The sequence below is a fragment of the Pongo pygmaeus genome, chromosome 1 (assembly GCF_028885625.2).
Source record: "Pongo pygmaeus isolate AG05252 chromosome 1, NHGRI_mPonPyg2-v2.0_pri, whole genome shotgun sequence".
NCBI lineage: Eukaryota > Metazoa > Chordata > Mammalia > Primates > Hominidae > Pongo > Pongo pygmaeus.
The window spans coordinates 199,558,508-199,701,575 of NC_072373.2; the positions used below are offsets into that span (position 1 = coordinate 199,558,508).

The 143,068-nt window shown below is 48.8% G+C and overlaps 1 protein-coding gene across 2 annotated transcripts; it reads left to right on the plus strand.

Moving 5' to 3' along the window:
* Nucleotides 1–371: 371 nt before the first annotated feature.
* Nucleotides 372–60,249, plus strand: NKAIN1 (sodium/potassium transporting ATPase interacting 1). 2 transcript variants are annotated; one of them, XM_054465546.2, is made up of 7 exons: nt 372–500; nt 51,779–51,916; nt 54,666–54,746; nt 55,979–56,176; nt 57,404–57,464; nt 58,053–58,134; nt 58,281–60,249. In XM_054465546.2, exons 1-7 carry the CDS (start codon nt 447–449, stop codon nt 58,288–58,290), a joined length of 624 nt encoding a protein of 207 aa, XP_054321521.1. In that variant the 5' UTR covers nt 372–446; the 3' UTR covers nt 58,291–60,249. The 2 variants fall into 2 exon arrangements, with proteins under 2 accessions (XP_054321521.1, XP_063513868.1); XM_063657798.1 differs by lacking the exon at nt 54,666–54,746.
* Nucleotides 60,250–143,068: the final 82,819 nt, after the last annotated feature.

Sequence of the window (143,068 nt, forward strand, 5' to 3'; positions counted from 1 at the left end):
TGCCGTTCCCCCCTCACTCCCTCCCTGTCGGTGGCGGCGGCGGAGCCACGTGGTGGGGCTGGGAAGCTGCGGCCGACGAGAGCCCGGGCGGCTTCCCGAGCTGGGCAGTGCTGCTCTGCGCTGCGCCGCGCTCGGGGCTCGCTCTCCTTGCTCCGCGCTCCCCTCCAGCCGCCCCGGGGCAGGAGGCGCGCCTGACGGACGGCCCGCCAGACAAAGGAGGCGCGGCTCGCCTGAGCCAGCGCGCGGACGGACGGACCATGGACTCGGAGCGCGGGCGGCCGGCCCCAGCCCTGGGGACCCGACACTCCCGGGCCCGGCCTTAGGCGCCCGGCCCCGCCGCCCCGCGCGCCCAACGGGGAGGACGCGGAGCCCGCGCGGCGCGAGCAGGCGGCGGCCGCGGAGCTAGAAGGGCGCCGCGGCGGGCGGCCCGCGCAGCCCCTGGAGCCATGGGCAAGTGCAGCGGGCGCTGCACGCTGGTCGCCTTCTGCTGCCTGCAGCTGGTAAGCGTCGCGTGCCCAGGCAGTCGGGGCAGGGTGGGGCGCGGCGGGGCGCGGTCCCAGGGAGTGCGGGTGGGGTTGCGTGTGTCTCTGTGTGTGTGTCTGGTGCGTGTGCCCGGGCGGGGGGTGGTCTGGAGTCTCGGAGCGGTCGGGCGGAGCCTGCTCCCGCTGGCCGGGCTGTCTCTTTGTGTGCGCTTCTCGCTGCTGTGCCCGGCGCTCCTCGGGTCCCCAAGTGCGTCCTGTGCGCGAGTCCCCGGCCCGCCCGCACTGTACAAGTGGCCTCCTGTTGGGGGATGCGCTGTGGGACTGTGGCTTGCTGGGACTGGGGGTGTGTTTGAGGCTGATCTGTGGATCCGTTGAGGTCCTGCTGTGTGTTTCCTCTAGATCCCTCGTTTGCATGGGTCTCTCCCTTCCTCTGGGTCTCTGCCTCTGATCACCAACCCCTCTGTGAGCGTTTCTCACAAAGTCTCTGCTCCCGCGTGTGTCTCTCTGGGTTTCTCTTTGGTGTGTCTCTAGATCGCTGACCATTTCTGGTCCATGTTCATCTGTGTTCTGGGATCTTAGACTCCAAGAACCCTCCAATCCTTTGTGCTGTTTCTGCCTCCCTTCACCTTTCTGACAGGGCAGTCCTGGGAAAGGAGAGCCACCTCCCTGGAGAGGGTCACCAGGAGCTGCCAGATCCTGGGCCAGCCTGACCCAGCCTGGACCACACTTCCTGCTTTGGTCTGGCCGCTGTGGCCATGGGGGTTCCATCAGTCATCAGTTCCACCCACCAGAGCAGCTCCTCTGCCGGGGCCAGCAACAGTGGGGGTGGGGACACTTGGGTGCCCCAGGGAGGACCAGAGCATCTGAGGACACTGTGCCTAGCCCCAGCATAGGGAACTCAGGTTCTTGTCTCAGGGAGGAGTGACTGCAGTGGACTAGAAGAAACAGCGCTGCCCTTCAAATCAGGCCCTGGCAGGGGAATTTGGGGGGGTGGTTAAAGAGAGGCAGGGGTCTCCTACCTACCCTAGAGCTGAGATTAAACAACTAGGGAGGTTGAAGCTGTGCTTCTCCTCTAGGCAGAGGTGCATGGGGACCTCCGTCGCCGAACCCAGGTCTGAGAGTGAGCAGCAAGGAGCCTTAGTCCCCCTCATGCTGGACTCCTTGTTCTGGGTTTCCACTCTTGCCTGCATCCATCACGCCCTCCGCACCACAGGAGCCAATGATATTGTAGAGTGAAGCTGTGAGCCTGGACATGCAGACCTCCTCATTCGTCTTGCTTCTCTCCTCCTAGGGACACCAGCTTCAAATATGCCATCCACAGACCTGGCCTGGGCAGTGGTAGAAACAGCCCTAGCTCTGGAGATTGTAGCCCTGCTCCCAGCTGTGGGAGACTGGGCAAGTGACTTCCCCCCACTGGCTGGCCTCAGTCTTCTTATCTGTAAAATGATTATCCCTGAGGATTGCAGAGGGGACTAATTAAGATCAGGTGGAATAGAAACTCCAGAAGGGCAAAGGTTGTCTGTTTTTCTTTATCTACTTTGAGGAACATGAAATGCCAAGAAATGTTTAAACCTTTCAGAGGATTCTTCTGTGTTTGTTAATTTTTAAATTTTAAACTAGGGGTTTTTTTTTAATTAGAAAAGTAATATACGTATATTGTAAAAAATAAATACATACATAATCAAACGGGACAGAAGATAAAAGTTTTCTAGGCCAGGCATCGTGGCTCATGACTGTAACCCCAGCACTTTGGGAGGGCGAGATGGGCAGATCACCTGAGGTCAGGAGTTCGAGATCAGCCTGGCCAACATGATGAAACCCCATCTCTGCTAAAAATACAAAAATTAGTCGGGCGTGGTGGCGCACATCTGTAATCCCAGCTACTCGAGAGGCTGAGACACGAGAATCACTTGAACCTGGGAGGCAGAGGTTGCAGTGAGAGAGATCATGCCGCTGCACTTCAGCCTGGACGACAGAGTGAAACTGTATCTCAAAAAAAAAAAAAAGTTTTCTTCTCTCTATAACTAGACCCCTCCCCAAAGGTGAACCTGTTAACAGTTTGTCCCATGCTCATTCTCTGTTGGTGATAACAACAGTTAGCTTTGGAGAGCCCTTGACTAAGTATCAGGTACTCTTGGAAGCACTTTTCCATGTATTAACTCATTTAATCCTAACAACCCTATGAAGTAACTTGTACGGAATTCTACAGGAACTAGGACCCAGGCTTTGTTTTGGGGGTTTTGTTTTTGTTTTTGTTTGAGACATGAGCTCGCTCTGTCATCCAGGCCAGAGTGCAGTGGTGCAATCATAGCTCACTACAGCCTCGACCTCCCAGGCTCAAACAATCCTCCCACCCCAGCCTTCTGAGTACCTGGGACTACAGGTGCACACCACCATGCCTAGCTAATTTTTTTGTTTTTTAGAGATGGGTCTCACTGTTGTTGCCCAGGCTGGTCTCGAACTCCTGTGGTCAAGCCATGCTCCCACTTCAGCCTCCCAAGTGCTGGGATTATAGGCATGAGCCACCACATCCAGCCAGGATCCAGGCTTTGAATCCAGGCAATTGGCCAGGTCCTCTGTTGCCTTCTTAATTATAAAATAAGTAGTTCTGGCCCTGGAAAGTCTGGGGCCCCATGGGAGGAGCTCATGGCTCTAGAGAGAAATGAAGGTGGTAGAGAGTCTCTCTGCCTCCCACTTTCCGTCCTCCATGGTTCTCCCTTGCTAAGCTAACCCCACTCTTCCACTTAGAGGATCTCACCAGCACTAGAGGCTTGAGTTAGATGAGACCTGGGTGGGATTCTGGTTCTCCCACGTCCCAGCTGGGTGGCTTTGGGCAGCTTGTGAAGGTTGCACAAGATCATTTGTGGGAGGGACTTGAAAATTGCTCTCTGGGCTCTGTTGCACTATCTGGGCTCATTGCAGAGTGGGCCCTCCAGTTGTCACTAACCCCCATGAGCCCCTACTGCCTGATAGCTTCCATAATGTGCCCCGGGATGTTGGAATTCACCAGCCTGAGGGGAGAAGGGAGTCTTGGTTTTCTCATCCAAGGTACTGAAGGGAAAAAAAAAGGCTGTTAAATATCTTTCAGCTGAAAACTTAGGAGGAACTGTGTCATTTTTCTTTCTCAAATGGAGTTTAATCGTTACAATGAATCAGGCCAATTCACAACACTCTTCCTCAGTTGGGATAGATGTGATTTGGGTGATGGAGTGAAGTGTAAGAGTGCCATGGGGTTTAAGGGAAGCAGGTAGGGACTGTGCCTTTCAGATGGATAAGTGTAGGATAGTAGTTAAGTCTCTGGAGTTTGACAGGACAGACCTGGCTTCTGGACCTGCTTCTGTCACTTCCTGGCTGTGCAATTTTGGGCAAGTTGCTTACCCTCTCTGAGCCACATAGTTTTGTCATCTGTTAAATAGAGAGAATATAAAACAGTTCCTAATCCTTAGGATTGTTGTGAGGACTCAGTCCATATAATGAATTTAGCACTGTGCCAGGTACAGAGTGAGTACTCATTAAACTATAGCTTATTGTTATTATCTTAATGATTCATATCATAGGATGTGTCTATGGCATTGTAGCCCAAACATATCCAGGTGGCCCCCTGCACTGTCCTTTGTGGACTGTCCTTTGTGGGAAGTAGCAGGTAGTTGGGCACTGAGCTGAGAGGCAAAAGACCTGGATTCAAGCCCGGCTCTGCTTCTGACATCCTGCAATTTTGGGCAAGTCTCTTTCATACTCTAGGCTTTGGTTTTTCCATCTGTAAAATGGGAGGAATTATTGGTCTGGCTCGCTGGGATCCTGCCAGCTCTACTTGTCAGAAACTCAGGGTGATGCCTGGACTGGCATGTTTTGTTTATTTATTTTTTATTTTTTAGAGATAGGCGTCTTGCTGTGTTGCCCAGGCTGGAGTGCAGTGGCAATCATAACTCACTGCAGCCCCAAATTCCTGAGCTCAAGTGACCTTCCCACCTCAGCCTCTCAAATAGCTGCAGCCTCAAATTCCTGAGCTCAAATGATCCTCCCACTTCAGCCTCTCAAATAGCTGCAGCCTCAAATTCCTGAGCTCAAGTGATCCTCCCACTTCAGCCTCTCAAATAGCTGCAGCCTCAAATTCCTGAGTTCAAGTGATCCTCATACCTCAGCCTCTCAAATAGCTGGGACAACAGGTGCATGTCACCACACCCGGCTTTGGCATGGCAGTTTTGTTGCATCTTGATCCGGTTCCTTTCTGTAGAACATCTTGGGTCCCTTGCTTTCCAGAATTCTTTTTGGTGTATCATCTTGACAACATTATTAACATATTCACCCTCTAATTTTTAATCCCGTGCCTTTTCTCTCTCCTGTCCAAACCCAGCTCTTCCTTGTTCACCTCCTTCCTGAAACCTTACAGGCCACTCTGTTCTTCCTGGAAGGGGATGAACCAGTGAGATTTGCCCTAGGGAATCACCATCAATTTCTTCATCATCATCATTATCATTCCCATTTCAGGAGTCCTGTGCTAAGCACTTTATATGCATTACCTCATTTAACCAAATGAGCATACATATGTAAAGTGCTTGGCAAAGTGCCTAGTACATGTTAAACGATCAATAAACGTTAGCTCTTTTACTGCTTTCATCTTTCTTGTTGCAATTCCACACAGTGGGATAGACGTATTTATTACCCCCTTTTTCAGGTGAGGAAATTGAGGTGCGAAGGGGGTGTGACGTTTGCCTAAGCTCACTAAGCTAGTCAGTGACAGAACCAAGATGCAAGAACTCTTCTGTCTGAACAGAGAGCCACCCTCTCAGCCCCGTGCTACTCTACTGCTCGTGTTTAACCAGTGTCTGACCCCAGACAGGTCCAAGCCTCAGTTTCCTCATCTGAAAATGAAAATGATCATATTTTGGTAGGCTCATTCGTAGTGCCTGCACTGTGAGCCAGTGAGTGCCCGATAATAGATCACTGCCATGGTTGTTCCTGTCCCAGCTCTGTGTGACCTTGGACACACGCATTCACTCCTCTGGCCACAGTTTCTTCCTTTGTAAAAGAGGAAGAGTCATCTCTAGCTCACAGAGTTGTAGAAAGGGCTTCCTTGGCCAGGTACCAGACACATAGTAGGTACTCAGAAAAATGTTGGTTTCATTCTTTTCCCTTCTAGAAAGCTCTTTGCTTTCTGGAAGGTGGGGGCGGGGGGCAGGATGTAGCTTCCAGCTGAGCTGTGAGTAATGGTGTGAAACATGGTCAACCTGATTGATGTCGTTATTAGCAATAGTGACGGCGAAGACCAGAGGGAGATGGGCTCCAGCAGGGGCCTGCACTCTGGAGCAGCTGCAGCTGCAAGCTCACGGCTTCCTTGGGAGGGTCTGGTTCTGCCTTGGGTGCTTGGGGTCCTTGGGCCAGGTATCAGAGTCAGGAGCGTGAAATTATGCAAGCCACTGGCCCCTTTTGTTCCTCATACCCCTTTGGACAGAGTTGGCAGGGATGATCAACTCCCTTTTGTGAATGAACAGACTGAAGCCAAACTGCCCTCAAGGCCCTTATGAGATGGGCGGAGCAGGGTAGAATGGAGAAGAAGGCCTCCAGGGAACCTGGTGATGGCCCTGGTTCTCCTCCTTTGTAAGGGTAGGTGAGTGGATGGTTTTTAAATAAGCAGCCCATAAATGGCAGCTTCTCTGAGATCTGGCACAGGGGCTAGGAGCACTACATCTGGGATCAGGCCTTGCTTTGTGACTCCCAGGAAGTCCTGCACCCTCTCTGAGTCTCTGCCTTCTTACTTACAAAGTAGTCAGAAGAACAGCTTCTACCCCACGAACGAGCCCATGGCAGTTTGGGGAATTCGCAAGCTGATGCCCGGATAGCCAAGTACGGTCCCTGGCCTAGGAAAGTACTCTCCAGGGCTAGCTATGATTTGCCTTGAGACTTGGACAAGTCACGTCAGCCCCATCTCTGCCTGTATTAGAGGATTTCGTGATCAGGGTCATTCCCACAAACACTGCAGCTCTTCTTTATGTGGAAAATATGGGGCTGAGTGGGAAATTAACATAATGAGAATTTCTTTTTGTTTGGTGTCTGCTATGAGCCAGGCATTGTACTAGGCATTTTATATATGTCTCTTGCTACTGTGTGGCTTATCCGTGGCTGCATAAATGATAGGTACAGAATGAGTATTCAAACTCAGATTTGGGACTCCACAGCTTCTCCCTGCATGCCCCATTGCCCCCTGCTGGTATTGTGGGACGCTGGAGTGGAAGCAGGTGGAGAAATCCAAACCTTTCCTCAGCCACAGGGCTTGTTACCAGATGCCAGATCTAATTGCTTACACAGATGCCCCCTCTCCCCATTCTACCCACCCCCAAGCTCTGTGCTGGACTTAAAAGAGCTGTGATGCATGGCTGGGCGCGGTGGCTCACACCTGTAATCCCAGCACTTTGGGAGGCCGAGGCAGGTGGATCACTTGAGGTCAGGAGTTCGAAACCAGCCTGGCCAACATGGTGAAACTCCATCTCTATTAAAAATACAAAAAATTAGCCAAGCATGGTGATGGGCACCTGTAATTTCAACTACTCGGGAGGCTGAGGCAGGAGAATCATTTGAACCCGGGAGGTGGAGGTTGCAGTGAGCCAAGGAGCTGTGATAACAGATTGAGAAAACCAGGGAATAAACTAACCTGTATCTACAACTGATCCATCCTCATAACAACTCTATGAGATAGATGTGGTTTTTATACCCATTAACTGATGGGCATACTGAGGCTCAGAAGAGTAAAATGACATCTCTCCAAGGAAACAGGAGATAATAGTCTGAGCCTCAGAGTAGTCATCAAGGGGAAAGGGTTTGAGAACAATTGTTATAAAATCTGGACCAAGCAGAGATAGTCAGCTCTGATCACTGGAACATGTTGTCTCTTCTAGTCAGTCCTTTTATTTTTTATTTTCTATTTTTTTATTCTATGTGGTAGGAGATTCCCAAACTACTCTCCTCTAGTATTAAGGAGAGATGGGTGACAGGAAGGCAGACTAAGGCTACAGGTGTATTTTTAAAAACTAGTTCCAGGCCAGGCGCGGTGGCTCACACCTGTAATCTCAGCATTTTGGGAAGGCAAGGTGGAAGAATCGCTTGAGTCCAGGAGTTTGAGACCAGCCTGGGGAACATAGTGAGACCGCCCCCCGCCCGCATATATATATAAAAGAAGTAGGCCGGACACGGTGGCTCATGCCTGTAATCCCAACACTCTGGGAGGCTGAGACAGGTGGATCACCTGAGGTCGAGAGTTCGAGACCAGCCTGACCAACATGGTGAAACCCCGTCTCTACTAAAAATACAAAATTAGCCAGGCATGGTAGCTCATGCCTGTAATCCCAGCTACTCAGGAGGCTGAGGCAGGAGAATTGCTTGAACCTGGGAGGCAGAGGTTGTGGTGCGCCAAGATCATGCCATTGCATTCCAGCTTGGGCAACAAGAGCAAAACTCCGTCTCAAAAAAAGAAAAAAAAAAAAAGTAAAAAGTTAGCTGGGCATGGTAGCATACACCTGTGGTCCCAGCTACTGAGGCAGAGGGGAGGATTGCTTTTGCCCAGGAGGTTGAGGCTGCGGTGAGCCATGATTGCACCACTGCACTACAGCCTGGGCAACACAGTGAGATCCTGTCTCAAAAAAAATAAAAAAATAAAAAAAAGTAAGCTAGTTCCAGCCAAGCACAAAGAGACAAACTTCAGATGTTCTTACTTATTTGTGCGAGCTAAAAATTAAAACAATTGAACTCGCCGGGCGCAGTAATCCCGGCGATTACGCTTGTAATCCTGGCACTTTGGGAGGCCGAGGCGGGCGGATCACAAGGTCAGAAGATCAAGACCATCCTGGCTAACACCATGAAACCCTGTCTCTACTAAAAAATACAAAAAAGTAGCCAGGCGTGGGGGCGGGCGCCTGTAGTTCCAGCTACTCGGGAGGCTGAGGCAGGAGAGTGGCATGAACCCAGGAGGCAGAGCTTGCAGTGAGCCGAGATGGTGCCACTGCACTCCAGCCTGGGTGACAGAGCGAGACTCCATCTCAAAAACAGCAACAACAACAACAAAAACAATTGAACTTATGGAGATAGTGTGTAGAATGAGGAGGTTGGGCACGGTGGGTGACGCCTGTAATCCCAGCACTTTGGGAGGCCAAGGTGGGTGGATTGCTTGAGCTCAGGAGTTGGAGACCAGCCTGGGTAACATGGCAAGACCCTGCATCTATTAAAAAAAAAAAAAAAAAAAGTAGAATAAGGACTACCAGAGGCTGGGAAAGGTAGTCGGGGAGTGGGGAGGTTGTATAAAAACATGGTTAGATAGGATGAATAAATCTTGTCTTTGATAGAACAACAGTGTGACTACAGTCAACGAAATTTACTGTACATTTAAAATAACTGGATGGTGCAGTGGCTTACACCTGTAATCCCAGCACTCTGGGAGGCCAAGGCGGGTGGATTACTTGAGGTCAGGAGTTTGAGACCAGCCTGGCCAACATGGTGAAACCCCATCTGTACTAAAAATACAAAAAATTAGCTGGGCATGGTGGCGGGCACCTGTAATCCCAGCTACTCAGGAGGCTGAGACAGGAGAATCACTTGAACCTGGGAGGCAGAGGTTGCAGTGAGCCGAGATCGTGCCACTACACTCCAGCCTGGGCAAGGAGCAAAACTCCGTCTCAAAAAATAAATAAGTAAAAATAACCCAGAGTATGATTGGATTATTTGTAACACAAAGAAAGGATAAATGCTTGATTTGCCCTGATGTGACTATTGCACAGTGGATGCCTATATCAAAATATCTCATGTGCCCCATAAATATATATACCTACTATGTGCCCACAAAAATTAAAAATTAAAAACATTTTTTAAATTGAACACTAGATCCAGGCCATGGGGGAGAGCTGGGTTTAGGCCCAGGAAGCCAAGTCCCAGTGCTTTGCCTGGCTTTCCCTGCCCTGGCCTGGAGAGGGATGTCGATTGATTCAGAGATGAGGGAGAGCTTCAGACAGCAAAGCAAACTTCCCCTGGAGGCACTGAATGAGCACTAAGGTTTTAGAAGAGATGTTAAGTGTGGTTGCAGGTTTTCCTGATTTACATTGGCCTCCTGGCCCCTCTCAAAGCAGCTGACAAATCCAGAGACAAGGAGGTGGACTGGGAATCGGGAAGAACCCGGGCTTTGGGGTCAGGCTGGGATTTTAGTTCCAGCTTTTCCTCTTTGTAGCTGGATGACCTTGGGCAAGAAGACACCTAACCTCTCTGAGCTTCCACTTGCACTTCTCTAAATCAGGATAATAATCATCTACTTCAGAGAGTTGTTGGGAGCCTCCTTTGAAATAAAACGTGCGGAGTGGGAGCTCACAAAGGGGGTACACGCTTGAATGCCCAGGAAATGAGGCTGCAGATTCTGCAAATCCGAGTACTGTGGGGTAGGAAATGAGATGACTCCCCTTTCTCAATGAATGGAAGGCTCAAGCTGGAGCAGCAGTTCTTCTTTATCTGTGTGGTCCTGGCATTGCTGGACCGTGGTCTTCTCTTCTGTAAAATGGGAATAATAATAGCACCCACCTCATAGGACTGTAATGAGGGCAACCTGAGATAATGCAGGGAGAGCCGTGGGTACAGGCTGCCACTCACTAAGATGGATTCAAAGATGAAGGCGTGGCCTCTGTGGGCCTCTGTCTTGCTCTGTATGGGGAAAAGCTTGGACTCACCATCTCAAAGGACCCTTCCAGCTCTGAGTCAGTAATGAGCTCCCTCTTTTCCCAGGTGGAGGTCAGAGGTGCTGCCTGGCTCACCTTGTTGCAGGCAGTGGTGACTGATGGAGTGTCAGGGCCTGGGGACAGGAGGAGACTTCTGCCTCTGATGGCTTGCTCAAGACTTTACACCTGGGTGTCAGGTTGTCAGGGACTCTGGTGACCTCATCTTTCTTCTGTCTGTCTGTCTGTCTGTCTGGTGAGCTGAGATCATGCCATTGCACTCCAGCCTGGGTAACAAGAGCAAAACTCCATCTCAAAAAAAGAAAAAAAAAAAAAGTAAAAGATTAGCTGGGCATGGTAGCATGCACCTGTCGTACCAGCTACTGAAGCAGAGGGGAGGATTGCTTTTGCCCCAGAGGTTGAGGCTGCAGTGAGCCATAATTGTACCACTGCACTACAGCCTGGGCAACACAGGCTGCACTGCTCCCACCCCAGATGCCCATGTAGCATATTTTGATTGTAAGATCAAGTCTCAAACTACAGAGATTTAGAGCTGGGAGGCTTGTGGCCCATCACTCACCTCTAGCTCACCATAGGTGAGCTTCCTGAACTACACAAAGACTAATACTCTTGGGTCGGAGAGTGAGAATTGCCTCCAGCTAGCTCTACCTGGAGTTGAATCCAGCAAATATTTATCAAGCACACACAAACTGCCATGCATGATTCTAGGTGTGGAGTCACCTTAGGGTATGAAACGCCCTCAGCCGCAAGACAGAATCCCTGGGTTCTAGTACTCACTGCTGTGCAACTTTGAGTTGGGCCTGGCGTTCTCTGGGCCTCATTTATCACAGCCTATGAAGTGGGAAATGAGAGGAGAGTACTGAACTCTGTTAGTGGCTTTTAGACTCTCCAGAGGCTCTGCAGGGGTCGGGGCTGATAACCAGGTGGTGAGTTTCCTGTCCCAGGCAGTGGGATTTATGTGTGGCCAGGCATGGTGGCTCATACCTATAATCCCAGCACTCTGGGAGGCTGAGGCCGAAGGATGACTTGAGGCCAGGAGTTCAAGACCAGCCTGGGCAACATAGTAAGATCCTATCTCTAAAAAAAATTTTTTTTAATTAGCTGGGCATGGTGGTGCCAGCCTGTGGTCCTAGCTACTGAGGTGGCTGTGGTAGGATGATCACTTGAGCCCAGGAGGTCAAGTGTGCAGTGAGCCGAGATCATACCGCCGCACTCCAGCCTCAAAAAAAGAAAAAAAGCAAGAAAGAATTTATGTGTAGGTCGGATGACTGCTTGGACATGTAATGGATCTAGTGATGACCCAGATCCCTTGGAACCACTCAATGCTGGTTCTAGGTCCTGAGAGGACAGTGCTAACAGCACACAGTGATATCTATAATTATGAACATTTCTGTGAGCTCACCATGTCCCCTCTCCTTAGCATACTCCTTCCCACCCCCTACCTCAAATCACAGGGCCTGGTGAGCTCATGGTACAGGCAGTAGGGGAAATGGAAATCTATAGGCATTTTATCCCTTTTCCTGCTCTGGCCACCCCTTGCCCTAGAAGGGCAAAAATTCTGAGATTTTCAGGATAAGGATTGGTTCCTTAGCCTGCTTTTTGGGAGGAGGTGGGCATGTTCCGCAGCCCCAGCCTGAACCAGAGATGTGGGTTTTCAATTACACAATTAAATGCACAATTAGGCATAATTACCAGTGCTCAGAGCCCGAGACTGCTCATAATAGGCGTGTAATCTACTGCAGCCTCTGTTTATACTACTCAGCGCGCTCCCTAATGATGCCAGGATGCCTTCACACTGCACTGTTGCCGTGGAGACAAGCCCGCCACCACCATGCAAAGCTGACAAATGGTGTTCTGGTCCTGGGCCTTTGGATTGTTTCTGAGGCTTCTAACAGCCAGCACTGGAGTGGAGGGGCTGGCCAGGGGGGGCAGGAAGGTGGGGCAACCCTCCCTGGACTCTGACACACCCCACTGCTTCAGGCCAGCGTTGAAGCCACCAGGGAGGACGGGGAGGGGAGCATCAGCCACCTCTCACCCCCAGAGTCCTGAAGCCATGAGCAGGATGGCCTGGGGCCATGAAAGGTCTTGTGGTTATCCATTCACACATTTCACACTATCATGGAATCAAAGGTCTGAACAGGGGGTCCTGCCTACACCAGGTTCGTAGATAGGCCTGGCTCTGCTGTGAACTGGCTCTGTGACCTTGGGCAAGTCCTTGGCCCTCTTGGGGGCTCTGCTTCCCCGTATATAAAATGGACTGCAGAGTCTCTGCACATGGCATAGTCTAATAGAGAAGATTTACTGAGCACTTATGACCCACCTCATTCTGCTGTAACTGCTTTACCTGGAGTGGCTCATTCATCCGCATGGCACCCTGTGGGGTGGGCACAGCTACCACCTCTATTTCACCGAAGGAGAATCTGAGGCTGAGAGCAGTCACATCCAGCAGTGGCAGAGCTGCGCAAACCCAGGTCTCGCCCTTAACCCCAATGCCACGTGGCTTCACACGTGCCACCTGAGGTCATCCTCACAACAGCCCTAGAGGTGGAACTTTGTCACACGCATTTCCGTTTCCTAGATGAGGACTCTGAGGCTCAGAGAACTGAAGTCACTTGGCCAAAGTCACGCGACGAGGCAGCAGCAGAGCAGAGTCTGGCTGGTGCCAATAGCCAGGGTTCCTACCTTTGGCTTCTTAGTGGAACTCATAAAGGGGTAAAAAGATTTCCTTTGGCTGGGCACAGTGGTTCACACCTGTAATCCTAGCACTTTGGGAGGCCAAGGCAGGCAGATCACTTGAGGCCAGGAGTTTGAGAACAGCCTGGCCAACATGGTGAAATCCCGTCTCTACTAAAAATACAAAAATTAGCTGGGTGTGGTGGCGTGCACCTGTAATCCCAGCTATTCGGGAGGCTGAGGCACAAGAATCACCTTGAACCCGAGAGGCGGAGGTTGCAGTGAGATGAGATTGTACCACTGCACTCCAGTCTGGGCAACAGAGCAAGACTGTATCTCCAAAAAAAATGATTTTCTGGCTGGGTGCGGTGGCTCACGCCTGTAATCCCAGCACTTTGGGAGATGGAGGCGGGCAGGTTACCTGAGGTCGAGAGTTCAAGAACAGCCTGGCTAACATGGTGAAACCCCATCTCTACTTAATATACAAAATTAGCTGGGTGTGGTGGTGCACGCCTGTAATCCCAGCTACTCCAGAGGCTGGCCGAGGCAGGAGAATTGCTTGAACCCTGGAGGCGGCGGTTGCAGTAAACCAGGATCGTGCCACTGCACTCCAACCTTAGCAACAGTGAGACTCGGTCTCAAAAAAAAAAAAAAAAAAAGATTTTCTTCAACAAGCACATACCATGGAGCCCCGATATCCCCATCTGGCCTGGCCCCAGCCACCGAGGAGTCAAGGAATCCCGGGGTCCCTCAGACCCAGCACTTCACTTTGATCTTGAAGGAAATTTTGGTCTAGCTCTTCCTCTATCAGCTCACCCCCACCTTGGTCACCAGAAGCGGGGCTTGTTTTTACAGGATTTTTTTTTTTTTGCTCCATTTCTCTGTAATTCAGCACATTATTTATGGATACCTACTATGTGCCAGCCCCTGGGGACACAGATGGATCAGACAGTGGGTTCAAATCCTGGTGCTTAATGCAGGATGCTGGGCAAGTTGCTTGACGTCTCTATACCTTGGTTTCTTCATCTGTAATGAAGGTGACAGCCTGTTCCTTGCAGGGTTGTTGGCAATGTTAGCAATAACAACTACCACTTATCAAATACTATGTGCCAGGCAGTCATCTAAACCTCTTATATTCCCTGGGTGAACCTTCATAACATAATCTGTCATTCCCATTTAACAGATGAAGCAACTTAAGGCTCAAGAAGCATAAGTTGAGGGAGGTAAGTGGCAGAGCAGACACCTGAGTCCAGAGCCCTTGCTCTTCCCCACCCAGTGTCCCACCAGCCTGGAGGTGGCAGTCACCGAAATGTGAGTTTCTCCCACCTCTTCCCTACAGCCTACAGCCAGCTTCTCCTGGAGGAATGAGGCATTTGAATGGAGGGGTAATCTGAGGGAGGCAGTGCCCACCTGAGAGGGGCATAGCCCAAGACTCTATCTGGCTGGATGAGTCCCCCCGGACATCTTAAATTCTAGGTTTTCTGAGAGGGGGGCTCTCACACATCACCTCCACCTTCACACCATGTAGCTGGGAAAACTGAAGTCCAGAAATGAGGCGTGGTGGCTCACACCTGTAATCTCAACATTTTGGGAGGCCAAGGTGGGTGGATCACTTGAGGCCAGGAGTTCAAGACCAGCCAGGCCAAGAGTGCAAACGCTGTCTCTACTAAAAATACAAAAATTAGCCAGGCATGTTGGTGAGTGCCTGTAGTCCCAGCCACTCAGCTGGGTGAGGCATGAGAATCACTTGAACCTAGGAGGCAGAAGTTGCAGTGAGCCGAGATTGCAGCACTGCACTCCAGCCTGGGCAACAGAGTAAGACTCTGTCTTAAAAAAAAAAAAAAAAAAAAAAAAGGCCGGGCGTGGTGGCTCACGCCTGTGATCCCAGCACTTTGGGAGGCTGAGGTGGGCAGATCATGAGATCAGGAGATCAAGACCATCCTGCCCAACATGGTGAAACCCCATCTCTACTAAAAATACAAAAATTAGCCAGGCGTGGTGGCGGGTGCCTGTAGTCCCAGCTACTCGGGGGGCTGAGGCAGGAGAATCGCTTGAACCCAGGAGGTGGAGCTTGCAGTGAGCCGAGATTGCACCACTGCACTCCAGCCTGGCAACGAAGTGAGACTCCGTCTCAAAAAAAAAAAAAAAAGAAATGGGCTATGGCTTGCCCAAGACCACAGTCTAAGTCAAGGGTATTTGATCCACAAATCTCCAAGTGCAGTGTCCGCTGGCTTCGGGTCCCACTCTCAACTCTACCCTTGTCAGGTGGGCACTGCCCCCCTCAGGTTGCCCCTCCATCCAAATGCCTCATCCTCCAAGAAAAGCTGGCCACCCTCCAAGAGAGGAGGCACTAGGGAAGAGGCGGGAGGAACCCACATTTGGTTGACTGTCACCTCCGTGCTGGTGGGACACTGGGTGGGGAAGAGCAAGGGCTCTGGATCCAGGTGCCTTCTCTGCCACTCACTGGCTCTGAGGCCCTGGGCAGGGCACTTACGCTTCATGAGCCTCATGTTGCTTCATCTATTAGGAAACTTGTTGTTAACTTCCGTTTATCCCCTACCAGTCTGTTGGAGACGAACATTTGGGGGCTGTGGTATGTTTCTGTGTTTGTATGTACAGCTAGCTGGTCCCCAGCTTACAGTGGTTCAACATGGTTTTTTGACTTACGATGGGTTTATTGGGATGTGGAATGTATTTTAGATTTAGGATGGGTTGATTGGGACATGGCCCCATCATAAGTCAAGGAGCATCTGTATTCGAAACTGCACACTGCTGCATGCCCCAGCATTTGTGGGGCAGACACTGGCACGTAGAGATTTGTGGATCAATAAACATCCCTTCCTGCTTCCTCCCTGTTCATTTATTCATGAACTCTGAACTCCTTGGCTCCAGAGAAACTGCCTGGAAGAAAGCAATTAGAGCATAATTAGAACCACTCCTATCATCGGCTCTCAGAAGGAGGGAAGGGGGGCTGCTGGGGTATGGGGGGATGTCCCCAACCTCTACAGCTGCCCATTCAGCTCCTACTCACCCCGTGGAGCTCAGCCTCCCCAGAGTCCTGGACACTGGAAACTGCTCTACAGGGAGATGCCTCATCCCTGGAGGCATTCAAGCAATTGATAAGGCTAGGAAGGAGAGCTGTCTGTCTTGCATACTGAGTTAGAGTAGATGATCTCCAAGTCCCTTCCTTGCTGAGATTCTTGGGTGCTCTCTGCCAGGGACTGGAACAGGTATTGCAGGAAAACTAAAAAGTATAACATAGCTCCTGCTTTCTAGAAAACATTCCTTCAGCAGATTGTAGTGAATGAAGACTACAAGGACAATAGGAAATGCAAATTACCTGGAGGAAGCAATTTACCAGGCAGGGTTCTGTTCATTGCCAGGTGATTAATGGTAATCATAACTACCAGCAGTCCGCTGGGTGCGGTGGCTCACATCTGTAATCCCAGCACTTTGGGAGGCCGAGGCGGGCGCATCACGAGGTCAGGAGATCGAGACCATCCTGGCTAACACGATGAAACCCTGTCTCTACTAAAAATACAAAACGTTAGCTGGGTGTGGTGTCGGGCACCTGTAGTCCCAGCTACTCGGGAGGCTGAGGCAGGAGAATGGCGTGAACCCAGGAGGCGGAGCTTGCAGTGAGCAGAGATCATGCCACTGCACTCCATCCAGCCTGGGTGACAGAGCAAGACTCTGTCTCAAAAACAAAACAAAACAAAACAAACAGTACCCAGCAGTCAATGTTTATGGAGTATTTCTTTTCTTTTTTTTTTTTTTTTTTTTTGAGATAGAGTCTTGCTCTATCTCCCAGGCTGGAGTGCAGTGGAGCAATCTCAGTTCGTGGCAAACTTCGCCTCCCAGGTTCAAGCAATTCTCCTGCCTCAGCCTCCTGAGCAGTTGGGATTACAAGCACCTGCCACCACGCCTAGCTAATTTTTGTATTTCAGTAGAGATGGGGTTTTGCCATGTGGCCAGGCTGGTCTCAAACTCCTGACCTCAGGTGATCCACCTGCCTCGGCCTCCCAAAGTGCTGGGATTACAGGCGTGAGCCACCACACCTGGCCGTTTATGGAGCATTTCTGATCCCAGAGCCACTGCTTTTCCCCAGCAAGTGTCCCAGCATCAAGGAGTAGCCGCCTGAGAGCAGGTGTTCCTCCCTCCCTGAGGAAAAGAGGACAAGACGCAGGGAGGTGCCAGGCACTGTGCGTCTCACTTCAGATGCATTTCCTCAGTTGGTCCTGCAGTAACCCTAAGAGGTAGACACTATTATATGGATACTATCTCCCATGTACAGATGAGGAAACTGAGGCTCAGGGAGTGACAGAGCCTGACCAACATCACACAGTATTGGTTCTGGACTCGAACCCAGGCCTTTTGGACTCCAGACTCCTTGAACTTTGCACTCTACCAGGTTTGAGGGTGCAGTTTGCTCTCTCTTCCTTTCCCCTCTCCTGAGCTTCAGTTTGGGCCTCAGTTGTTCTGAGCTTCCTTGTTGGGGAGCCTTGAAAAGCTGTTTAATGTGCTCCTCTGCATCCATCTCCTGATTGAAGGGGATGAATTGAGTCCTCCTGTTCCTCTTCCTCTCACCCTGCACCAGCTGAAGAGAGAATGGGAGAGCCCCACCACTGGTGACCGGTCACCACCCCCAGATGGGTCCATAACCTGCCTTGGCAAAGGAAAGTAAAGGCCTGGCAGATGACAGTCTCTGGCCTCTTGAGTGAAGGTCCCCATGGATGCAGAAGCCTGGGCTGTAGCCAAGGAGACAGCCCCCCAGCCCTTAGACTGTGACAAGGAGGGTGTAGCTTCATGAAGGGAAGGGGAAGAAACTGCCTCCTGGGGCCCAAATGGACAGAGGAGGGGAGGATGGGTGAGATGGGGTCAGGGAGGAACTTAAGGCTTTGGGGTCAGTGGTGGTCCCTCCAGGGAATGGGGGTGAGTTACCTGGGGACATCCAGGCTTCCTTCTTCCCCTACCATGCCTGACCTGAGGGGAGGTTGCCATGACAACCAGCTCCCCAACTTGACCCTCTGTAGGACTGTGCCCCCTCTATCTGAGTGACAGGTGGTCACCCTGGCAACAGGCCCTTTGCCCAGCAGGGGTCCCTGACTTCCCAGTAGCCACTTCCCTTTCACGTGTGAAGATACAGACGTGTTCTGCAGCCGCAGCAGCTCTGTCCAGCTGGAGGGAGGCTCCATGTCAGGCCAGCTTTCAGATGTGGGTTTTTACTAGCCCCTCACCAGACTGCCCTGGACCCAGCCTGCGCAAGCGATCTTAATAAAGTGCAGTTCTGCTGAGCACAGTGGCTTACGCCTGTAATCCCAACACTGGGAGGCCGAGGCGGGCGGATTCCCTGAGGTCAGGAGTTCAAGACTACCCTGGCCAATATAGCGAAACCCTATCTCCACTAAAAATACAAAAATTAGCCAGGTGTGGTGGTGGGCGCCTGTAATTCCAGCTCCTCAGGAGGCTGAGGCAGGAGGATCGCTTGAACCTGGGAAGTGGAGGTTGCAGTGAGCCAAGATCGCACCACTGCACTCCAGCCTGGGTGACAGAGTGAGACTCTGTCTCAAAAAAAAAAAAAAAAAAAAATGCAGTTCTGATACTGCCTCGCCTCTGTTTAAAGCCTACCCCTGGCCCCTCATTGCCTTCAGGATAAAGTCTAAAGCTGTGTTTCTCAAACTTTAGCATGCATCAAAAGCACTTGGAGGGTTTGTTGAAATATGGATTTCCAGGTCAGGTGCAGTGGCTCATGCCTGTAATCCCAGCACTTTGGGAGGCCAAGGTGGGTGGATCTTGAGGTCAAGAGATTGAGACCATCTTGGCCAACATGGTGAAACCCTGTCTCTACTAAAAATACAAAAATTAGCTGGGCTTGGTGGCGCGCACCTGTAGTCCCAGCTACTCGGGAGGCTGAGACAGGAGAATCGCTTGAACCCAGGAAGCGGATGTTGCAGTGAGCCGAGACCACACCACTGCACTCCAGCCTGGTGACAGAGCGAGACTCCGTCTCAAAAAATATATATATATGGATTTCCAGGCTTCACCCCCAGAGTTTCTGATTTAGGAGGTCTGGGATAGGGGCCAAGAATGTGCATCTCTAACAAGTTCCAAAGTGATGCTGATGCTGCTAGTCCAGGGACCACACAATGAGAATTATTCGTCTAGACCAGAGAGACACTGAAAGCCTGCCCAGGCTTGCCTGCTAACCGAAACTCACCACTTCCATGTCCCTAAACTCAGGTCGGATGGACCTAAACACCCTGGGTTGTTTCACACCTCAGAGCCTTTGCCATTTGCTGTGCCTGCCTTTCTGGAAGCTCTTTCCTTCTTTATCTCCTAGGCCTGCTAATCCATCATTTCCTCCTCGGAGCATCTCTGTACTCCCGCATCCTCACCACACTGACTTCTTCCTCTGGGCCCTGACACCTTGCCCCCTGCCTCCATCACAGCAGGTACTATGCTGTTGTAATTCTGCTCTATTTCCACATCAAATCCCTCTCCTTAGACTGGGAGCTCCTTGAGGCCTGGAAGTGTCCACTGAGTGTGGACATGGAGTGTGGCCCTCAGAAGGAACTCAGTGAATGTGTGAGGCTTGAATGAACCCCAAGAGCAGATGGAAGGCCCAGGTGAATAATCACAAATCACAGAGTTTCATAGTTTATCCAGCCAGTCAGATATTCACTGGATGCTTTTTTTTTTTTGGAGACGGAGTCTTACTCTGTCGCCAGGCTGGAGTGCAGTGGCATGATCTTGGCTCACTGCAACCTCCACCTCCCAGGTTCAAGTGATTCTCCTGCCTCAGCCTCCCAAGTAGCTGGGATTATAGGTGCATGCCACCACACCTGGCTAATTTTTATATTTTTAGTAGAGACAGGGTTTCGCCATATTGGCCAGGCTGGTCTCAAACTCCTGACCTCAGGTAGTCCACCGGCCTCGGCTTCCCAAAGTGCCAGGATTACAGGTGTGAGCCACCATGCCCGGCCACTGGGTGCTTATTCTGTGCTAGGTAGGTGCTGGGGATACAGTAGTATGGGAGGCAATGTCCCTGCGCATGTGGACTGAGATGCTATCAGTGATCATGTTGGGACACAGATGGTGAGTGTTATACAGGAAAAGAAGATCGTAAAAGATCTGAATGTTGCCAGGCGCGGTGGCTCACGCCTGTAATCCCAGCACTTTGGGAGGCCGAGGTGGGCAGATCACCTGAGGTCAGGAGTTCGAGACCAGCCTGACCAACATGGAGAAACCCCGTCTCTACTAAAAAAAAAAATACAAAATTAGCCGGGCGTGGTGGCACATGCCTGTAATCCCAGCTACTCAGGAGGGTGAGGCATGAGAATCGCTTGAAACCGGGAGGCAGAGGTTTCAGTGAGCCGAGATTACGCCATTGCACTCCAGCCTGGGCAACAAGAGCAAAACTCCATCTCAAAAAAAAAAAAAAAAAAAAAAAAAATCTGAGTGTTCTGAAGCGGGTTTAGCAGCAGTGGCCAGGGTGGAGTTGAACAGCCTGTGCGAGCAAGGCACGAACATTTCACAGACCTTACTGCACTCATTTGCTCCTTCATACAACTCTGCTAGGCAGAAGCTGTCATCCCTGTTTTACAGATGAGCAAATGGGAACCAACAGGGGAATTCACTGGGCCACAATCACAGCCAGCACATGGCAGAGCTAGGACTTGAACCTGGATTTCCTGATCCCAAGCTCTCCAAACCCCTGGGCTACTCCTGGAGTCTAGGCACCTGTGTGGCCTGAGACCCTCCTTTGGGAATGTGTCTCCAGTGATGATTTACGAGTTTGCTCACAACAGACACCACAGCCCCACGACAGGGGACCTGGGCGGTACCGGAAGCATTAGGGGGCCTTCTGTGGCCCTCCCCTGGCCATGCCCCTTTCCCCAGGGCGGGGAGTCCACAGGATCAGGGGGACATGCTCACTGGAAACCTATGCCTACGTTCCCACCCTAGACTCCACCCCAGATACTCAGGACCCCAGATTCCCCCATCCAGTCAGCCCCAAGCCCACTGTCAGGGCCTGCCGGGGCTTCTCCAGAGGACAGCCTGCGCTGCCAGTGTGTGTATCTCCACCCATAGACAGGGCCAGCTGCTTGGAAGGAGGGGCGGGTGTGGACGTAGCTTACACATGTGTCCTAGGATCCAGACCTGTGTATGAGACCCCAGCCAGAAATGGGACTGCTAGCTGGGGCTGGCTTTCCCATATGCTGAAAGATGCTACTGCCTTCTGGCTCAGAACTCCAAGAAGTCAGAGGAATTGAAATTCACAGCCTGGCCTACCAGACCATTAAGTCTATTAGAAGACAGAACATATATTTAGAAGGTTGTTAGTTTGGTTTGTAACTTAGATATTTAGGCATGTGAGGTGTAGACCCGCATTGGTGCTCCTGCCCTGGTCCACAAGGCCCCCAAATGTTAGAGAAGGGTCTGGACTTGAGGGCAGAATGCAGGCCAGGGCTCCCCTGGGTGTCTGATCAGCCTCAGGTGATGCCAGCTGCTCAGCCTGTCACTGCCTGTCTGCTGGTCAGCAGCCCCACAAGTCATCTGAGTGCACTGCCGTCCCCAGGCTGCCACTAGCTGTCATCCTCAAGACAGGCCACCAGAGACAGGGATCATCCACTGAACTAAGAGGCTGTCTGGGGCCCAGCCTGGGAATCACACTGTGGTTGTCGACTATGATAGGCTGGGCTGGTTGGTATCAGGGACAAATAGGACAGGCAGTGGGGGCGTGGGGAGGAGGGTAGAGGGGCATAGTTTATCAAGGCCTGCTATGGCCAAATGCATGATGCACCTGATCAACTCTCACTCTCCCAGCAGCACGAGGTGATGGTACGATTTCCTCCCATTTTGCAGAAGAGGAAGCTGAGGGGGTGGAAATCCTTCATCTGTTACTTCCTAAAAGTGTGAACGGAGGCAAGTTGCCCAGCCTCTCTGAGCTGAGTTTCAAGTTTCTTCATCTGTAAAGCGGAGATGAGTGTACCTGCCTCTTAGAGGCACCCAGCAAATTCAGTGAGAGAATCCATGAAATGCACTCAGCACAGCACCTGGCACTTAGTTAAGGCTTAGAAAATGGTAGCTGCGGCTGGGTGCAGTGGCTCACGCCTGTAATCCCAGCACTTTGGAAGGCTGAGGCGGGAGGATCATGAGGTCAGGAGATCGAGACCATCCTGGCCAACATGTTGAAACCCCCATCTGTACTAAAAATACACAGATTAGCCAGGCATGGCAGTGTGCACCTGTAGTCCCAGCTACCCGGGAGGCTGAGGCAGGAGAATTGCTTGAACCTGGGAGGCAGAGGCTGCAGTGAGCTAAGAATGCGCCACTGCACTCCAGCCTGGGCAACAGAGTGAGACTCCATCTCAAAAAAAGAAAGAAAGAAAGAAAGAAAATGGTATCTGCTGTAATTATGGCCAATACGAATCATTATTAGGTGCTTAGAGGAGAGGACAGGTGGGCCTACGAAGCATAAATCATGATTGTTTGCTAAATGGAGTCCTCCCAGGCACAGAATCCTGGAATCCAGGAGCCAAGGGGGTCCCCAGAGAACATCCCTGCAGCCCTTTGTTTATACAGATGAGTACACAGAACCCCAGGGACACAGTGGGGCCTGTTAGGTCCAACTCCTGTCTCCTTTCCTCACTGCGCCAGGAGAGGACAGGGAGCCTGGCATTGAGGCCCTTCATGTGCTGTTCCAGGAAGCAGGCTGATGCCACTTCTGGGAGGGATGGAGACTGGGCGTGTAATTCCAGACAAAAATACCCGGAACAAGAATAAGATCCCCCAGTGGGTGGAAGCAGTCAGCTACTCTCTGCCCAATTCTGGGCAAGAGTCTGCTGCTAGAGCCTTTCCCCATGGTCTCGATGTTTCCGGGTGGGGGTTGGTGGGGAGCAGTGGTGAGGGTGCCCATCAGTCTAGGAGGTGCCACTAAATAAATCATATTGCAAGGCCAGGCGTGGTGGCTCACACCAGTAATCCCAGCATTTTGAGAGGCCAAGGCAGGAGGGTCTCTTGAGGCCAGGAGTTTGAGACCAGCTCGGGCAACATAGTGAGACTCTCGTCTCTACAAAAAATACAAAAATTAGCTGGGCGTGTTGGCACACACTTGTAGCCCCAGCTACATGGGAGGCTGAGGCAAGAGGATCACTTGAGTCTAGGAGTTGGAGGCTGCAGTAAGCTATGACTGTGCTGCCACACTCCAACCTGGGCAACAGACTAAGACCCTGTCTCTAAAACAAAAAGTCAATGCCGCGGCAAGGTGGCTCATGCCTGTAATCCCAGAACTTTGGGAGGCTGAGGTGGGCGGATCACTTGAGGCCAGGAGTTCAAGACCAGCCTGGCCAACATGGTAAAACCCTGTCTCTACTAAAAATACAAAAATTACCTGGGCATGGTGGCACGTGCCTGTAATCCCAGCTACTCGGGAGGTTGAGGCGGGAGAATCGCTTGAATGCGGGAGGTGGAGTTTGCACTGAGCCAAGATCGCACCATTGCACTCCAGCCTGGGCAACACAGAGAGCCTCCATCTCACAGACACAAAAAAATACAAAAATTAGTTAGGCGTGGTGGCAGCCACCTATAATCCCAGCTACTCGGGAGGCTGAGGCAGGAGAATCACTTGAACCCCGGAGGTGGAGGTTGCAGTGAGCCGAGATGGTGCCACTGGACTCCAGCTGTCTCAATAAATAAATAAATAAAAGTCAATGCCACAGGTGTTCCCAGGAGATCAAACTCCACTGATGAGGACCTCTCCCCTCCTCTGGAAGAAAAGTCCTCCAGCTCTCCTAGCAGGGCAGCGAGTCTGTTAAACTCATGGACATGAGCCAGGGGACCTGGTCCAAATCTTAATCTGCCCTGTGACCTTGGGCAAGTTACTTTTTGGTGTGCTTCAGTGCTTTCATATGCAAAGCGGGCTTGACCTTAGGCTCTACCTGGCATGTTTCTTTGAAGATTAAATGAATCAAAGCGTTCTAAACTTGGAGAGATGTTTGACATACGGTAAGCATCAGCTATGATTCCCTCGCAGTGTCATTCTGGGGATGAAAGGAAATGCCACCTGTGAAGAGCAGCGCTCGGCATATGCACATTCAGACTAGGCCGTGAGAACCAGGCCTTCCTTGCCCTCGTCTCTCCACTCCTGCTCCCGCGTGCAGACGGCAATTGCTTCCTCCAACAGGTCCAACCAGCCGCCTCTGGCCCGGGGCCAGGAAATGATTGTTCCATTCTGTTCCCCCGTGCTCCTCTGCCCTCCCCTTTAATCTTCCCAGCCTGCCTGCCAGATAGAGGGGGAGAAAGTCTCCTCCCAAAGCTGCAGTGGGGCCTGCAGGTATCTACTTAAGAGCTCAGGCTCTGGGACCAGACCACTTGGGTTTACTGCAGCTGTGCCCCCACTCCAGCTCTGAGATCCTGTCCCCTTCATAGAATGAGGGGGCAGTGGCCCATCTCTCATTTGTAGTTGTGAGAGCTGAATGACATGGGGCACAAAAAGTGCTGGCTCAGAGTCCATGTGCATATATTAGCCATTGTTATTAGTGCTTGTATTATAGATCAGAGCCAGGTATTCTGAAGGGAAACTCTTCTAGCATAGTCACTGGGGGTAACCCGTCAGAGATGCACCACTCATGGCCTCTGCCATGATTCCTTCTTACTGCTCCAGCAGTAACAGGCCCCAGGTGATCCCTCCCAGGGCCTTCAGTTGGGCCACACATCCCCATCCCTCATATACGATGGATTACCTGGAAAGGGACTGAGGGGAGGGGTGGAGAAGGTGTCATTTATTCCTTCGTGCTGCAGGAATCAGAGCAGGAGGCCTGTGCCGATAATCAGAGCCTCAGCATAGGGATGAGTAGTGCAGTGCCAGGGAAGGACATCAGACTGACGGACCCCCTCCACCTGTCTGAGCCTCAGTGTCCCGGGTGGTCCGATGGGGATAACAGTCCCACATCACGGGCGGCGTAAATCACAATCTGGTGAAGCGCTGTCCAGATGTTGGTGCCTGCTGTGATTCTCCACTGGAAAGAGAAGCGGGAAGCTGGGATCCGAGCCAAGACTGGGACAGAAAGTAGGTAAGGGGGATCCCGAAGCCCTGGGTTGGGGGGAGTACTGCTGTGCAACTTTGCCCGAGGGGCTCCTGACACCCACTGCTGTTGCTAGGCAGACTTCCCCACCTGGCTTTTAGTGGGAAGGAGAAGTCAGAAGTGGTTGCTGTTGCCATAGCAGTGAGACTGGTTTTCATCAGAATTTCCTTCCTGGGAGAATCAGTACAAGGAGCTGCCGCTAAATAAGTCAGGGAATTGGATTTTTTTCTCCTCCCATGAGGTCACATGAAGAGTGGCCTCAGCCAGAACAAATGACCTCCGGGCTCCTTCCAGATGCTGACTGGGAACACTTGACTCCCCACCATAGGTGCTTAACGCCTCCAGCATGATGTTTGGCCCTAGGGGGCACCCAGAGGGCTTAGTGTCCCATCCCAGGCTGCTTTCTCTGTTCAGGCCACAGGGCACAACGGCCCCTCCAGCCCTTCCCTTTGGTGTCGCTCCCTCTCATTCCCCCAGCTCTAGCCACCTGGGTCCTTTCCAGCCCCTCCTATTATGTCCACCTCCCTCCCTCCACAGGACCTTTGCACAGGCGCTCATCTCTGCCTGATTCTCCCTCCCTTTCCTCCTTATCCTGTTACCTCTTCCTTCAGGTCACTTCCTCGCGGAAGTCTTCCTTGACCACTCTCATCATAGCTCTTGTCCTTGGCACCCTTCCTTCAGAGCACTGAGCACAATAGGGATTTTGTGCTGCACAGGTGTGCACACACACGCATGCACAAACACATGCGCACACACACATGCATGCACACATACACGTGCACACATACACTGAATGTAAGCTCTATGAGGCCAAGATCCGTTTCTGTTTTTTTTCTTTTTTTTAATTTTATTGAGATATAATTCACATACCATAAAATTGTTCCATTTTAAAGTGTACAATTCAGTGGTTTTCAGTGTATTCATAAAGTTGTGCAGCCATCGCCACTATCTGATTCCTGAATATTTTCATCACCCTAAAAAGAGACCCCCAAACCCATTAGCAGTCACTCCCCACTCCCCCTTGCCACCAGCTGCTGGCAACCACTAATCCACTTTCTATTTTTCTGGATTTGCCTACTCTGGACATTTTATATAAGTGGAATCATACAGTAGGTGATCCTTTGTGACTGGTATCCTTCACCTAGCGTAATATTTTCAAGGGTCATCCATGTTGTAGCAGGTATCAATACTTCATTCCTTCTTATGGCTTAATAATATTCCATTGTATGGATATATCACTTCTTAAATTTTTATTTTGTTTTATTAATTTATTTTATTTATTTTGTTTTGTTTTGTTTTTTGAGACAGGGGCTCACTCTGTGGTCCAGGCTGGAGTACAGTGATGTGATCACAGCTTATTGCAGCCTCAATCTCCTGAGCTCAAGCAATCCCCATGCCTCAGCCTCCCAAGTAGCTGGGACTACAGGTGTGCACCACCACACCCAGCTATTTTTTAAATTTTTTGTAGAGACAGGATCTCCCTGTATTGCCCAGGCTGGTTTTGAATTCCTGGGCTCAAGGGATCCTCCCGCTTCACCCTCCCAAAGTGCTGGGATTACAGGTCTGAGCCACTGCACCTGACTTGTGTTGCAATTTTTTATCCATTCATCAGATGACAGACGTTGGATTGTTTCCACTTTTTGACTGCCATGAATAATGCTGCTATGAGCATTTGTGTACAAGCTTTGTGTTAACTTTGTTTTCACTTCTCAGGTGTATATACCTAGGAGTAGAAATGCAGGGCCGCATGATATCTCTGTGTCCAACTGTTGGAAGAACTAGCCCCATTTTCCACAGCAGTCGTACCATTTTACATTTTCACCAGCAACACATGAGAGTTCCAGTTTCTCTGCATCATCATCAATACTTGTTATTATCTGCCTTTTTTATTAGAACCACCCTAGTGGGTGTGAATTATGTCACGCTTTTGATTTGCATTTCCCAAATGGCTATTTTGAGCACATTTTTTTGTGCTTATCAGCCACTTGTATACCTTCTTTGGAGAAAGTCTATTCAAATCCTTTTTCCATTTTTAATTGGGTTATTTATCTATTTACTTGAATTGCAAAAGTTTTTTATATATCCTGGATACTGGACACTTATTAGATGTATGATTTGCAAACATTGTCTCATATTGTATGGATTGACTTCTCACTTTTTTTTTTGTAACCTCAACAACTTTATCTGTACAAATTTTCACTTTCTTGATAGTAACCTTTGATATACTAATGTTTTTTATTTTTTGAGACAGAGTCTCTCTCTGTCGCCCAGGCTGGAGTGCAGTGGCGCAATCTTGGCTCACTGCAAGCTCCGCCTCCCAGCTTCACACCATTCTCCTGCCTCAGCCTCCCGAGTAGCTGGGATTACAGGCGCCCGCCACCACGCCCGGCTAACTTTTTGTATTTTTAGTAGAGACAGGGTTTCACAGTAGCCAGGATGGTCTTGATCTCCTGACCTTGTGATCCGCCCACCTCAGCCTCTGAAAGTGCTGGGGTTACAGGCGTGAGCCACTGTGCCTGGCCAAGCTTTTTATTTTTATGGCTGGGTGTGGTGGCTCAAGTCTGTAATTCCAAAGCTTTGGGAGGCCGAGGCAAGCAGATTGCTTGAGCTCAGGAGTTCGAGACCAGCGTGGGCAACATGGCGAGACCCCCGTCTCTACCAAAATCCAAAAAGTAGCCGGGTTTGGTGGTGTGTGCCTGTGGCCCCAGCCACTCTAAAGACTGAGGTGGGAGGATCACTTGAGCCTAGGAGGTAGAGGTTACAGTGAGCCGAGATTGTGCCACTGCACTCCAGCCTGGGTGACAGAATGAGACCTTGTCTCAAAAAAAAAAAAAAAGAAACTATTACCTAATCCAAAGTAATACAGATTTATACCTATGGTTCCTTCCAAGGATCTTATAGTTATAGCTCTTACATTTAGGTTTTTGACCCATTTTCAGTTAATTTTTGTATATGGTGTGAGGAAGGAGTGCACCTTTATTCTTTTGCGTGTGAGTATCCAGTTGTCCCAGCAACATTGGTTGAAAAACTGTGCTTCCTCCATTGAATGGTCTTGGCACCCTTGTTGAAAATCAATTGACAATAGATGTATGGATTTGGTTTGGGACTAGTCTGTTCCATTTATCTATATGTCTATCCTTATGCTAGTACCACACTGTCTTGATAACTATAACTTTGTCATTGTAAGTTTTGAAATCAGGAAGTATGAGTCCTCAAACTTTGTTCTTTTTCAAGATTATTTTGTTATTTGAACTCCATATATATATAAATATATATATAAATATATAAAAATATATATAATATATAAAATATATATAATATATATATTATATAAATATATATATAAATATATATATATATTTGAGACAGAGTCTCGCTCTGTCTCCCAGGCTGGAGTGCAGTGGCGCAATCTTGGCTCACTGCAACCTCCGCCTCCTGGGTTCAAGCGATTCTCCTACCTCGGCCTCCTGAGTAGCTAGGACTACAGGCGTGCGTCACCATGCCTGGCTAATGTTTTGCATTTTTAGTAGAGGCGAGATTTCACCATGTTAGCCAGGCTGGTCTCGAACTCCTGACCTCAAGCAATCCACCCTCCTCGGCCTCCCAAAGTGCTGGGATTACAGGCATGAGCCACTGTGCCCAGCCAAGATTCCACATATTTCCATATGAATTTTAAGGCCAATTTATGCATTCCTGAAAAAAAAAAAAAGGTAGTTGGAATTTTGATAGAGTGCATTGAATCTGTAGATCAATTTGGGGAGTATTACCATTTTAACAATATCAGGTCTCCCAATCCATAAATTTGGGTCTTCTTTAATTTCTTCAATGATGTTTTGTTTTCAGCATACAGGTCTTGCACTTCCTTGGTTAAATTTATGCTAAGCATTTTCTTCTTTTTGATGCTATTATAAATGAAATTGTTTTGTTAATTTTGTGTTTAGATTGTTCATTGTCAATGTGTAGAAATTCAAGTGATTTTTGTATATTGATCTTGGACTCTGCAGCCTTGCTGTCCTAAATTAGTAGCACTAGTTGTTTTTTGGGGATTCTTTAGTTTATTCTACATACAAGATCATGTCATCTGCAATTAGCAAATAGTTTTACTTCTTCTTTTCCAGTGTGGATGCCTTTGATTTCTTTTTCTTGCCTAATTGTCCTGGCTAGAACCTCCAGCACAGTGTTGAATAGCAGTGATGAGAGCGGACATCCCTGTCTTGTTCCTGATCTTAGGGGGAAAGCTTTCAGTCTTTTACCATTAAGTATGACGTCAGCTGTGGCTTTTCTGTAGATGCCCTTCACCAGGTTGAGGAAGTTCCCTTCTCTTTCTATTTTGTTGAGTGTTTCTGTCAAGACAGAGGCTATTTCTACTTTTGCGTTTGTCCACTGCTTTGTCTCCACTGTCTAGTGTTATGATTGACATCCAATAAATATTTATTAGTTGAACAAATCAGATAAGAATGGAGAGGACTCACAACAGCTGATGGAGCCCAGCCTCCCCAGGCTCTTCCTTCAGGGATTGTAAATGTCCATGTCCCTAACTTCAGAGTTGGACCCTTTCTCCTTACTCACCCCTGTCAACCTTTCCTTGGCCTGACGCACAGATGTGGGTTCTGTTAGAAATGATCTCCATTTCAGATGAGGAAACGGGCTCAGCTGTGTTGAGTGACCTAATGTTAGGTTGGGTGCAAAAGCGATTGCGTTTTTTGCCATTGAAAGTAATGGCAAGCTGGGCATGGGGGCCCATACCTGTAATCCCAGCACTTTGGGAGGCCAAGGCGGGTGGATCACCTGAGGTCAGGAGTTCGAGACTAGCCTGGCCAATGTGGTGAAACCCCGTCTCTACTAAAACTATAAAAATTTAGCTGGGCATGGTGGTGGGCGCCTGTAATCCCAGCTGCTCAGGAGGCTGAGGCAGAAGAATTGCCTGAACCCAGGAGATGGAGATTGCAGTGAGCCAACGTGGTGCCACTGCACTCCAGCCTGGGCGACAGAGTGAGACTCCATTTAAAAAAAAAAAAAAGAATGGCAAAAACCACAATTACTTTTGCACCAAACCTAATAGCTTTGTGGCCTGTGGGTATGGCTGGCTTTTGAGGTTGCAGTTCTTGTACCTGCTGGCTTGGGAGAAGGAGGGCGCTGAGCCCTAAGAGATGCATTACTAAGACATAATGCATTTCTGCAAAGCATCATTCTTCCCTGAATTTGGTGGGCGTGAACTAAGGAGGAGGCTCTATTTCAGAGTAGAATGCTGGATGATGTGTTGGATGATGCTGGATCAGCCATTGTGAGTCCTCTTCATTCTTATCTTTTTTTTTTTTTTTTTTTTTTTTTATAAGACAGGGTCATGCTCTGTTGCTCGGGCTGGAGTGCAGTGGCCCAACAATAGCTCACTGCAGCCTCGACCTCCTGGGCTCAAGGGATCCTCCCACCTCAGCATCCTGAGTAGCTAGGACTACAGACATGCGCCACCACACCTGGCTAACTTTTTTTTTCTTTCTTTTTAGAGACAGGGTCTTACTCTGTCACCCAGACTGGAGGGGAGTGATGCAATCACAGCTCACTGCAGCCTTGACCTCCCAGGTTCAAGTGGTCTTCCCACCTCAGCCTCCAGAGTAGCTGGGACTACAGGCATACACCACTATGTCTGGCTACTTTTTTTATTTTTTGTAGAGCCAGGGGTCTTACTATGTTGCCCAGGCTGGTCTCAAACTCCTGGGCTGAAGCAATGCTGCATCAGCTTCCTAAAACATTGGGATTACAGGCGTGAAGCATCATGCATGGCTATACGTATTCTTTTAGGATAAAAAAGAGTTCCACGAGACTCCCTTTTTGCAGGAGACTCCCTGGAGGTGGACTCTGCTGTTGGGGTTCTCAGCTGGGAAAGGGGTGGAGGCTGCACTCTGCTGAGCTGCTGGTTGTTTTTTTGTTTTGTTTTGTTTTGTTTTGTTTGAGACAGAGTTTTGCTCTTGTTACCCAGGCTGGAGTGCAGTGGCGCAACCTCGGCTCACTGCAACCGCCGTCTCCCGGGTTCAAGCGATTCTCTTGCCTCAGCCTCCCAAGTAGCTGGGACTACAGGTGCCCACCACCAAGCCCAGCTAATTTTTGTGTTTTTAGTAGAGACCAGGTTTCACTGTGTTGGTCAGGCCTGTCACGATCTCCTGACCTCAGGTGATCCACCTGCCTTGGCCTCCCAAAGTGCTGGAATTACAGGTGAGAGCCACCGCTCCAGGCCTGGGCTGCATTTCTTGGCCCAGTCTTGGCCCAGTGGGATGGTCTTCCTGTTCAAGCCACGGAGGGCATCTTCCCTGTGAGGGGAGAGCTTGATGGCTCCCAGGATGTCAGTTACCCCATTGGATCCACTCCCACCTGCTGGGAGGTGAGAAGGGTAGGAGTTATATTGCCCATTTTACAGATGAGAAAACTGAGGCCCTGGAACATCAAGTGTGATTTGCCCAAGGCCTCAGTATCATAACTCACAGAGTCCGACAGCATGTTATAGACCCACACCAGAGTGTGGCATGGAACAGGAAGAGCCAGAGTTCCTGAAAGTCAGGAGGTTTGTATAACACCTCTGCTGTAGACAAGGGCTGACCGCTCTCAAAGGCCGGGGCAGCTTCAAGGGAGCATTTTGAGGGAGGCCTGTGGGCTAACAAACTGTGCACTTACATCAGAGGTTTCCAGGGCCCCCCCACTGTGTGAGGGCCACATAGACCTTGGGTTAATTGCAGGGTCCTGTGAGCTTTGGTGTCTCTGTGTCTAGGATCCCCACCCCCAGGGGTGCTGTGAAGGCAGGTAGGCTTCCCTGCTTGATAGGGTAGCAAAGGCCTGTGGGTAGGACTTCTGCATTTTCTCTTATTAGCAAGGAAGAAAGGCTTCTGGAAAGAATGAAAGAAACCTTCACGAAAGGAAGCCGGGAATGAGAAAGCTGCAGCAGAGGCAGATCTCCAACAGAACACAAGTTTCCATAAGCCGGGGGTGGAAGAAAGAATTGGACTCAGAGGAGACCAAAGAATGGCATTTGTTGGGTGCTTCTTCTGTACCAGGCATTATGCTTTGCATCCTTTAATGTCACAGTGACTCCGAGGTTTTATTCTTTTCCTTTTTATAGATGAGAAAACGGGCTTAGGGAGATTTAAACACTTGCCAGAGGTCACACGGCTAGTAAATGATGGAGTGGGGATTTGAACAGAACACATCTCAGCCATCATCAGTGGCATGAGCAGATCCATTGGGAGGGTTTCCAGTTCTAGTAGTGCAGGGAGTCAGGCCACAGCGGTGATGCTTTGGGGACCCAGCGGCCATCTGTGGACCAGGAAAGCTAGTGGGGAAACCTGGGGTGGTGGCAGACAGGCTCTAGAGCCTGCAGATCTGTGTTCCTGCCTCTACCACTTCCTGACTGTGTAACCTGGGATCTGTTACTTCACCTCCCTGGGCCTCAGTATCCGTGTATGTAAAATGACACTTCTCCAAGGGTTGAGAGGAGTACGTGATATGGACATCAAGCAGCGTGTACAGGGTGGGCTCAGTGCAAGTCCCCAGAGGGTGGGCAGCGTCAGCTTCAGTCCTTGCCCTCTTCCTTGGGCTTGTGTAATTTGATAATTGAAGTTTGTCTGTGTCACCATAGACTTGGCACAGCTCGTGGCCAGGGCAGGGGCTGTTCCTCTTTGCACCCAGGGTCAGTGCCCATGAATGCTTCATGGGCAAAGGAGAACAAGAGTCGGGGCAGGGGGTCAGGCAGCTGCTGGGCTGCTTGGGGATGAGTGGGGTGAAATACCACCTGGCCTCAAAGCGACCTGCACATTCGGACAACTGTGATCCCTTCTCCTTCAGTACATGAGTCCTCTGTATGAGCAACACAGGCCCAGAGTCTGCACTACAGGGAACAATCATCGTAGCTAACACTTCTATGGCTATGAACCAGGCAGCGTTCTGAACATTTGGCACATATTCCCTACTTAAGCCTCACAACATTCACTTGAAATGGGTACTGTTATCATCATCCCCATTTTACAGTTGGCTAGTAAATGACAGAGCCAGGATTTGAATTAAAGAACAGAGAGGTTAAGTGACTTACTGAAGGTCACACAGCTAATAAATATTAAAGATAGGATTCAAACCCAGATAGTTTGGCTCCTAGGCCATACTTTTAACCTCTACAGTGTACAGCTTCTTGGGGAACAAGCAGCAAGAATCTGATCTTGGTATGAAACCAAGGATTTAACAATTATCCTAATAATGGCACTTGTGGGCACAGCACTATACAGTTTAAAAAGCACATACAGCCAGGTAGGATTACAGGATCACACTTTTAATCCCAGCACTTTGGGAGGCTGAGGCGTGCGGATCACTTGAGGTCGGGAGTTCAAGACCAGCCTGGCCAACATGGCGAATCCCCATCTCTACAAAAAAATACATAAACTAGCTGAGCGTAGTGGTGCATGCCTATAGTCCCAGCTACTCAGGAGGCTGAGGTAGGAGGATCTCTTGAGGCTCAGAGGTTGGGGCTGCAGTGAGCCGTGATCATGCCAATGCACTCCAGCCTGAGCAACAGAGTGAGGCCCTGTGTCAGAAAAATAAAAATAGGCCAGGTGCAGTGGCTCACACCTATAATCCCTGCACTTTGGAAGACTGAGATGGGCAAATTGCTGGAGCTCAACAGTTTGAGACCAACCTGAGCAACATGGTGAAACCCTGTCTCCACCAAAAATACAAAAAATTAGCCAGGTGTAGCGGTGTGCACCTGTGGTCCTAGCTCCTCGGGAGGCTGAGGCAGGAGTATCACTTGAGCCCAGGAGGCAGAGGTTGCAGTGAGCCGAGATCACGCCACTGCATTCCAGCTTGGGCAAAACAGTGAGACCCTGTCTCAAAAAACTAAATACATAAAATAAATAAAAATTAAAAAATAAAATAAAAATAAAAACGACATACTACTTTATAACTTGCTTTCATGATTGTGATTTACTCAATTCTCTAACTTCTCTATGAAGAAGATAGGGCTTTATTGGCTTCTTTTTTTAAATGTTTATTTCTCATTTAAACCAGAGAGTTTATTTATTTTTATTTTATTGTATTTATTTATTTGAGACAGAGTTTTGCTCTTGTTGCCCAGGCTGGAGTGCAATGGTACAATCTTGGCTCACTGCAACCTCCTCATCCCAGGTTCAAGTGATTCTCCTGCCTCAGCCTCCCAAGTAGCTGGGATTACAGGTGCACACCACCACGCCCAGCTAATTTTTGTATTTTTAGTAGAGATGGGGTTTCATCATATTGGTCAGGCTGGTCTCGAACTCCTGACCTCAGGTGATCCACCCGCCTCAGCCTCCCAAAGTGCTGGGATTACAGATGTGAGCCACCGCACCTGGCCTAAACCGGAGAGTTTAAAATGCTTTTCTGGGCCAGGCGCGGTGGCTCATGCCTTTAATCCCAGCATTTTGGGAGGCCAAGGCAGGTGGATCACCTGAGGTCAGGAGTTCGAGACCAGCCTGACCAACATAGTGAAACTCTGTCTCTACTAAAAATGCAAAAATTAGCTGGGTGTGGTGGCATACACCTGTAATCCCAGCTACTTGGGAAGTTGAGGCAGGAGAATTGCTTACACCTGGGAGGCGGAGGTTGTGGTGAGCCGAGCCGAGATCGTGCCACTGCACTCTAGCCTGAGTGACAGAGTGAGACTCCATCTCAAAAAAAAAAAAGCTTGTCCGACTGGGCGTGGTTGCTCACGCCTGTAATCCCAGCACTTTGGGAGACTGAGGCGGGCAGATCATGAGGTCAGGAGTTCGAGACCAGTCTGGCCGACATAGTGAAACCCCATCTCTACTAAAAATACAAAAATTATCCGGGCATGGTGGGGCGCGCCTGTAGTCCTGGCTACTCAGGAGGCTAAAGCAGAAGAATGGCTTGAACCCAGAAGGCAGAGGTTGTGGTAAGCCGAGATTGCGACACTGCACTCCAGCCTAGGCAACAGAGCCAGACTCCGTCTCAAAAAACAAACGGACAAACAAAAAATTAGCTGGGTGTGGTGGCGGGCACCTGTAATCCCAGCTACTCGGGAGGCTGGGGCAGGAGAATTGCATGAACCCGGGAGACACAGGTTGCAGTGAGTCAAGATTGAGCCATTCCAGCCCGAGCGCGACTCTGTCTCAAACAAAAAAAAAAATTGCTTGTCCAGTCCGTGATAATTTATTGAACAGTTACATGCAAAGTCATTCATTCACATTACCTCATTGAATCCTTCCACAAATCCAGGAAGTAGATATTATTGTTCCCATTTTACAGTTGAGGAAACTGAGGCACTAGGAGGTGACTTTCCCAGATCCTACAACTTGTGAGAGCTGAGACTCACTTCCAGGCCTGCCTGAGTGCAGAGCCTGAGCTGATAATTACCGGGCTCTCCAGCAGCCTGAGTCCCATCCTGGGTAGATGTTACCTCCTGCTTGTTTTCATTCTGGCCTTCCCCCCATCACTTCCATCCCTCTAGCCACTCCTGAAATTCCGAACACTGCCTTAATTAATTCTCTCTACCTGAGTGCCGGCTTCATTAAGGTGCTTTCTGCCATGAGTTTTTGGCTTAATTATGTGGTGTTCATTGTACTTAGTCGGGGAATCTGATTAATCACCATTTTATTTACCCAAATGTTCATTTATCTGCAGCCGGCGTCTCCTGGGAGAGCCTTGTTTTTGCTGAGCTTGCCCTGCCTGGATTGTCTTCCCCTTCACCCCTGTCTTAAGTGCTCCTCTTTGGAGGGCACCTTCTTTCCAGGCCTTGGCTGCCCACTCCAGAGCTTGCCAGAGTCCCGGCATCTGGGAGATGGGACTGGGGATTCCTCAGTAGTTTAGACGTGGGAACATGGGCAGAAGTAGAGTAGGAATTGACAAGAAGATGGGAGTCCTGGGAGAGTGGGACCTCAGGCATGGAGGATTCTGGGCCCTGTCTCAGCTTGCCAAGAAAGGCCTCAGCATCTCCTCCTGGTATCCCACTTCCAGTCCATCCTCCTCCTGTAGCCAGACAGCACTGTGCCTAAAGCACCCAGCTTCCATGTCTCTATGCTTAGACCTTCCCTGCCTCCTAGGGACCAGCAGAATAAAGCCCTGGGGTCCAAGGTCCAGCCACATCTCTTCCCCACCCTGCCACCCCTCATTTCATTCATCCAGAGCCACCCCAGGCCTCCAAGCTGTCCATACCCTCTCCATATCATGTGGCCAGCTTGTCCCAGTTTGCCCAGGACTTTTGGAACTTGTCCCTGAAAGTGCTGTGCTCTAAGAAACCCCATGGTCTCAGGCACACTGGGACAGTTGGTCATCCACAGCTCAGGGTCACCCACAGTCTCAGGCAGACTGATGGGGGCATGCTCATTTGTCCCCATCAGTTTTGTCTTTGAATGTCTTTGTTTTCTTATAAAAATATTACTCATAGGCCGAGCGCAGTGGCTCACGCCTGTAATCCCAGCACTTTGGGAGGCTGAGGCGGGCTGATCACTTGAGGTCAGGAGTTCAAGACTAGCCTGGCCAACATAGTGAAACCCCATCTCTACTAAAAATACAGAAATTGGCCAGGCGTGGTGGTGGGTGCCTGTAATCCCAGCTACTCAGGAGGCTGAGGCAGGAGAATTGCTTGAACCTGGGAAGCAGAGTTGCAGTGAGCCAAGATGGTGCCACTGCACTCCAGCCTGGGTGACAGAGCAAGACTCCGTCTCAAAAAAAAAAAAAAAAAAAAAAATTACTCCTCGATGTAAAAACCTTGCAGAAATATATCTGGCTGAATCTCAAAGGCCCCCATAATCCCATTCCCTAGAGTTAACAAATTAACAGTTTGATGATTATTTGTTTTGTTGTTATGCATGAAAACAGGGTTGTCCTACTCAAGTAGCTCTGCAGCGCCGTTTCACACGTGGCGGCTTGGCCCTCTTCCCACACTCCATCGTAATGGCTGCATTGTGTTCCATCATGTGGAGGCACTGTCATTGACTGTGACCCCTTCTGAGGGACATCCACAGTGTTTTCATTATTTTTTATTTATTTTATTTATTTATTTATTTATTTATTTATTTTGAGATGGAATCTCGCTCTGTCACCTAGGCTGGAGTGCAGTGGCACAATCTTGGCTTACTGCAACCTCTGCCTCCCGGGTGCAAGTGATTCTCCTGCCTCAGCCTCCTGAGTAGCTGGGATTACAGCCACCATGCCTGGCTAATTTTTGTATTTTTTGTAGAGATGGGTTTCACCATGTTGGCCAGGCTGGTCTCGAACTCCTGACCTCAGGAGTCCGCCCACCTTGGCTTCCCAAAATGCTGGGATTACAGGTGTGAGCCACTGCCCCCGGCCTTTTTTTTTAGACGGAATCTCGCTCTGTCACCAGGCTAGAATGCAGTGGTGTGATCTCAGCTTACTGCAACTTCCACCTCCTGGGTTCAAATGGTTCTCTTGCCTCAGCCTCCCGAATAGCTGGGACTACAGGCGCATACCACCACGCCCAGCTAATTTTTATATTTTTAGTAGAGACAGGATTTCACCATGTTGGCCAGGATGGTCTCAATCTCTTGACCTCGTGATCTGCCCACCTTGGGCTCCCAAAGTGCTGGGATTACAGGGGTGAGCCACTGTGCACAGCCTGATTTTTTTTTTTTTTTTTTTTTAAACGGAGTCTCCTCTGTCGCCTAGGCTGGAGTGCAGTGGCACAATCTCGGCTCACTTCAAGCTCCGCCTCCCGGGTTCACACCATTCTTCTGCCTCAGCCTCCCGAGTAGCTGGGACTACAAGTGCCCACCACCACACGTGGCTAATTTTTTGTGTTTTTAGTAGAGATGGGGTTTCACCGTGTTAGCCAGGATGGTCTTGATCTCCTGACCTCATGATCTGCCCTTCAGGGTTTCCCAAAGTGCTGGGATTACAGGGGTGAACCACCCTGCCTGGCCCCCGGCCTGATTTTTTTTTAGACTTCCCCTTGGTAGCACCCTGGGCCGCTTGGCCCAGGATTTATGCAAATTAATGTAGATATATGCTAATTAGATCACTGCCAGGCACTTTGTTCTAATGGAGCTGCCAGCTCAGAGGTGTAGTGGGTTGGATCTGCCCAGAAGGGGCCTGCAGAGCCCCCCAGCTGGAGAAGGGGTGGGGATGGGTCAGCGGTCACTGAGATGAGGGGATGGGGTTACCATGGAGACAGAGGCCAGGCCCCTGCTGCTGCCTCCTGACAAGACCAGGGCTGGCCCAATCAGTCGCATCCTGGGCCTCCCTAGCAGCTCCAAGCTGGTCTCTGAGGGCTAATGATGCAGAAGGTGAGCAGATGCTCCCTGGCTCCCCAGGACCAGAGGAGGTAGAGGGCTGGGCCACAGCAGGAGGGCATGCAGACAGGCAGATGGCAGTCAGGGGATTGGGGGTCCAGGGCCTGTCCCGAGGAGGAGGAAGATTATCCCTCCAGGGTGGAAGGCACCTCCAGTAGTGCCATAAGGGGTGAGACTCCCAAATGTTGGGGCATGCAAACAGGTTGGGGAGCCAAATTTCAAAGAGCACCGTGGTAAGAAGTGGTAGAAGAGAGCAAGGGCTTGGCCCCAGACTGGTTGGAGTCAGCCATTCTGCGTCCCCTTAGGTAAGCCTGCCACTGCTCTGGGCCTCAGTTTCCTCATTTATAAAAAGGGGTAGGATTGGCTGGGCGCGGTGGCTCACGCCTGTAATCCCTGCACTTTGGGAGGCCGAGGCGGGAGGATCACGAGGTCAGGAGATCAAGACCATCCTGGCTAACATGGTGAAACCCCATCTCTACTAAAAATACAAAAAAAAAAAAAAATTAGCCGGGCGTGGTGGTGGGCACCTGTAGTTCCAGCTACTTGGGAGGCTGAGGCAGGAGAATGGCGCGAACCTGGGAGGCGGAGCTTGCAGTGAGCCCAGATTGTGCCACTGCACTCCAGCCTGGGCGACAGAGCGAGACTCTGTCTCAAAAAAAAAAAAAAAAAAAAAAAAAAGGGTAGGATTAAAAGGTGTGACATGAGCATGAGGTTTATAGACAATGAGCGCTCCATAAAGTATCCTAAGGTAGACCCCTTGAGAGAGGTTACTGATCTTCTGGGAGATTTGGTTTGTTTTTTTTCCTAATGGGACAGATGTTACTGGTGTCTGCTCTGAGGAGGGAAAGGGCAAGACTGTCATCCCCAAGAGGACAGGAACTGGGTGCACTGTATTCACCACTGTGTTCTCGGGATTCAGCACACAAGAGGCACTCGAACTCCTGACCTCGTGATCCACCCGCCTTCGCCTCCCAAATTGCTGGGAGCATGAGCCACTGCGACCAGCCTGGCCAAGATGGTGAAACCCCATCTCTACTAAAAATACAAAAATTAGCCGGGCATGGTGGCAGGCACCTGTAATCCCAGCTACTCAGGAGGCTGAGGCAGAGAATTGCTTGAACCAGGGAGGCGGAGGTTGCAGTGAGCTGAGATCGCACCACTGCACTCCAGCCTGGGCGACAGAGCAAGACTCTGTCAAAAAAAAAAAAGGCACTCGAGAAATGTTTATAAGACGAATACATGTTATGTACTCAGAATACTGTCTAGATCAAATAGGAGATAAATAAATGTGGCCGGGCGCAGTGGCTCACACCTGTAATCCCAACACCTTGAGAGGCCAAGGCAGGGGAGGATCACTTGAGCTCAGGAGTTCAAGACCAGCCTGGGCAATATAGTGAGACCCTTGTCTCTACAAAAAAGTTTTAAAAATAGCTAAGTGTGGGTGGCAGCTGCCTGTAGTCCCAACTACTCAGGAGGCTGAGGCAGGAAGATCGCTTGAGCCCAGGAGGCTGAGGCTGCAGTGAGCCCTGATCATGCCACTGCACTCCAGCATGAACAACAGCGAGACCCTGTCTCAAAAAAAAAAAAGAGAGAGAGAAGGAGACTTCTGGTCCAACTTTGTTGTAAGACATTCCGGAACTATAGAAGTGCATATAGTTAAGATTCAAAGTCTCCCCATTTCCCCACTCCCTAGAAATAACATCTCATAACTCCCTAGAAATAACACCTTATAACATGAGGTAACTCCCTGGCTCTTGGTTCTGCGTTTACAGTCGCACGCGTTTGGTGCCTTTTGGGGGAGGTGTTTACACGAACGGAATCATGTTGCTCTGCAGCTTGCTTTTTTCACCTAACAGTGATGACCTTGGCCATTTCCCAGTGGGATCCGGGCTGGGATAGAGAGACAGAAAGGCTGCAAAAGCCCTGGAAGAAAGACAGGAGAGAGGGGTGTGCGTGCGTGTGTGTGCGTGTGCGTGCGCATGTGTGTGCATGCATGCGCGTGTGCGCGTGTGCGCGTGCGTGTGCGTGCGTGTGTGCACGCGCACGTGCATGTGTGTGCGTGTGTGTGTGTTCAGGGACCAGGGAGGCATCTTCACAGGTCCCTAGGCACAGTGGAGGGGAACCTGGCAGAGAAGCCCCCATCCTCAGCTCATCAGCTCCCAGAGGATGGTGGTCTCTGTCTCCAGACAAACTCTCTGAGGAAGGATCCACGCCATCTTGTTCACTGCCATATGCCCAGGGCCTGGCACATAGTCGGTGCTCAAGAAATATTTGCTCAATGAATTGAGTCCTTACTGGGCCCATCTTCTTTGGCAGGGTCAAAGACCACTTGGTCTCTGTGACTGTTCCTTTTAATCTTATGTTGAGTTGAATCTCATTTCAACTCATGCTCAGATGGCAATGACCCCAGATGGACCCCTGGAGGTGGGGAGATGGGGGCAGAGCTCAGGGAGAGGGAGGAGCCCCTCCCCTCAGGCACATCACTGCCCCCTCTGCTGTCAGTTTGCTTACCTCCCTAATGAGGGGGTTGGGCCAGCAGATCTCAGGGGTCCTTCCAGCTCTGTTGTCTGAGGCTTTCATCCCACTCCCTCATTTCATGGATGAGGGGTTGAGTCGAGTTTAATTTTGTCAGCTGCCTCAGAAATCCATTGGGAAAAGGGGGGCCTGAGGTTGGGGATGCAACAAAAGCTGTTGCCATATAGTCAGCACCAACTGTGTGCCAGACACCCGGCTGGCTGCGAGCTTTATGGGCACTGTCTGAATCCTCAGGACATTTCACTAATGAGAAAACTGAGGCTCATAGAGGGGGATAACTTGCTCAAGGTCACACAGTGAGTCAATGAGAACTGGGGCTGGAACTCAGGCCTCCCTGTCCTTAAATGGAGAGCTCGTCCCTCAGTGGACTGAAGTCAGTGAGAGAGACAGAACCAGGCTGGACCAAAGCTTTCTCCAGAAACTTCAAGGGTCCATCCCTCATCTTTCCCCAGACAGGCTGACTTCTGTGTCTAAGGCCTATGGCAACATGGCTGGAATTTTGGCCAGGAAAGTAGCTGACTTGCCGAATTGGCTGGCAAGGGTTGGGCACGAGAGACTTCTGATGGGTTCAGTGGCCCTGAGCCTGGGCCGTACCCTACCTTCTCTCCCAGCCAGCTTCCTGGGGCTAGGATGGGCCCATCTGCATTATTCAGCCCTTGTCCCTCACTCCCCACCTCGTGTGGGCTCCTGGGGTTGGCGTCTAGACAGACAAGAGCATCCTACTGAGAACAGAGGCAGCCCTGACTCGGGGCTGAAGGTTCCCATGGCAACAGCATCCCCCTTCAGCTGGCAGCTACCTGATAAATAAATAATTAGGGGTGGGGGCGGGGAACGAAGGGCAGGGGGAGGGGCAGCAGGGAGCCTCAGGGAGGCCCCACTCTGGAGAGCAGAGGGGCCAGTTAGGTTTGAAGTAGGGTGGAGGGGCAGGGGGGTTGGCATTGCTAGGTGAGAGAAAGTGGATGGAAAAAAGTGGCCAGATATGAGAGATTTGGAAGATCCCAGAGAGCCAGGGCTTGAGGACAGGCTGCGGGGGGTGGGGGATGTGGAACAAGTGGGGAGCATGAGGGAGACTGAAACCTAAAGTTTAGGTTCCTAGCTTAAGCGGCTGGACACATCGTGGGGCCCAAAACACTGGACATGGACCAGGTTTGGGCATATGGAGTTCACAAGGAGCTGTTCACTGAGTCATTGGTTAGAATGCAGCTGGGGGCTGCACGTGAGCAGGTAGTCACTGAAGCTTGGGTGGGCATGTGTTTCCTGGGATAAGTGTGGCATGAAGAGGGCCTGGGATATAGCTTTGGGGCACTCTAATAGTTAGGGGCCTGCTGCTCTAGAGTGGGGTGGTAGCCAAGGAAGGTGGAGAATTTGGTTTTAGCACCTGGAGTGTGCCAAGCACTGCTCTCACCACTGAAAATACGGCAGTGAACCACACAAGCAGAAATTCCTGCCCTCACGAAGCTTGCCATCCACTGCAGGAGACAGACCATAACTAAATAGTGTGTAAATAGTGTGTTTGCCAATGATAAGCACAGGCCAGCGTGGTGGCACATGCCTGTAGTCCTAGCTTCTCAGGAGGCTGAGGTGGGAGGATTGATTGAGCCAAGGAGTTCAAGGCTGCAGTGAGCTGTGATCACACCACTGCACTCCAGGTGGGTGATAAAGGGAAAATCCCATCTCAAAAAAATAAAAATAAAAAGTAAAAAACCACTGGGTGCAGTGGCTCATGCCTGTAATCCCAACACTTTGGGAGGCCAAAGTGGGCAAATCACTTGAGGTCAGGAGTTGGAGACCAACCTGGTCATCAACATGATGAAACCCCATCTCTACTAAAAATATAAAAATTAGCTGGGCTTGGTGGCAGGCGCCTGTAATCCCAGCTACTCTGGAGGCTGAGGCAGGAGAATCGCTTGAACCCGGGAGGCAGAGGTTGCAGTGAGCCGAGATCGCGCCACTGCACTCCAGCCTGGGTGACGAAGCTAGACTCCATCTCAGGAAAAAAAAAAAAAAAAAAGGCCGGGCACGGTGGCTCATGCCTGTAATCCCAGCACCTTGGGAAGCCAAGGCAGGCAAATCACGAGGTCAGCAGTTCGAGACCGGCCTGACCAACATGGTAAAACCCCATCTGTACTAAAAATACAAAAAATTAGGCCAGGCGTGGTGGCTCACGCCTGTTAATCCCAGCACTTTTGGAGGCCGAGGCGGGCGGATCACGAGGTCAGGAGATTGAGACCATCCTGGCTAACACGATGAAACCCCGTCTCTACTAAAAATACAAAAAATTAGCCAGGCATGGTGGTGGGCGCCTGTAGTCCCAACTACTCGGGAGGCTGAGGCAGGAGAATAGCGTGAACCTGGGAAGTAGAACTTGCAGTGAGCCGAGATCGCACCACTGCACTCCAGCCTGGGCGGCAGAGTGAGACTCTGTCCCAAAAAAAAAAAAAAAAAAAAAAAGTAAAAATCCAATCATAAGCACTGTGGAAAAAATAAAGGAAGGAGGGAGGAAGGGAGTTTTGCAGAAAAATATAATTTTAAATAATACTGACTCTTCTCGCAACCCTATGAGGAAGATACTGTGAATCATACCCATTTTGTTGACCAAAAAACAGGCACAGGGAGGTTAGTGCTGTGCCAAGAGTTGTATAATAACCAGCACACCAGGATTCTGACCCAGGCTTTGCTCCTAACCACTAGGTCATCCTGCCTCTGGGACAGTGCCATGGGGCAAAAGCCAGAAAAGAGTGCTGCTGGCAGGAGAGAGGGCAATTGAGGTCAGGTAAGATGAGGACTGAAATTCATCTGCTGAATTTATTATTTATTTATTTATATATTTATTTTGGAGATGGAATCTCACTCTGTCACCCAGGCTGGAGTGCAGTGGTGTGATCTTGGCTCACTGCAACCTCCACCTCCCGGTGGAGGTTGATTCAAGTGATTCTCCTGCCTCAGCCTCCCGAGTAGCTGGAATTACAGGTGCCCACCACCATGCCCGGCTAATTTTTCTATTTTTTTTTTTTTTTGAGATGGAGTCTTACTCTGTTGCCCAGGCTGGAGTGCAGTGGTGCGATCTCAGCTCACTGCAGGCTCCACCTCCTGGGTTCACGCCATTCTCCTGTCTCAGCCTCCCGAGTAGCTGGGACTACAGGTGCCCGCCACCATGCCTGGCTAATTTTTTGTATTTTTAGTAGAGACAGGGTTTCACCGTGTTAGCCAGGATGGTCTCGATCTCCTGACCTCGTGATCCACCCACCTTGGCCTCCCAAAGTGCTGGGATTAACAGGTGTGAGCCACCGCACCTGGCCAATTTTTGTATTTTTAGTAGAGGCGGGGTTTCACCATGTTGGCCAGGCTGGTCTCAAACTCCTGACCTCAAGTGATCCACCCACCTCGGTCTCCCAAAGTGCTGGGATTACAGGCCTGAGCCACAGCACCCGGCCTTATCTGCTGAATTTAATGACAAGGAGATCGCCAGTGACCTCAGTAAGATGTTTCAGTGGCCAAGCAGAAAGTCACTCTGGCAGATTGAGTGGCAGGGAAGGCCATGGAGACCTTTTATGTAGTTTTGGATGTGAGAGTGTTGAGATAGATAAGGCTGATATCAGCTGGAAGGTGGTAAGAAGCTTTTTTTTTTTTCTTTTTTGAGACAGGTGGGCTATCACAGCTCACTGTAGCCTCAGCATGCTGGGCTCAAGCAATCCTCCCACCTCAGCCTCTCAAGTAGCTGAGACCACAGACGTGCACCACCACGGCCGGCTGATCTTTTGTATTTTTTATAGAGGTGGGGCTTTTGCCATGTTGCCCAGGCTGGTCTCAAACTCCTGAGCTCAAGCAATCTACCCACCTGGCCTCTCAAAGTGCTGGGATTACAGGCATGAGCCATTATACCCAGACACTTTTTATTTTTCTTTTTTTAATGGGAGAGGCTTTGAGCTTGTTTAAGAGCCAGTGAGAAAGATCTGGGGAGAGGGAGAAGCTATGTTTACAAGAGAGAAGGGACCGTGGATGGTGTGGGCTCCTGAGAAGACAGGAGGAGCTGGATCCAGAGTGCAGGTGGCAGGGGCCGGCCGCGGCGGCAGAACAGGGCAGGGCAAGGCAAGGTGGAAAGAAAGAAAGGCCAGGTGCGGTGACTCATGCCTGTAATTCCAGCACTTTGGGAGGCTGAGGCAGTTGGATCACCTGAGGTCGGGAGTTCAAGACCAGCCTGGCCAACATGGCGAAACCCCGTCTCCACTAAAAAATACAAAAAATTAAGCCGGGCATGGTGGTGGGTGCCTGTAATTGCAGCTACTGGGAAGGCTGAGGCAGAATAGCTTGAACCCAGGAGGCGGAGGTTGCAAGTGGGCCTAGATCGCACCACTGCACTCCAGCCTGGGCAACAGAGCGAGACTCAAAAAAACAAAGGAGGAAGGAATAGAGAGAGAAAGAAAAAAAAGAAAAGAAAAAGAGCCAGATGCGGTGGCTCACGCCTGTAATCCCAGCACTTTTGGGAGGCTGAGGCGGGCGGCTCATGAGGTCAGGAGTTCGAGACAAGCCATGACTAACATGGTGAAACCCCATCTCTACTGAAAATACAAGAGTTAGCTGGGCATGGTGGCGCATGCCTGTAATCCCAACTACTTAGGAGGCTGAGACAGGAGAATCGCTTGAACCCGGGAGGCGGAGGTTGCAGTGAGCTGAGATCCTGCCACTGCACTCCAGCCTGGGTGACAGAATGGGATTCTGTCTCAAAAAGAAAAAGAGAGAGAGAAAAGGAAGGAAGGAAAAGGAAAGGAAATGAAAAGAAAAGAAAAAAAAAAAAGCAGGCCAGGTGCAGGGGCTCACGCCTGTAATCCCAGCACTTTGGGAGGCCGAGGAGGGCAGATCACCTGAGGTTGGGAGTTTGAGACCAGCCTGACCAACATGGAGAAACCCCGTCTCTACTAAAAATACAAGAATTAGCAGGGCGTAGTGGCACACACCTGTAGTCCCAGCTACTTGGGAGGCTGAGGCAGGAGAATCGCTTGAACCCAGGAGGTAGAAGTTGCAGTGAGCCGAGATCGCGCCATTGCACTCCAGCCTGGGTGATGAATGAACGAAACTCCGTCAAAAAAAAAAAAAGGAAGGAAGGAAGGAAGGAAAGAAGGAAGGAAGGAAGGAAAAGTGAAAGAAAGAAGGAAAGCAAAAGGGAAAGGAAGGGAAAGAAAAGAAAAGGAAAAAGAAAGAGCTGGGTCAGGGGAGAACAGAGATCAAAGGCACAGAGGACTGAGGGGCAGGAATGTGGGGCTTCCTCTGTGAGCATTGGCAGGTGAAGACAGGGATGTGAGGCCTGGGTGACATGTTCCCATCTGTCACTCTGGGACTATAGTCAGGGGGCTCATTCTGTGTGGCTGGGATGAGATTTGTATTTTAGAAAAAGTAACTGAGTGGAGTGGTGGCCAGCCTTCCCCTGGTGGGAGATCAGGGAGAAGTCTCTATCCACTGTCCCCAGGAACTTTCACCCCAGCTCACTTAGGAGAGGGATTCAAGAAGCTGTCTTGGCTTGGCTTGCCGCTCACCAGGTAAAAATATCTCTAAAAGAAGGAAGGAATTTTTCCCCCAGTGCACATGCATTTGCAATTTTTGCAAAGGAGTAGATTGCTGTTGCCTCTGCACAGTTCCTCCCTTCTAAGTAACAAAGTCACAGCAAGGCCGGTTGTGATTTACAATCACCACAGCCCTCAGATTAGTGTTTCGGAGCTGATGCAACCAGGTGGGAAAGGTATTCCTCTTATTTTGTTCTTCTTATTATTTGTTAATTAGCTGCATGTAACTGCTACACAAGCAGAAGTTCTGGAATATTTGACTTGGTTTTTTGTTTGTTTGTTTGTTTGTTTTGAGACCAAATTTCGCACTATCACCCAGGCTGGAGTGCAAGGGCACGATCTCGGTTCACTGCAACCTCCACTTCCCGGGTTCAAGTAATTCTCCTGCCTCAGCCTCCTGAGTAGCTGGGATTACAGGTGCGTGCCACCACACCCAGCTAATTTTTTGTATTTTTAGTAGAGACTAGGTTTCCCCATGTTAGCTAGGCCGATCTCGAGCTCCTGACCTCGTGATCCACCCACCTTGGCCTCCCAAAGTGCTGGTATTACAAGTGTGAGCCACTGCACAGGCCTTGACTTGGTTTTCTAATAAAAAATAATAACTTTAAAATTGAGATTGTTTATAAGACACTGAATCTGTTTTTTTTTTTTTTAAATAAAGATGGGATCTCACTATGTTGCCAAGGCTGGTCCCAAACTCCTGGCCTCAAGCCATCCTCTGGCCTTGGCCTCCCGAAGTGTTGGGATTACAGGCATAAGTGACTATACTCAGGCTGCATCTAAATTTTTTAAAAGATATATTTAGGCCGGGCATGGTGGCTCATGCCTGTAATCCCAGCACTTTGGGAGGCCAAGGTGGATGGATCACATGAGCCCAGGAGGGTATGAGACTAGGCTGGGCAACAGCGTGAGACACTGTTCTCTACAAAAAATACAAAAATCCACTGGGCATGGTGGGATGCGCCTGTAGTCCCAGCTACTCAGGAGGCTGAGGCAGGAGAATGGCGTGAACCCGGGAAGTGGAGCTTGCAGTGAGCTGATATCACGCCACTGCACTCCAGCCTGGGTGACAGAGCGAGACTCCATCTCAAAAAAAAAAATTATTTAAATCTGCACTCACCATCGGAGGAAGAGACGGCCTTTTTCAGGCCTGGGTCATAGCCCTGAATACCCCGGTTTGTACTGATTTCCTGTCCCCTCCTCTATGAAGTGGGTCCTGAGTTCCCAAAGGTCAGGGACCCCAACTTCTTCACTTCTGCATCCCGGAGCTAGCACAAAGCCTGACATAGACTAAACGTTCTGTGAATAAATAAGTGATGAACACTGGCTGGGTGAGGGCATGTCAGATGTGGGCTGGATGGATAAATGGGTCTAGCTGGTTATAGATAAATGAGTGAATGATTGTTGGGCGTGAGGATGAAGGAAGGCCAGAGCCATATGGAGAATGTGAAGAACAGCCCCCACTCCATGTCAAGTGGAGAGAGCAGTGCCTGTGGGCCAGTCAGGGAGGCCTTCCTACCAAAAGAGGGAACTGAGCTACACTGTGAAAACTAAGGAGGACTTGGATAAAGGCAAAGGGAGGCCCGGCGCAGTGGCTCATGTCTGTAATCCCAGCATTTTGGGAGGCCAAGGCAAGAAGATTAATTGAGGCCAGGAGTTCAAGACTACCCAGGGCAACATAGTGAGACCCAATCTCTACAAAATATTTTAAAATTACCCAGATGCGGTGGCACATGCCTGTAGTCCCAACTACTAAGAAGGTGAGGCAGGAGGATGCCTTGAGCCCAGGAATTTGAGGTTACAGTGAGCTGTGATCACCACATTGCACCCCAACCTGGGCAAAAGTACAAGACTCTCAAAATAAAATATAAAATAAAAGATAAGGCAAAGGCAAATGAAGGCAGGACTTCAACTGTTGTTACAGCCTCTTGGGGGCAGGAGCTGATGGGAAATACAGGATTGAGCCAGATCCTAGTGGGCCCTCAGTGCCAAACTAAGAAGCTTAGACTGTTAAGCCTTCTATTAATTAGCCACTATGTATCAAGTCTAATTGTCTGTTAGTTTATACGATATCTCTATATTCCCACAACAACTTCTCAAGAGAGGGATTATCTTCTCTATTTATAGTTGAAGAAATAGATTCAGAGAGGGAAAGTGACTTGCCCTAAGTCAAACAGCAGAGCTGGAATTTGAATCTGAGTTTAAATGACTACAAATCTGCTACTGCTTAAAAAAAAAAAAAAAACTGTCTGTTTTCTATCAATAAGGTCACAGAGAACAGAGGGGGTTTGAGTGGGTGCCAGTTTGGGTGGAGATGATATCATCTCTTAGGTGGATTTTTTTTTTTTTTTTTTTTTTTTTTTTTTGGAGACAGAGTCTTGCTCTGTCACCCAGGCTGGAGTAGAGTGGCGCGATCTCGGCTCACTGCAGCCTCTGCCTCCCAGGTTCAAGCAATTCTCCTCCCTCAGCCTCCCAATCTGTTGGGAATACAGGCATGTGCCAAGACGCCCAGCTAACTTTCGTATTTTCAGTAGAGACGGAGTTTCACCATGTTGGCCAGGCTGGTCTTGAGCTCCTGACCTCAAGTGATCCGCCGACCTTGGCCTCCCAAAGTGCTGGGATTACAGGCGTGAGCCACTGCGCCCAGACTTAGGTGGAAATATTTGGCAGCGTGCCTCCTCAGCTGCACCATGAGCCTGGATTGCTCTGTCACAGCCTCCTCCGTCCTCTGATGGAGACCTTCTCCCTTAGGGCCAGATAACAGCTGAGTCAAGAACATCAGGCTGGACCCCAGACCACCAAGGCTCCCAAGGCCAGGCACAGTCACGGCAGAAGGAGGAAGAGTGGAGTGGAGGAAGTATGGGATAGGAGCAGCAGACAGAGACCGTGGCAGAGGCCCCTGGACAAGCCTGGGGAGTTTCTCCCCCAAGGCCAGCAGCTGATGGAAGTCAAGGCTGGAAGGGCCCTTGGAGATTACCTAGTCCAGTGACTTCCATGCATGGAAGAGGAGCCCCAAACCCAGTGGGGAAAGTGGGCTGCCCAAAGTCACCCAGGAGTCAGAGGCAGACTTCCCACCACAATTTACACCTCTTGACTCCCTTACCAGTGCCAAGATGGGAAAAGGTGGTGCCAAGATGGGACAGGTGGCTGAGAAAGGCCTATTCTGCCACCAACCTGCTGTGTGACCTTGGACAAGTCACTTCCCCTATCTGAGCCTCATGTTCTCTTTCCTCAAAATGAAATAATGATTCCATCTCTGCCTTTCTGCCAAGGAGCATCCAGTGAGAGATGAGCTTTACAATCTGCAGATCCCTGGGAGGGGAGTCACCAACAAGAGGCAGGCTGGTGCCAGGTGGGTAAATGCCAAGGTTGGGCCTGGCACCACCAGGCTTCCCTCACCACCTTGCCCAAGCCTGCAACTTCCTTGGTCTCTGCCCAAGCCTTGCCATCTGTGTGGTAGCATCAGCTCCACCTCCTCCTGCCTCCCTGCCTGGAAAAAGCCTTCTTATATCTTCTCACTTTATCTGAATCTTCCCTCCCTCTCCCCAGCCAGACCCTCTTCTCTCCTCTTCTGTTGTAGTTAGGACTCTTTGTTGCAAATGACAAAAATCACCAGGACAAGGAGGGAGAACCAGCTTTAGGCATGGCTGTATTCAGAGGCCTGAAAGATGGCTCAGGACATTCCCTTGTGTGTTCGGTCTTCCTCCCACACACACTCTGTCTGTACCTTAGCTATGGCTTTCTCCTCAGGCAGGCCATCCACCTGAGGTGGCCAAGGCAGCCACCAACAGCTCCAAGCTCACACCACACCCATTCAGGTATCCTGGCAGGATAGCAGCTCTGTTCCGATTGTTCCAGAAAATATCTAGGGCGATTCTCAGGGGCAGAGCACGGGGTGAGCGCCTCTCCCTAAATTCATCATTGTCTTTGATTATTTGGCTAGACTTGGCTTACCTGCCCACCCCAGAAACTAGAAATGAGTCAGCCCCACTCAAGCTATGTGGACAGAGTGGTAGGAGGTGGTTCTTTAAAGCAAAATTTGGCTGGGTGCGGTGGCTCACGCCTATAATCCCAGCATTTTGGGAGGCTGAGGTGGGTGGATCATTTGAGGTCAGGAGTTCAAGACCAGCCTGGCCAACATGGTGAAACTCTGCCTCTACTAAAAATACAAAAATCAGCTGTGTATGGTGGCAGGTGTCTGTAGTCCCAGCTACTCGGGAGGCTGAGGCAGGAGAATTGCTTGAACCTGGCAGGCGGAGGTTGCAGTGAGCTAAGATAGCTCCACTGCACTGCAGCCTGGGCAACAGAGCGGGACTCTGTTTAAAAATAATAAATATTTAGAAATAAAAAATAACCATTTTATTTAGTTCATGATTCTGTGGGTCAGCTGGGAGATTTTTCTGGTCTGGGCTATGTGTCTGTGGTCAGCTAGTGACCCGGGGTGATCTAGCATGGCCTCGCTCACATGGTTGATGGCTGATGGGCTATCAGCAGGGGTGCCTTCGCTCTCCTCCCCGTGGCCTCTCATCCTCCAGCAGGTCAGCTGGGGCTTATTCACAAGGTGGTCTTGTTACAAGTGAAGCAAGTGGGCAAGCTCCAATGAACGCCGTTTTTCTTTTCTTTTCTTTTCTTTTTGAGACAGGGTCTCACTCTGTCTCCCAGGCTGGAGTGCAGTGACATGATTTTGGCTCACTGCAACCTCTGCCTGCTGGGCTCAAGAGATTCTCTCACTTAAGCCTCCCAAATAGCTGGGACTACAGGTTCGCACCACCACACCTGACAATGGTTTGTATTTTTTGTTGAGATGGGGTTTCACCATGTTGCCCAGACTGGACGCATGCATTTTTCAAGCCTTTTTCAAACACGGTTTGCATTGTGTTTGCCAAAGTCCCTTTAGGCAAAGCAAGTCACGTGGGCAAGCACAGCATTACTGTGGAAGGGCACTACTGAAGAGCATGGAAATAGGAAGAGGAGGATTCGAGGCCAATTTTGCAATCTATTCCAGCTCCTTCAGGGAAGGGGAGTGAAAAGCATTCCTTCTCTGTAGCCCAGGAATGCCGTGGGCCAGGGCAAGTTCCAGATGGGGATCCTTGGAAGAGGTGACTTGGGCTCCAGGACTTCCCTGCCCTCCAAGGCTAGGGGTGGCAGTCTGGATTCTGATCCCACCATCTTCTCCACATGGAGAAGGTGCAGGAGCTTGAGGTGCTAGAGGGAAGGGCCTCCTTGGCAGGGAGGAAGGTGTTCTGAACCCTCACTCCTATCACCTTTCAGCCCACCCCAAAGTGATTATCAGGCTTAAGGACCCCCCAGCATCCCTTTGGTAGTGAAGGACTGGATTGTTCTGAGACTTATGCCTCATCACCATGGTAACTGGTGCCACCTGCTCACCAAGGTCAAGCAGGAATCCCTGTCCTTCCCTTTCAGGGGGGTGACAGCGGCCTCAGCCTGTCTCTTCCACAGGTGGCTGCGCTGGAGCGGCAGATCTTTGACTTCCTGGGCTACCAGTGGGCTCCCATCCTAGCCAACTTCCTGCACATCATGGCGGTCATCCTGGGCATCTTTGGCACCGTGCAGTACCGCTCCCGGTACCTCATCCTGGTACGGCTCACCTAGCCCCTTCCCAAGCCAACTCCTCTCCTCACCCCTGCCCACTCCACCCCTCCCTGCTCCTCAGAACCAGAACTGCCCCCCAACACGGGGGCACTGGTCTTGGCTCCACCCAAAACAAGATGGGGTGAATGTGCACAGCCCAATGCTTCTTTGCTCAGAGGAGACAAGGGGTTTTTTTTCCTGAAGAATTTTTTAGGGAAATAATCCAAATATAAACAAAATGGATCATGTAGTGAGTGCCTGGCATGTGCCAGGCACGCTGCTAAATTTCACATGCTTCATCTCATGTCTACAATAGCCCTGTGAGGTAGATCTTAACAAGTCCATTTTCCAGATGAGGAAACTGAAGCTCAGAAAGGTTGTGAGTCTTCCTAAGGTCACACAGCTAATGAAAGCAAGGCAGGATTAGAACATCAGATCTACAGTGAAGGCTCCTGCCGCGGCACCACACGGCCTCAGTAAGCGGTGGGCGCAAGGACACAGGAGGGATGGGCTTCATCTTATTTAGTTTCTCAAGAAGCTTCAGGAAGCCTTGGCATTTGTCTCTCTTGCCCGATGTACATCAAGGATGTGTTCTGGAGCAGCTAGAGTGGCTTTGAGGTCAGTGCCTCCCTGAGCTCCAGCCCCAGGAGTCTAGGTCTCTCTCCTCCTCCCCAACAGCCTCTTCCCAAGTCCTGGTCCCTGAAGATCTCTGTCAAACTCCTGCTTTCAGCTAGATTCACCCATATTCCCTGCTGTTCCTCAGTGACCTCTTCACATGGCTCTCTTGAGGGAAAAGGCTTTTCACTAGATTTACTACATGCATGCTTGACACCTACAATCACAATGACATGCAATGTCATGCTGCCTCCAGAGCCCACACACACTCATTCTAGGACTTCTCTCCCCACCTCCACAGACTCAGCTCCCAGAAGCCAGGTGAACAGGACCCTAACAAGGCTCTCTCTCATCTGACATAAGAGAACACTTCTCTCCAGTTCTCAGGAAAGCCCCAGGCACCACTGTCAACAACACTGTCTGCCAGGTGACAGCCACTAGAATTGCAGGCACAGGACTTGGGTAGAAGCATCCAGATCTCAAATTGACCCTAACCTCTTCTCCAGCTCACTGCCATGGGTGGAATGCTGTTCTCCCCAGAGGTGGCCACATTTGGGATGTGGGAAAACTGAGGGGCCCGGGGGCCTTGGTGCTGCCCTAGCATTGCTGCTCCCAGTCCCTCCCATCCCAGCTCTCTCCCTCCAGACAGATGGAAAGATTGCTGGAGCGGGGCACATTGACCTGTGTCATTCAAGTACAATTTATAGAGCAAGGAGGGGAGGGAGGAAAGTGATGGAGTGAGGGCATCCAGGGCCCAGGCTGGACTCCCTTTCTGTGCTTGGGGCCTCAGTTTTGTCTGCTCACCCCAGCCTTTCTCCAGGCCCCATCCATGATCCTGCCTCCACCTCCCCTGGTTCCCTTATACCCAGACTCCAGCCACAGCCATGTGAGAAGATGTCACACACATACTCAGGCACAAGGCTGCAGGATAACCTCCTGTCTCTTTTGGTCTAAAGTTCCCAGCATCCACTGCCCTCCAGCCTGGGTGACAGACCGAGATCTTGTCTAAACAAAAACAAAAACAAAAACAAAAACGACAAAAAAAACCACACACACAAAAGAATTAAGACTTTTTTTTTTTTTTTTTCTTTTTTGAGACGGAGTTTCGCTATTGTTGCCCAGGCTGGAGTCCAGTGGCGTGATCTCGGCTTACCACAACCTCCACCTCCCAGGTTCAAACGATTCTCCTGCCTCAGCCTCCTGAGTAGCTGGGATTACAGGCATGCGCCATCATGCCTGGCTAATTTTGTATTTTTAGTAGAGACAGGGTTTCTCCATGTTGGTCAGGCTGGTCTCAAACTCCCTACCTCAGGTGATCTGCCCACCTTGGCCTCCCAAAGTGCTGGGATTATAAGCATGAGCCACTGCGCCTGGAGTCTTTTTTTTTTTTTTTTTTTAAAGATGGGTTTTCTCCATGTTGCCCAGGCTGGTCTTGAACTCCTGAGCTCAAATGATCTTCCCACCTCAGCCTCCCAAAGTGCTGGGATTACAGGTATGAGCCACTGCGCCTGGCCCATTTCCTATAGTCTTAATGGGTTCATCCAGCTATTCTGTGCTAGGCATTGGCATTGCAGTGGTGAGCCAGGCAGGCAGAGTCCTCGCCCTCTAGTGGCTTACCACCTGGAACATGTTTCTGAAAGTGTCATCGATCGAAAGAGTCACGATCTGCTAGGGATTGCTTAAGCAATCCCTTTTAAACATCCCTAGAAATTCAGAATCAGTAGGTCTAGAGGTAGGACCCAAGAATCTGCATTTTTGACAAACATCTTTGAATGATTCCAGTATTCTAGAGGCAGCTGGTCTAGAGGATGTTGTTAGCAGAGTGGATGGGATTAGCTATCAGAGAACTTGGATTTGAGTGGCAGCCCTACCTCCTCCTAGCTGTGTGATCTTAGAAAGCTTAAACTTCCTTTCAGCTTTAAATTAGTTCTCTCTAAAAGAGGGCAGTGCCGACCTTGCAGGGCTGTTGTAAGGCCTGATGGGTGTGCAAATGATTTGTAAGCTACACTGTGCTCTCTGAGTGAGGTATTCTCATAATTTCCCCTGCCCAGATCTCCTCATCCCTGAGCTCTGTCTCCATTGACACTGCCCATCCCCCACTCCCCAGGCCCCACCCTGATCCCACCTCTGCTTTCCCCAGTATGCAGCCTGGCTGGTGCTCTGGGTTGGCTGGAATGCGTTTATCATCTGCTTCTACTTGGAGGTTGGACAGCTGTCCCAGGTAAGCCTCAGACCTGGCAGTGCCATAGGGCAGAGCCTGACCATTCCCATCCCCTGCCCTAAGGGTATTGTGGTATAGGACCAGAGCATCATGTCTTGAAGAAGCCTCTCTCTCCTTACATGCCCAAATAATCTGTGTGCCCCATTTCCTACCTACACAATTTATTTCTGGCCTCCTCAGACACAATGATGGAGCAGATAAAGCTGAAGAGCAGTCCATGTGAAGATGAGCCAGGGGTCCCAGTTGATCACAAGCTCAGTAACAACCAACAGTATGTGGGAACCCAGAAAGCTACTCTTAGGCCCCGCTAATAGAGGTAGAGTATTCAGAGCAAGGGAGGTGAAAATGCCATGCGCTTTGTAGTGCTTAGACCACAAAGATTTGGGTTAATTCTGATCAATATTTTTCAGAAGGGAAAGAGACTAGTTAGAGTTTGTTCAGGGAAGATTGAGCAGACCAAGAAAGTAGGACTGTTTCGCTTGAATAAGAGCAAGCACAGAGAGACACAACTTCTATTTTTAGATATAAAGGAGGCAAAATATGTGAATTTAAGAGCATTGGCTTTGTAGTTTGACCCTGCTAGATTCAAATCCCAGCTCTAAAACCTTCTAGCTGTATTACCCTGGGCAAGTGGCTGATCCTCTCTGAGCCCCAGTTTCCTCATCTAGTAAGTGGACATAATAGCAACTGCAACTTCATGTGGTTGTTGAGGGGTTAAAATAAGGTCACACATCTGAGTGCTTGGCCCCTGGTCGGCAGGCAGTGAGTATTTATCTGCTGAATGAGTGACTGCATGGATGGGCACATGGGTGCACACCCTGGGTAAGAACTTCTGATCTAGGCCAGCCCCTTCTCCATTTAACAAATGCGGAGACCAAGGCCCCAAAGGAGAGGTTCATCCAGGGTCGCACACAGGGGGAGCAGTGGAGAGACTGAATGGGCTGTTAAGGGGCTGGTACTGAGGATTTCACCTGTGGCTGGGAAATTGTTAATGTTCCTTCCAGCTCTGAAAATTCTGAGGCCCCTGTGAGTCCACACAAACCGCTTCCCATCTCAGTGACAAAAGAGTGAGGTCTGTGTGGTCATTAAGTGCCACCTGTTGGTCAAATATGGACTTGCAGGTGCAGGCTCCATGAATCCCTTCACCGATCAATATAGTCTCCCTGGGCTGGGGGAATAGCTCCCCCCTCCCTCTCCCTCACACTCAGTATCCCAGGCCCCTTTGCCCCCAGGACCGGGACTTCATCATGACCTTCAACACATCCCTGCACCGCTCCTGGTGGATGGAGAATGGGCCAGGCTGCCTGGTAACACCTGTTCTGAACTCCCGCCTGGCTATGGAGGACCACCATGTCATCTCTGTCACTGGCTGCCTGCTTGACTATCCCTACATTGAAGCCCTCAGCAGCGCCCTGCAGATCTTCCTGGCAGTAAGTCCTTCTGTCCCCCACCCTACACACACTTCCCGATCCCTTTCTTTAGCTCTGGTTCAGGGGATGGGTTGGGCACGGTGGCTCACGCCTGCAATCCCAGCACTTTGGGAGGCCATGGCAGGTGGATCACCTGAGGTCAGGAGTTCAAGACCAGACTGACCAACATGGAGAAACCCCGTCTCTACCAAAAATACAAAATTAGCCGGGCATAGTGGCACATGCCTGTAATCGCAGCTACTCAGGAGGCTGAGGCAGAAGAATTGCTTGAACCCGGGAGGTGGAGGTTGCGGTGAGCCGAGATTGCACCATTGCACTCTAGCCTGGGCAACAAGAGGGAAACTCCGTAAAAAAAAAAAAAAAAAAAAAAAGAGGGGATGAACCTAGGTCTTCCGCCTGTCTGTCCTTTTGTCTGGAGCTGTTTCCATATCCTGTACCACCTTCCCTCACCCCTGCCCCAGCCCCTGTGCAGAGTGAACAGGTTTAGTGAGTAGGATGAGGCATCAGACTATGAATCAATCCTGGGTTTAAATGCTCAATACACCCACTATGTGACTTTAGACAAGTCACCTGCCTTCTCGGAGCTTGTTTCCTTATTCACAAAAAAGAATGACAATATCAGCCTCAGAGTTGTGAGAATAAGAAAGTGACCCCAGTGGTCGTGATGCCTCATGCCTGTGGACCCAGCTACTTGAGAGGCTGAGGCAGGAGGATCACTTGAGCCCAGGAGGTTGAAGCTGAAGTGAGCCATGATTGCACCACTGCACTACAGCCTGGGTGACAGAGTGAGACCCTGTCTGAAAGAAAGAAGGAAAGGAAGGGAAGGGAAGGGAAGAAAAAAAAAAAGAAAGAAGGAAAGAAAGAAACTCCAAGATAGGAGTAGTTCCTGTTTCTAGAAGGGCCAGTCCTATCCTAGGCACTTTGTACCCACAAAGTCACATAATCCTCTTTCTTGTTAACAAGCCATAAGGTATTGCCCAAGTCCAACTGGGAAAACTGAGGCTCAAAGAGGTAAAATGATTACTCGTCTCAAGTTACACTTTCAGAAGAGTTAGACCATGTATGCTTGACTTTAAGGTGAAAACATTTAACTGGAAGTTGTTACGGTTTGCCTTCATCCTGGCATGCCTCCTCCCTTGCCAGTCAGGGCGTACAGGGCCCAGCAGGGGGTGGAGGAAGAGGTTCCCACTCCTCCTTCCCTCCCTGACGTGTCGTCTCCACTCCCAGCTGTTCGGCTTCGTGTTCGCCTGCTACGTGAGCAAAGTGTTCCTGGAAGAGGAGGACAGCTGTGAGTAAGGCGCCCCTGGGGAAGTGGGGAATCTGGCCCTGCGCCTTCAGCACCCTGGACAGAGGCCTGTGCTAGGCCGCGGCGGGAGGGAGCCCAGGGTCGGCCACGGGCCCCTTTCAAGGGGAAGAGGCGGCTGGTATGGAAGGCTCTGCATACCAGCCCGTTCCAGGCTGGGGTCCAGACGTCCAGGTGCCCAGTCTCTGGCCCCAGCACCCCCTTTCCCCAATCTCGCCCCACCCCCATCAGAGGTCTTGTCCCGTTTAGAAGCTCGAGCCCCGCCCCCAAGAGCCTTCTCTCCCATAGGACTGAAAGCCTCCCAGGCCCAAGCCTTAAGGACTGGGGCCTGACCCTCCGCTGGCCCGGCCCTGCCGCCTCCAGATCCCCAGAGGCCCATCCCTCAGGGTCCAGCCGAAGCCCCGCCCCACGTCCTGCACGGGGCCTGACCCTCGCCCCTCCCCTCCCCATGGCTTCTCTGGCTCCGCTTCCTAGTGTGGGAGTCCTGCCCTCAGATTCTTCCCCTTCAGGACCCAGTCTCCGTCTCCTCGCCCCCGCCGCCGATCCCTAACATGCGCCGCCCCTCTTCCGCAGTTGACTTCATCGGCGGCTTTGACTCCTACGGATACCAGGCGCCCCAGAAGACGTCGCATTTACAGCTGCAGCCTCTGTACACGTGGGTCCCGGCCCCCTGCTGGCTTGGGGAGGCCCGGGCATCGGGGTTGCGAAAAGGAGGGGACGGAGGAGTGGGCAGGGCAACCGGGTCTCTCCGCCCCATACTTTCGAGATCCACTCTCCCTAACCTGCCTTTGTTTCCCGCAGGTCGGGGTAGCCTCTGTCCCGCGCCCACCCCGGCGCCTCGCCCTGGGCCGCTGGACTGACCGCAGCTGACGCGAGCTCGGGCCAAGGCACAGGCGCGCCCCCCCTGGTGGCCTGCGCGCTCACTGCAGCCTGCGCTCGCCCCCGGGTCTGCAGCTGGAGATGAGGACTTGGACTTGGACTTGGTCTTGAGCTTGGCTCTTCGCAGCCCGGACTTCGGAGGAGTGGGGCGGGGCCGGGAAGGGGCACCACGGGTTTTTGGTTTTTTGTTTGTTTGTTTGTTTGTTTTTAATCTCAGCCTTGGCGTGAGCTGGGGCCTTCCTCTCTTCTCCAGCCTCTCCCTTTCACTCTTCACCCAGCATCCTGCCCCCCTGTCCAAAAACAGCAGGACATCAGACCCATCCCATCCCACCACACTCACTCACCAGCTTGGGGAAAGCTACTGTGAACTAGGAGCAGGATTCCTGGGTTCTAATCGCAGGTCCATCACCGACTGTGACGTCTAGCAAAGCCCTTGCCCTCTCTGAGCCTCCGTTTCCGCACCTCAAATAATTAATCCCTTAGCAAATGGACTCTTTTAGACTTCTCATTTAACTCAATTCCCTGAGCTAGACTGGGATTAAAATTCTCATTTTGCGGTACATTAAAACTGAGGCCCAGAGATGTGATTTGCTTGAGGCCACACAGCTAGATTTTTGGTGGAAGTGGGCCTTGAACACAGTGTGCTTTCTGCAGTTTCTGACTGTAAAACCCAGTGTCTGCTCTCTGAGTTCCATTTCCAAGCCCCCCTGCATTTTGGACCTATGTGGTCTCCACCATATTCACACACCACAGCCACCACTTGCCAATGCCTCTCTTAAAGCAATATACCCATTCGTTCTCCTATTGGGAACCGGATGGATGAAGCCCTAAATTCAGCCCCACCCACAGAGAAGCCTTCCTACGCTCAGCCTCTGTCCACCCTTGGCAAATCTTTCGAGCTCTCTCCTCCAGGAAAGTGGGGCCCCAACTCAGTCACCCCACCCCCTTCCAGGTCCCTGAGGCTGGTTCTACTGTATCCCCATCACCTCCACAACTCCACTCACCCCTGACGGCTCCATCCACCTCACCAGTTGGAAGGCTTGTGGTTTCAGAGAGGAGCAATGCTGGTCAGCGCTGCCCAGACTCCAGTGTTTACAGATCACCAGCGTTTACAACCAGTCCAATGGCCAGAAGCCTCCTCTAACAAGCCCAGAAGGAGTTCTGAAGGGGCAGATGGGGGTGTGAGTAGTGGGGGATTCGGGATTGCCGGCACCCTCACCCTTCCTTGGGGGCAAGTAGAGGTGAGAACACTTTCCCTACCTCCCTCCACAGACACTCCTGAGGACGCTGCATCCCATCCACTGCCTGGTGCGTCCATAGAGAGAGGATCAGGTCTCAGCATTTCATCTGGGAAAGAGGCATGGCCCTGGGTTAGAAAGGAGGGCAGGAGACATGGAGGAACTGGGGGGCCCCAGATGGTGCAGATGGTTTGCACACCTGAGCCTGTCTGTGGTGACCATTCCGCTCCTCGCCCACTACCCTCCAATCTATCATTCCCTACTCTCTAAGACCAAAATATCCTGAGCGAGGCTGGCAACCCCACCCCACCATCCCAACTGCAAGCAGCCAGCCCCAGGAGTTCTTCTGGCCCCCACAGGCGTGGAGCTCCCAGCTGGTGGGTACAGCTTGAGAGGGGAGCAGCTCCCTCAGGCTAAGCTACTGCCCTTCACTGGGCCAGCCCTGCCTCCAGCCCTCACCTCTCACCCCCACTCTCCCCCAGGCCCCTTTCTACTCAACGGGTGTAGCCACTGGTGCTTTGAAGCCTTTTGTTTTTATAAGACGGTTTTTGCAAGGGGACCAAGTTCTCTTTTCACTGGGACCTTGCAAGGAGGGGAGTGCTCTCCTGGTTTCTGTGCAGGCGGGTTGATTAAAGATGGTGTTTTCTTCTCTATCTTCCTGTGCTGCCCATTGGGTCTATAGAACTTTCTAAGTGAGAAGTCCCTGCACGAGGGCAGGCAGGAATGATTTGATGTTGATGTTATCAAATATTCCTGGGGTGGCCAGGCACGGTGGCTCATGCCTGTAATCCCAACACTTTTGAAGGCTGAGGTGGGCAGATCACGCGAGGTCAGGAGTTTGAGACTGGCCTGGCCAACATGATGAAACCCTGTCTCTACTAAAAATACAAAAATTAGGCAGGGCCGGAAGGCCGAGGAAGGAGAATCACTTGAACTTGGGAAGCAGAGGTGGAGTGAGCTCAGATGGCGCCATTCTACCCCAGGCTCGGTGATAGAGCGAGACTCCGTCTCAAAAAAAAAAAGAAGAAATCCTGGGGCACTGGCCTGTGACTCTGACTGGGTGTGTAGCTTTAGGCAACTCACTCTCCCTCTCTATAGTCATCCAAAAAAAAAAAGAAGCATAGGTCAAACAAAATCAGTGGGTTCCCAAATGTGGCTTCATAATCCCTTAGAGATCTTCCTACTTATTTTCGTGATAAAATGCATTTTAAGTTTATGCTTTCAAATATCCTTTGCATCTTGGCTCTTCCTGAGAATTCAGTTCCGGGTGTGGAATGAAGTGACACACAGTGCTTTAGACACGGATTCCTGCATCCAACCTTTGATATCCTGGATACTTTTCTGGGGATGCAGCCCAAGAATCAGTATTTAGAATGTTTTAATTTGTGTGTCAGGGGGTACGTGGGTGAATGGGTAATATGTATATAAGGTACAGAAGTCAGAAGGTCCCAGTGGGATTATATACTCCTACCTTTTTTTCGTGTGTTTCCAAGGATAGGCCTTTTTTAAATTATACAATTTTTGGTCAGGCATGATGGCTCATGCTTGTAATCCCAGCACTTTTGGAGGCAGAAGCAGGAGGACTGCTTGAGCCCAGGAGTTCCAGACTCACTTTGGGCAACATAGGGAGACCTCATTTCTTAAAAAAAAAAAAAAAGAAGTAAAAATTAGCTGAGCATGGAGTGGCACACGCCTTTAGTCCCAGCTGCTCAGGAGGCTGAGGCAGGAGGATTGCTTGAGCCCAAGAAGTTGAGGTTGCAGTGAGAGCTGAGATTGTGCCACTGCACTACATCCTGGGAAACAGAGTAAGACTGTCTCAAAAACAAACAAACAAAATTACACATGTTTTTCTTTTTCACACAAATGGCAACATATTCTACTTACTCTTTGACCCCCTGCTTCTTTTTTTTTTCCCCCCTTGAGATAGAGTCTCGCTCTGTCTCCCAGGCTGGAGTGCAGTGGCGCAATCTCAGCTCACTGTAACCTCCGCCTCCCGGGTTCAAGCGATTCTCCTGCCTCAGCCTACTGAGTAGCTGGGATTACAAGTGCCTGCCATCACACCTGGCTAATGTTTGTATTTTTATTTTATTTATTTATTTATTTATTTATTTATTTATTTTTGAGATGGTGTCTCTCTCTCTCTTGCCCAGGCTGGAGTGCTGTATTTTTAGTGGAGATAGGGTTTTGCCATGTTGGCCAGGCTAGTCTCGAACTCCTGACTTCAAGTGATCCACCTGCCTTGGCCTTCTAAAATGCTGGGATTACAGGAGTAAGCCACCACACCTGGCCTCTTTCACTTAATCTTGGAACTCTTCCCCCAATAATTCCTGTAGAGATTCCTCTTTTTCTTCCATGGGGACAGGTCTTGATGCAGCTGGCAGGTAAGAATCAGAGGTCCTTACATAACGATGCCCCAGTTCAGTTATGCAAACCCCTGTGGACCACTCCTGACCATGGGGTCCAGAGGAAAATAAGTCACAGACACAGAACCTCCAAGGAGCTTCTGATCTTCTGCTGATAGCAGGCAGTCAATGCTGAGGGCACAGAGTAGAGTGAAAGGCAATCATTAATAGGCGTTCAGGAGAGAGATCTGAGTGCCCCAGCAGAGGCAACAGCATGAGCAAAAGGTGGAGGTAGGAAAATACATAGTGGCCAGGGTAAGAATAGTTGGAGACGAATTGGTTGGAGAAGGCTTCAGTGGATAATGTATTTGTTTATATTCGTTTCCTATTTCTGTTTTTCTTTTTTTTTTTTTTCTCTGAGATGAGAGACAGGGTCTTGCTCTATCACCCAGGCTGGAGTGCAGTAGCATAATCATGGCTCACTGCAGCCTTGCCCTTCTAGGCTCAAGCGGTCTTCCCTCTTCAGCCTCCCGAGTAGCTGGGACCACAGTGTGTGCTCAGGAGGCTAGCTTGAGCCCAGGTATTTAAGGCTGCAGTGAGCTCTTATCATACCACTGCACTCCAGCCTGGGTGACAGAGCAAGACCCCAACTCTCCCATCTCTCTCTTTTTTTATTTTTTTGAGACAGAGTCTCACTCTGTCACCCCAGGCTGGGGTACAGTAGCTTGATCTTGGCTCATTGCAACCTCTGCCTCCCGGATTCAAGCGATTCTTGTGCCTCAGCCTCCCACGTAGCTGGGACTACTGGCGTGTGCCACCACACCCAGCTAATTTTTGTATTTTTAGTAGAGACAGGGTTTCGCCATGTTGGCCATGCTGGTTCTGAGCTCCTGGCCTCAAGTGATCCGCCCATCTCAGCCTCCTAATGTGCTGAGATTACAGGCATGAGCCACTGCACTTGGTAGAGACCCAATCTCAAAAAAAGGGGAGCTGTATCTAGGTTACAGCAGTCCTGAATGTTGAATCAATGCATCGGCCTGACGCAATAGCGATGGGGAACTATTGAAGGATTTCCATCACAAGCTAATCAATTAGAGCCATACTTTAGAGAGAGTGGGCAGGGCTGGAAGGTTAGGCTAGAGGAGGAAAGCAGGAAGCAATATTCTGTCTGCAAGAGGCCTAGCATGTCTCACTTCTGCATGTAGGCATGTGTCTCATGTGGGTGATGATGAGCACTCTGTGTATTAACTTGGGAGAGCTAGTATGGTAATGATCAGCATGAACTGCAGGAGTCAGGCAGACCTGGATCCAAATATTAAATTCCCCACTCTGGAACCAGTCGAGCTGGTCCTCCCAGGCAGTCCAGTGGATGTTCCCCCAGCTCCTGCCATCCTGAGGCCATCTTCCAACAACCTCTGCGTATTAAAATAATCCAGGTAGGGCTGACCATCTTCCAATAACTGCCAAGTCATAAAGGTGCCCATGGCATTTTTTGAAGCAATGAAATGTGAATTGACCCACAGTGCATTTGACAAGCACAACAGTCTGCTGGGACTTAGGGACATAATAATGTTTTCTTCAGTGCATTGGAATGTGGGTCTTGCAACTTCTAAACAGATTAGGGAAGAAGTAGGTCCTGACACCAAGGCCTCATTCCTTTCTAAGAAGATTCATTATTCCAAAGGGCCAGAGCAGTGGTTTTCAATCTCACAGATTTTTTTTTTCTTTTTTGGAGATGGAGTCTCGCCCTGTCACCCAGGCTGGAGTACAAAGGCGTGATCTCAGCTCACTACAACCTCCACCTCCTAGGTTCAAGCGATTCTCTTGCCTCAGCCTCCCATGTAGCTGGGATTACAGGTATGCGCCACCACACCCAGCTAATTTTTGTATTTTTAGTAGAGATGAGGTTTCGCCATGTTGACCAGGCTGGTCTTGAACTCCTGACTTCAGGCGATCCACCTGCCTAGGCCTCCCAAAGTGCTGGGATTATAGGTATGAGCCACCACACCTGGCCCAGTCTTGCAGAATTTAAGAGTCCCTTAAAATCCAGATTCCTGAGCCCCAATTACTCTGAGACACATGGAATCCAACATCTCCAAGGCAGTGATGGGAATCTGTGCTTTTCACCAGTGCCCCCAGGTGATCCAGGTTTGGGAAATCTCAGGCCCTGGTGAAGAGGCATTCAAACAGTTTTGAAATTCCACCTATGTCACTGTCTTCAAGGCCCTGTCCAATTATACCTGCCAGCTCCCTCATATCAAGAGCTAGGCTTTAAGAATGTTTTCTCAAGCCAGGTGTGGCAGCTCACGCCTGTAATCCCAGCACTTTGAGAGGCCGATGCAAGTGGATCACAAGGTCAGGAGTTTGAGACCAGCCTGGCCAATATGGTGAAATCCCATCTCTACTAAAAATACAAAAATTAGCTGGGTGAGGTGGCAGGCACCTGTAGTCCCAGTTACCCGGGAGGCTGAGGCAGAAGAATAACTTGAACCCAGGAGGCAGAGTTTGCAGTGAGCCAAGATCGTGCCACTGCACTCCAGCCTGGGTGACAGAGTGAGACTCCATCTCAAAAAAAGAAAAAAAGATTTACTCAAAGCTGGCCGGTGCAATGGCTCATTCCTCTCCTAGCACTTTGGGAGGCCAAGGCAGGCAGATCACCTGAGGTCAGGAATTTGAGGCCAGCCTGGCCAACATGGTGAAACACAATCTCTACTGAAAATACAAAAATTAGCCGGGTGTGGTGGCACGCACCTGTAGTCCCAGCTCTTCGGGAGGCTAAGGCAGGAGACTCACTAGAATCCGGGAGGTGGAGGTTGCAGTGAGCCAAGATCACGCCAGTGCACTCCAGCCTGGGCAAGAGAGTGAGACTCTGTCTCACAATATAAAAATAAAATAAGAATATTTTCTCGAAGCTGAATTACATGTAAGCTTAATTTTATTTATTACTGACGATCTTAAAATTTTTAAAAATGGATTAGCCATTTCAAAGGCTATAACCAATTCCTGAAATTGAGCATTGGTTTAACTTCACCACTAGATTAGTTTGGTCAAAGACCAATGAATTATCCTTACCCGCTGCCTAGACAGTGCCGATTTATCAAGACAGGAGAATTGCAATAGAGAAAGAGTAATTCATGCAGAGCTGGCTGTACAGGAGAATGGAGTTTTGTTACTCAAATAAGCCTCTCTGAAAATTCAGGGATGAGAGTTTTTAAGAATAATTTAGTGAGTAGAGGCTCAGGAAGTGGGGAGTGCTAATTGGTCAGGTTAGAGATAAAACCAACAGGAACCATGAGGTTGAGGTGAGTTTTTCTTTCTTTTTTTGGAGACAGAGTCTCACTCTGTTGCCCAGGCTGGAGTGCAGTAGCACGATCTCGGCTCACTGCAACCTCCGCCTCCCGGGGTCAAGCAAAATTCTCCTGCCTCAGCCTCCTGAGTATCTGGGATTACAGGCATGTGCCACCAGGCCCGCCTAATTTTTTTGTAATTTTTGTAGAGACGCGGTTTCACGTTGTGATCTGCCTGCCTCGGCCTCCCAAAGTGCTGGGATTATAGGCATGAGCCACTGCACCCGGCCCCTATGAAGTGAGTTTTTCATGCTGTCTACTGTTTCAGGGTGAGATCAAAGAACTGGTTGAGCCAGATTATGGGTCTGGATGGCGTCAGCTGGGAACAGCAAGGTCTGCAAAATATCTCAAGCACTGATCTTAGGTTTTACAACAGTGATGTTATTCCCAGGAGCAATTTGAGGAGGTTCAGGCTCTTGCAGACAGAGCCTGCATGGTTCCTAAACCATAATTTTTTTTTTTTTTGAGACTGAGTTTTGCTCTGTCATCCAGGCTGGAGTGCAGTGACAGGATCTCGGCTCACTGCAACCTCCACCTCCCAGGTTCAAGCGATTCTCCTGCCTCAGCCTCCTGAGTAGCTGGGATTACAGGCGCCAACCATCATACACCCAGCTAATTTTTGTATTTTTAGTAGAGATGGGGTTTCACCATGTTGGCCAGGCTGGTCTTGAACTCCTGACCTTAGGTGATCTGCCCGCCTCGGCCTCCCAATAAACCATAATTTCTGATCATGTAATTTCTTTTTTCTTTTTTTTTTTTCTGAGACGGAGTCTTGCTCCGTCACCCAGGCTGGAGTGCAGTGGCACAATCTCAGCTTACTGCAAGCTCCGCCTTCCGGGTTCACGCCATTCTCCTGCCTCAGCCTCCCGAGTAGCTGGGACTACAGGCACCCGCCACCGTGCCCAGCTAATTTTTTGTATTTTTAGGAGAGATGGGGTTCCATCATTTTAGCCAGGATGGTCTCGATCTCCTGACCTCGTGATCTGCCTGCCTCGGCCTCCCAAAGTGCTGGGATTACAGGCATGAGCCACCACGCCCGGCCAATAATTTCTTAGTCCTATGAAGGCACACTGGTCCCCAGGCAAGAAGGGGGTTTATTTCAGCTGGGTGCAGTGGCTCACGCCTGTAATCCCAGCACTTTGGGAGGCCGAGGTGGGTGGATCACGAGGTCAGGAGATCGAGACCATCCTGGCTAACACGGTGAAACCCCATCTCTACTAAAAAAAATACAAAATTTAGCCGGACATGGTGGCAGGCGCCTGTAGTCCCAGCTACTGGGGAGGCTGAAGCAGGAGAATGGCGTGAACCCGGGAGGCGGAGCTTGCAGTGAGCCGAGATCGCACCACTGCACTCCAGCCTGGGCGGCAGAGCAAGACTCAGTCTCAAAAAAAAAAAAAAAAAGAAGGGGGTTTATTTTGGGAAAGGGCTATTATAATTTTTGTTTCAAAGTTAAAGTATAAACTGAATTCCTTCCCAAGGTTACTTTGGCCTACACCCAAGAATGAACAAGGGCAGCTTAGAGGTTAGAAGCAAGATGGTGTCGGTTAGGTCAGATCCCTTTCGCTGTCATAATTTCCTCAGTTACAATCTTTGCAAAGGTGGTTTCACTTGAAGGCGGGGGGTCCCACGAATGGGGAGGCAGTCAGCTCTCTGCCTGTCCCTCTTCCAGGCTCAGACTCAGTCACCCAGAGGAGGTGGGGGCAGTCCCATTCTGCCCCACCCCTACCCAGGCGATGGAGGCCACACCCTGCCTTAGGCCTCAGTTCCAGTGACTCAGCAGTTCCCCTCAGTCAGCACTGGAATGAGACTGAGCAGGCCCAGGCCAGCTGGAGCTCCAGAGAGCCTTGTGCTGGGTATTCGACACTACTGTCGGCACTAGTTCTTTCTCTGTCAACAACCTGTGACCTTGGGGAACTACTCCTGCTCTGGTCTTGGTGATGTTATCTGTGAAATGAGAGGGCTGGACTTTGCTCGCGTGATATTCACTGGCTGCTTTACTGCTGACATTCTGGGACAGAGCTTCCCAACCTTCACTATACTTTGGATGCCTTTCTAAAATACAGATACAGCTAGGCATGGTGTCTCATGCCTGTAATCCCAACACTTTGGGAGGCTGAGGTCGGCAGATCGCTCGAGCCCAGGAGTTCGAGACCAGCCTGGCCAACATGGCGAAACCCCATCTCTACTAAAAATACAAACATTAGCCAAGCGTGGTGGCCCACACCTGTAATCCCAGCTACGAGGGAGGCTGAAGCATGATAACTGCTTGGACCCGGGAGGCAGAGGTTGCAGTGAGCTGAGATCGCACCACGGCACTCCAGCCTGGGCAACAGAGCAAGACTCTGTCTCAAAAATAGTTTATAATAATAAAATAAAATACAGATTCCACTAGGCTCAGTGGGGTGCACCTGTAGTCCTAGCTATTTGGGAGGCTGAGACAAGAGGATCCCTTGAGACCAGGAGTTTGAGTCTAGCCTGGACAACATAGTGAGATCCTGTCTCCTAAAATAAAGTTTATAAACATATATACGTACAAATTTTTAAAATAAAATACAGATTCCTGGGCTCTACCTGCATAACAGGTTATAATTCATTGGAACCTGGAGCCCATGCATCTGAATTCATCCTTCAAATGTTTATTAAGCACCTGCTATGTGCCAGAAATTGCGAATAAGCAGTAAACTAAACAGACAGTAATCCCTGCTCTTGGTGAGGATGTCTACTGGGAGGATGCACACAATAAATAAACAAGGAGCCTGGGGAAGTGGCTCACACCTGTAATCCCAGCACTCTGGAGGCCAAAGTGGGAGGATTGCTTGAGCCCAGAAGTTCAAGGCCAGTCTAGACAACATAGTAACATACTGTGTCTACAAAAAATTTAAAAATTAACCAGCTGTGGTGGCACATGCCTGTAGTCCCAGCTACTCAGGAGGCTGAGGCAGGAGAATCACTTGAACCCTGCAGGCAGAGGTTGCAGTGAGCCAAGATCGTGCCACTGCACTCCAGCCTGGGGAAGAGAGTGAGACTCTGTCTCAAAAAAAAAAAAAAAAGAAAGAAAGAAAAAGAAAAAGAAATGCTTAATGAATACCTACTGTGTTCCAGGCACTGTCCTAGATACTGGGCCACAGCAGTGAACAGGACAGATAAGGCCCTAGATTTCTTTCTTACAGCTTACCTACTGGACAGAATCAACATAAATGTTCTTGTTTAGTCTTCCTAACAATCCTAAGAAAGTAAGTTCTATTACCACCAGCTTATAGATGGAGAAACGAAAGCTGGCATAGATAAAGTCACTTACCCAAGTCTACACAGCTAGTAAGTGGCAGAATCCGCATTCAAGTCCAGCCTCTCTGACTCCTGAGCTCAGTCTCTAACCACTGAACACATATTGTTTCACGGCAAACTCCTTTTCATTTTTTTCTTAACATTCATAGGGAATTCTGATGCCTAGCCAGAGCCATGAACCACTACCCTAAAACTTGGGGGACTCTTAATTTTTTATTACTTGCACAGCAAATCACCCCAAAACAATGGCTAAAACCAACAAACATTACCTCCCACAATTTTTGTGGGTCAGAAATTCGGGAGCAGCTTAGCTGAGTGGTGCTGGCCAGAATCTTTCATGAGATTGCAGTTAAGACTTAGGAAGCTGGGTGTGGTAAAGCACACCTGTAATCCCAGCAATTCAGGAGCCTGAGGTGGGAGGATCACTTGAGTCTAGGAGTTCAAGGCTGCAGTGACTTATGATTGTACCACTGCCTCCCAGCCTAGGTGACAGAGTAGGACCCCCATCTCTAAAAAATGAATTTTAAAAATTAAAAAAGGTATGGGAGTGGTGGCTCATGCCTGTAATCCCAGCACTTGGGGAGGCCGAGGTGGGCGGATCACTTGAGGTCAGGAGTTCAAGACCAGCCTGACCAGCATGATGGAACCCCATCTCTACTAAAAATACAAACATTAGGCCGGACGCAGTGGCTCACGCCTGTAATCCCAGCACTCTGGGAGGCTGAAGCAGGCAGATCACGAGGTCAGGAGATCGAGACCATCCTGGCCAACATGGTAAACCCCGTCTCTAGTAAAATACAAAAAAAAAGAAAATTAGCCAGGCATGGTGGTGGGCACCTGTAATTCCAACTACTCGGGAGGCTAAGGCAGGAGAATCGCTTGAACCTGGGAGATGGAGGTTGCAGTGAGCTGAGATCATGCCACTGCACTCCAGCCTGGGCAACAGAGACAATGTTTCAAAAATAATAATAAAATAAAAATTTTAAAAAGCTGGGCATGGTGGCTCATGCCTGTAATCTCAGCACTTTGAGAAGCCAAGACAGGCAGATCACTTGAGGCCAGGAGTTCAAGACCAGCCTGGCTAACATGGTGAAGATCTCTACTAAAATCTCTACTAAAAATATAAAAATAATTAGCCGGGCGTGGTAGTGGGCACCTATAATCCCAGCTACTGGGAGGCTGAGGCATGAGAATCGCTTGAACTCAAGAGGTGGAGGTTGCAGGGAGTGGAGATCACACCACTGCACTCCAGCCTGGGCAACAGAGTGAGACTCTGTCTCTGTTTTTTTGTTTGTTTGTTTTTGTTGTTGTTGTTGTTTTGAGATGGAGTTTCCGTCTATAGCCCAGGCTGGAGTGCAGTGGTGCCATCTCGGCTCATTGCAACCTCCGCCTCCCAGGTTCATGCGATTCTCCTGCCTCAGCCCCACTGGGGTAGCTGGGATTACAGGCACCTGCCAACCACACCCGGCTAATTTTTGTATTTTTAGTAGAGACAGGATTTCTCCATGTTGGCCAGTCCTTATTCCTGGGGAGAGCCCTCAGACTGGATGGGGAGAAACCTAATACAAAAAAAAAAAAAAATACAGAATCAATGCTCTAATGGCAGTAGGATTCCAGGGCGGGTGGAGGCTCATGGTGGAAGCACAGAAGAGGGCAATCAAGGGAGTCTTCACAGAAGAGGTGGCACCTGAACTAAGACTTGAAGGATGAAGAGGAGTGTATTTGGAAGACACACGTGGGGAGAACAGCATTCTAAGCCAAAGTACAGCTTGTTCAAAGAGGTCAAACAGCACAGGGGTGTGAGAAAGCCTAGCATGTTTTGGGAATTTCAGAGTTAGAAGGAACCTGATATCGTTGAGTGGAAACCCCATGGCATCTCCTAATAATAGTAATGGCCAGCATTTTCAGAATGCTGAAATTGCCAACACTGTGCTAAGCGCTATGATTGGATTGTCCAATTTAATCCGCACAATGACCCAACAAGGTAGATACTATTATTATCTGCAGTTCATAACTGAGGAAACTGAGACTCCGAGAGGTTAAGTACCATGTCCAAGGTCACACGGTAAGTTGTAGGGCTAGGACCGAAATCAAGATCTTTCTGACATAAAATCCTGTGCTTTCAACCTCTGCACTGTTCTACATCTACATTGGTAAGTGGCCCTGTGGCCTCAGTTTGCACAACTGAAGTGACAGAAAGCCTGCCACCTCTCTGGCAAGGACACAGAGGCTGTGGGGTCTTTCACAAACATCCCAGTCCTGGAAAAGCCACCAGCCTAACTGAAGCATGAGGTCAATAGACAAAAGACACTAACTGTGTTTTTTGGTTTGTTTGTTTTTTGTTTTTTGAGATGGAGTTTCGCTCTTGTTGCTTAGGCTGGAGTGCAATGGTGCGATCTCAGCTCACTGCAACCTCCACCTCTCAGGTTCAGGCTATTCTCCTGCCTCAGCCTCCCAAGTAGCTGGGATTACAGGCACCTACCACTGTGCCCAGCTAATTTTTGTATTTTTAGTAGAGACACGGTTTCACCATGTTGGCGAGGCTGGTCTCAAACTCCTGACCTTAGGTGAGCCGCCTGCCTCGGCCTCCCAAAGTGCTGGAGTTACAGGCGTGAGCCACCACGCCCAGCCCTAACTGTGTTTTAAGCCAATAAGCATTTACTGAATATACCTTCAATATCATCTACCCAAAGAGCTCTGGTTAGAGGCAGCACAACCAGCCTTGTTAACAGCATGGCTGGTGGCTGCAGGGGCTACAGGGAGGAGCAACCTCTCCCGGGTGGGGAGTCAGGAGAGGCTTCCTGGTGTGACCCAGAGGGAAGGGCGTGCATTACTTTAGATCAGAGCTTCACAAGCTCAGCAGTGCTGCCATTTGGGGCTGGATAGTTCCTGGTTGTGGGAGGCCATCCTGTGTTACTGGAGGATGTTTAGCAGCATCCCTAAGCTCTAGCCACAACGTGCACCCCCCACCTCGGTTGTGACAACCAAAAATGTCTCCAGACATTGCCAAATGACCCTGGAGGACAACACTCACACTTGAGAACCACTGTTCTAGGCAGAGGAAAGACAGTTAGTAAAGTTGCCATGAAGGAAAAGTGAGCCTTTAGATCTTGAGCCTTATTTTTCTCATCTGTAAAATGGCATAATATCTCAGAGCTATTGTGATAATTAAGGAGAATGCTTATAAACCACCTGACACATAGTATGTCCCCAATAAACATTAGTTCTTTTCTACTACAGGACAATGACAACCCCTGACCCCTGGTCTTAACAAACACTAGACCGTGACCTTTGAGCTTCAAACTAGGGCCTCAATGTCTCTGCCTGTAAAATGGTGTTTGAGTTAAAGCGGAGAATGCAAACTAGATCAGCATTCCCACCTTTTTTTTTTCCTGAGATGGAGTCTCGCTCTGTTACTCAGGCTGGAGTACAGTGGTGTGATCTTGGCTCACTGCAACCTCCCCCTCCCGGGTTCAAGATATTCTCCTGTCTCAGCCTCCCCAGTAGCTGGGATTACAGGTGCCTGCCACCACGCCCAGCTAATTTTTGTATTCTTAGTAGAGACGGGGTTTCGCCATGCTGGCCAGGCTAGTATTGAACACCTGACTTTAGATGATCCACCTGCCTCGGCCTCCCAAAGTGCTGGGGTTACAGGCATGAACCACTGCACCTGGCCACTCCCACCTTTTTTTTTTTTTGAGATAGGATTTTGTTCTCTTGCCCAGGTTGGAGTGCAGTGGCACAATCATGGCTCACTGCAGCCCTGACCTCCTGGGCTCAAGTGATCTACTTCAGCCTCCCAAGTAGCTGGAACTACAAGTGTGCACCACCACGCCCGGTTAATTTTTTTCTTTTTGTAGAGATGGGGTTTCACCAGGTTGCCCAGGCTGGTCTCGACCTCCTGGGTTCAAGCAATCTTCCCTTCTCGGCCTTGTTGTGCTGGGATTACAGGCATGAGCCACCTTGCTCAGCTGTTCCCCACTTTCTACCGTCCACAACCAGGTCCCATTTTTAAAAACAGAGTGTTGGTTAACAGTTAATTAGTTTCCCATTTGCCAACAACAGCTGTCCTAGGAGCTCTGCTGGGCAAGACACACTATGTGGCCTCCTAGAGAGCTGATGATAGCCCCAAACAGAGATTCTTCTGTGGGCCTGAGCAACCTCTTCCCACTTAACTATGGGATGGTTCTCTGGATTTCAGAAACATCACACTGGCATGAGGACCCCAGTCTGTCATCACAGGTTGCCAAATATTAGATTAAGAACCACAGCTTTGGCCGGGCGTGGTGGTTCACACCTGTAATCCCAGTACTTTGGGAGGCCGAGGTGGGCGGATCACGAGGTCAGGAGATCGAGACCATCCTGGCTAACACGGTGAAACCCCGTCTCTACTAAAAATACAAAAAATTAGCTGGGCGTGGTGGCGTGCGCCTGTAGTCCCAGCTACTCCAGAGGCTGAGGCAGGAGAATCGCTTGAACCTGGGAGGTGGAGGTTGCAATGAGCTGAGATCATGCCACTGCACTCCAGCCTAGGAGACAGTGAGACTCTGTCTCAAAAAAAAAAAAAAAAAAAGAATCACAGCTTTCGTGGCCGGGCACAGTGGCTCATGCCTGTAATCCCAGCACTTTGAGAGGCGGAGGTGGGTGGATCACCTGAGGCCAGGAGTTCGAGACCAGCCTCTGCAACACGGTGAAACCCTGTCTCTACTAAAAATACAAAAATTAGCTGGGCATGGTGGCAGACACCTATAATCCCAGCTACTTGGGAGGCTGAGGCACAAGAATCGCTTGAACTCAGGAGGTGGAGGTTTCAGTGAGCCAAGATCATGGCATTGCACTCCAGCCTGGGCAACATGAGCAAAACTCCCTCTCAAAAAAAAAACAAACAAAAAAAAACACAGCTTGGGCTGGGGGTGGGGGGAAGGGGGTGGCTCACACCTGTAATCCCAGTACTTTGGGAGGCTAAGGCGGTCAGATTGCTTAAATCCAGGAATTCAAGACCAGCCTGGGCAACATGGTGAAACCCTGTCTCTCTGAAAAAATACCAAAAAATTAGCTGAGTATGGTGGCACATCCCTGTAGTCGGAGCTACTCAGGAGGCTGAGGTGGGAGAATCACCTAAGCCCAGGAGGTTGAGGCTGAAGTGAGCTGAGGTGGCGCCACTGCACTCCAGCCTGGGCAACTGGGATGAGACCCTGTCTCAAAAAATAGTAAAATAAAATAAAATAAAATAAAATAAAATAACCACAGCTTGGTTGGTGATCTGTGATGAGACAGCAGGGGCCCCAAGCCTCCAACACCAGTGCCAACAAGCCCTGTAGCTACTGCTATTTGAATGCCCACTCTGTGCCAGACACTAGGCTGGAGTTTCACATTCGCCACTTGCTCTTTCACTGATATCCATTTCATAGACAGGAAAACTGAGTTTTGAGCAATGATGTCACCTGCCAATGGACACCAGCTTTTTTTTTTTTTTTTTTTTTTTTTGAGACGTGGTCTTGCTTTGTTGCCCAGGCTGGAGTGCAGTGGCGCCATCTCGGCTCACTGCAACCTCCATCTCCCAAGTTCAAGCGATTCTCCTGCCTCATCCTCCCAAGCAGCTGGGATGACAGGCGCATGCCACCACACCCGGCCAACTGTTGCATTTTTAGTAGAGACGGGGTTTCACCATGTTGGCCAAGCTGGTGTCAAACTCCTGACCTCAAGCAATCCACTCGCCTAGGCTTCCCAAAGTTCTGGGATTACAGGTGTAGCCGCCATGCCAGGTCGACACTGACTTTCAAACCCTCTCACCCTCCAGAGCGAACACACCCTGAATGCATCTCTGTCCTCCTCAGTATCCTGCCCTTGTGTCCAGGGAGAGTCCTTGGTGTGACAAGAGGTCTACACAGGTGGGGGGAATAAAACTCTGGGAGCCCAGCAAGGCAGGTTGTTGCTGACAGGAGGAAAATAATCAACATTAAACCCTTACCAAGTCCTTACTACATGCCAGACGGTCATTAACTCTCTGAATCTTCACAGCATCCTATTTTATAGATGAGGAAACGGAGGCACAGAGAAATTAAGAAAAATAAGGCCAGGCACTGTTTTAATCCCAGAATTTTGGGAGGCTGAGGCAGGAGATCACTTGAGCCCAGGAACTTGAGACTTGCCTGGGCAACACTGCAAAAACCCATCTCTACAAAAAATACAAAAATTAGCGCCTGCCTGTAGTTTCAGCTATTGGGGAGTCTAAGGTGGGAGGATCACCTGAGCCCGGGAAAGTCGAGGCTGCAGTGAGCTGTGATCATGCCACTGCATTCCAGCCTGGGCAACTAAGTGAGATCCTGTCTCAGTGAGAAAAGAAAAATGACACACACACACACACAAAAGAAAAAGAAAAATGACACAGGTGGTAAAGTTCCTAGAAAATAACCCCTGTTTGTTGAGCACCTGGCTGGGCATTCTTCCTAAGTGATATTGTTCAACCTCCCTACTATCTCCAGCAGAGGTATGGCCCGTGTTTACCATCGCTATCTCTTCCCTGTCTACACAATCTTAATCCGACTCAAATATCTCACTCTGCTCTTTCCATCAGAACATCAAAGAGAATGGGTGTCACAGCGACACCTGCTGGCTGGCGCTATATCTCCGCTGCCCCTAGACTTTTCTTTTTTTTTTCTTTTCCGAGACGGAGTTTCGCTCTTTTTGCCCAGGTTGGAATGCAGTGGCGCAATCTTGGCTCACTGCAACCTCCACCTCCCAGGTTCAAGCGGTTCTCCTGCCTCAGCCTCCCGAGTAACTGGGATTATAGGCGCCTGCCACCACACCCAGCTAATTTCTGTGTTGTTAGTAGAGACAGGGTTTCACCATGTTGGCCAGGCTGGCCTTGAACTCCTGCCCTCAGGTGATCTGCCCACCTCGGCCTCCCAAAGTGCTGGGATTACAGGTGTGAGCCACCGTGCCCAGACTTTTTTTTTTTTTTTTTAGAAGGAATTTCACGCTATCAGCTGGGCTGGAATGCAGTGGTGCACTATCGGCTCACTGCAACCTCCGCCTCCCGGCTTCAAGCGATTCTCCTGCCTCAGCCTCTCAAGTAGCTGGGATTACAGGTGCCTGCCATTATGCCCAGCTAATTTTTTGTATTTTTAGTAGTAATTTTTTGTATTTGTATTTTTGTGGTTTCACCACATTGGCCAGGCTGGTCTCGAACTCCTGACCTCGTGATTCACCTGCCTCAGCCTCCCAAAATGCTGGGATCACAGGAGTGAGCCACCAGGCCCAGACTTTTTGTTTTTTTCTTTGAGACAGGGTCTCACTATGTCACCCAGACTAAAGTGCAGCGGTATGATCACAGCTCACTGTAGCCTCGATCTCCCCCAGGCTCAAGCAATCCTCCCATCTTAGCGTCCTGAGTAGCTGGGACCACAGACACACACCACCACACCCAGCTTTTTTTTTTTTTTTTTTTGTATTTTTAGCAGCAGCAAGATCTTGCCATGTTGCCCAGGCTAGTCTCGAACTCCTGAGCTCAAACAATCCACTCGACTTGGCCTCCCAAAGTGCTGAGATTACAAGATTACAGGCGTGAGCCACCACATCCGGCTGCCCAGATAATTTTTGTAGTTTTTGTAGAGACAAAACATGCAGTTTGTCTGTTTTGGACCAGGCATCTAGACTGGGAGGAAACTATCCCTCCCTGCCAGTTGACTGGCTCCAACCCCATCCCCAGCACCTCCCCCGCGCAGCCCCCCGCCCCAGGAAGTTCAAGTCCTCCTGCACGTGTGATCATCCTTCTGCCTAGCCAGAGCCCTCCGTCTCCCTCTCCATTTTTGGTCTTGGCCCCTGAAAGGTCATGGGCTTTGAACTAGACCAGGGGGAGTTCATCTCCCAGCTCTGCCAATTGCTAACTGGGTAATCTTGGGCAACTCATAATTTCTCAGAAGCTCAGTTACTTTATTTGCAAACTGCCTCACCAGGCAAGGTTCTAGGAGGATCACAGCAGGTAATAGATGTAAAATTCCCTTTCTCTAGCATCCAGGCATTTGTGGGGTTTTTTCATTGTTTGTTTTTTTTTGAGATGGAGTCTCGCTCTGTCGCCCAGGCTGGAGTGCAGTGATGCAGTCTCGGCTCACTGCAACCTCTGCCTCCCGGGTTCACGCGATTCTCCTGCCTCAGCCTCCTGAGTAGCTGGGACTACAGGCGTGTGCCACCACGCCCAGCTATTTTGTATTTTCAGTAGAGATGGGGTTTACACCATGTTGGCCAGGCTGGTCTTGATCTCTGGACCTCATGATGCACCCACCTCAGGCTCCCAAAGTGCTGGGATTACAGGTGTGAGCCACCGCATCCAGCCCGGCATTTGTGCTTTAACAATGCCTGAATTGAAGACAGTCTTAATGGTGGGGCATAAGGCCTTGAGTGTGTGGAAGGGGCTGAGGAAGGAAGAGGAAAGACTTGGGGAATGAATGTCCTTTTTTCCTGCCTAGAGCCAGAGTGTGATACAGTAGGATTTGCCTCCAGACTACCTCCAAATCTTTGACCTTCTCAAGTCCCTTACCTCCTCTTGAAAGGTAACAGCTCAACCAGGCGCAGTGGCTCACACCTGTAATCCCAGCACTTTGGGAGGCCAGGGTGGTTAGATCACTTGAGGTCAGGAGTTCGTGACCAGCCTGGCCAACATGGTGAAACCCCGTCTCTACTAAAAATACAAAAATTAGCCGGGCGAGCCGGGCATGGTGGCGCATGCCTGTAATCCCAACTACTCGGGAGGCTAAGGCAAGAGAATCGCTTGAACCCAGGAGGCGGAGGTTGCAGTGAGCCAAGGTCGTGCTACTGCACTCCAGCAGTGAGACTCTGTCTCAAAAAAAAAAAAAAAAAAAAAAAAAAAAGTAAAAGCTCCTGGATTACCATGGATGGGGATCGGGAGGTTTCAAGGCTCCAGGAGAGTTTAGGTTGAGGAAAGGTCAGTGGGGAGATGGAAGGAGTGGGGATGGGCTAGAGCCCTGGGAGGGACCCGGATGCTGAGTTTTGTCTGTGCTGAATGGCTCACTTTAGGCAGATTAGCCTGATATTCTTAGCCTCAATACTCCCACCTGTAAAATGGCCCGAATAATGTGTACCTCAGGGTCATAGAGGGTAAGGGAAAGAGCTCTGAAAATTGTAAACAGTTGTGCACATGGAAAGACCTCTTATTATATTTTGGATGGCCTAAGACCCCCTTATCAGACCATACCCTAGAGCAGGCCCAGAGGGACTTGAGTCTGGGCTCTGACTCCCAATGGGGCTTACAGAGGTTTCCCCAGCCTGGGGCATCTCTGGAGGCTGCTTAGACTGTTTTGCCAGCTCCAGCCTCTCTCCATTTGCCTCTGCAGCACTCGTCCGCCCACTTGGGATGGCCTGTCGCACCGACAGAGCTTGGCCTGAGAAACAGCCACTATTTCCTTCTGCCTTCTCTCTACCATGTGATCTGCTTATCTCCCTGCGGCCTTTGCCTTTATGAAGCATCTCCAAGCCTCCACCATGATAAGCACTCCCATTCCCCAGAATTTAACGTGTAGCCTCCACTGCTACTGTGCCATGGCCTGCACAGGGCTCAGGACTTGGGTTTAGCTGTGCAAGGGCTCAGGACAGCTTCAAGGAATTTAGGAGACATAGTCCCCAAGACTGCTTTGTTAATGCTGGAGCCATTGGGAAGTACACTGTCTCTTCAGGGACCCAGAGCTATAAAGTCAATGAAAGCCTGAAACTGCTTGTAGCCACAGTCATCTTTCTGTTTTGTTTTCTTTTCTTTTCTTTTTCTTTTTTTTTTTTTTTGAGACAGGGTCTCACTCTATTGCCCAGGGTAGAGTGAAGTGGCACAATCATAGCTCACTGTAGCCTCGAATTCCTGGGCTCAAGGAGGGATCCTCTCACTTCAATCTCCTGAGCAGCTGGAACTACAAGTGCAAACCATCATGCTCAACTAATTTTTTCTTACTATCTTTTGTAGAAATGGCGTCTTGTTATGTTGCCCAGGCTGATTTCAAACTCTCAGCCTCAAGCGATCCCCCCACCTTAGCCTCCCAAAGTGCTGGGATTTACAGGTGTGAACCACTACACCTGGCCCTAGAACGGCTAGTAGCCATCTTGCTTGGCTGCCTATAAGAGAGAATTGAGGGATAACGAGAGACATGGAGCTGTGAAACCTTCTCTTGAGCCCCTGGGATCCAGCCATACTTAACATACTTCAAAACATACTTCCGGCCGGGCACAGTGGCTCATGCCTGTAATCCCAGCACTTTGGGAGGAGATGGGTCATGAGGTCAGGAGATCAAGACCCCTGGCTAACACGGTGAAACCCTGTCTCTACTAAAAATACAAAACATTAGCCAGGCATGGTGGCGGGCACCTGTAGTCCCAGCTACTGGGGAGGCTGAGGCAGGAGAATGGCGTGAACCAGGGAGACAGAGCTTGCAGTGAGCCGAGATCGCGCCACCATACTCCAGCCTGGGTGACAGAGTGAGGCTCTGTCTCAAAACAAACAAACAAACAAGCAAACAAACAAAAACATACTTCCAGAGTTTGTCAGTAAATCTTCCTCTCCCTGCTCCAGTCCTCTCACCTCAGCCTCCCAGTAGCTGGGACTACAGGCATGTAATGTCACCCCTCACCCTGGCCTTTTTTTTTTTTTTTTTTTTTTTGGCAGAGATGAGGGGTCTCGCTGTGTTGCCTAGGCTGCTTCTTAAACTCCTGGGCTCAAGCTATCCCTGTAGGCCTCCCAAAGCCTGGAATTACAGGGAAATTTACTACAACAGGCCTGTGTTATGTTTCTGTTACTTGCAACTGCTAGAATCCTGGTTGATACAATGTTTGAATAAGTCTGATCTAGACATTACGTGGACTGGAGACCAGAGCCAAATCTTAAATGGTTTAGCATAGAACCTGGCACATAATAATAAGCACTGGCTGCTCAGAAAACACTGCTCCTGTAGTTCCCTGTACTTCTCCACTAAGGTGCATATGACAATTTTTTTTTTAGACAGAGTCTCACTCTGTTGCCCAGGCTGGAATGCAGTGGCACGAACTCAGCTCACTGCAACCTCCGCCTCCCAGGTTCAAGTGATTCTCCTGCCTCAGCCTCCCGAGTAGCTGGGATCACAGGCACCCGCCACTAAGCCCAGCTAATTTTTTGTATTTTTTTAGTAGAGACAGGGTTTCGCCATGTTGGCCAGGCTGGTCTCAAGTTCCTGACCTTGTGATTTGCCCGCCTCTGCCTCCCAGAGTGCTGGGATTACAGGCATGAGCCACTGTGCCCGGCCGCATATCACAATTTTAATTGAATAACGATTCATATTGTTAATTGTTCAGTCTTTCAACCAGCCTGCAAGCTTATTTGTGTAGGAACTGTAACTTGTTCACTGTATTCCTCAGCACATGACCTAGCAGAGTGGGTGTTTCACCATGTTGGCCAAGCTGGTCTTGAACTCCTGACCTCAAGTGATCCGTCTCCCAAAGTGTTGGGATTACAGGTGTGAGCCACCGCACCCGGCCGAGACAAAATTATGAGAAATTTAGTATAAAAATATCAGTTGGCTTTATTTGCGATTCCACAATTGGGCAGCATCTCATTCTATAAAATAAGTATGTCAATGATCTGAGCAGAAGAGCTTGGCTTTATAGACACAGAAGGGTTAAAGAAAGCATCGGCAAAAAACAAAGAGTATATTAGGCCCAGAGCCCTGGATCACACCTGTAATCCCAGTGATTCAGGAGGCTGGGATGGAAGGATTCCTTGGGCCAGGAGTTTCAGGCCAGCCTGGCCAACATGGTGATACCCCATCTCTACAAAAATTTAAAAAATGGGCCTGGTGAGGTGGCTCACAGGAGGCCGAGGTGAGCGGACCACCTGAGGTGAGGAGTTCCAGACCAGCCTGGCCAACATGGTGAAACTCTGTCTTTATTAAAAATTCAAAAATTAGGCCAGGCACAGTGGCTCGCACCTGTAATCCCAGCACTTTGGGAGGCCAAGGTGGGTGGATCATGAGGTCAGGAGATCAAGACCGTCCTGGCTAACATGGTGAAACCCCATCTCTACTAAAAATACAAAAAACTAGCCGGGTGTGATGGTGGGCGCCTGTAGTCCCAGGTACTCGGGAGGTGGAGGCAGGAGAATGGCGTGAACCCGGGAGGCGGAGCTTGCAGGGAGCCGAGATGGCGCCACTGCACTCTAGCCTGGGGACAGAGCGAGACTCCGTCTCAAAAAAAAAAAAAAAAATCAAAAATTATCCGGGCGTGGTGGAATTTTTTTTTTTTTTTAAACGGCCAGGTGCAGTGGCTCATGCTTGTAATCCCAGCACTTTGGGAGGCTGAGGCAGGTGGATCACTTGAGGTCAGGAGTTCGAGACCAGCCTGGCCAACATGAAGAGACCGTGTCTCTACTAAAAATACAAAAATTAGCAGGGCATGTGGTGCACGCCTGTAATCGCAACTACTCAGGAGGATGAGGCACAAGAATCGCTTGAACCTGGGAGACAAGAGGTTGCAGTGAGCTAAGATCACACCACTGCACTCCAACTCCAGCCTTGGCAACAGAGTGAGACTTCATCTCAAAAAAAAAAAAAAAAAAAGGCCAGGTGCAGTGGCTCACACTTGCAATCCTAGCACTTTGGGAGGCCGAGGCAGGTGATCACCTGAGGTCAGGCGTTCGAGACCAGCCTGGCCAACATGGCAAAACCCTGTCTCTATTAAAAATACAAAAAAATTAGCCAGGCGTGGTGGCATGTGCCTGTAATCCCAGCTACTCGGGAGGCTGAGACAGGAGAATTGCTTGAACCCAGGAGGCGGATGTTGCAGTGAGCCGAGATGGCACCACTGCATTCCAGCCTGGATGACAGAGCAAGACTCCATATCAAATAAAAAAATAAAAATAAAAATAAGCAGAGCGTAGAGGTGTCCACCTGTGGTCCCAGGTACTCAGGAGGCTGAGGCAGGAGGATCGCTTGAGCCCAGGAAGTCAAAGCTTCAGTGAGCTGGGTTTATGCCACTATGCCACTGCATTCCAGCCTGGGTGACAAAGCTAGACCCTGTATCTTAGAAAAAAAAAAATTAAAAAAAAAAGGCCAGACACAGTGGGTTATGCCTGTAATCTTAGCACCTTGTGAGTTCTAAGTGGGTGGACCACTTGAGCTCAGGAGTTTGAGACCAGCCTGGCCAAAATGGTGAAACCCTGTCTCTACTAAAAAAAAAAAAAAATTAGCTGGGCGTGGTGGTGTGCGCCTGTGGTCCCACTTACTTGGGAGGCTGAGGCAGGAGAATCGCTTGAACCCGGGAAGCAGAGGTTGCAGTGAGCTGAGATTGCACCACTGCACTCCAGTCTGGGCGACAGAGCGAGACTCTATCTCAAAAAAAAAAAAAAAAAAAAAGAGTATATTAGTTATTTTACTTTTACTTTTCTTGTAAGGCAGGACAGACCAATAGAATAATAACCGATTGGTTACTATCAGGTTCTTTCAGGCCCCCTTTTTTTGCGTAGGATTAAAGCAGGGAAATGTGATGTCGATTGAGGATTTAAACTGGCCTGTTTGGGAAATTGGCTGTTGTCTCTCAATTTCTCCCCAGGTTAGCTGGCAACTCAGTTTCCATTTGGTAATGTGGAACTTTAGCATGGGTGACTCTTTTGATTTTTAGTCTGGTCGGCTGGGGCCTGGTGCAGAAACTTAGTCCAAAACAATGGCCTCCTATAATTTTTATTTAACGGTAGGAAACACATGTTAGTTAAGGTGATGGTGAAGCCTTCCTCTTCACTTCCATTCTCTCAACCCACTCTCCCAGGGCCCTGCAAAACAAGAAGGGCCATCGTCATTTCACAGAAGCGGAAACAAGACCCACGCACGGAAGGACTTGCTCCAGGGCTCTTTGGGGAGCCACACAGCCTGGGACCTGCGGGTCCTCAGGACAGACGTGTGGCGGGGCCAATAGTGCGGCGCTCAGGGATAGCCGGGCGCGGCCCAAAGCGGGTGGGGCGCGCAGACTCCACGTGGCCCCGGCGCCGCCCTCTGCACCACCTCCCGGGCCACCTCCCGGCCCCTCCCGGCCTCTCCCGGGCCACCCGCGGATTCCCCCAGATAGGATCGCGCCCTGCCCCGCCGCCCCCGGCTCCTACGGCCACGCCTCGCCTCCATTCCTGCCCCGCGCCCTCTCCCTCTCTGGGGCCAGGGAGCCCTCGAAGCCTCCGGGTCTCCAGCCCCCAAAAGGGTCCCGCTCCTCGCGGCGACTCCCCGCCCGCCTCTCCCGGGACTCGGGTCCCGTCTCCAGCACCCACTTTAGCCTCCCCCAGATAGGTCCCGCCAGACCCCACACCCCCAACCCCCACACCCCCAGCCCCTTTCCCACCCCTTGTCAAGTCCCCTCGTCCCCACATCCGGCCCCACCCCCGCGCCCGCCCCCGCGCCCGATCCTTCACGGACTGGTTCCAAAGATCCAGCCTAGCCCTGCCCCGCCCAGGGCCCGGCCGCTCCCCGCCCTCGTCCCCCTGCCCGGGTTCCGCCCCTCCCCCGATTCTGGCCCCGCCCCTACCCCCTCTCCCTCCGGTCCCCGGATCGGGCCCCGCCCCCGCCCCCGCCCCCGCCCCAAGGACTCTCTTTGTTCCGGAGTCAGCCGGCCCCGGTACTGGGATCGCTGACTCCACGGAGGAGAGCCAGACTTGGGCGTCTCCACCCCCACCCCACTGTCTCTGGAGACCAAGGCCGGCGCCGGGGGAGACGGGTGTGCGGGCGCGCGAGCCGAGCCCTTTGTTCCGGAGAACATTCCTCAGCGCCAGCCTCCCCACCTGGAGAGCCTGTGGTTCCTGTTTCAGGCTTTGCCTTGGAGAAACTCTCGCCGAGTATTCAGCTCTCAAGCCTGGCTTCTGGCGCATCCTACCTCATGGCCTTCAACGGGTCCTTTGACCTCCCTGAACCTCAATTTTCTCACTTGTAGAATGGGAACCAAAATTCTGACGTCGAATGATCGCTGTGAAATTAAATTAAATGCCAAAACGCAAATGTAGAGTATCTGCAGGCATAAGGTGAATGTTAGATACTTGCGTTTGGAAGACCTTCACCGAAAGAAGCTAACATTTTTGTATTGAGTTCACCCTACTTCCCCATCTCGCTTTGTATGGGCAATTTGTAGTCCTCCCAAATCTTTGAAATCTCACTTTCTTAGTAAAGACTTTCCCTGATTTCTCAGGCACACCCTCATGGAGTCACCCTCTGGCATATTTCCATAGCATGCTGTAACGTCTATTAAAATATTTGCCATTACTTTTTTTTTAATTGGGACTTAATTTGCATTCAGTGAAATACACACAACGTGGCCGGGCGCGGTGGCTCGCGCCTGTAATCCCAGCACTTTGGGAGGCTGAGGCGGGCAGATCACCTGAGGTCAGGAGTTTGAGACCAGCCTGGCCAACATGGCGAAACCCCATCTCTACTAAAAATACAAAAATTAGCCGGGCCTGGTGGTGCGTACCTCTAATCCCAGCTACTCAGGAGGCTGAGACAGGAGAATCACTTGAATCCAGGAGACGGAGTTTGCAATGAGCCGAGATTGGGCCATTGCACTCCAGCCTGGACGACAGAGCATGACTTTGTCTCACAAAAAAAAAAAAAAGAAAGAAAAAAAGAAACTGCCAAACAGTCCTCTCAAGTTATATAGTTATATCCTTTTACATTCCACTCTTTACATGCATTCTTTTTTTTTTTTTTTTTTTTGAGACAAGGCCTCACTCTGTCACCCAGGCTGGAGTGCAGTGGTGTGATCATAGCGATCATAGCTCAGCAGCCTCGACCTCCCGTGCTCAAGCCATCCTCCCGCCTCAGCCTCCCAAAGTACTGGGATTACTGGCTTGACACTCTTTGCCCAGCCCCATTTTTCATTCTCACCAGCAGTTATAAGCATTCCAGTTGCTCCACATCCTCTTGAGCATTTGACATTGCCAAACATTTTACTTTTAGTCATTGGAACGGGTGTAGTGTATCTCATTATAACATTACTTTTTAAAAATGATTAATACAAGTATTCAGTTCTAAAGGTACAAAAGCCTATTAGTCTGTTTAATTTTTCTCCCTGAAAAGTATGTTTCATGAGTGGCTTGTGTCTCCATTTACACTGACATTTCTTTTTGACTATCTGTCTTTTTTCCACTAGAATATAAGCCCCAGGAGGAGAGGGACTGCCTATGGTGATCATAGCTGTCATCTCAGCTCCTTTCTAAAGCTAGTAAAAGCCTAATAAATATTGGTGAATGAATGCCCAACACTATTCTTCTAGACAAGTCGCATAATCTATTACATTATCACATTTTGATTCAAGAGAGTAGCAGTTTCCTTTGGGACTAAATGTGGAACTGAGTGATATCAATACAAAGTTGTGGCCAGGCGCGGTGGCTCACACCTGTAATCCCAGCACTTTAGGAGGCCGAGGTGGGTGTATCACGAGGTCAGGAGATCGAGACGATCCTGGCCAACATGATGAAACCCCATTTGTACTAAAAATACAAAAATTAGCTGGGCGTGGTGGTGTGTGCCTGTAATCCCAGCTACTCGGGAGGCTGAGGCAGGAGAATCGCTTGAACTGGGGAGTCAGAGGTTGTGGTGAGCTGAGATCGCGCCACTGCACTCCAGCCTGGTGACAGAGCAAGACTCTGTTTCAAAAAAAAAAAAAAAATACAAAGTTGTAAAATGAATGAATATTGATGGAGGAGCTCTCGGGGTGTTCCTGCATGCAGTGCAAGCTGGCTTTTTGAAAACAACAACATCTATATGTTAAGTGCTATGCAAACATTGAAAATAAACATCTGTTACTTCTGCTGCCCAGCATTACTTCACCCTTCTGGTAACAGGACACCAGTTTTTCTCTGGGAAATTGTCCTCCTCCACTCAGTCCACACCTCCATCAGCTTCAGGGCATGTGACTCAACCCCAACTAATCAAAGCATCTCAGCCCCTTGACAACTGTGATTGGTTCAGGGATGTGCCCACCCAATTTGGACCGATGAAAGCGAGCCCTGTCTTGTTGGGCAAGAAAGCTCTTTTTCCTGCAGGACTTGCAATTGTGGTGATGAAAGACTAGGAGAAATGAGATCAAGGGGAATGAGCTATTAATGAAGTGATGGAGGGAACATCCCTGGTATTAGGAAGAACAGGAAGAACGCCACTGCAGTACAGGGAAAAAGGAGAGAGGTAGAGGATGAGAGGCTAAGTTCAGGGTCAGGCAGAGGCCAGATCTTTTTTTTTTCAGACAGAGTCTTGCTCTGTTCTCCAGGCTGGCTTGCAGTGGCGCGATCTCAGCTCACTGCAACCTCCGCCTGCTGGGTTCAAGCGTTTCTCCTGCCTCAGCCTCCCGAGTAGCTGGGATTACAGGCGCGTGCCACCATGCCCAGGTAGTTTAGTAGAAACGGGGTTTTGCCATGGTGGCCAGACTGGTCTCAAAATCCTGGAGAGGCCAGATTTTGAGGGGCCTCAAGGAAGATCTTCAAGGATCATGGGAAGGATTTGGAGTTGGAGTTTACTTTCTTTTTTTTTTTTGAGACAGAGTCTTGCTCTGTCACCCAGGTTGGAGTGCAGTGACACAATCTCAGCTCATGGCAACCTTAACCTTGTAGCTCACTTGCAAGCAAACTTGCAAGCTCACTGCAACCTGGGCTCAAGCAACTGAGCCCCAGCAGCTAGGATTACAGCTGCCCGCCACCACGCCCGGCTAATTTTTATATTTTTAGTAGAGACAGGGTTTCACCATGTTGACCAGGCTGGTCTCAAACTCCTGACCTCAAGTGATCCACCTGCCTTGGCCTCCCAAAGTGCTGGGATTACAGGAGTGAGCCACCACACCCAGCCTGGAGTTTACCTTGAGAAGCTATTAGAAGAATTTGAGCAGAAGAGTCAATGATCTCATTAACTTTTTTTTTTTTTTTTGCGACCAAGTCTTGCTTTGTCACTCAGGATGGAGTGCAGTGACACAGTCATTGCTCACTACTGCAACCTCAACCTCTTAGGCTCAAGGGATCCTACCGCCTCAGCCTCCTGAGTGGCTGAGACCATGGGTACGTGCCACCATGCTCAGCTAATTTTTAAAAATTTTTTTGTAGAGATGGGGACTTGATATGTTATTCAGGTTGGTCTTCAACTCTCCTATCTCTGCCTCTCGAAGTGCTGGGATTACAGGTGTGAACTACTGCACAGGTCAAAAAGTATTTCAGTGACATATCAATGCAGGAAAACACATAGCTTGTAGCTCATCCTTTAAAACCAGAATAGCCAAGTGAAAAGTCAGTACAGCTTCTTATTTTTACTTTAAAAAAGACATCAGCCCAGGAGCAGTGGCTCATGCCTGTAATCCCAGCACTTTGAGAGGCCAAGACGGGCAAATCACCTGAGGTCAGGAGTTCCAGACCAGCCTGGCCAACATGGCAAAAACCTGTCTCTACTAAAAAAAAAAAATTAGCGGGGCATGGTGGCAGACGCGTGCAATCCCAGCTCCTTGGGAGGCTGAGGCAGGAGAATCACTTGAACCCACGAGACAGAGGTTGCAGTGAGCCGAAATCATGCCACTGCACACTAGCCTGGGCAAAAGAGAGAAACTCTGTCTCAAAAAAACAAAAAAAACACATAGGTACGCATTGGGAATTGAACTACTGTGTTTTTTCTTCTTCCTAGAGATGTAACATACATGTTTTCTGGTAGGTAACATTCTACCAAACATTGTCTTAAACCAAAGCAGAGAGATGACCAGTGAAGGTTCTTACTACCTCCTACTTACTAAGGTAGGAGGATTGCTTGAGCCCAAGAATTCAAGGCTGCAGTGAGCAGAGATGGTGCCACTGCACTCCAGCCTGGCCATCACGGTGAGACCCTGTCTCAGAAAAAACCCAGGATACTTTTTAGGCTATTTCTAGAACACAGTATACATGCATTGGTGCCCAGTAAAATAGGAACAACCACCAACGTAGAAGGCATTTTTGCCTTCATAACACTAACAACTAAAAAGCACAGGGCATGTGATACTTTGATTTTTGTTTGAGACAGAGTCTCGTTCTGTCGCCCAGGCTGGAGTACAGCGGTGCAATGTCAGCTCACTGCAACCTCCACCTCCCAGGTTCAAGCAGTTCTCTGCCTCAGCCTCCAGAGTATCTGGGACTACAGGTGCACACCACCATGCCCAGCTAATCTTTGTATTTTTAGTAGAGACAGGGTTTCACCATCTTGGCCAGGCTGGTCTCGAACTCCTGACCTCGTGACCCGCCCACCTTGGCCTCCCTAAGTGGTAGGATTACAGGCGTGAGCCACTGCGCCCAGCCTTTTTTTTATTTTTATTTTTTAGATGTAGTTTCACTCTTGTTGCCCAGCCTTGAGTGCAATGGCATGATCTCGGCTCACCGCAACTTCTGCCTCCTGGGTTCAGGTAATACCCCTGCCTCAGCCTCCCGAGTAGCTGGGATTACAGGCATGCGCCACCATGCCCAGCTAATTTTGTATGTTTAGTAGAGACAGGGTTTCTCCATGTTGGTCAGGCTGGTCTTGAACTCCCAACCTCAGGTGATCCACCCACCTTGGCCTCCCAAAGTGCTAGGATTACAGGTGTGAGCCACTGCACCCAGCCTGATACTTTGATCTTTAAGTGGGTAATCATGGGTGTTTTCAGATTATATCCACTAGGTAAGCCAGAGTATTCGTCTATAATATATATTCTCAAATATAATGCTTACAGCCAGATGCTGTGGCTCTTGCCCATAATCCCAGGGTTTTGGGAGACCAAGGCAGGAGGATCACTTAAGACTAGGAGTTCAAGATCAGCCTGTGCAACACAGGGAGACCCCATCTCTATTTATAATTTTTAAAAATTAAAATTAAAAATAATAATAGTTAAAAGAGACTTCTAGGGGTTGGGCACAATGGCTCATGCCTGTAATCCCAGCACTTTGGGAGGCCGAGGCAGGTGGATCACCTGAGGTCAGAAGTTCAAGACCAGCCTGGCCAACGTGGTGAAACCTGGTCTCTACTAAAAATACAAAAATTAGCCAGGTGTGGTGGCGGGCGCCTGTAATCCCAGCTACTCGGGAGGCTGCGGCAGGAGAATTGCTTGAACCTGGGAAGCGGAAGTTGCAGTGAGCAGAGATGGCACCATTGCACTCCAGCCTGGGCAACAAGAGTGAAATTCCAACTCAAAAAAAAAAAGAGACTTCTAGAAAGAGTGAGACTACATCAGAACCAGCAGAAAACATAGTAATACAAGGACTGCAAATGTAAAACTAGGAGTGGAGTTTCACATGTAGCTTTTAGGTAAAGGACATCTTTTTCAGTTAATTCCTACAGACAAGACAAGCTGTAATCATAGGGGATTCAGAAACCTCAAGACGGGAAGCTGGTTTGAGTAACATCCTAGATAAATATAAAAAAATCCCAATGAGGCCGGGTGTGGTGGCTCACGCTTGTAATCTCAGCACTTTGGGAGGCCAAGGCAGGAGGATCACCTGAGATCAGGAGTTTGAGACCACCCTGGCCAACATGGTGAAACCCCATCTCTATTAAAAATACAAAAATTAGCCAGGCGTGGTGGCGGATACCTGTAATCCCAGCTACTCGGGAGGGTAAGGTGGGAGAATCACTTGAACCCAGGAGGCAGAGTTTGCAGTAAGCTGAGATCATGCCACTGCACTCCAGCCTGGGTGACAGAATGAGACTCCATCTCAAAAAAAAAAAAAAATTAATTTCATATAACCTTGGATCAAATAATTCTACTTCTATAAATCTGACTTATCAGATATACTTGTACGTGTACACAAAGTATACAAAGAATATTCATTGCAATCTTGTTTGTTAGAGTACAGACTGGATACAATTAAAATGTTCTTCAATAAGGGAATGCTTAAATAAAGTCAAGCCTATCCATGTAATATAATATTATGCAATCACTGAAAAGAATGAGGATTATCTAAATGTACCGCCATGGTACCATCTCCAGGATGTGAAATAAGGAAAGTAAGAAACAATATGGATAGTATGCTACTATTGTTTGTTTTGTTTTTTAGAGAAGATAGGAAATAGTATGTACATACTTTTTTTTCTTTTCTTTTTTTCCTTTTTTTAAGACAAGATGTCTCTGTCACCTAGGCTGGAGTGCAGTGGCACAAACACAGCTCATTTTCCAGGCTCAACTGCTCCTCCTACTTCAGCCTCCTGAGTAACTGGGACTAAGGGCCGATACTACCAGGCCCAACTAATTTTCAAATTTTGTGTGGAGACGGGATCTCACTATATTGCCCAGGTTGTTTTCAAACTCCTGGGCTCAAGTGATTCTCCTGCCCCAACCTCTCAAAGTGCTGGGATTGCAGGCATGAGCCACTGTGTCCAGACTACACATATTTTTTTTTTTTTTAGACAGAGTTTCTCTCTTTTTGCCCAGGTTGGGTGCAGTGGCTCAATCTTGGCTCACTGCAACCTCTGCCTCCCGGATTCAAGCTATTCTCCTTCCTGAGCCTCCCGAGTAGGTGGGATTACAGGCATGTGCCACCATGCCTGGCTAATTTTGTATTTTTAGTAGCGTTGGGGTTTCTCCATGTTGGTCAGGCTGGTCTCGAACTCCCGACCTCTGGTGATTCGCCTGCCCTGGCCTCCCAAAGTGCTAGGATTACAGGTGTGAGCCACCGTGCCCGGCCTCATACATACTTTTACAGGCATAGAATATCTCTGGAAACATAGTTCTTCTGAGGCAAAGCAACAAAGGCTAGGAGAGAATACCCATTTTTGTATTAATTGAATTTTTTGGTTTCAAACATGGCACATATTACCTTTTTTTTTTATTTTAATTTCTTTGAAACAGGGTCTCACTCTGTCACCCGGGCTGGAGTGGAGTGGCAGTGAGAGGTGACAGCGTGCTGGCAGCCCTTGAAGCCCTTGCTCGCTCTCGGCGCCTCCTTGGCCTTGGCGCCCACTCTGGCCGAGCTTGAGGAGCCCTTCAGCCCGCCGCTGCACTGTGGGAGCCCCTTTCTGGGCTGGCCAAGGCCAGAGCCGGCTGCCTCAGCTTGCGGGGAGGTGTGGAGGGAGAGGCGCGGGCGGGAACCTGGGCTGCGCGCGGTGCTTGCAGGCCAGCGCGAGTTCCGGGTGGGCGTGGCTCGGCAGGCCCTGCACTCGGAGCGGCCTGTCGGCCCCACCGCTCCGGGCAGTGAGGGGCTTAGCACCTGGGCCAGCAGCTGCTGTACTCAATTTCTCGCCGGGCCTTAGCTGCCTTCCCGCTGGTCAGGGCTCGGGACCTGCAGCCTGCCATGCCTGAGCCTCCCACCGCGTTGGGCTCCTGCAGGGCCCGAGCCTCTCCGACCAGCGCCGCCCCCTGCTCTACGGCGCCCAGTCCCATCAACCACCCAAGGGCTGAGGAGTGCGGGCACACGGTGCGGGACTGGCAGGCAGCTCCACCTGCGGCCCCGGTGCACGATCCACTGGGTGAAGCCAGCTGAGCTCCTGAGTCTGGTGGGGACTTGGAGACCCTTTATGTCTAGTTAAGGGATTGTAAATACACCAATCGGCAGTCTGTATCTAGCTCAAGGTTTGTAAACACACCAATCAGCACTCTGTGTCTAGCTCAGGGTTTGTGAATGCACCAATCGACACTCTGTATCTAGCTACTCTAGTGGGGACGTGGAGAACCTTTGTGTCTAGCTCAGGGATTGTAAACGCACCAATCAGCGCCCTGTCAAAACAGACCACTCGGCTGTCTGTAAAATGGGCCAATCAGCAGGATGTGGGTGGGGCCAGATAAGACAAAAAAAGCAGGCTGCCGGAGCCAGCAGTGGCAACCTGGTGGGGTCTCCTTCTGCAGCATGGGAGCTTTGTTGTTTCCCTCTTTGCACTAAGTCTTGCTGCTGCTCACTCTTTGGGTCAACACTGCGTTTATGAGCTGTAACACTCACTGTGAAGGTCTGCAGATTCTCTCTTGAGCTAGGGAGACCACAAACCCACCAGAAGGAAGAAACTCCAAACACATCTGAACATCAGAAGGAACAAACTCCAGACACGCCGCCTTTAAGAACTGTAACACTCACCGCGAGGGTCCGCGGCTTCATTCTTAAAGTCAGTGAGACCAAGTACCCACCAATTCCGGACACAGCAGGATCACGGCTCATGGCAGCAGGGCTCAGGTCACCCTCCCACCTCAGTTTCTCAAGTAGCTGAGACCACAGGTGCATGCCACCACATCTGGCTAATTTTTGTTAATTTTTTGTAGAGATGGAGTTTCATCATATTGCCCAGGCTGGTCTTGAACTCCTGGGCTCAAGTGATTCACCCACCTGGGCCTCCTAAAGTGCTGGGATTACAAGCATGAACCACCATGGTAACATAAATTACCTATGTTTAATAGATAAATTTTTTTTGGTGTTTTTTTTTGAGATGGAGTCTCGTTTTGTTGTCAGGCTGGAGCGCAGTGGCGCAATCTCGGCTCACTGCAACCTCTGCCTCCCAGGTTCAAGCGATTCTCCAGCCTAAGCTTCCAGAGTAACTGGGACTACAGGTGTGCACCACCACACCCAGTTAATTTTTTTGTATTTTTAGTAGACAAGGGGTTTCACTATGTTGGCCAGGATGGTATTGATCTCTTGACCTCGTGATCTGCTCACCTCGGCCTCCCAAAGTGCTGGGATTAAAGGTGTGAGCCACTGCGCCTGGCCGCTTAATAGGTAATTTGACGTATTACCTATTAATTTTTTTTTTTAAGCCAACCAGCAGCCCTTGTGGCAGCTCTGCCTATGGAGTAGACTTTTTTTTTTTTTTTTTTTTTTTAAGACAGAGTCGCTCTGTTGCCCAGGTTGGAGTGCAATGGCCCCATCTCAGCTCACTGCAATCTCCACCTCCCGGGTTCAAGTGATTCTCCTGCCTCAGCCTCCTAAGTAGCTGGGATTACAGGCATGTGCCACCGTGCCTGGCTAATTTTTGTATTTTTAGTAGAGACCGGGTTTCACCATGTTGGTCAGGCTGGTCTCGAACTCCTGATCTCGTGATCCACCCACCTTGGCCTCCCGAAGTGGAGACTGTTGATTCTCAATCCAGATTCCCTTGGATATCTTCTTATCATTTCTGTGTGCTCCTTTGCTAGTTTCAGAGCTGGTGCCTTAGTTTCCAGTGGATCACGTGGACCTTGTTCAGAAAACTGTGTTCAGCTACTGAAGCTGCCCTGTCCTGGCAGTAGAACTTGCAAGTACCTGGAAATTTTGCTCTCTCCTCCTCACCACGTCCCGCCCTCTGGACATGCTTTGGCCAATGATTGAGCAGAATAGAAATGAACGCCAGCACTCTTACCTCAGGACGGGCAGTATTTCCCCCGGTCCCGCCACCAAACCTGGAATTGCCAGGTCGGGTCAGGCTGGTAATGCACCCCTCTGGGAATTTTCTCTGAAATCACACCCTTGTTTGTCTTCTTCCCCTTCACCTTCCTGCTTCCCCACTGCCTGACCACTTTATCCGTAGAGCCCTCCTTAATTAAGCACTCGTGCAAGAATTCCCATGTTGGGGTCTGCTTTTGAAAAACCAACCTGTGGGCCAGGCGTGGCAGCTCACGCCTGTAATCCCAGCATTTCGGGAGACTGAGGCAGGTGGATCACCTGACCTTAGGAGTTCAAGACCAGCCTGGCCAACATGGTGAAACCCCATCTCTACTAAAAATACAAAAAATCAGTTGGGCATGGTGGCGGAAGACTGTAATCCCAGCTACTTGGGAGGCTACAGCAGGAGAATCACTTGAACCCCGGAGGCGGAGGTTGCAGTGTGCTGAGATCGTGCTACTGCACTCCAGCCTGGGCAACAAGAGCAAAACCCCGTTTCAAAAAAAAAAAAAAGCAAAAAAGAAAAATGAAAAAGAAAAACCAATCTATTTGTTTATTTGCTTTTATTAAAACAATTTATGTATTTATTTGGTCATTTATTTAATTACACAAGTAATACAGGCATTTACTATCATTGCAAAATCCAAGCAAAATTCAGCACAAAGCAATGTTAAATTTCACAAACTCCAAGTCCTTTGCTCCTCAAGAGGGTAAATTGTGTATTAGTTATCTGTATGTCCTTTTAGACCTTTGACTGTGTGTTTTCACTCAGACCTGTATCTTGTTTGGTTGTGTTTTCATAACTGGGAGAGCTCTCGTGTTTCATTTGGCAACCAGCTTCTTTTCTTTAAGAGTCTGTCTTGAGTGTTTTTCCATGTCAGCACATATGGACCTGCCTCCAGGGTGACCTTCCTAAACTGTTGTGACATCGGGCTGCTTCCCTCCTTAAAGGCCTTGAAGTTGAGAAAAGAAAAATGCAGAGCAGCCTGAGCTCATGAGATATGCAAAATGTATCAAGCCCAGAGAGACATACACATGGGACTTCAGTCATGCCTCTCCACTCATGCCCAGGGGCAATTGTTTAAAAGCATTTTGTTTCTGACTAGCTACCTCACCCATTATCTTCATGTTCCAGGAATTTGTGATACAAAGAACAATATATAGCCAATCAATAGCTTATGTTGTTTTCATGTAAATGATAAGCTCATGTTGTTTTCATGTAAACAGCTTAGGAATTGCCTTCTCTTTTCCTTTATTTATTTTTTATTTTTTATTCATTTTTTTGAGACAGAGTCTTGCTCTGTCGCCCAGGCTGGAATGCAATGGCGTCATCTGGGCTCACTGCAACCTCTGCCTCCTGGGTTCAAGTGATTCTCGTGCCTCAGCCTCCCAAGTAACTGGAATTACAGGTGCGCACCACCATGCCCTGTTAATTTGTTGTTGTTGTTGTTGTTTTGAGACAGAATCTTGCTCTGTCTCCCAGGCTGCGGTGCAGTGGCACAATCTCAGCTCACTGCAACCTCTGCCTCCCAGGTTCAAGTGATTCTCCTGCCTCAGCCTCCTGAGTAGCTGGGATTACAGGTGTGCACCACCACGCCCAGCTAATTTTTGTGTTTTTAGTAGAGATGGGGTTTCACCATGTTGGTCTGGCTGATCTTGAACTCCTGACCTTGTGATCCGGCCACCTTAGCCTCCCAAAGTGCTGGGATTACAGGCATGAGCCACCACGCCCGGCCTGTATTTTTTTTTTTTTTTTTTTTTTGAGGCAGAGTCTTTCTCTGTCACCCAGGCTAGAGTGCAGTGGCGCAATCTCGGCTCACTGCAAACTCTGCCTCCCAGGTTCAAGCAATTCTCCTGCCTCAGCCTCCCGAGTAGCTGGGATTATAGGCGCCCACCACCACGTCCAGCTAATTTTTGTATTTTTTAGTAGAGACAGGGTTTCACCATCTTGGCCAGGCTGGTCATGAACTCCTGACCTCATGATCCACCCACCTCGGCCTCCCAAAGTGCTAGGATTACAGACATGAGCCACTGTGCCTGGCCCCGGCCTGTATTTTTAATAGGGATGGGGTTACAACATCTTGGCTGGTCTGGTCTTCAACTCTTGAGTTCAGGCAGTCTGCCTGCCTCACCCTCCCAAAGTGCTAGGATTACAGGTGTCAGCCACTATGCCTGGCCTCTTTTCCTTTAAAAACCTCATTTGTAACTGTCACTAATCGGAGTGTATATTCAGGACAACTTGAATCTATGCTGTTGGGTTGCAGCCCTCAAATTTGGCCAAAATAAACTCTCTACTTCTAAGTTTGCCTCATTTTTTTCCTTTAGGTCGACATAGCAGTGCTTCCCATTGCATTTGGAATAAAATCCAAATGCTTTCATAGTGCTGCAGGAGTGGCCTGATCTGGTCCTGCCCAGTGGCTTATGTCTTATCTCCTCTTGCTCACTCCAGCCATACCAGCCTTCCCCCAGTTACTTGAATGTGTCATACTCTTTATTACACCAAGGCCTTTGCACACACTATTTCTTTTTCTTTTTGTGATGGGGTTTTGCTCTTGTTGCCCAGGCTGGAGTGCAATGGTGCGATTTTGGCTCACCGCAACCTCTGCCTCCCGGGTTCAAGCAATTCTCCTGCCTCAGCCTCCCAATAGCTGGGATTACAGGCACGCGCCACCACGCCCGGCTAATTTTGTATTTTTAGTAGAGACAGAGTTTCTCCATGTTGGTCAGGCTGGTCTCGAACTTCTGACCTCAGGTGATCCGCCCTCCTCGGCCTCCCAAAGTGCTGGGATTATAGGCGTGAGCCACTGCACCCAGCCTGTGTACCCTATTAATTACCCTTTTTTTTTTTTTTTTTTTTTGAGACAGAGTCTCTCTCTGTCACCTAGGCGGGAATGCAGTGGCAAGATCTCAGCTCACTGAAACCTCTGCCTCCTGGATTCAAGTGATTCTCATGCCTCAGCCTCCCAAGTAGCTGGGATTACAGGTGTGAACCACCATGCTCAGCTGCTCGGCCCCTATTTCTTCTTTCTACAATATTCTTTCCTCTTGCTCTTTGTCTGGCTAGCTCCTACTTATCCTGGAGGTCCCAGCAGAAAATTATTCCCTGAGGCCCCAGGCTGGGTGACATCCACGTCATATGTCTTTTCAATTTTGTTATGTCTTTATTTTATTTATTTATTTATTTATTTGTTTATTTATTTATTTATTTATTTTGAGTCTCACTCTGTTCCCCAGGCTGGAGTACAGTGGCATGATTATAGCTCACCGCAGCCTTGAACTCCCAGGTTCAAGTAATCTTCCTAAGTAAGCCTCCCAAGTTGCTGGGAGTACAGAGTTTCCCTCTTGTTGCCCAGGCTGGAGTGTAATGTTGTAATCTCGGCTCACTGCAACCTCTGCCTCCCAGGTTCAAGCGATTCTCCTGTCTCAGCCTCTGGAGTAACTGGGATTACAAGCATGCGCCACCATGCCCGGCTAATTTTGTATTTTTAGTAGAGACGGGGTTTCTCCATGTTGTAGAGGCTGGTCTCAAACTCCCGACCTCAGGTGATCCGTCCGCCTCAGCCTCCCAAAGTGTTGGGATTACAGGCGTGAGCCACCATGCCCAGCCTGTTTTTGTGTTTTTTTTTTAATGGAGATGGGGTGTCTCACTGTGTTTCCCAAGCTGGTCTTAAGCTCCTGGGCTCAAGCAATCCCACCTGGGCCTCCCAAAATACTGGGATTACAGGTGTGAGCTACCATACCCAGCCCTAAGTTGTTTTTGTTTTTGTTGTTGTTGTTGTTTGAGAAGGAGTCTTACTCTGTCACTCAGGCTGAAGTGCAGTGGCAGGATCTCAACTCACTGCAACCTCCGCCTTCTGGGTTCAAGTGATTCTCCTGCCTCAGCCTCCCCAGTAGCTGGGACTACAGGCGTGTGTCATAACACCCAGCTAATTTTTGTATTTTTAGTAGAGATGGGGTGTCACCATGTTGGCCAGGCTGGTCTCCAATGGCTGACCTCAAGTGATCCACCCACCTTGGCCTCCCAAAGTGCTGGGATTACAAGTGTAAGCCACCATGCCCAGCCTTTTTTTTTTTTTTTTTAATATGTCTTTAGAGTACACTCTATTTTACCTTTGGAGCACTTACAAATAATTAGTCTTGTCATGAATTCACATCTGTAATTATGACTCTGGAGATGTCCTCCCAGAGTTAACAAGAATTCCAGACAGATATACAGTTATAATTGAGCATTAACAAGGCTGCACTTTGACTCACTTCCTCGTGATCAAAAGTCAAGCAACACTAGATAATGACCACTTGTGTCCCCACAATTCCTCTAGATAGGATTTCTGACTTAAAATCATAAGGCTTTCTTTAAGAATTGCTTAAGCAGGGCAGGGCACGATGGCTGACGCCTGTAATCCCATCACTTTGGGAAGCCGAGGCAGGTGGATCACTTGAGGTCAGGAGTTGGAGACCAGCCTGGCCAACATGGTGAAATCCTGTCTCTACTAAAAATACAAAAAAATTAGCTGGGCATGGTGGTGGGCGCCTGTAATCCCAGCTACTTGGGAGGCTGAGGCAGGAGAATCGCATGAATTCGGGAGGCGGAGTTTTCAGTGAGCCAAGATCATGCCAAGATCATGCCATTGCACTCCAGCCTGAGCAACAAGAGCAAAACTCTGTCTCAAAAAAAAAAAAAAAAGAATTGCAGGGCCGGGCGTGGTGGCTCACGCCTGTAATCCCAGCACTTTGGGAGGCCGAGGCAGGCGGATCACGAGGTCAGGAGATCAAGACCATCCTGGCTAACACAGTGAAACCCCATCTCTACTAAAAATACAAAAAATTAGCTGGGCATGGTGGCGAGCACCTGTAGTCCCAGCTACTCGAGAGGCTGAGACAGGAGAATGGCATGAACCCGGGAGGCGGAGCTTGCAGTGAGCCGAGATCATGCCACTGCACTCCAGCCTGGGCAACAGAGCAAGACTCTGTCTCAAAAAAAAAAAAAAAAAGAAAAGAATTGCTTAAGGAGAACCTAAATTCCAGAGGAACAGCTAACCAACCAGTTTAAAGACCCTCACCAGCCAGGCATGGTGGCTCACGCCTGTAATCCTAGCTCTTTGGGAGGCTGAGGTGGCTAGATCACCTGAAGTCGGGAGTTCAAGACCAGCCTGACCAACATGGAGAAATTCCGTCTCTACTAAAAATACAAAATTAGCCGGGTATGGTGGCACATGCCTGTAATCCCAGCTACTCAGGAGGCTGAGGCAAGAGAATTGCTTGAACCCAGGAGGCGGAGGTTGCAGTGAGTCAAGATCGCGACACTGTACTCCAGCCTGGGCGACAAGAGCTAAACTGTGTCTCAAAAAAAACAAAAAACAAAAAAAACCCTCACCAAGGAACTGAACCAGCATGAGAATGCCATTTCCACATCTCCCTGTCCTATCACTTCACCCTGTACTCTTTGACCAATGATCTCTACACTTTGGCCCACTCCAAAACCTTTAAAAACCCTAGCCCCAAACTCGTCAGGGAGACTGATGTGAGGTCTCCTCTCCTCTCCTCCTTTGATAGTCTTGTGATTAAACCTCTTTCTCTGCTGCAACCTGGTGTCTTGGCATATTGACTTGCTGTATGCACTGGGCAATGGCACTATTAGAGTTACAATTCTAATAAATGAAATCATAGGCTGGGCGTGGTGGCTCACCCCTATAATCTCAGCACATTAGGAGGCTGAGGCGGGCAGATCACTTGAGGCCAGGAGTTCAAGACCAGCCTGGTCAACATGGCAAAACCCCGCTTCTACTAAAAATACGGAAATTAGTCAGTTGTGGTTGTGTAAGCCTGTAATCCCAGCTACCTGGGAGGCTGAGGCAGGAGAATAGCTTGAACCTAGGAGGCGGAGGTTGTAATGAGCCAAGATCGTGCCACTGCACGCCAGTCTGAATGACAGCAAAATCCTGTTTCTCTCTTGTTGCCCAGGCTGGTATGCAATGGTGCGATCTTGGCTCACCGCAACCTCCGCCTCCTGGGTTCAGGTGATACCCCTGCCTCAGCCTCCCGAGTAGCTGGGATTACAGGCATGTGCCACCACACCCAACTAATTTTGTATTTTTAGTAGAGACAGGGTTTCTCCATGTTGGTCAGGCTGGTCTCGAACTCCGGACGTCAGGTGATCCACCTGCCTCGGCCTCCCAAAGTGGTGGGATTAAAGATGTGAGCCACCTCACCCGGCCTAAAAAAAAATTCTAATTAACGAAATCATTATCCATGCAGCTATGTTTTTCAGTATTTCTCCCCCACTGGAGTATGTGTGCCAAAAGGGGAAGGCCCTCTTCAGTCTTGTTCATCAATATTCATAATGACTTGCACAGTTACAAGCAAGGAAGAGAGGCTCAATAAATGGTTGCTACATGAATGAAAGGAAGGACTGGAAAACTGTTAGCTTCTCTCTGTCTCCCTCTCTCTGAGGCAATGCTGTCTTTTGTCTCTCCTTTGCCCTTGGGCCTTCTGGATTCTTCTCTCTGTCTATATCTATCTATCTATCTATCTATCTATATATAGATAGATAGATAGATAGTTTTTTGTTTGTTTTTTTTTTTTTTTTTAGATGGAGTCTTGCTCTGTCTCCCAGGCCAGAGTGCAATGGTGTGATCTTGGCTCACTGCAACCTCCGCTTCCTGGGTTCAAACAATTCTCCTGCCTCAGCCTCCTGAGTAGCTGGGACTACAGGCGCCCGCCACCCCGCCAGGCTAATTTTTTTGTGTTTTTTTTTTCTCCTAGAGATGGGGTTTCACCGTGTTAGCCAGGATGGTCTCTATCTGACCTCGTGATCTGCCCGCTTCGACTTCCCGAAGTGCTGGGATTATAGGCGTGAGCCACCACACCCGGCTCTGTCTATATTTTTAAATCATGTTTCTTTGTTGGTTTTGTTTTGTTTTGTTTTGTTTTTTCTTTTGTTTTGTTTTGTTTTGTTTTGTTTTTGAGACTGAGTCTTGCTCTGTTGCCCAAGCTGGAGTGCAGTGGCACAATCTCGGCTCACTACAACCTCCGCCTCCTGGGTTCAAGTAATTCTCCTGCCTCAGCCTCCTGAGTAGCTGGGATTACAGGCATGAGCCACCATGCCTGGCTAATTTTTTGTATTTTTAGTAGAGACGGGGTTTCTCCATGTTGGCTAGGCTGGTCTCAAATTCCTGGCCTCGTGATCTGCCTGCCTCGGCCTCCCAAAGTGTTGGGATTGCAGGCGTAAGCCACCAAGTCCAGCTGTAAATCATGTTTTTAATTAAAAAGAACTTTTGTGCTGGGCGCGGTGACTCACGCCTGTAATCCTAGCACTTTGGGAGGCCAGGGTAGGTGGATCACCTGAGGTTGGGAGTTTGAGACCAGCCCGACCAACATGGAGAAACTCCATCTCTACTAAAAATACAAAATTAGCCAGCAACAGGGCGCATGCCTGTAATCTCAGCTACTTGGGAGGCTGAGGCAGGAGAATCACTTGAACCTGGGAGGTGGAGGTTGTGGTGAGCTGAGATTGAGCCATTGCACTCCAGCCTGGGCAACAAGAGCGAAACTCTGTCTCAAAAAAAAGTTTGGCAGGGTGCAGTGGCTCGCGCCTGTAATCCCAACACTTTGGAAGGCCAAGGCGGGAGGATCATTGAGTCTAGGAGTTTGAGACCAGTCTGGGCAACATGATGAATCCTTGTCTCTACAAAAAATACAAAAATTAGCTGGGCATGGTAGTGTCAGAAGCATTTGAACCAGAGCAACTCCATCTTGAATAGGGGTTGGGTAAAATAAGGTAGAGACCAGGGCTGCATTCCTGGACAGTTAAGGCATTCCCGGACAGTTAAGTCACAGGATGAGACAGGAGGTCAGCAAAAGATACAGGTCATAAAGACCTTGCTAATAAAACAGGTTGCAGTAAAGAAGTTGGCTAAATCTCACGAAAACCAAGATGGCGACAAGAGTGACCTCTGGTCGTCCTCACTGCTACAGTCCCATCAGTGCCATGACAGTTTACAAATGCCATGGCGACAGCAGGAAGTTACCCGATATGGTCTAAAAAGGGGAGGCATGAATAATCTATACCCATTACTTAGCATATAGAAATAAAAATAAACCATAAAAATGGGCAACTATCACCCCTCAGGCTGCCTTGTCTATGGAGTAGCCATTTTTTATTCCTTTACTTTCTTAAATAAACTTGCTTTCGGCTGGGTGCAGTGGCTCATGCCTGTAATCCCAGCACTTTGGGAGGCCGAAGCAGGCAGATCACGAGGTCAGATCGAGACCATCCTGGCTAACACGGTGAAACCCCATCTCTACTAAAAATACAAAAAATTAGCCAGGCGTGGTGGCACATGCCTGTAGTCTCAGCTACTCTGGAGGCTGAGGCAGGACAATCACCTGAACCCACGAGTCAGAGGTTGCAGTGAGCCGAGATCGTGCCACTGGCACTCCAGCCTGGGCAACAGAGCAAGACTTCTTCTCAAAAAAAGAAAAATAATAATAATAATAATAATAATAAACTTACTTTCACTTTATTATTTGGGTTCTCCCTGTATTCTTTCTTGCACGAGATCCAAGGACCCTCACTTGCGGCCTGGATCAGGACCCTTTTCCAGTAACAGTGGCACATGCCTATAGTCCCAGCTACTAGAGAGGATGAGATGGGAGGATCACTTGAACCCAGGAGATCAAGGCTACAGTGAGCTATGATGAGGCCACTGCACTCCAGCCTGGGTGACAGAGTGAGATCTTGTCTTAAATAAAAACCTTAAACATTTATTTATTTTTTAAATTTAATTTATTATTATTATTGTTATTATTATTATTATTATTATTATTATTTAGAGACAGGATCTCGCTCTGTTATCCAGGTTGGAGTACAGTGGCACAATCTCAGATCACTGCAATCTCCCCCTCCCGGGTTCAAGCGATTCTCGTGCCTCAGCCTCCCGAGTAGCTGAGATTACAGGAGTACACCAACACACCCAGCTGATTTTTATATTTTTAGTAGAGACAGGGTTACTCCATGTTGGCCAGGCTGGTTTTGAACTCCTGGCTTCACGTGATCCACCCACCTCGGCCTTCCAAAGTGCTGGGATTAAAGGTGTCAGCCGCCATACCCGGCCTATTACTGTTTTTTTATAAAGCCAGGTTTCTGCATGTTGCCCAAGCTGGTCTTAAACTCCTCCTCTCAAGTGATCAGCCTCCTGAAGTTCTGGGATTATAGGCATGAGCCACCATGCCAGACCAAAAAACGTTTTTTTTGTTTTTCTGGGTTTTTTTTGAGACGGAGTTTCCCTCTTATTGCCCAGGCTGGAGTACAATGGTGTGATCTCGCCTCACTGCAACTTCCGCCTCCCAGGTTCAAGTATTTCTCCTGCCTCAGTCTCCTGGGTAGCTGGGACTACAAGTGGGCACCACCATGCCTGACTAATTTTTCTATTTTTAGTAGAAACGGGGTTTCACCATGTTGGCCAGGCTGGTCTCGAACTCCTGACCTCGTGATCCACCTGTCTCAGCCTCCCAAAGTGGCATGAGCCACTGTGCCCAGCCAAAAAAACTTTTTTAGAGATGGGGGTCTCACTCCATTTCCCAGGCTGGAATGTAGGGGCTATTCACAGGTGTGATCATGGTATACTGGAACCTCAAACTCCTGACTTTAAGCAATCATCCTGAAATGGGATAGTTTCCTTGACCCCTTCGCAGGACTTGGGAAGGGGTGGGCTCATTTACTCACCCCAAAGCTCTGAACCCCTCACAGGAGGGGGGACATACAGGTGCAGGGTCCAGATGAGTGTTTTTGGGCACTGGCAGGAGCAGAACTCCACGTGTCCCTACAGCAGTTTCTGGGGGGCGGGGTGGGTACTCACAATCCCCAGAGCCCCAGAGGGCTTGTGTTACGTGTGTTCTTTTAGCTTTGCCATCCACGGATGGCTTAAGTGTTTTGTTTTGTTTGAGATACAGTCTCACTCTGTGGCCCAGGGTGGAGTTCAGTGGCATGATCTCAGGTCATTGCAACCTCCATCTTCTGGGTTCAAGCAATTCTTGTGCCTCAGCCTCCCAACAGAGCTGGGATTACAGGAATGTGCCACCAAGCCCAGCTGATTTTTGTAATTTTAATAGACATGGGGTTTCACCATGTTGGCCAGGCTGGTCTTGAACTCCTGGCCTCAAGCAATCCACCTGCCTCAGCCTCCCAAAATGCTGAGATTACAGGCATGAGCCACTGTGCCTGACTGACTTAAATGTTTAACAGCTCAGTGGAGGCTCAGGGTGACAGTCTTTTGTACCCATCCTCTTGGTACCTGAGTTCTTGTCCAGCATCCAGGAAGAATCAGGTCACATGAATGAATTGAAGGGTGGTGAATGTGGAGGATTTTATTGAGCAGTGGAAGTGGCTCTCAGTGGGATGGGGAGCAGGAAAGGGGATGGAGTAGGAAGGTGGCCAAAGTCCCACTGTCAAGCCATCCTGCTGAAGTTAAGCTGCTTCTCTTTAAGGGTCTGGCTGCTTCTTCTCTTCTCTCCTTCTCTGCCACTCCACTCTTCCACTCAGCTGCTCTGCCGCTCTGCTGCCCCTCTGCCATCGGAGCCTGGGGTTTTTAAGGGTACAGGATGGGGGTGGGGCAGGCCAAAAACAACATATGAACAGGAAAACAGGAATGCATGTTCTCACTTTGGGCCGCTGTCCCAGGCTTGAGGGTGTGGCCCTCACTGGGGACTGCCCTCTTCTACCCAGTATTTCCCTGCCTCCTGTCCATTTCAATCCTGTCTCAGCCTCCCAAGTAGCTAGGGCTACAGGCACAATTCCCAAGCTGGGCTCTCTTCTCTCTATAGACCAACTTACAACACTCAAAGTTAGTTGCTGCTCTCCCAACACTTTGGCCTCCCTGAAGTTCGGACTTGCCCCTGGGCCCACCATGGTCCTGACTGTACATGAGGGCCTTTCTGCTCTAGAGCCAGCTGCCAACTGACCACACCCTTTGGGTCTCTTCACTTAAATTCTTAGAAAAGACTGGGCATGGTGGCTCATGCCTGTTATCCGAACACTTTGGGAGGCCGAGGCAGGTGGATCACCTGAGATCCGGAGTTTGAGACCAGCCTGGCCAACATGGCTAAACCTCATCTCTACTAAAAATACAAAAATTAGCCAGGCATGGTGGCACGTGCCTGTAATCCCAGCTTCTTGGGAGGCTGGGGCCGAAGAATTGCTTGAACCTGGGAGGCAGAGGTTGCAGTGAGCCGAGATCGTGTCACTGCACTCCAGCCTGGGCAACAGAGTGAGACTCTGTCTCAAAAGAAAAAAAAAATTATTGGGAAAGAGTCTCCATCACCTCAATCCAACAAAAGGATTAGTTTCCCTCGGGCCAGGAATCCACCCTGGCCATTTCTCTCTGGCAAGTATAATAGCAGGAAAGAGTGAGGCTAGGTCAAGCCAGGAGGGGAAATTGAACGTGGCCAGAATCTGACTGGCATTTTTGCCACAAATGTAAAAGGAACCAATATACAGTACTTTTTTCTTTTTTCTTTTTTTGAGATGGAGTCTCGCTCTGTTGCCCAGGCTGTAGTGCAGTGGCACAGTCTCGGCTCACTGCAACCTCTGCCTCCTGGGTTCAAGTGATTCTCCTGTCTCGGCCTCCCCAGTAGCTGGGATTACAGGTGCCTGCCACCATGCCTGGCTAATTTTTTTTTTTTTTTTGAGATGGAGTCTCACTGTGTCACCCAGGCTGGAGTGCAGTGGCGTGATCTTAGCTCACTGCAACCTCCGCCTCCCAGGTTCAAGTGATTCTCCTGCCTCTGCCTCCCAAGTAGCTGGCATTACAGGCACACGACACCAAGCCTGGCTAATTTTGTACTTTTAGCAGAGACATGGTTTCGCTATGTTGGCCAGGCTGGTCTCGAACTCCTGACCTCAGGTGATCCACCTGCCTCAGCCTCCCAAAGTGCTGGGATTACAGGCATGAGCCACTGTGCCCAGCCATACTTTTTTTTCTGGTTTAAAAAAGTTGAAGCTGGGCATAGTAATGTGTGCCTGTAATCCCAGCTAGTTGGGAAGCTGAGGTGGGAGGATCACTTGAGCCCACAAGTTAGAGGCTTCAGTGAACCATGATTGGGCCACTGTACCTAAGCCTGGGCAACAGTGCAAGACCCCATCTCTAAAAATAATAAATAAATAGATAGGTAGATACATTTTAAGTCGCTTCTTCACACCCGTAGAACCATTTTAAAGTATCTGTCCAGCCCTGATTCTCTGGGAACTAACCTCTCCCACAGTGAAGGGTGGGCATATGATCATAACTGATTGGTCCAGGGGTGAACACCTAACTCAAGTTGGGCCAGTCAGCGTCTTTGTACTGAGAATTTGGAATTCACCATAAAGCTCCAGAACCAACTCAGTAATTTACTACCAAATGCTCAGAAAGGCAAGAGCAAGAAAAAAAGCAGACTACAAAGATAAATGTTTATTCATTAAATAAATATTCAGTAAATACTTTTTTTTTTTTTTTTTTTTTTTTAGATAAGGTCTTGCTCTGTCACCCAGGATGCAGTGCAGCGGTATGATCTCAGGTCACTGCAATCTGTCTCCCAGGTTCAAGCAATTCTCGTGCCTTAGCCTCCTGAGTAGCTGGGACTACAGGCATGTGCCACCAGGCCTGGCTAATTTTCATATTTTTAGTATAGATGCAGTTTCATCATGTTGGCCAGGCTGGTCTCAAACTCCTGACCTCAAGTGATCTGCCACCTTGGCCTCCCAAAGTGCTGGGATTACAGGAGTGAGCCATCGCGCCAGGCCTGAATAAATACATTTTGAAAACCAATGATGGGTCAGGCACTATTCTGTGTGTTGGGGATGCATCAGTGAACCACGAAAGTAAAAACCCCTGCCCAATGGAGGTTACATTTTATTAGAGGAGAGACAATAAGCAAGATAAATTTAAAGAAAAATAAAAGTTAGATGATGATATGGGCTAAGGAGAGGGAAAAAAATGCTGGGATGGAGGATAGGAAGTATCTGGGCAGGAGAAGGCAAGTATTGAAATGTTGGTTAAGGTGTTCAGAGAAGTCTTCACTGAGAAGGTGACATTTGGGTAAAGATCTGAAGGAACAGAGGAAGCGAGCCATAAGGTCCTTGGGGAAAGAACAATCAAGGGAAAGGGAATAGCTAGAGCAGAGGCCCTTAAGTGGGAGAGTGCCTGGGGAGCATTGCGGTTGAAGAAAAGTGGGCAAAAGGGAGACGGTAGGAGATAAAGTCAGAAAACCCATAGAGGCTGGTTCTGCAGGGCTTTGTGGATAAGAAAGCCATTAGGAAGGCTTTTGTTTTTTTTTCTTTTTGCAGTGGCAGTCTTGCTCAGTTGCCCACGCTGGGGTGCAGTGGTGCAATCTCGACTCGCTGCAACCTCTGCCTCCCAGGTTCAAGCGATTCTCCTGCCTCAGTCTCCCAAGTAGCTGGGATTATAGGCACACGTCACCATGCCGAGCTAATTTTTGTATTTTTTTGTAGAGACAGGGTTTCATCATGTTGGCCAGGCTGGCCTCGGACTCCTGGACTCAAGTGATCTGCCCACCTCGGCCTCCCAACATGCTGGAATTACAGGTGTGAGCTTCCGCACTTGGCCTTTTTTTTTCTTTTTTTGGGTTTTTTTGTTTGTTTTGCTTATAAGATGAGGTCTCCTGTCACCTAGGCTGGAGTGCAATGGTGAGATCATAGCTCCCTTCAGCCTCAAACTTCTGGGCTCATGTGATCCTCTTGCCTTAGCCTCCTTGGTAGCTGGGACTACAGGTGTGCCCTATAATTCCTGGCTCCTTGGGAAGTTTTTTTTTTTTTTTTTTGAGACAGAGTTTCACTCTTGTTGCCCAGGCTGGAGTGCAATGGCATGATCTCAGCTCACCGCAACCTCTGCCTCCCGGGTTCAAGCAATTCTCCTGCCTCAGCCTCCTGAGTAGCTGGGATTACATGCAGGCACCACCCATACCAGGCGAATTTTGTATTTTTAGTAGAGACTGGGTTTCTCCATGTTGGTCAGGCTGGTCTCCAACTCCCGACCTCAGGTGATCTGCCCACCTCAGCCTCCCAAAGTGCTGGGATTACAGGCATGAGCCACCGCACCCGGCTGCATCTTTGCAATTTTTGATTAAGCACAACCAGTTTCTCAAAAAAAATTATTATTGTTATTATTATTATTTTTGAGATAGCGTCTCTCACTCTGTCACCCAGGCTGCACTGCAGTGGAGCTATCTCGGCTCACTGCAACCTCCATCTCCTGGGTTCAAGAGATTCTTCTGCCTCTGCCTCTCGAGTAGCTGAGATTACAGGCGCCTGCCACCACCTCCAACTAATTTTTGTACTTTTAGTAGAGATGGGGTTTCACCATATTCTCCAGGCTGGTCTCAAACTCCTGGTCTTTTTTTTTTTTGAGACAGTCTCACTCTGTCACCCAGGCTGGAGTACAGTGGCGCAGCCTCGGCTCACTGCAACCTCCACCTCCCGGGTTCACGCCATTCTCCTGCCTCAGCCTCCCGAGTAGCTAGGACTACAGGTGCCCACCACCACACCCGGCTAATTTTTTGTATTTTTCGTAGAGACAGGGTTTCATCATGTTAGCCAGGATGGTCTCAATCTGACCTCGTGATCCACCTGCCTTGGCCTCCCAAAGTGCTGGGATTACAGGCATGAGCCACCGTGCCTGGCCTTTTTTTTTTTTTTTTTTTGAGACGGAGTCTTGCTCTGTCACTCAGGCTGGAGTGCAGTGGTGTGATCTCGGCTCACTGCAACCTCTGCCACCCAGGTTCAAGCGATTCTCCTGCCTCAGCCTCCCGGGTAGCTGGGATTACAGATATGTGCCACCATGCCTGTCTAATTTTTGTATTTTTAGTAGAGACAGGGTTTCACCATGTTGGCTAGGCTGGTGTTGAACTCCTGACCTCAGGTGATCCTCCCGCCTCAGCCTACCAAAGTGCTGGGATTACAGGCATGAGCCACGTAGCGTGGCTAATTTTTTTTTTTTTTTTTTTTTTTTTTTTGTGACAGGATCTCACTCTGTCACCCAGGCTGGAGTGCAGTGGCGCCAACTTGGCTCACTGCAGCCTCTGCCTCCTGGGCACAACTGATTCTCCCACCTCATTATCCCGAGTAATTGGGACTACAGGTGTGCACCACCACGCCCAGCTAGTTTTTATATTTTTAGTAGAGACAGTGTTTTGCCATGTTGCCCAGGCTGGTCTTGAACTCCTGAGTTCAGGTGATCCACCTGCCTCGGCCTCCTAAAAAATGCTGGGATTGTAGGCATGAGCCACTGCGCCCCACTGATTATGTTCTTTTTAAAAAAATTTACGGGCAGGGCGCGGCGGCTCACGCCTGTAATTTCAGCACTTTGGGAGGCTGAGGTGGCTGGATTACCTGAGGTTAGGAGTTTGAGACTAGCCTGTCCAAAGTGGTGAAACCCCATCTCTACTAAAAATACAAAAATTAGCCAGGCGTGGTGGCGTGTGCCTATAGTCACAGCTACTCAGGAGGCTGAGGTGGGAGAACTGCTTGAACCTGGGAGGCAGAAGTTGCAGTGAGCCGAGAAAGCGCCACTGTACTGCAGCCTGGGTGACAGAGTGAGACTCTGTCTCAAAAAAAAATTTTTTTAATTGGGCCAGGCATAGTGGCTGAGTTCAAGCAATTCTCTGGGTTCAAATTCTCTGGGGTCAAAGAAGTTTGTTCTTTGTTTTGCATGTAGAGATGCTTTTAAAAAGCTAAAAAACGCCGGGCGCGGTGGCTCACATCTGTAATCTAAGCACTTTGGGAAGCCGTGGCAGGCAGATCACCTGAGGTCAGGAGTTTGACACCAGCCTGGCCAACATGGTGAAACCTGTCTCTACTAAAAATACGAAATTAGCTGGGCGTGGTGGCAGGCACCTGTAATCCCAGCTACTCGGGAGGCTGAGGCAGGAGAGTCGCTTGAACCCAGGAGGCGGAGGTTGCAGTGAGCCGAGATTGTGCCACTGCACTCCAGCCTGTCAAAAAAAAAAAAAAAAAAAACTAAAACAGTTTTCTGTGTAAAATCATGTTTGACACACATATAAAACAGATATTGAAATAAAAATGACAATAGCAATGAAAATTAGAATAGAAGAGTTGGAGTTATGTTACAGGAAGCTCACAGAAAATAGTGCAAAACAACATCTACAGAAAATAGGGCCAGGTACAGTGGCTCACACCTGTAATCCCCGCACTTAGGAGGCCAAGATAGACTGATTGTTTGAGTCCATAAGTTCAAGACCAGCCTGGCAGCATAGTGAAACTCTGTCTCTACAAAAAGTACAAAAATTAGCTGGGCATGGTGGCATGTGTCTATAGTTCCAGCTACTTGGGAGGCTGAGGCAGGAGAATCGCTTGAACCCGGGAGGTGGTGGTTGCAGTGAGCAGAGACCATGGCACTGTGCTCCAGCCTGGGTGACAAAACGAGACCACGTCTCAATAAATAAATAAATAAATAAATAAATAAATAAATAAATAAAATAGGGGAGAAATGAGAAAATCAGAGGGCCTGTCTAGGAAGTGTAATATTTGAGTTTCAAGAGTTCTAGAAAAAACAGAGGAAACAGAGGGAAGGAAATCCTCAAAGAAAACTCAAGAAGTTTAAAGAACATTGGATTCCATAGGACCTACTAAGTTCCTAGAAAATTGGATGAAAATCGGTTCACACCAAGGTAACTTGGCATAAAATTTCAGAACAAAGAGACCAAAAGAAGATGTTACAAGATTCCAGAGAGAAAAACAAGTTTTCCAATCTTGTGTTCAGAAGAAAATATGCTGATGTAAACCACACAAGCATGCACACACAGAGTCTGGCCATTGATGTTAAATCTTTGTAAACAAAAGACACGCATTCTGTTACTAGACAAAAAACAGTATGGGCAAGGATTTTTTGTGTTTTTTTTTGGATGTAAGTGAAGTTACAGTGAACTCTATTGTTTTATCTGCCCAGAAACTACACCTCACTCTTCTGGGGAATGTTCCTATCCTCCTTTCCCCCACATACACCATGTGTTCCAAATGGGTGCCCCCAAGTCTTACAGGCCCCACCTCCCTGGCCATGTTACGTCAAAGTGTATTTGACCCCAAGATTGCTTAAACCTGGAGCTAGAGAGAATGACTCTGACTTCCAGTTCAGTGGTGAAGATGGGAGACTCTATGGCCACTGGCCACCATGACTCCAGCGTAGGTTTGGAACAATAGAGTTCAGGTGGAGAGAAGAAGAGATGAGAGACTGGGCAGCGTCTGAGACCCTGGATCTAGCCATCCCTGAACCCTTGCAACCTGGACCCTTGCACTTTCCATGGTGATGCCAGTCTTCCAAAAGAAAACAAAATAAAAACCATTTGTCTGATCTGGGTTTCTGTCACTTGAAACAAGTCACGGCCAATACAGAAATGTGAGACGGCAACTACTCTTGCTTGTATCAAAACTAATTATAACGAACATACTGAGAATTAGGATGCACCAGGCACTGTTTGAGCACTTTCATCTCATGTATTCTGAAAAGAAACTGAGGAGTCTGAGCGCGGTGGCTCACGCCTGTAATCCCAGCACTTTGGGAGGCCAAGGCGGGTGGATCACGAGGTCAGGAGTTCTAGACCAGCCTGGCCAACATAGTGAAACCCCGTGTCTACTAAAAATACAAAAATTAGCCGGGCATGGTGGCACATGCTTGTAGTCCCAGCTACTCGGGAGGCTGAGGTAGGAGAATAGCTTGAACCTGGGAGGCAGAGGTTGTGGTGAGCCGAGATTGTGCCACTGTACTCCAGCCGGGGCAACAGAGCGAGACTCCGTCTCAAAAAAAAAAAAAAAAGAAAAAAAGAAAAGAAACTGAGGACAGAGCAGGTGGGTCACTCATTCATAGTCTGGGGTTTAAGCTCAAGTACATAAGAGACCATCAAAGACCTCCCCTCACTGGGACACTCGCCTCCAGCTCACATCTACTTCCCCTACTCCCCACCAGGCCACATCCAGCCCTGCCACTTTGCTCATGAGTTATCTTCGGTGAGACGGTCCTTTCTCCCAGCTCTGGCAAAATCCTATTTGCCCTTCAAGGCCCCGTCAAATATCTCCTGCCCTGCTCCTCTCTGGGCCCCTCATCCACAAATGCAAGTTAAAACCTCGTCTCCTCTGTGTCCTCACTGCATTTGCAAAATATGAAATTGAGAGCGGGCTGGGCACGGTGGCTCATGCCTGTAATCACAGAACTTTGGGAGGCTGAGGCGGGCGAATCACCTGAGGTCAGGAGTTTGAGACCAGCCTGGCCAACATGGCAAAACCCCATCTCTACCATAAATACAAGAATTAGCCAGGTGTGCTGATCCCAGCTACTTGGGAGGCTGAGGCAGGAGAATCGCTTGTACTCGGGAGACAGGTTGCAGTGAGCCGAGATCACGCCACTGTACTCCAGCCTGGGAGACAGGGCAAGACTCCCTCTCAAAAATTAATTAATTAATTAAGAGCACAGCTCTGATTTATTTATTTATTTGTTTGAAACAGGGTCTCACTCTGTCGCCCAGGCTGGAGTGCAGTGGTGCGATCACGGCTCACTGCAGCCTCGATTTGCCGGGCTCAAGAGATCCTCTCACCTCAGCCTTCCGAGAAGCTGGGACCACAAGCATGTACCACCGTGCCAGGCTGATTTTTGTATTTTTGGTATAAACTGGGTTTCACCATGTTGCCCAGGCTGGTTTCCAACTTCTGGGGTATATCATCCACCTACTTTGGCCTCCCAAAGAGCTGGGATTATAGGCATGAGCCACCACACCTGGCCACCTTACTATTTCTAAGCCTCAGATTCTTTTTTTTTTTTGGCACAGGGGATGGAATTTCACTCTTGTCACCCAGGCTGGAGTGCAATGGTACAATCTTGGCTCACTGCAACCTCTGTCTCCCAGGTTCAAGCAATTCTCTCCTGTCTCAGCCTCCCAAGTAGCTGGGACTACAGGCACGTGCCACCATGCCTGGCTAATTTTTGTATTTTTAGTAGAGACGGGTTTTCACCATATTGGCCAGGCTGGTCTCAAACTCCTGACCTCAAGTGATCCGCCTACCTTGGCCTCCCAAAGTGCACCCAGCCTCAGATTCTTTATAATGTGGAAATAATGATAGTCCAGCCTTGTAGGATTGCCATGAAGTTTAGATCAGCTACTGTTTGTTAGGCACATAGCATATCATCAACAGGGGCTGGTGGTGCCAGCAATTGATATCTCCGTCTATATTGGGAGTTTTCCCAGTATATTTTTCTGGGGTTTTGTCTCCTCCCCTAGGCTCTGGCTCTTTGAGGGCAGATACCCTGTGTGATGATTCAACTGGCCGCTCACTTAAGACGTCTCTCCCTAGCTTCCAAGTGATTAGCTTTCCAGTTAGGAATTCAACATTTGAGTCTGGTTAGGTCATTTTAAAAATAGTTCCTGACTGCATGTGAAACGCACCGATCCAGTCTCCTCATAAAAAATGTATGCATTACAGCTAAGGTGAAGATCTCCTACGAGCATCAAACCAATCCCAACCCTTTTAGAGGCTACCACAGCTATCAGTTTGATGTGTTTGATGATTTATTTTTATTGAAGCTACTCAGTATTTGGGTACTTTTAATCTGAAGGCTCATGTCTTTCTTCTATTCTGGAAAAATCCTCAGATCTTATTTCTTAAAGTATTTGCCATCCACCCCATTCTCAACTCCTGGACTGTATGTTGGATGCTCTCAGAATGGCCTCCCTATTTCTTGTTTTCTCCCTCTTTTCCTTTTCCTTCCCTTTTCCTTCTGGGTCAATTTCTTAGTACTACATTTTTTCCTGCAATTTTACTATTATTATTATTATTATTATTATTATTATTATTATTATTTTGAGACGGAGTTCTACTCTTGTCACCCAGGCTGGAGTGCAATGGCACGATCTCGGCTTACTGCAACCTCTGTCTCCCAGGTTCAAGCGATTCTCCTGCCTCAGCCCCCTGAGTAGCTGGAATTACAGGCACCTGCCACCATGCTGGCTAATTTTTATATTTTTAGTGGAGATGGGGTTTCACCATATTGGCCAGGCTAGTCTCGAACTCCTGACCTCACATGATCTGCCCGCCTTGGCCTCCCAAAGTGCTGGGATTACAGGTGTGAGCCACCGTGCCTGGCCACAATTTAATTATATTATAATAAAGCAATAAAGAATGTTTTAGAGCGTAGTGATGGATCATTTAGTCTAATATCTCATAACAACTTTGAAAAGCACAAGATATCAATTTTTTTTGTTTTGTTTTGTTTTTGAGACAAAGTTTCACTCTTTTTGTCTAGGCTGGAGTGCAGTGGGACGATCTTGGCTCACTGCAACCTCTGCCTCCTAGGTTCAAGTGATTCTCCTGCCTCAGCCCCCTCAAGTAGCTGGGATTACAGGCATGCACCACCATGCCTGGCTAATTTTGTATTTTCAGTAGAGATGAGGTTTCACCATGTTGGCCAGGCTGGTCTCGAACTCCTGACCTCAGGTAATCCACCTGCCTCAGCCTCCCAAAGTGCTAGGATTACAGGCGTGAGCCACCGCACCCGGCTGATATCAATGTTAAAATTGTGGCATATAGAAAGTTTAATAAAGAAGGAAATGTGGAGAGTAAAATGTAGTTGTAATCCTATTAAAGTCCTGTCCATTTTCTTTTCTCGTCTGCCAAGAACAAGCAGAGAGTCTTGTCCGTGATGAAAGACTAACAGTGTATTAAAATTTTTAAAGTATTAGGAGGTGGAACACACTTTCAAAGGCAGTTAATAACATTCGCTATATGAATAGTCATTTGATTTAGCACAGTAATCTCAGAGTGAAATGTGTAATTTTGCACATAACTGAGTGGCCCCTCCATCTCTGCTACGCAGCTCATAGCTCCCTAACCTATCCCACCCCACGTCTGACCATCATAAATGCATATCCTCTTTACCTCACTCAGGAACCCAAGTCCCATAATGATTACAGAATGGCTGCTCAGATTATACTCAATAGCCCTGAGATGGGAGAGCCTGAAAGCTAGCCAGTATCAATGACTTTCACCAGGAACAAAGAACTTAATGATCATTCTCCAGCAAACTAACTTATTTTCCAATACCTCCTTAACCTGGGACCTAACTATGTGTGGTCTCTTTATTGCTATTCTTGTTTACTAATTATGACTGCAAGAGATATTTTAATCCAGATATGCTCAATGTATTTGTATTTCCTAATGACAAAGAAGGCTTGATGTACACAGTGCCATGGGTTATCTTTTGTTCCTTTTACTGTGCTCTGATTTGTTACCCATTAACACATATTTGGGCAGAAAAAAGAAAAACTAGGAAGTGGATTGCAACACACACATTTCTTTCTTTTTTTTTTGAGATGGAGTCTCGCTCTGTCACACAGGCTGGAGTGCAGTGGCATGATCTCGGCTCACTGCAACGTCTGCCTCACAGGTTCAAGTGATTCTCCTGCCTCAGCCTCCCGAGTAGCTGGGATTACAGGTGCCTGCCACCTCGCCCGGCTAATTTTTGTATTTTTAGTAGAGACTGGGTTTTGCCATGTTGGCCAGGCTGGTCTTAAACCCCTGACCTCAGGTGATCCGCCCACCTCCGCCTCCCAAAGTGCTGGAGTGAGCGAGCCACCGCACCCTGCCAACACACACATTTCTTTTTTCTTTTCTTTTCTTTCTTTTTTTTTTTCTTTGAGATGGAGTCTCGCTCTGTCGCCCAGGCTGGAGTGCAGTAGTGGCACAATCTCAGCTCACTGCAACCTCCGCCTCCCAGTTCAAGTGATTCTCCTGCCTCAGCCTCCCAAAAGCTGGGATTACAGATGTGTGCCACCACACCCAGCTAATTTTTGTATTTTTAGTAGAGATGATGTTTCATCATGTTGGCCAGGCTGGTCTCGAACTCCTGATCTCAGGTAATCTGCCTGCCTCTGCCTCCCAAAGCACTGGGATTACAGGTGTGAGCCACTGCGCCCAGCCAACACACAATTCCTTAAACTGAGAAACCTCTGAAAATGTGATCTAATTCAGCTTTTCCCTAGAAAAAAATTAAAGAGGCTGGGTGTGGTGGCTCATACCTGTAATCCTAGCACTTTGGGAGGCTGAGGCAGGCAGATCGCTTGAGCCCAGGAGTTCAAGACCAGCCTGGGCAATGTGGCAAAACCCCATTTCTTAAAAAAATACAAACATTAGCCAGGTGTGGTGGCACACACCTGTAGTCCCAGCTACTCAGGAGGCTGAGGTGAGAGGATCACCTGAGCCCAGAAGGTCGTGGTTGCAGTAAGCTGAAATCGGTGACAGTGAAAAAAGCTCGGGTGACAGTGAAATCTTTTCTCAAAAATAAAAAAGAAAAAAAAAATTTAGGGCCGGGCGCGGTGGCTCACGCCTGTAATCCCAGAACTTGGGAGGCCGAGGCAGGCGGATCACGAGGTCAGGAGATCGAGACCATGTTGGCTAACATGGTGAAACCCCATCTGTACTAAAAATACAAAAAATTAGCCGGGCAAGGTAGCAGGTGCCTGTAATCCCAGCTACTCAGGCTCACTGCAGGAGGCTGAGGCAGGAGCCTCACTCAGGAGGCTGAGGCAGGAGAATGGTGTGAACCCGGGAGGCGGAGCTTGCAGTGAGCCAAGATAGCACCACTGCAGTCCGGCCTGGGCGAAAGAGCCAGACTGTCTCAAAAAAAAAAAAATTTAAGCAACTTTGGTGCTTGTTCAAGCACTCATATCATGGTGTCAAATTCTAGCATAAATTATAACACTCAAAACATATGTACTTTTAAAAGAAAAATAAAAACAAGCCATTTAAAAATATTTTTGGTCAGGCACGGTGGCTTGTCCCTGTAATCCCGGCACTTTCGAGGCCAAGGTGAGCGGATTGCTTGAGTCAGGCGTTCGAGACCAACCTGGGCAACATAGGGAGATTCCATCTCTACAAAAAAATTTAAAAAATTAATCAGGCGTGATGGCACACACCTATAATTCCAGCTACTTGGGAGGCTGAGGTGGGAGGATCCCTTGAGCCCAGGAGTTAAGAGGCTGCAGTGAGCTATAATCACACCACTGCACTTCAGCCTGGATGATAGCACAAGACCCTGTCTCAAAAAACGAAATAAAACACAAAAACCAAAAAAAAAAAATTTTTTTCTAAATGTCACTTGATGGTTTTTTGTTTTTGTTTTTGTTTTTTGAGACAGAGTTTCGCTCTGTCACCCAGGCTAAAGCGCAGTGGTGCGATCTCAGCTCACTGCAACCTCCGCCTCCCAGTTCAAGTAATTCTCCTGCCTCAGCCTCCGGACTAGCTGGGATTACAAGTGTGCACTACCACAGCGGGCTAATTTTTTCTTTTTTTTTTTTTTTGTATTTTTAGTAGAGACAGGGTTTCACCATGTTGTCCCGGCTGGTCTCGGACTCCTGACCTCATGCTATCTGCCTGCCTTGGCCTCCCAAAGTGTTGGAATTACAGGCATGAGCCACCGTGCCCAGCCTAAAAACTAAATCTTACTATTGGGCTATTTTGCACATCTTTTGGTATCCAGATCAAAATTAGTGGAAGTGAAACGGAAATATAATCTAAAAGAATTTCTGTCTGCTGGATTCTTGGGCCCAGAATCTTCTGAATGGCAGGGAAAGGAGGTTCTGCTCATCTTACTAATTGTTCCTTTTTTATCTGGAAGTAACTGCTGCTTTCTGGCTCTTTTATTTGTGCCACTTTCTTTTTCTTTGTAGGAAATGGTATAAATGGGGGTAGATCTTCTTGGTTTATGTTCAGGAGAATGTTTCTGACCTTTTTTTTCCTATTAATATTACAAAACAGTTTTCCTCGGGGCTTCCCAAGCTTTGATCTCTTGGCAACAGACTTCAGTCAGAGCACAGTTACCAATAGGCTGGGGAGGGTCGAATTCAGCACGACACACACAGCCCTGGCTGTGTGTGCAGGGATCCAGGGAGTGGGAATGCTGTGCTTAGCAGTCTTCGAAGGCAGGCTGGGGTTGATTATTGTGCCTGTCAGATAAACCTCATCCATTAGCCACTCTAGTAGGTGCAGCTTTTCAGCTGCATCACATTGTGGAGCATCCCATGGACAATGGAAGGCTTTTTTTTGTTTGTTTGTTTTGTTTTTTTTGAGATAGGGTCTCTGTTAACCAGGCTGGAGTGCAGTGGTGCAATCACAGCTCACTGCAGCCTTGACTTCCTGGGTTCAAGTGATCCTCCTGTTTCCTCCTGGGACTACAAGCACGCAACACCATGCCTGGCTAATTTTAAATTTTTCATAGAGATGGGGTCTCGCTATGTTGCCCAAGTTGGTCTCCAATTCCTGGGCTCAAGAGGTCCTCCCACCTCAGCCTCCCAAAGTTGCTGGGATTACAGGCATGAGCCACCATACCCACCCAACAATGAACATCTCCACTGAACACCGACTTCTAGTTCCTTCAGCACGTGGTCTTGGAGCAGTTGCCTGCTGGAGACACATTTTAGCCGGAGTGCGATGATGCTGGACAACAGAGTGTACTTGCCAAAGCCTAGGGCCCCCAGGCTCACTGTGATCAGCAGCTGCTTAGAGATATCTGTGCTGGAGAGAAAAGCAGGCTGCCTCCAGGCAGACCGGGAGGAGAGTTTTGGCCTGCCTGGCCTGCTCACCCAGCTCTTTCTCATCTTCACTTGCTAATTTGCATGCCTTTTTTGGAGGGGGGTGGACAGAGTTGGTAAGTCTTTTAAGTCACTTGCACACTTACTTGTCATCTATAATCATGCTCCTCCACTTTTTAAAATCTTTTAACAGGGGTATAATTTTCTTAGAATGAAATCCTTAAATTTTAAGTGGAGTTGGTTGAGTCTTGACAGAAGCGTACACTTCTGTAACCCACACCGTTCTCAAGATAAAAACACCTCCACTGCCCTGGGAAGGCACTCCCTGCCCTTCTCTGTTCATCTCCCACACCCCCATCCCAGTACAATAAGCCACAAGAAGAGTTTGGTGTCCTGAATTTTTTCTGTTTTGTTTTTTTTTTTTTTTTTTGAGGCGGGGTCTCACTCTGTCACGCAGGCTGGAGTGCACTGGTATGATCTCAGTTCACTGGAACCTCCATCTCCCAGGTTCAAGTAATTGATTCTCGTGCCTCAGCCTCCCGAGTAGCTGGGAGTACAGGCATGCACCATCATGCCTGGCCAGTTTTTGTATTTTAGTAGAGACAAGGTTTCACCTTGTTGCCCAGGCTGGTCTCGAACTCCTGACCTCAAACGATCCTCCCACTTTAGCCTCCCAAAGTGCTGAGATTACAGGCATGAGCTATTGTACCTGGCCACATTATCTTTTTTTTTTTTTTTTTGAGACAGAGTCCTGCTCAGTTGCCCAGGCTGGAGTGCAGTGGCATGATCTCAGCTCACTGCAACCTCCGCCTCCCAGGTTCAAGCAATTCTCCTGTCTCAGTCTCCCCGTGTATCTGGGATTAGAGGTGCCTGCCACCGTGCCTAGCTAATTTTTTTTTTTTTTTTTTTTTTGTATTTTTAGTAGCGACAGGGTTTCACCACTTTGGCCAGGCTGGTGTCAAACTCCTGACCTCAGGTGATCTGCTTGCCTCGGCCTCCCAAATTGCTGGGATTACAGGCATGAGCCACTGTGCCCGGCCCGCATTATGATTTGTAATCATTGTTTTATATTGTAAGCAATTGTTCATAGTAATACACAGAAGGAAGCCATATTGACTGACTGTCAAGTACTTTGTGAATATTATCTCATTTATTTCTCACTACAACTTTCTCAGGTATCATTATCCCAGTTTTACAGATGAGGCAGCTGAGACCCAGAAAGGTGGAGCTGCTTAGCTAGGCAGCATGGGCCTTATATGGTGGGGCTATTATTAGGAACCGAGCCTGTGCAACTCCCCAGTTCCTGCCCCACCCTGTCCACATTGCCTCAATAAAAAACCTTACAAGTGACAGTCTTTGAAATACCAGGGTCCTGTGCAGGTGGGACAGAGGGAAGACTTGATCTAGAAGGTGTCGGAACCCTGGGTCTGTACGTCCTTGGGAAGGGCCTTGAGTTGACCGTAATGTGCTGGAGTCTGCGCACCTCAGCTCCTGAGCTCTGACTGCTTAATTTTCAGGTTGATGTCAAGTTGGTAGCTTGAAATCGGCCACAGTGAAAGACTTCACACCAAGGAAACTGGCACATGCTACAAACCAGGGCTGCCTTTGCACCCCAGAGAGCTGGTTGTTAAACACGTACCAGCACGCCACTGGGGATACGCACCATGCTGACTACGGTTTTCTGAGCGGAATCATCCACAATCTGATAAGCCTTCCTGCATGGTTGAGTGAAATGGCACAGGAGCCTAGGGTCTGATCTGAGTTTGGGAGCCCACTGGGCATGCAACTGTGAGCATGGCGCTCCTACTCTGGAGTTTCAGGTTGGTTTTCTGCAATGAAAAGAAGAACAGCCAAGGCACATGGAGCGAGGGTCCTAATAGCTTGTCTGGCTCCAGCTTACTGCTTCTCCCAGGCTATAGGGTGGAGTTAGAGAAGGGCAGGACCAGGCAGGTTTTAATAGTCTCTTAGCCATTAATAATGTAGAAAGCTGCCTGGAGAGACAGATCTTAATTTTGGTTTGGCAAGAGAAGCTGCTATTTAAAAGTTGCTGGTTGTTTCTCAGCCTGGAAGGACACGGAAAGTCACTTAGAGGCTGAGCTGTCCAGAGCTGCTTTACTCCCATTCTCTCTCTCTCTCTCTCTCTCTCTGTGTGTGTGTGTGTGTGTGTGTGTGTGTGAAAGTATCCTTTGCACACTGACAGAAGCTGCCTCTCTAAACTGGTGTCTATGAAGACAGGAGCAAGGAAAAAAATTTGCCTTCTTTTTTTTTTTCAGACAGGATCTCACTCTGTTGCCCAGGCTGGAGTACAGTGGTGTGATCTCTGATCACTGCAGACTCCACTTCCGGGGCTCAAGCAATCCTCCCATGTCAGCCTCCCTAGTAGCTGAAACTACAGGCATGTGCCACCACACCCAGCTAATTTTATTTTATTTATTTTTATTTTTTTGAGACTGAGTCATGCTCTGTCACCCAAGCTAGAGTGCAGTGGTGTGATCTTGGCTCACTTCAACCTCCGCCTCCCAGGTTCAAGTAATTCTCCTGCCTCAGGTCTCCCAAGTAGTTGAGACTACTTGCATGCACCACCACGCCCAGCTAAATGTTTTTGTATTTTTGGTAGAGATGAGGTTTCTCCATGTTGGCCAGGCTGGTCTCGAACTCTTGACTTCAGGTGATCTGCCCAACTCAGTCTCCCAAAATGCGGGGATTACAGGTGTGAGGCACTGCACCTGGCCCTCTGGCTAATTTTTGTATTTTTTGTAGAGACAGGATCTCACCATGTTGGCTAAGCTGGTCTTTTTTTTTCTTTTCTTTTTTTTGAGATGGAGTCTCGCTCTGTCTATTGCCCAGGCTGGAGTGCAGTGGTGCAATCTAGGCTCACTGCAACCTCCGCCTCCCAGGTTCAAGTGATTCTACTGCCTCAGCCTCTCGAGTAGGTGGGATTACAGGTGCCCACCACCATGCCCGGTTAATTTTTGTATTTTTAGTAGAGACGGGTTTCGCCGTGTTAGCCAGGCTGGTCTGGAACTCCTGAACTCAGGTGATCTGCCCGCCTCGGCCTCCTAAAGTGCTGGGATTACAGGTGTGAACCACCTTGCCCAGCCCAAGCTGGCCTTAAACTACTGGGTTTAAGCAATCTGTCTGCCTCAGCCTCCCAAAGTGCTGGGATTACAGGCATGAGCCACCGAACCCACCCAAAATTTGCATTCGAGGAATAATCAGCTGGAGATGCTAACCCCTTCCCTTTGAAGGTCTGTGTGGTTCGACTATCTGTGAAGCACTACAATGCCTTTTCTCTTTCTATTCTCTCTGGTATTCCTATTAGATCTTATCCCTCCTTCTGAATGTATTTATCCCTTATCTTTCCTTTCAGATTTGAAATTAATTTGAAAAAAATAGAAAATATAGGTAAACAAAATTAAGGTGGGCAAAGCAGGCATTATGGGAGATGACCACTCCAAATTCACAAGCACATACACCACCATGAATTCCTTGCCCATATCCATTCAGGCTGCCTTTCAGTTACATACAGATATGGATGTAGAAGAGGACTTACTGAAGATGTGCTGTATGTAGCCTGTTATTTTCCCTTGACAATGTATATCTTAGACACATTCAGGTTATAAGTATACAAGGGGAGAGATCATCATGAATAAATAAATATAAAATACATCAAGGGATGATAACTGCCATAAAAAATAGTAAAGCAGGCTTAGGGGTAGGAAGTGATCAGAAAGACAATCTGGGATACATTCGCTCTGATCAGGTGACATTTGAGCAGTGATTTGAATCATGTGAATCACTGGAAGAATATTCTTGGCAGAAGTGAAGGGCTGGAGGTGAGCATGTGATGATGTGCTTTGTGGATTAGGGGTTAAGCACAGAAGGGACAAATTTTCGAAGGTCACTGTGGCTGCTGAGTGGAGAATAGACTATAGGTGAGCAATGGTGAAAATGGTTAAGAGCCAAATTAAATAATTGGGAGAGAGATGAGGGCGGCTTGCCCTAGGGTGTTGACTGTGGAGGTACCAGATATACATGTATGTGTGTGTGTGTGTGTGTGTGTAGATAGATACATACATATTACACATATACATTATATATTATACATACCTATTATGCACACATACATATATTATAACATACATATACATGAATACATATACATACAGAAGCATACATATATTTTTATATACATATCTAAAATATATATATTATATATGTAGATACATATATAATGTATGTTATACATGTTATATAGAATATAAAATACATGTATATAATATATAAATACAATAGATGTATGTGTTTATGTATATATGTATAATATATGTACGCATCTATAATATGTCTTATACCTCCACAGTCATCACCCTAGTGCAAGCCACCTCATCTCTCTCCTGGATTATTTAATTTGGCTCTTAACTATTTTCAGTTTTGCCCACCTACATACATACATACGTATTTATATATTATATATTATATATTATATATTATATATTATATTATATATATATATTTCGAGACAGAGTCTTACTCTGTCACCCAGGCTGGAGTGCAGTGGCACGATCTCAGCTCACTGCAACCTCTGCCTCCTGGGTTCAAGCGATTCTCCTGCCTCAGTCTCCCAGATAGCTGGGATCCAGGCACCCGCCACCACGCCAAGCTAATTTTTGTATTTTTCGTAGAGATGGGGTTTCACCATGTTGGCCAGATTGGTCTCAAACTCCTGACCTCAGGTGATCCACCTACCTTGGCCTCCCAAAGTGCTGGGATTACAGGTGTGCACCACAGTACCTTGCCTTATATTATATATATTTATACTTTATATATATTATATATATTTTAATATATAATATATATGTGTTTAATATATATATGTATATGTATTTTTTGAGATGGAGTCTCACTCTGTCTCACCCCAGGCTGGAGTGCAGTGGCACAATCTCAGCTCACTGCAGCCTCTGCCTCCTGGGTTCAAGCGATTCTCCTGCCTCAGCCTCCTGAGTAGCTGGGAATATAGGCGTGCCTAGGTAATTTTTGTATTTTTAGTAGAGACAGGGTTTCATCATGTTGGCTAGGCTGGTTTCAAACTCCTGACCTCAGGTGATCTATCCACCTCAGCTTCCCAAAGTGCTGGGATTACAAGCGAGAGCCACCACACCCAGCCTATATTTATATTATGTATATTATATAATATATATTTATACAAATATATAAATATATGTATATGTAATATGCATATATAATATATAATGTATTATATATCTATATTATCTATTTTATATGTATATTATACATATTATATATATGTATATAGGATATTCACTATGTTGCCCATGCTGATCTCAAACTCCTGGGTTGAAGCAATCCTCCTGCCTTAGCCTCCTGAGTAGCTGGGATTATAGGAATGTGCCTCTGCATCCTGCTAGGGATCTATTTTGAAGACAGCTGACAGCATTGCTGATGGATAGAGAAGGGAGATATGAGAGAAGAATCAAGAAGGACACAGTATTTTTGGCCTGAAAAATCAGATGAATAGAGCTGTCACTAATGAGATGGGAGAAGAGTGGGAGAGGAACAGGTTTTGTGGGGAAAGTAAAGATTTAATTTTGGTTATATTCAGTTTGAACCACCATGACTTACTTTTTTTTTCTTCCTTTTTTTAATTGACAGGGTTTTTATATCACGAAGTGGAAAAGGTTACCAGGCAGTGAGATTCTTTGCCTGGGGGTCAGGGGAGAGGTAAGAGTTGGTGACACAAATCTGGGGTTGTTGGAATAGCAATGGGATTGAAAGCCATGGAATTGGATGACAGTGCCTCTAAAGGGAATAGAGGTAAGAAGAAGTCCAAGGGCTGTATCTTGGGGACTGTCACCATTTAGAGGTTGAAAAAGTGAGGAGGTGGTGGCTTACACCTGTAATCCTAGCATTTTGGGAGGCTGAAGTGGGAAGATCACTGGAGCCCAGGAGTTTGACACCAGGCTGGGCAACATAGTGAGACCCCCATCTCTACAAAAAATAAACAAAATTAGTAAGGTGTAGTGGTGAGTGCCTGTAGTCCTAGCTACTTAGGAGACTGAGACAAGAGAATCGCTTGAGCTATGATCTCACCACTGCACTCCATCCTTGGTGACAGAGCAAGACACTGTGAAAGAGAGAGAGAGAAAGAAAGAAAGAAAGGGAAAGAAAGAGAATGAAAGAAAGAGGGAGGAAGGAAGGGAGGAAAAGAAGGAAGGAAGGAAGAAAGAGAGAGAGTCCAGGCGCAGTGGCTCGTGCCTATAATCCCAGCACTTTGGGAGGCTGAGGTGGGCGGATCACGAGGTCAGGAGTCCAAGACAAGCCTGACCAACTGGTCAGGAGTTCAAGACCAGCCTGACCAACTTGGTGAAACGCCATCTCTACTAAAAAGACATAAATTAGCCGGGCATGGTGGTGGGCGCCTGTAATCCCAGCTACTCAGGAGGCTGAGGCAGGAGAATCGCTGAACCTGGGAGGCAGAGGTTGCAGTGAGCCGAGATCGTGCCATTACGCTCCAGCCTGGGTGACAGAGCGGCACTCCATCTCCAAAAAAAAGAAAAAAAAAAAAAAAGAAGAAAGAAGAAAAGAAAAGAAATCGTATTTAGCCAGGTATTGTGGCTCATATCTGTAGTCCAAGCACTTTGGAAGATTGACAGAGGAGGACAGCTTTAGCCCAGGAGTATGAGACCATCCTGGTCAACATGATGAAACCCCATCTCTACAAAAAAATTAAAAATTTAGCAGGGTGTGGTGGCATGTGCCTGTGGTCCCAGCGACATGGAAGGTTGAGAAAGGATGATCGCTGATGCCCAGGAGTTTGAAGCTGCAGTGAGCTATGATGGTGCCAGTGCACTCAGCCTGGGCAATAGAGAGACCCTGTCTTTCAAAACTACAATACCAAGGTTGGGTGCAATGGCTCACGCCTGTAATCCCAGAACTTTGGGAGGCTGAGGCGGGTGGAACACTTGAGGTCAGGAATTCAAGACCAGCCTGGCCAAAATGGTGGAACCCCGTCTCTACTAAAAATACAAAAATTAGCCAGGTGTCGTGGCAGGCACCTGTAGTCCCAACTACTTGAGAGGCTGAGGCAAGAGGATCACTTGAACCTGGGCCACTTGAACCTGGGATGCAGAGGTTGCAGTGAGCCGAGATTGCACCACTGCACGCAAGCCTGGGCTACAGAGAAAGACTTCATCTCAAAAAAAAAAAGAAAATAATAGGCCGGGCATGATGGCTCATGCCTGTAATCCCAGCACTTTGGGAGGCAGATGCAGGTGGATCACTTGAGGTCAGGAGGTTGAGACCAGCTTGGCCAACATGGTGAAACCCTATCTCTCCTAAAAATACAAAATTAGCTGGGCGTGGTTGCGCTCACCTGTAATCCCACCTACTTGGGGAGCTGAGGCAGGAGAATTGCTTGAACCCAGGAGGTGGAGGTTTACAGTGAGCCGAGATCCCGCCATTGCACCCCAGGCTGGGCAAAAAGAGCAAAACTCCATCCAAACAAAAGAAAAAAAAAAGAAAAGAAAATAATAGCAATTTAGTCACTTTCCAATCTCTATTTCTTCCTCCTCCTCCTCCTCCTCCTCTTCCTCCTCCTCCTTCTTCTTGTGTTGTGACTTGGATAAATCTCTTCTTGATGGTCGGCCTGTTCAAGTTTTCTATTTATTTTGGGGTCAGCTCTCAAATTTCCTGCATTCTGGGAAATTTTATCATGTTTTATTTCAAATCCTTCAACTACAATTTGTTTTTTAATTTTAGCAACCAGATTTTTGGTTCCAAGAGGACTTTCTCGTTCTCTATTCATTTTTCAAAGCACACTGTTGTTGTTTAATGGATGCAATAGCCTCACATTTCCCTAAAAATACTAACTAGGATCTCTTAAATTATCTGTGCTACCTCTGAAATCCTTTTTTATACTTGTTTATATTGGTCTTCTTTCACATAGCAAGCTTTTCTCAAATGCCTGGAAAGTCTTGTTTGGTGTTTGTTTGGGGTTTTGTTTTGTTTTGAGACAGGGCCTCATTTTGTCACCCAGGCTGGAGTACGGTGGTATGAACAGCCTCCACCTCCTAGACTTAAGCAGTCCTCCCACCTCAGCTTCCTGAATAGCTGGGACTACAGGCGTGTGCCATCACACCCGGCTAATTTTTGTGTTTTTTTATAGAGACAGAGTCTCACTATGTTGCCCAGGCTGGTCTTTTATTATTATTATTATTATTATTATTATTATTATTATTATTATTGACGGAGTCTCGCTCTGTCACCCAGGCTGGAGTGCAATGGTGCGATCTTGGCTCACTGCAACTTCCACCTCCCGGGTTCAAGCAATTCTCCTGCCTCAGCCTCCTAAGTAGCTGGGACTACAGGCATGTGCCACCACACCCAGCTAATTTGTGTATTTTTAATAGAGACGGGATTTTGCCATGTTGGCCAGGCTAGTCTCGAACTCCTGAACTGAAGTGATCCACCTGCCTCCCAAAGTGCTGGGATTACAGGTGTGAGCCACCGTGCGTGGCCCCAGGCTGGCCTTGAGCTCCTGAGGTCAAGCATTCTTCCTGTCTCAGCCTGCCAAAGTGCTGGGATTATAGGCGTGAGCCACAGCACCCGGCCTGATGTTTGTTTTTTTTTTAATTTTTTTTGAGGTGGAGTCTCGCTCTGCTGCCCAGGCTGGAGTGCAGTGGCGCGATCTCGGCTCACTGCAAGCTCCGCCTCCTGGGTTCATGCCATTCTCCTGCCTCAGCCTCCCGAGTAGCTGAGACTACAGGCGCCCACCACCACACCCGGCTAATTTTTTGTATTTTTTAGTAGAGACGGGTTTTCACCGTGTTAGCCAGGATGGTCTCGATCTCCTGACCTCGTGATCTGCCCATCTCACCCTCCCAAAGTGCTGGGATTACAGGCGTGAGCCACTGCGTCCGGCCAACTTTTGTATTTTTAGTAGAGACAGGGTTTCACTATGTTGATCAGGCTAGTCTCGAACTCTCAACCTCAGATGATCCATCTGCTTCGGCCTCCTGAAGTGCTAGGATTACAGGCATGAGCCACCGGGACTGGCTGCATTCACTCTTTCTTAAAAATGTACATCAGGCAGGCCGGGCGCGGTGGTTGACTCCTGTAATCCTGGGAGGCAGAGGTTGCAGGGAGCCGAGATCACGCTACTGAACTCCAGCCTGGGCGAAAGAGCGAGACTCCGTCTCAAAAAAAAAAAAAAAAAAAAAGAAAGAAAAAAAGAGTGAATGCAAAGGCTCTCCAGGATTTCGCTTGTACTTGCTAGATTTCTGACTGAAGGCTTCATTTTTGGAGGAGTGGGAGGGGCCATGACGGTGAAAGGGTACCTCTAAAGGAGGAATTAATTTGGGACAGTAGCTCCCGCTTCAACTGTCTTCATTATCTTCAGAGTGTGTTTAGTTTCTCTCCCCCACCCCCTGCTTGACAAGGTCAATTTCTTTAGAAAAGAACCCTCCTGTTATAGTCTGCTGTGCTGTGTGGTGGAGGGTTGTTTGAGTGGAGCATTCAATTAGCACTTAGATTTACAGCCCATTTATTACTTCAACTCTTTATATCAATTCTCATTTCCCAGTCAGAAACTTCTCTAGAATTTTACCATTACAGGAGACTCTCTTTTCCAACGTCCTCCCCACCCCCCCATTTTCTAATTTGTTGCTTTCTCCAATATGGTTCATTATTAACTTTTACCCATTCAGTTTCCATCACCCTGACATTTGTTAAAACCTCTAGTTCAGCTAGAGGCGTGGTAGCTCATGCCTATTATCCCTGCACTTTGGGAGGCCAAGGTGGGTGGATCACCTGACATCAGGAGTTTGAGATCAGCCTGACCAGCATGGCGAAACCTCGTCTCTACTAAAAATACACACAAATTAGCCGGGCGTGGTGGTGCAGGCCCTGTAATCCCAGCAACTTGTGAGGCTGAGGCAGGAGAATCGCTTGAACCCGGGAGGGAGAGGTTGCAGTGAGCCAAGATTGTGCCATTACACTCCAGTCTGGACGACGAGAGCCAAACTCCGTTTCAAAAAAAAAAAAAAACACCTCTAGTTCACTGGTGAGTGAATTGCCCCCTCTGCTTCTTTTAGGTGTAGATATCTCATTTTTATTTTTATTTACTTATTTATTTGAGACAGGGTCCCAAACTGTCACCCAGCTGAAATGCAGTGGCACAATCTTGCCTCACTGGAACCTCTGCCTCCCAGGTTCAAGCGATCCTCCCACCTCAGCCTCCTGAGTAGCTGGGACCACAGGAGTACACAACCACACTCGGCTCATTTTTGTAATTTTCTTTTTTTTTTTTTTGTAAAGATGGGGTTTTGCCATGTTGCCCATGCTGGTCTTAAACTCCTGGGCTCAAGTCTGGTCTCGAACTCCTGGCCTCAAGCGACCTGACTGCCTTGACCTCCTAAGGTGCTGGGATTACAGGTGTGAGCCACCGTGCCCAGCCACAGTTGTTACTTCTGATTTACTCCCTTCGGTGTCTAATCAAAATCTGATTTATGTGTCACTTTTCTTACTACTGCTTCTGATGACAATTTTACTGTGTATTTACTATGAGGCATTGTGCTTATATTTATTTCATTGCCACAGCAACACTGGGAAGTAGGTATTATTTCCGTTTTATAGGTGAGTGTGTCTGCCTAGCCAGAGTCATCCTTTTGAAACACAGCTCTTAAAACCCCTTCCATAGCTTTCTTTCTTTTCTCTTTTCTTTTTTTTTGAGGTAGAGTCTTACTCTGTCGCTCAGGCTGGAGTGCAGTGGCGCAATCTTGGCTCATGGCAACCTCTGCCTCCTGGGTTCAAGCGATTCTCCTTGTCTCAGCCTCCTGAGTAACTGGGACTACAGGCACACACCACCATGCTCGGCTAATTTTTGTGTTTTTAGTAAAGACGGGGTTTTGCCATGTGGCCAGGCTGGTCTCAAACTCCTGACCTCAAGTGATCTGCCCGCCTCGGCCTTGCAAAATGCTGGGATTACAGGCGTGAGCCACTGTGCCTGACCCTTTCATAGCTTTCTGTTGCCCTCAGAATAAAAATCAAAGTAAAAATTCCTTAACTTGGTTTACAAGAAACTCATCGCCTGGCCCCTACAGCTCTGAACTCACCTCACACACTGTGGGCTCCAGCAACACTGACGTTTCCTCAGTTCCTTTCAACACAGTAATCCTGTTCTTGCCACCGGTTTTCTTCACCTAAACACTCTCCTGTTCCTACCACCAGCTCCCATCCACCCTTCAGACCTCAGCCTCCGCATCACTCTCCTCTCCCCTCATATTTCTGTCCCCACCCTGAACTAGGTTAAGGCACTCATAGAATAAGTTATCACAGCACTTATTCCATTTCACTGTTATTGCTGGTGAAACAAACATGGTAATTACATATTTCTTCCATCTTTTCCCTTTACCCCGGATAATAGAGTCTTCTGAGGTCAGACGAGATTGGGTGCGTTCTGGGTGGTATGGCCGCAGACGGTAATAGAGTCTTTAATGACATGTAGATCAGATTCCATAACTTCTCAGTCTCTTTCAGCTATTAAAGATGTGTCCAATTTGATATATTACAACAGACTACTGGAAGGATCAGTAAACTATGGCCTATGGGCCAAATCTGCTCACTCTGATTTTATATACAAGGTTTTATTGAAACAGTCACACGTCACTCACTCTATATTGTCTATGGCTGCTTCCGCACTACATCATTAGAATTGAGTAACTGCTGGCTGGGAGCAGGGGCTCATGCCTGTAAGCCTAGCACTTTGGGAGGCCGTGGCAGGCAGATCACCTGAGGTCAGGAGTTCAAGACCAGGCTGGCCAGCATGGTGAAACCCCATATCTACTAAAAATACAAAAATTAGCTGGGTGTGGTGGTGGGCACCTGTAATCCCAGCTATTCGGGAGGCTGAGGCAGGAGAATCACTTGAACCCGGGAGGCAGAGGTTGCAGCAAGCCAAGAGGTCGCAGAGTACCACTGCACTCCAGCCTGGGGGACAGAGTGAGACTCCATCTCAAAAATAAAGAAAGAAAGAAACTTATGCAGCTAGCCTGGGTGCAGTGACTCATGCCTATAATTCCAGCACTTTGGGAGGCTGATGCAGGCAGATCGCTTTAGTCCAGGAGTTCAAGACCAACCTGGGTGACATGGCAAAACCCCATCTCTACACAAAACACAAAAATTAGCTGGCTGTGATGGTGCATGCCTGTGGTCCCAGCTACTCAGGAGGCTTAAGTGGGAGGATCCCTTGAGCCTGGGAGGTGGAGGCTGCAGTGAGCCATGATTGCACCACTGCACTCCAGCCTGGGTGACAGAGTGAGACCCAGTCAAAACAAAAAAACCAAACGAAAAAAAACAGATGCAGCAACTTTGGAAAATAGTTGAGCATTTCCTCAAAATGTTAAACATAGAGTTACCACGTGACCCAGTAATTCCACTCTTAAGAATATACTGAAGAGAAATGAAGACATACGTCCATACAAAAACTTGTGCACAAATGTTTATAAATGTACAGTTCATGATAACATCTAAAAGACTGGAAAAAAGGCCAGGCATGGTGGCTCACACCTGTAATCCCAGCACTTTGGGAGGCCAAGGCAGGTGGATCACCTGAGGTTAGGAGTTTGAGACCAGCCTGACCAACATGGAGAAACCCCATCTCTACTAAAAATACAAAATTAGCTGGGTGTGGTGGCGCATGCCTGTAATCCCAGCCACTCGGGAGGCTGAGGCAGGAGAATCACTTGAACCCGGGAAGTGGAGGTTGTGGTGAGCCAAGATCGAGCCATTGCACTCCAGCCTGGGCAACAAGAGCGAAACTCCATCTCAAAAAAAAAAAAAAAAAAAAGTTATTCTGAACTTGATTGTGGTGATGGTTGCACAACTCCAAGTATACCAAAAACAATGAACTGTACACTTCAGATATGTGAATTATATGAATGTGAGTTATAGCTCAATAAATCTGTGAAAGAAAGAACAAATAGAAGGAAGAAATAGAAGGAAGGAGGGAAGAGAGGGAGGAAGGGAAGGAAAGGAAAGAAAGAAAGGAAAGCAAAGCAAAGGGAAGGAAGAGTGTTCAGTTTAAAAGTCCAATTTCTTTTTCTTTTTTTTCCCCCAAGAAGGAGTCTTGCTCTGTCACCCAGGCTGGAGTTGAGTGGCCCAATCTCAGCTCACTGCAACTTCCGCCTCCTGGGTTCAAGCAATTCTCCTGCCTCAGCCTCCCGAGTAGCTGGAATTACAGGCACCCGCCACCACGCATTTTTGTATTTTTAGCAGAGATGGGTTTCACCATAGTGGTCAGGCTGGTCTTGAACTCCTGACCTCAGGTGATCTGCCCGCCTCAGCCTCCCAAAATGCTGGGATTATGAATGTGAAGTGCTGTAGAATAATTTTGCTCATGGAAAATGCTCAAAGTTGAAACAGGTTTAGTAGAAATGAGCAGAAAAATATATACAGATGAAAAATATACAGATGAAAATAGAGGTTGGTGAGAAATGAAAATAGACTCTTTTGGCCAGAACCACCGTCTTCCAGTAATTTGCCAAAATGATGAACACAAAGGGAAAGAGGAGAGCCATCCGATATATGTTCTCTAGGCCTTTGAGAAAACATGGAGTTGTTCCTTTGGCCCCATATATGCAAACCTATAAGAAAGGTGATATTGTAGACATCAAGGGAATGGGCACTGTTCAAAAAGGAATGCCCCACAGTGTTACCGTGTCTAAACTGGAAGAGTCTACAATGTTCCTCAGCGTGCTGTTGGCATTGTTGTAAATAAACAAGTTAAGGGCAAGATTCTTGCCAGAGAATTAATGTGCGTATTGATCATATTAAGCATTCTAAGAGTCAAGATAGCTTCCTGAAGCGCATGAAGGAAAATGATCAGAAAAAGAAAGAAGCCAAAGAGAAAGGTACCTGGGTTCGACTGAAGCGCCAGCCTGTTCCACCCAGAGAAACGCACTTTGTGAGAACCAGTGGGAAGGAGCCTGAGCTGCTGGAACCTATTCCCCATGAATTCATGGCATAATAGATGTTAAAAAGAAAAAGAAAAAAAAAAAAAAAGACCTCTGGGCTGTTAAAAAGAAAAAAAAAAAAGGAAATGAAAATAGAGGTTGGTAAATAGTGAGAAATGCTATTATAATAAGCAAATACAATTCAGCCCAAATGTCTGATCCCAGGAGTTTAGAGTTTGCAAGCGTAACTACTTTGCTGTAAAACAAACCTCATGCAAACGCAGGACATGGCATTTGTATATATTTCTTTTGTTTGTTTTCCCTAGTCACCATTTTAAGTGTATATTTCTTTACATAGATTGCTTCCCTTTCTTCTTTCAAAGGCACCAAACTGGGCCGGGTGCGGTGGCTCACGCCTGTAATCCCAGCACTTTGGGAGGCCGAGGTGGGCAGATCACGAGGTCTGGAGATCAAGACCATGCTGGCTAACGTGGTGAAACCCCGTCTCTACTAAAAATACAAAAAAATTAGCCTGGCATGGTGGCGGGCGCCCGTAATCCCAGCTACTCGGGACACTGAGGCAGGAGAATGGCGTGAACCCAGGAGGTGGAGCTTGCAGTGAGCCGAGATCACGCCACTGCATTCCAGCCTGGGCGACAGAGCAAGACTCCATCTCAAAAAAAAAAAAAAAAAAAATTATCAAAGGCACCAAACTGGTAACAAGTTATTTCCAATACAACAGAATGATAAGTACAAAGAGTATACAAAAATTATATCCATATACAAAAATTAGCCAGGTGTGGTGGTGCACACCTGTAGTCCCAGCTACTCCAGAGACAAGAGAATTGCTTGACCTGGGAGGTGGAGTTTGCTGTGAGCCAAGATCGCACCACTGCACTCCAGCCTGGGTGACAGAGCAAGGCTCTTTCTCAAAAAAAAAAAAAAAGTTAGCTGGGGCAAGGTGTGGCAGGTGCTACAGGGAAGGTGGAGGCACAAGAATCGCTTGAATCCGGGAGGCAGAGGTTGCAGTGAGCAGAGATCACGCCACTGTACTCCAGTCTAGAAGAGTGAGACTCCGTCTCAAGATAAATAAATAAATAGAAATAAGAAAGAAAAAAATAAAACATAAGAACCAAGGAGAAAAACTCAGCAGATTGCCTAAATCACCAGAGTCTAGTTTTGTTTTCCTATTCTGTACTTCCCTCCTTTTCCCCCAGTGTTCTCCTCTTCTTCCTCTTCTCCTTCTTCTTCTTCTTGCTCTTCCTCTTCTTCTTCTTCCTCTTCTTTTTTTTTTTTTCGTTTTTGAGACGGAGTCTTGCTCTTGTCGCCCAGGCTGGAGTGCAGTGGCATGATCTAGGCTCACTGCCTCCGTCTCCCAGGTTCAAGCGATTCTCCTGCCTCAGCCTCTCAAGCAGTTGGGATTACAAGTGCCCGCCACCACACCCAGCTAATTTTTGTATTTTTAGTAGAGATGGGGTTTCACCATGTTGGCCAGGATGGTCTTGAACTCCTGACCTCATGATCTGCCTGCCTCGGCCTCCCAAAGTGTTGCGATTACAGGCGTAAGCCACTGCTCCTGGCCTTCTTCTTCTTTTTTTTTTTTTTTTTTGAGACGGAGTCTCGCTGTTGCCCAGGCTGGAGTACGGTGGCGGGATCTCGGCTCACTGCAGGCTCCGCCCCCCGGGGTTCACGCCATTCTCCTGCCTCAGCTTCCCGAGTAGCCGGGACTACAGGCACCCGCCACCTCGCCTGGCTAATTTTTTGTATTTTTAGTAGAGATGGGGTTTCACCGTGTTAGCCAGGATGGTCTCGATCTCCTGACCTCGTGATCCGCCCGCCTCGGCCTCCCAAAGTGCTGGGATTACAGGCGTGAGCCACCGCGCCCGGCCTTTTTTTTTTTTTGAGACAAGGTGTTGCTCTGTTGCCCAGGCTGGAGTGCAATGGCATGATCTCAGCTCACTGCAACCTCCACCTCCTGGCTTTAAGCAATTCTCCTGCCTCAGCCTCCCAAGTAGCTGGGATTACAGGTGCCCCTCACCATGCCTGGCTAATTTTTTGTATATTTAGTAGAGACGGGGTTTTGCCACTTTGGCCAAACTGGTCTTGAACTCCTGACCTCAGGTGATCAACTCCCCTCGGCCTCCCAAAGTGTTGGGATTACAGGCATGAACCACTGCGCCCGGCCTGGTACAATTTTTTTTAAGCATATAAGGGTGCCACAATATTTGTGTAGCCAAGGCCAGGAGTGTGACTGCTTTGGAATTCTGACTGGGGCACGTGTGGTATAATCCCAGCACTCTGGGAGGCTGGGGTGGGAGAATCACTTGAGGCCAGGAGTTGGAGGCTGCAGTGAGCTATGAACATGTCACTGCACTCCAGCCTCAGCAATAGAGTGAGATTCTGTCTCAAAAAGAAACATAAAACAAAACCCAAAAACCTAACCTTTGTTCTGAGAGCCTGCTTCTTTCAGTGTTTCTATCACACCTCTTTTTTGTTTGTTTGTTTGTTTGTTGTTTTTTGAGACAGAGTCTCACTTTGTCGTCCAGACTGGAGTACTGTGGTGCTTCCACAGTTCACCATAGCCTGGACCTCCTGGGTTCAAGCGATTCTCCCATCTCAGCCCCATAAATAGCTGGGACCACGGGCACGAGTCACCATGCCTGACTAATTTTTGTATTTTGTGTAGAGATGAGGTTTTGCCATGTTGCCCAGGCCGGTCTTCAACTCCTGAGCTCAAGTAATCCGCCCGCCTTGGCTTCCTAAAGTGCTGGGATTACAGGCGTGAGTCACCGCACTCATCATCTTCTATCACACTTGATGGGGAATTAGAGGTTCACATTCCAGGCCTGGCCAGTCACCTGCACACAGCCCTCTGTTCCTACCATAGCAGATAGAAGATTATTCCCACCCCATCCAGTGAATCACACTGGGAACTTCTTCAGGGTTCTGACGCCACATAGCAGTTCCTGTAGCCAAGGCCTGGTAGCCAATAGATGCTCCATAAATGGTGAATAGAAACATACATGGGCTGGCCGCGGTGGCTTATGCCTGTAATCACAGCACTTTGGGAGGTTGAGGCGGGTGGATCACCTGAGGTCGGGAGTTTGAGACCAGCCTGGCCAACATGGCAAAACCCCGTCTCTTCTAAAAATACAAAAAAATTATCCGGGCATGGTGGTGGGCACCCATAATCCCAGCCACTCAGGACGCTGAGGCAAGAGAATCACTTGAACCCGGGAAGCGGAGGTTGCAGTGAGCCGAGATCCCGCCACTGCACTCTAGCCTGGGCAACAAGAACAAAACTCTGTCTCCAAAAAAAAAAAAGAGAGAGAGAGAGAGAGGGAAACATACATGAACAAGCCAGGCATGGTGGCTCACACCTATAATCCCAGAACTTTGGGAGGCTGAGGCCAGTAAACCACTTGAAGCCAGGAGTTTGAGACCAGCCTGGCCAACATGGCAAAGTCCTGTCTCTACTAAACATACAAAAAAGAAAAAAAAAAAGTAAAAAGAGGGGCTGGGTGTGGTGGCTCACGCCTGTAATCCCAGCAGTTTGGGAGGCCAAGCCGGGCAGATCACCTGAGGTCAGGAGTTCGAGACCAGCCTGGCCAACATGGTAAAACCTCGTCTCTATTAAAAATACAAAAAAAAAACTAGTCGAGCAAGGTGGCAGGCATCTGTGATCCCAGCTATGAGGGAGGCAGAAGAATTGTTTGAACCTGGGAGGCGGAGGTTGCAGTGAGCTGAGATCTTGCCACTGCACTCCAGCCTGGGTGACAGAGTGAGACTGTCTCAAAAAAAAGAAAAGAAAAGAAAAGAAAGAAACATACACAAACAAGTTAGTTGAGTGTTCACTACATGCACTTGGCATTTATACATTATGTCTTCATCTATGCATGTTATTATTTTTTCTTTTTCTTTCCTTTTTTTTTTTTTTTTTTTAGATGGAGTCTCGCTCTGTCTCCTAGGCTGGAGTGCAATGGCATGATCTGGGGGCAACCTCCGCCTCCTGGGTTCAAGTGATTCTCCTGCCTCAGCCTCCTGAGTAGCTGGGATTACAAGCGCATGCCACCACACCCTGCTAATTTTTGTATTTTTAGTAGAGAAGGGGTTTCACCATGTTGGCCAGGCTGGTCTCGAACTCCTGACCTCAAGTGATCTGCCTGCCTCGGCCTCTCTAAGTGCTAGGATTATAGGTGTGAGCCACTGCACCTGGCCTATCTATGCATATTTTCCTAATTACAAAATAATACATGATTACTATATAAAATAGTTATGATTATAGAGGTCTATGAAACATGAGTTTCCCCCACAATCCTGCTTGGCAATAACCACTAAAAGCAATTTGTTTTTTTGTTTTGTTTTGTATTTTTTGAGATGGAGTCTCACTCTGTCGCCCAGGCTGGAGTGCAGTGGTGTGATCTTGGCTCACTGCAACTTCTGTCTCTAGGTTCAAGCGATTCTCCTGCCTCAGCCTCCTGAGTAGCTGGGATTACAGGTGCCCACCACCATGCCAGGCTAAATTTTGTATTTTTAGTAGAGACAGGGTTTCACCATGTTGGCCAGGCTGGTCTCAAACTCTTGACCTCGTGATCCACCTGCCTTGGCCTCCCAAAGTGCTGGGATTATAGGCATGAGCCACCGTGCCCGGCCCCAGTACAATTTTTTTTAAAGCATATATGGTTTCCACCATGTATGTGCAGCCAGGACCAGGAGTGTGACTGCTTCAGAATTCTGACTGGGCCAGGTTTGGTGTAATCCTAGCACTTTGGGAGGCTGGGGTGGGAGGATAGCTTGAGCCCAGGAGTTTGAGGCTGCAGTGAGCTATGAACATGCCACTGCACTCCAGCCTGGGTGACACAGTGAGACCCCTTCTGTAACAATAATAATAATAAAGAATTCTGAATAGGTAAGACTATTGATGATGATGATGATGTTGGACTTGTGTTTACTGAGAGTACTAAGTCTCAGGCTCTGTTCAGAGCACTTTACCTGCGTTATCTCCTTTAATTCGAAGAGATTCTCTGAGACAGGTACAGGTAAGTGTGTGCTCCTCATAGGAGCAGTAGAGCCTAGTGGTGCCCGGTTGCCTGGTCTCAAATTTCAGGTATACATGCACAAGATATATGGCCTTAGTAACTTTTTTTTGTTTTTGAGACATGGTCTCACTCTCACTGGGGCTGGAGTGCAGTGGCACCATCATGGCTCACTGCAGCCTCTACCTCCTGGGCTCAAGTGATCCTCATCCTCCTGTTCAGCCTCCCAAGTGGCTGGGACCACAGGCTCGTGCAACACGCCCAGCTAATTTTTCTACTTTTTGTAGAAACGGGGGTCTCACTATGTTGCCCAAGCTGGTCTTGAACTCCTGGGCTCAAGCGATACTCCAGGCTCAGCCTCAGCCTCCCAAAGTGCTGGGATTACAGGCATGAACCACTGCACCTGGCCCAGTAACATTCTTAACCTCTTTGTGCCTTAGGTTTCTCAGTAAAACAAAGATGATAGTAACACCTCCCTCACAGGGTTGTGGCCCAGATGCAATGAATGAATGTGTACCAAGCATGTGACGTGCCTGGCATGATTTTACAAATGAGGACATGGAGGTGATCCAGCGTAGATTCAAAGCTGCATTCACTGGCCTGGCTCCCGAGCATGAGCGGTCAGTGCCTGCTCAGTCCTTCCAGGCAGCCCTTTCTGGGGGACAGCCTGTTCCTGGGTCTCTGAGGCAGTATGGGGAGGTGGAGTCAGGGAAAGTTCACTTCTTGATCCTTCCTGTGTTTCCTCAGCTGTTGAGCACAACAGTAGCTTTCGTAATTAAACAGTAGACAGTCTTAGGAGAACTAGGAGCAAGCCCTTCCCACTCTAAAACCCTCAGAATTGCTATGCTGGTTATAAAACGAGTTTGTGCAACTCCCTGGGAAGGTCTCAGGGTCACGTGTTTTGTGGGAGAATCATTTCCTGCTTGGCCTGAGGGAAGAGCTGCTTCTTCCTGCTGAGATTCAGGCCAGTGGAGGCAAGCCTGCATGCGGACGCCACAGCCCATCCCTGACCCTCCCACCCCCACTCGGGAGTCTGTTGTGGGTAGTCAGGCAGAAAATGAAAGGGAAGGGGGCTCTGTTCACAAAGTTGCTGTGCAAATCATTTATTTATTTATTTATTTATTTTAAAGTTCTTTTTTTTTTTTTTGGATACAGGGTCTCGCTCTGGCGCCAGGCTGGAGTGCAGTGGCGTGATCTCAGCTCACTGCAACCTCCACCTCCCAGGTTCAAGCAATTCTCCTGCCTCAGCCTCCCGAGTAGCTGGGATGACAGGTGTGCACCACCACACCTGGCTAATCTTTGTGTTTTTAGTAGAGATGGGGTTTCATCACATTGGCCAGGCTGGTCTCAAACTCCTGTCCTCTCACCTCCACCTCCCAAAGTGCTGCCTTTTTTTTTTTTTTTTTTAGACAGTTTTGCTCTTGTTGCCCAGGCTGGAGTGTAATAGCGCAATCTCCGCTCACCTCCCGGGTTCAAGAGATTCTCCTGCCTCAGCCTCCCGAGTAGCTGGGATTACAGGCGCCCACCACCAAGCCCAGCTAATTTTGTATTTTTAGTAGAGACGGGGTTTCTCCATGTTGGTCAGGCTGGTCTTGAACTCCTAACCTCAGGTTATCTGCCCACCTCGGCCTCCCAAAGTGCTGAGATTATAGGCATGAGACACCGCTCCCTGCCTGGAAAAAAGTTTTAAAAGATGCTTATGGAAAAAGGACAAAAATTGTTTCCTTTTTTTTTTTGAGACAGGGTCTCCCTCTGTCTCCCCAGCTGGAGTGCGGTGGCCTGATCTCAGCTCACTGCAGCCTGAACCTCCCAGGCTCAAGCAATTCTCCCACCTCAGCCTCCTAAGTAGAAATGCATTTGGGATTACAGGCGCATGCCACCACATCTGGCTAATTTTAGAATCATTTCTCTTTTTTAAAAAAAAACAAACTGAGGTTTAAGAGGGAATGTGAGAAAAAGGGCTGCTCCTCATCTGCACTCCCCCAACTCCTGAAGCCCCTTACTAGCAGAGGGCAGGCTCCCAGGCCTGAGGGTGGGAGCCGGCTCTGGGAGTAACAGAGCAGAGGGCACTTGGCCAATGGCCCTGTTCCTATTCCTACCCAGAGGCCTTTGCACACCCTGACCTCTCCTGGACTAGGGCTCCTCCCCAGGTCAGAGGAAAAGGCCTCCTCCCTCCCCCTTCCTCCATTCTCTACCCCACCCCCTTCTTCCTACTTATCATTTTGGAGAGTCATTTAATTCCTGGGGTTTCTGTGTGTGCTGAGTCTGTGTGTGTGTTGGGAGAAAGGAGCCTGGCTTCTATCCAACTGAAAAGAAAGAGGAATAAACCACAAAACCAAAACACATACACAAAGACAACTTGGAAGGCAATATTTATTCTGCTTTTGCTTTTGCTTTAATACGTAATATGTATACATGTTCCAGACAACACATTTGGGAACATAAAATTAAAATAAGGTTGCTTATGACCCCAGGAGCTAGCTAACCTTTGCTGACAATTTCTGTCTTCTCTTTGGGTTTCAGGACATCTGTTATGTTGGGGCTTTCTGCACCCTCTGGCTGGGGAAGAGACCTCATGTGTCACCTCACATCTTCAGTCTCTCCCCACTCTAGGATTTAGAGGGTGTAGTCAAGGGGGAAGACCTGGGACAGGTTAAACCAGAGGGGTGGCTGGTGCAGAGGACTGGGCAGGGACTGTGACTTTGTTCCTCAGCTGCTGTGGGAAAGGACTTCGTGAACAATGAGTTGACCAGGGAGTAGGGCTTCATCCTGCTGCCCAGAGAGGCCACCTTGACTCAGCAAAAAGGTCCCCGGGGAGAGAGCATAGTTCCCCAATTTCCTTCATACTTTTTATCTTTTTCCTTTTTTTTCTGAGACACGGTCTTGCTCTGTCACCCAGGCTGGCGTATAGTGGCACAATCATGGCTCACTGCAGCCTCAACTTCCGAGGCTCAAGCAATCCTTCTGCCGCAGCCTCCCAGGTAGCTAGGACTAGAGGTATGTGCCACTATATCTGGCTAATTTTAAAAAATTATCTGGGCCAGGTGCGGTGGCTCACGCCTGTAATCCCAGCACTTTGGGAGGCCGAGGCAGGTGGATCATGAGGTCAGGAGTTCGAGACCAGTCTGGCCAACATAGTAAATCCCTGTGTCTACTAAAAATGCAAAAAAAATTAGCCGGATGTCGGGAGGCAACGCTTGCAGTGAGCCGAGATCGTGCCACTGCACTCCAGCCTGGGCGACAGAGTGAGACTCTGTCTCAAAAAAAAAAAAAAAAAAAAAAAATTAGCCGGGTGTGGTAGTGTGCACCTGTAATCCCAGCTACTCGGGAGGCTGAGGCAGGAGAATCACTTGAACCCGGGAGGCAGAGTTTGCAGTGAGCTGAGATCATGCCATTGCACTCCAGCCCAGGCAGCAGTGCAAGAATCCGTCTCAAAAAAAAAAAAAAAAATTATCTGTAGAGTCAGGGGACTCCCTATGCTGCCCAGGCTGGTCTCGAACTCCTAGGCCCACCTGGGCCTCCCGAAGTGTTGGGATTACAGGCGTGAGGCACCAGGCCTGGCCTTCATACCTTTTAAAATGTATTCATTCACTCACTCATTAAACATTAACTGCTCCCCACCCTGGGCAGGCTCTGGGGACTCTCAGGTGGAGAAGTTGCCAACTGGGCCCTCCAACAGCCTGCTTCTGACCTGGGGAAAGTAAGATACAATAAATGTGCCCGAGGAATGCAGGGGAAGGGAGGAGGAAAAGAGGAGAGAAGGAAGGGTGTGTAGCAGTATTCCCTGCATGAGTGAGCCATTTGTAGAAGAATATTACATATTGCAACAGCATTTTTCTTTGGAAAATGCAAAACGAAACTCTAACTTTGTTCTTAATGCAGACTATGGAAAGTAAATTGTGAGGAAATCTTGGCCCTTGGGGGTTATCATGGGTCCCTTCAGTTAAGCCTGTGGGGAGGGCAGGGAGTAGGGCAGGCCTTGCCACTCTCCAGAGGCCTCTCAGTAGAACATGACCCATTTCTATTTACCAGAATGGCAAGGGCAGGGGTGCAGGAATGGGAAAAGGACATACCTGATTGGAGAGCCAAGAATCTGGGTCCTGAGAGTTAAAGGGAGAGGTTGGCAAATTCAGGGACACATAGCTGCGTGTAGTGGCTCTCTCCTATAATCCCAGCATTTTGTGAGGCCAAGGCAGGAGGATCACTTAAGCCTTGGAGTTCAAGACCAGCCTGGGCAAAAAAGTGAGATCCAGTCTCTACAAAAAATAAAAAAATTGGCTGGGCACGGTGGCTCACACCTGTAATCCCAGTACTTTGGGAGGCTGAGGAGGGCGGATCACCTGAGGTCAGGAGTTCGAGACCAGCCTGATCAACATGGAGAAACCTCATCTCTACTAAAAATACAAAATTAGCTGGGCGTGGTGGCGTGTGCCTGTAATCCCAGCTACTCGGGAGGCTGAGGCAGGAGAATCGCCTGAACCTGGGAGGCGGAGATTGCGGTGAGCTGAGATTGTACCATTGTACTCCAGCCTGGGTAACAAGAGTGAAACTCCGTCTCAAAAAAAAAAAAATTGTCTGGGCACTGTGGCGTGTGCCTGGTCCCAGCTATGTGGGAAACTGAGGTGGGAGGATCAAGGTGGGAGTTCAAGGTTGCAGTGAACTATGATCCAGCCTCTGTCACACAGGCTGGAGAGCATGGCTACCATGTTGGCCAGGCTGGTCTCGAACTCCTGGCCTCAATTGTTCTGCCTACCTCGGCCTCCCAAAGGCTTCGTAGGCCATATGATCATGGTGGTACCTACTCAACTCAGCTGTGGGGCACAAAAGGAGCCACAGGCACTACTTAATCAACTGGGTCTGACTGTGTTCCAACACAACTTTATTTATGGACACTGAAATTGAATTTCATATCATTTGCAGAAAAGTGTCAAGAAATAGTACTCTTAAATTAGTTTTTTTCCCCACCTTTAAAAATGTCACGATCATTCTTGGCTTGCAGGGGTCCCACAAAAACAGGGAGTCAGGTGGTAATGACGTGTCAATGTAGATTCATCAGTTGTCACAAATGTACCACTCTGATGGGGGATATATTGAAAACGGAGGAGTCTATTCATGTATAAGGGTAGGAAGTATACAGGAAATATGGTATCTTCTGCTCAATTTTGCCACAAACCTAAAACTGATCTTAAAAAATAAAGCCCGTCTGCCAGGTGCGGTAGTTCATGCCTGTAATCCCAGCACTTTGGGAGGCCAAGGTTGGGGGGATCACCTGAGGTCAGGAGTTTGAGACCAACCTGGCCAACATGGTGAAACCCCGTCTCTATTAAAAAAATACAAAATTAGCCAGGCGCGGTGGCATATGCCTGTAATCCCAGCTACTCAGGAGGCTGAGGCAAGAGAATTGCTTGAACCCAGGAGGCAGAGGTTGCAGTGAGCCGAGATTGCACCATTGCACTCCAGCCTGGGCAACAAGAGCAATACTCCATCTCAAAAAATAAATAGTCCTGGCATGGTGGCTCATGCCTGTAATCCCAGCACTTTGAGAGGCCAAGGCGGGCAGATCACTCGAGGTCAGGAGTTCAAGACCAGCCTGGCCAACATGGTGAAACCCTGTCTCTACTAAAAATACAAAAATTAGCCGGGCGCTTGACCCAGGAGGTGGAGACTGCAGTGAGCCGAGATCATGCCACTGCACCCCAGCCTGGGTGACAGAGTGAGACTCCATCTCAATAAATAAATAAATAAATAAATAAATAAAGCCTATTAAAAAAGAAGAAGAAAGAAAGAAAAGAAAACAGGAAGCAAGTTGAGAATTTAGCCTGTGGCCTGTACTTGCTGATCCCTATTTTAGAGAATTACAAAAAGTTGCTCCATACTCCAGTAAGACATTATGTAAGTTAGTTTATTATTTCTCGGGAATAACAATTATAAGACTGGGCATACCTGGGCATTGAACTGACTGACATCTATAATCCCAACACTTTAGAAGGGTGAGGCAGGAGGATCACTTGAGGCCAGGAGTTCCAGACCAGCCTCAGCAACATAGTAAGATCTCTACAAAAAATATTTTTTTTAAAGAATAACAATTATGACAAGCATTAAATGATTCTGTATAAATTATACAAATCAAATATTGAATATAAGATAATAGAAAATTATCATTGTTGCAAATATGTTGTAATTATTCAACGGTTCTCATATTAGATTCTAGAAAATAACAAGATTTTTGGCATCCTGGGCAATCAAGATTTTGAGACCAGCCTGGCCAATATGGCAAGACCACATATCTACAATTTTTTTTTTTTTTTAAGATGGAGTCTCACTCTGCCATCCAGGCTGGAGTGCAATGGTGCCATCTTGGCTCACTGCAACCTCCAACTCCCGGGTTCAAGCAATTCTCCTGCCTCAGCCTCCTGAGTAGCTGGGACTACATGCGTGTGCCACCAAGCCCAGCTAAGTTTTTGTATTTTTAGTAAAGATGGGGCTTCATCGTGTTAGCCAGGATGGTCTCGATCTCCTGATCTCGTGATCTGCCCACCTTGGCCTCCCAAAGTGCTGAGATTACAGGCATGAGCCACCGCGCCCGGCCCAAAAAGATTT

Bases quoted from the DNA above. Each gene is read 5' to 3' on its own strand.
- NKAIN1 (XM_054465546.2), top strand. From the start codon at position 447: ATGGGCAAGTGCAGCGGGCGCTGCACGCTGGTCGCCTTCTGCTGCCTG. The intron at 51,917-54,665 runs GTACGGCTCACC...TGCTTTCCCCAG, and splicing joins GCTCCCGGTACCTCATCCTG to TATGCAGCCTGGCTGGTGCT. The intron at 57,465-58,052 runs GTGAGTAAGGCG...CCTCTTCCGCAG, and splicing joins CCTGGAAGAGGAGGACAGCT to TTGACTTCATCGGCGGCTTT.